The sequence below is a fragment of the Passer montanus genome, unplaced genomic scaffold, assembly GCF_014805655.1.
Source record: "Passer montanus isolate IOZ18808 unplaced genomic scaffold, ASM1480565v1 scaffold13, whole genome shotgun sequence".
NCBI lineage: Eukaryota > Metazoa > Chordata > Aves > Passeriformes > Passeridae > Passer > Passer montanus.
The window spans coordinates 11,653,001-11,797,179 of NW_024359832.1; the positions used below are offsets into that span (position 1 = coordinate 11,653,001).

The window sequence follows — 144,179 nt, forward strand, 5'->3', positions numbered from 1 at the left end:
AAGAAAGTGAGGAGCTATGAGGAGGCAGTGACTTGGGGCTGGTGCTACAAGGCTGCAGAAAAACCACCCTGGCATTTCAAAGAAGTGGGGTTCTGTTCCAATCTTCTGCTGCTGTTTCTCACAGAATTTCTCTTGGGATGGGGGAGCATTTAATCAAATTTATCAGAGGGATCACATAAAACATACTGTAAGTTGGACAGCATCACAAAAAATGGTTAAAATAAAAATACAACACATAAATTAAATGTAAAATATGTATGGGTTCACATTTTTGTACTCCAGTTTTAAATGAGTCAGTGCTCCAAAATGCAACACTTATGCTCTGTCTATAGCCTGTCTGTCTATGTAAATCAGGGGATTAGTCCTTCCCTGCTGCTCATAAAGAATTGGCAGTAAGGTTGGCAGACTCAATTGCAATACTGTTTTAGTCATGGAGGTTGTTCAACTCCCGTTCTCTACACTTACAAGTTCTGGTCTAGTGTGGATTGGAGGACCCTAGTAGGACATTAAGCTTCTGTAGTGGGTTGACCCTGGCTGGATGTCAGGCACCCACCAAAGCCCACCATCACTCTGTGGAGCTGAGCAGGGAGAGAAAGTACAATGAAGGACACATTGGTTGAGATAAGGACAGGAAGAGATCACTCACCAATTAAATTACCTTTATGGGTAAAACAGACTCAAGTTCAGGATATTAATTGAATTTATTACTAACAAAGTCAGAGCAGGATAATGAAAAGTAAAATAAACCTTAAGAACACCTTTCTCTCATCTCTCCCTCCTTCCCAAGCTCTTCTTCCTCCCCACAGAAGGGCATGCACATGGGGACTGGGTAACAGTGAGTTCATTATATCTTGTTCCTGCTGCTGCTGCTCAGAGGAGTCCTCTGTCCAGAGTGGGGTCCATCTCACAGGCTACAGGTCTCACAAACTGCTGCAATGTGGGTCACTCTTCCACGGGGTGCAGTCCTTCAGGCACAGCCTGCTCCAGTGTGGGTCCCCTACAGGATCACAGGTCCTACCAGGAAACCTGCTCCAGCATGGGCTCCTCTCTTCATGGGTCTGCAGGTCCTGGCCAGGAGCCTGCACCAGCACGGGTTTCCCAGGGCCTCACAGCCCTCTCGGGCTTCCACCTGCTCTGGCATGGACCTCCTCCACTCCTCTGCATCCCTGTGGTCCTCCCTGGGCTGCAGGGGCACAGCTGCTTCACCACTGCCTGCACCACGGGCTGCAGAGTCCAAGCTCTGGTGCCTGGAGCATTTTTTCCCCCTCTCTTTCCACTGACCTTGTTGTCCACAGAGTTGTTCCTCTCACATATTCTCAACCCACTCTTCTCTGGCTGCAATTACATCTGCATAGCAACATTTTTCCTTCTTAAATATGTTTCCACAGAGGCATTACTGTCATTCCTGATGGGCTCAGCCTTGCCCAGCAGCAGGTCCATCCTGGAGCTGGCTGGCATTGGCTCTGTGGGAAGCGGGAGAAGCCTCTGGCAACTTAGAAGAGAAGCCACCCCAATGGCCTCCCCACTACAAAAACCTGGCCACGCAAACCCAGCACAGCTTCTCACCTTTTCCTTTAGCTTTATCTGTTAAAAGCAATCTGTGTAGCATCCTTCCACCTCTGTCCTGTAAGCTAATGAGTACAAGACAGTTTCTTTCTCTTCCCAGCTACAATTTTTTCAAGATGTTTGGGAACCTAATTTGGGTGACATCTTAGTGTTGTGAAATTCAAGCTGAGTTAAGCAGATAATTTAGAATTTTTTAAGTGGAACTTTTTACAATTTCCTCTCAACATGAGAAACTTTATTATATCTCTATCTGAAGTGCACTGTGTGTTTGTTAAGGCCACACACCAATTCCCAGTCACATTCTGTAGCACAATAGACAAGACAAGCAACCTGCATGTTTTAGCCCCCACACAAACTCTAATATCAAATTATTTTTAAGTAATATGCATATGCCATGAAACAAATTAGTATAAACACATTATTTTTTGACCTCTCTATGTCACAAATATTGTGGTACAGATTTTAGATACTTAGATAAGTAAGGCAACCATTCAGGTCTTTGTTCTTTCATTAATACCAGACTGTATTGCACTTCCCTGTACCATGTCAGAGACTTGGCCATACCTGAATTTGTCTGTCTACATAAATGTGATGGTGGATGTGAGACAAGAGTAACAAAAATGGTCAAGGAACCATTGCTTGCACAGCTGTTTGAGGATTTTCTTGGAAAAAGTATTAAGAGAAATTGCAAGAAACTTTACAATGCTCATACAACCTGGATAGGATAATCAAAACCAGATAAAAATTAAGAGAAGGGAGACTGAATTTTTTTGAATGGTTTAACTAAGAAGATAAACCAAATCTAAACTGCTTATTTTTTGCATATTCCTAGAAATATTAGCCTGCGTGTCACTTATTATACATATGCTCCATTTTCTTTAAAGAAACGTAAGAGCAAAAACCCATCTCTGAAGAACACAGGAAGTTGCTACCATAAGGCAAAGGGAAAAACAGAAAAAATTGGTCCCTAAAAACACCACTGAGGCTACAGCTGCTACATTTATGTGGATTCAGTAGTGGAAATATGGCTCTGGTTTTCTGACAGAAAAATATTTCCTGGTAAAACCAACAAAATTTCCACTGTAATATGTGAACTGCACATTATGCTTTTATTAGAAAATAAGCCATTGAGGAACCTGCAGTACACTCCTGTCTGTGCTCATAGACTAGACATGGAAAAAAGTGGTCTGTTTGATTTATGGTGTGCCTAAATCTTGAGGGAAAAAACTTCTACATATCAAACCTCTGTTCAAAAGAGTGTTGCATGTAGACATAAGTGAGACTGACAGGAATGTCTGTTGGTCCAAGGAAGTTGGAACAGATGTGATAAGCATTTTTCCTCTCTTGTTTGTACTACTTTTAACTTAAAACTATTAAAAAGGAGGGGCAAAAGCAAATCTAATTCAAAGATGAGACACAAAAATCATATCCACAGTGAACTTTCGATAAACTGTTGCCTCAGCAATAGAATGGTCAGTGAATATCCTGCTGACACTTTGATTAGAAAAACACATTAGGAGTTCATTATTTATACGCAGGATTTTTTAACACTACTGTTACATTCTGCTCTAGCTTTTGTCTGCATTGGCTAGTCAAGTCATCCTGTTTTTTTACTTCTTCAGGAAGTGGACCAACATTAAAAATTTCTGCAAAGAGTATTATTTCAGCTTCAAAGAAAGAATGCTTCCTATCCTGAAGATGTACACAGTACATCACTATAGATAAGCCTTCTCTGCTTTGTCATCCTTGATAAAATTTTGCTTATTTGGGATATGTTTTTATACCAAACACATCTAACCATAACAGGAGAAATATTCCACTATTGGATAGTGACTATCTTCCTTTGACTGGCTGCCATGATATCCAGATACTATGATGGCAAGCACATTATAAATAGGCATAGATCTCCCTGCCTCTACCAGGCCATTTATCACTTTGTTTGGAAGACCTTCTAATTACTCTGCCAATGTAGGTGGTCACAGTAGCTGAAGGAGTTGCTTTAGGTAGACTGCCAAATATCTAATTTGTCTTGTCATCCTTCACATTAAGTGCCTATTTCTTGTAGGGTCATTTCTCTGTGCTCATTCTTCCTTGATAGCTCTGTTACCTTTGACACCATAGGGCACCTACTACTCCATAAGAAACTCCCACCCTTAGGTTTATGTGGCACCAGCTCGCTGTTTCTTCATCTGGCTGACAGCATTAGAGAGTTAGTGCTGATGGATCCTTTATTTCTTCCCTGTCTCTCAAGGCTCTGTCATTATTCCCCTGTCCCCCTTCCCAGTCACTGTCTGGATGTCTTTGCCAGCTGTCCTGGACCCACTTATTCCCCAGTATTAATGACTCTTCAATTTGATCTTCTGCCTGCAGCTTTGCTTCTGTGGTGTCTTGCTGGACTCCTCATGGCTTCCTCAGATGCTGCATGCCTAAGGATGAATATGCACCTTTCTTCATGGCAGCTGTGCGCTTTATCACCAGTTTTTGCACGTGCCTCATGGTTATTCTGATTATTCCTTTGGATCTGTCTTCTAGCAAACATTTCCTTCTAAAATACTGTTGCCTCCATCATTGTTCTTCCATCTCCTCTGCCTAATTTTACCAAAATTCTTTTGCAATGGACTGGACTAAACTTGCTCTGACCTTCATTCTTCTCTGGTATAAGTTCCTGTTGTATTTTTTATAAAACTTGTTCATTAAGGCAATCAAATGGAGGCATTTACAAATCAGTAAATTTAGTATATGTGTATGCTAAAATATTTTGAGACTAAATCTGAAAAATGTAGAAGAGTTTATTTGTTTAAATTAAAGTATACTTTTAAGCTATTATAGTAAAAAATGTTGATACCATGAATATTTGTAACACTATCAAAAATATTTACTTTTACCATGGCGGTAAACTGTGTCTCTGTGGCAGTACTGTTTATATCTTCATGAACATGACATAAGATTTTCTATTGCAATGTATTATACAGTAATTTCTAATTATTTTCATTCAAAAATGTACAGCTGTAGCAAGCTGTAATGTGAGAATGTTGCTTTCCAGACTGAAGCACAGCTGGTATCTCTATCTAGTTCCCCCCAAACTGATGAAAGAACAGAGGTAAATTTTGAATCTGATAAACACATAGAGTAGGGATGTATTCTCAGAGGCTACATCTGACAATTCTTCCAGTTCTGTGATGGTAGATACAGGGAATGTTTTATTTTACAAATTACAACAGTCACTGTATAAGATAGTCAGAAATAATAATTTTAATTCCATTTTATGCAATTATAAAGCTTCATAGGAATGAAAACAGTTGAATAAATTACTTATCTGACAGACAAGCACATCTAGGCAGGTAAGAAGGATTTTTGTAATTGGTGGTACTGAGTAAATATTAGGCCATTTTAAGCACATTGAGTCAGATTTAAATCATCATGTTAGCAGTTTATTCAACAACCAGCTGATCACTCCTTTGTGGCTATGAAATACTGGAAGTTTACTGGCGATTGCTCAGAGATTTCAAACACTGCTACTGCTGAGTATTTTCCACTTTCCTCTATTTTTCCTTTCATATTAAAGTTGCACTGTGAAGTTAAACACTGAAGATCAGTCAAGACATGTAGTGAAAAATAGTGAAAATTTCCCAAGAACATTTTTAAAGAGTTTCTCTGAAAGTGACAGCTTTATAGTACTAAAATCTGCAGAGCAAGAAGATTTGTAAGTATCAAAGCAAACACTATCCACTAACTACTTGGCATATTAATAATGGAAATAATGGAGGGAACCCCTGGATGTAATGTAATAAACCTGTTTATCATAACTCTGCAAGTTTTATCTTCTCCAGTGTCTTAACTGGAAAGTCTCCAGATATGGCCACTGATGGCCAGGATCATGAATATTGAGAACAGGTATGTAGCTGCCCTTTATCCAGCATGGGTAAAGAGATTGACCTCAAGCTCTGACTGTGCAGAAATCAATAGTAGAGCTTACAGCTGGGGAAAAAAACCCAAACCAAAACTCTTGACATGTACATTAATGAGTACCAGCATGGAGGGTTAATTTATGAGAGACAGGGTAGGAATTCTCCCAGCTGAACTGTGTCCCACCATGAAAACCTGATTGTCATTATTCTGTAAAAAACACCTTCTGATCTCCCTGCCTTAGACTGTCTACAGAAATTTTCACAGCTTTTAAGTTGTTACTATTAACAAACATTGGACCGAAACCAACCTGAGCTCAGCTGCATTAGCTCTTTAATCTGAGAGAAGGTTATAATCTCCCTTGCCTAGTGTGACTTTAGTATAATAACCAAAATGCTAGTATATGGTATTTGCTGAGAATACTTGTTTACTGCTGATCTCTTCTTGTCCCTTTGGGGTCCTTTTATACATACAATGTATGAGTATACATTGAATTGTATACTCACAGAAACTGAAATCTCACTGAAATTTGTGAGGACAAGAAACCTATAGAAAGCGTCCCATACTTAAAATGAAAGTCTTGGTTTTGGTATTGATTTTACAGAAGTCATTGCACGTCAACATTTGCACTTACCTAATTTTAGAATGAGGACAATTACTAAGTTGTTGGGGTATCTTTTTCCTACTGGTTTGCCATTCATGCTCTTGCTCACCATCAACCACATTTATTCTTTCTGAATAAAATAAACTTTTATTTCTTTTATGGGCTTGTATATTTGCACTGTGCAATCAATACTTATTCAAAAAATAAGATTCCTCTTAGACCGCAAAATGAGAACTGTGAAATACACTTTTCTGAAAAGTTCTGGAATTGACATATTACAATATACAGAATCTGTCTCACTACCAAAAAACATTCAATCATGCAAATGGCATATACAGGCAAATGATATATAAGGATTTAAATAGATGTTTAATAATCCAGAGAATGAAAAAGAACATTAATTTAATATCACGTGTATGACTGTGACTCATACCTGGACTGAGTTAGCAAATTTTACAGAAACACAAAGGGGAAAAATTGACCTGAACAATGGAATTAGATTAGAATTAGGCTTAGATTTCAACAGCATAAACAAAAAAAGCTCAAGAGAAAGACCAAAGAAAGGTAATCAAAATTCTAGTAATATAAGTGGCAATCTGAGCTGCTAACACAGATGGATTACATAAAGATGCCATACAGAATTACAATTTTTACATTTTATGAAAGTCTAAATACTTGAATTATGTTTCTCTGTATGGAAATATGCAGATAGGATTAGGAAATACTATCAAAGAGCATCTAAAGATGTTTTCTGTACATCCACTGAGATTCCAAACACTAACTTGTTTTTATGAAGGATGATGGGACTCAGAACCTCCTACTCAATGGAATGTATTTTCATATATAATTAGGTTTTGGTCACATTGACATGAAAGTAAATCTTCTACTGCTTTTGGAACATGGAATTTTATCTATGTGGTATGTTCTGTCATCTTCAGACAAAAATTTTTGTGTGCAGTTCTGGTCACTGCAATACAAGACATTAAGCTGTTAGACAGTGTCCAGAAGAGGGCAACAAAGATGGTGAAGGAAAATAGGCGGAACAGCTGAAGTCACTTTGTTTTTTCAACCTGGAAGAGCCTGAGAGGAGACTTCATTGCATTCTACAACTTCCTCACAAGGAGGAGGGACAGACACTGTTCTGTTCTGTTCTTCCTGGTGACCAGTGACAGGACCCAAGGGAATGGCCTGAAGTTATGTCAGGGGATGTTTATGTTGGATGTCAGGAAAATATTCTTCCCCAAAAGGGAGGTTGGGCACTAGAATAGGCTCCCCAGGGAGGTGGTCACAGCACCAATCCTGGCAGAGTTCAAGAAGCCTCTGGATGATGTTCTTGCTGTGACTCCTGGAGATGACACTGTGCACTCAATGGTCTTTGTGGGTCCCTTCCAACTCAGTGTAATCTGTGATTTCTGTCTACCAATACCACTCATCAAAGTGTTAAATACACAATTAAGTAAACTAGAAACATTTGTCCCAGCTATATGAATTCCATCTTAACGGAGACTCCAAGGTTGCACTTGTGTAACAGAAGGGCAGATTTACCACATTACACTTAGAGATCCAACTGGCACTACACAAACCACACTGTAATCAGGTATGTCTGAACTAACAAAAGGGCTCAATTTCAGTTCCAATTTCCAATTTCTCATTGCAAAAGAAACATTTGAATTTGAGTGTAATTTTTCCTCATCATCACTCAAACATATACTTTTTTTTCTTAAAGTAAGCTAGGTACAGGACAAGGAGAAGCACAATTAACAGTCTACCAGTACATGCACTGGCTTCCCCAAAATAGATGGATTAAGACAAGAAGAAAAATTTTTTTGGTATAGAAACAGATTTGTGGTTAAAGCCTCTAAGGAATTATTAAACCCTAATGAATCTTTTTAATTAACACCCACAGTGTCCTTTTAAGTGAAATAATTTCAGAGTTGCAGTGCAAACTGGTTAAACAAATTTCTAGTGGGGAAAAAAATCCAAGCCTTTTGGCAGCTTTTCTGTTTCAGATGCCTACACAGACACAGACAGATTTATATACATATACATACATATATATATGTGTGTGAGAGTGTGTGTGTGTGTGTATGGCAATGGATGGTGGATGATTTAAGCAATATTAGGTTATTTTAAGAAGAAGTGGTGGTTTAAATTTACACCCAGATGGTGAAAACTTCTGGCTGCAGTGCAGATATGCCAGGCTACACTAGCAAATAGGTGTCTCTCTGCACCCCAGACTAGCAGAGAATAGATACTTTAAATAGATCATTTTCTGTAATAGATCAATACTCTGTTGTTTTACAGATTCAGGTACATACAGTGGTTTGGCTGTTAAAAAAATCAATACAAATGTAGTGCCATCTTTGCAGCTGGGACCAGTGCAAGGGAGTAAGATGCTATAGCAAAGTGTCTTCTTCAGCTCATCTCCAGCCACTCTACTGCTTCTCTAACATCTCTCAAATTTCATGAAATTCTGCAGGACAACGAAAGTGTTCATGGCTTCTCAGCCTTGGAAAGTAAAAAAATCAACTCTTCAGCAAGGCTATGGCTATTACTGCTAGGAGGCTAAAACAAGGAGCTGGATTCACAGTGTCCAGCTTGCTTTTTTTAAAATCTGAAATATTTTGCATATCTATAGCAACCATGCAGCATAAGCACATTCCAGCTATCTATGACAAAGAGGGACGTATCTGCTGATACCTGAATTGTTTTTGTTGCACACAGAACTGATGCTATCCCACTGTATGCTTTGTATGTAATTTATAAACATTGCTTATAAATGAATAAAACTAGGGTTCTGTAAAACCTTTTTGTTTAAGTAAAGACATTTTTCATATCATATTGATCTTCTCTATTACAACTCTTATACAGGTGCACACAGTTTACTTATTTAAAAGCATAGATTAGAACTGAGAGAATTAAAATGGACTTTTCATGACTAAAACTGACTATGGAAAGGATGCAGCAGAACACTGCCACCTCCAGTTACAGACCATGCACAGAATATACTGAGTGTATTATTCTGTCATTTATTGAGATTTAATGGTAAACAGGCATGAGCTCTGGCAAAAGGCTCAGGCTGACTGCCAGTGCAGAGGCACATACACATTTGAGTGTTTGATTACAGATGATTTATTTTAAAAAACCACCAAAAAATGGATACCACATAAATAAATAAACCATCACTCCCCACATACTATTATGATCAAGTTGCCACATCAGAAAATTTCTTATTACTAGGGACATTCAATTAAGGACTCTGGTCTCTTACCTCAGGGCTTTCCCTGCTCAGCTTACATTGGATACAAAGAAAGGGAATCTATCTTCATGACTTCCTATGTCCTTGCTTTCTACTTGTCTAGGATGTACTTCTCAAAGAGTCCTAAAACTCTGTGGGATAGCCTCTGACGTGCAAGCAGAAGGGGGGGAACATCCAGGCTGAATCATGAGTGCCCATGACCCTACAGAGGTGGAGATTCAGAGTGAAAGACTGCACTAATGTGAGATGCTTTATTTGGCTAATGTGAAGAGATAAGTGTCATCCAAATACTGTAAAACAAGGAGAGCAGATTTGCAGTAGATTAGGTGGAGAGGATGATGATGGCTGCTGCTTACCACTATAAAGGGGGTGAAAAGACATTAGATAATACCAGGAAAACATATGAAGTGTGAGAATACATCTCCCGAATGACAGGTGAAAAAAAAACAACTTCATAAAGTTTCTGTACCTAATATCTCATGATGTTTAGAGCAGCATTTCTAACTTAGGTTCCAGCTAAGACTTATTGCTGGCACTCTGTCCTCCTTTCCTCTCCTTTCCATCTCATCTACCTTGGCCACACTCTTGAGACCTTCTGTCTTCCTGCTTCAGCCACTAAGCCATGCTACATACAACTCTGCCTTCTACATGGCATTGATATTTTTTCCACTGTCACTTTTCCAGTCTTAGCTCTGAAACTGCTCCTTGCCTTTTCCTTGGCTAACACTGCATCAGAGTTTACTAGAAACACGTATTACCTGTCAGATCAGGCACCAAGCTGTAACACTTGTTATTAGTACAGTCTCACGTTCTGGGTATGATTTGTTTGGAGAGAAAGTGAGAAATTGAATGAAGCTGAAAGAAAAAGGTATCAAGAGATGAAAAAAAAAAAAAAAAAAGAAGAGTTAAGACCAAGAGAAAAGATAAATATGCATGGCCTGACTAAGTGATATCTTGCTAGAGGAGAGGAAACAGATACCCATATGTGTATAAATAAACACAAAAGAAAAAAAAACCTAGCACGACACTTGGAAACAGTAGCGATAGGAGAGAAAAGAAGGAAGAATATTGAGATTAAATGATATATATTAGATAGGGAAATTGCCTTCTAAGTTGGAGTCTTACAATAATATTAACATTCTACTTTTAAAACAATTTGTGGAATATAATTAACCTTTTAAAAAATCTTTATCTTTAAAGATAAAGCCATTACCATTTTGCACCAATATATGATTACATCATTTAAAACCCTATCACTGCCTGCATAAATGAGAATTATTCTCAGAGAGGAGAACAAGTAAGAACAACCAATGACCTAATAGTATGGAATATGTTTCCCTATGTCTCTGGAAGAACCTCAGGTGGTTTTCTCATTGAAAATAAGCATAGTGTAAATGCAATTATGGCAAAAAGAGGGCAGAATTCTCTCAGCCAGAAAGAAAAAAAAACTGAAAGATTTTGGGGAAAATATAAATATTCAAAGTTAAAACCTCCCTAAAGAAACATTTGACTTTTCTTTACAAAATGAGGTATATCTTTTCAAATTGTCCTGACTTCAAAAATTAATTAAATTAAAATTACCTAAATATTGAAATCATATACTCTGGATCATTTCACTCCTTTTTATTTGTTTGTTTGTTTTAGCTTTGTCTTTAGGCTAATAAAACAATTATTTATGCAAATCTACTTCCACAAAACCAGTGCCTAATACTGCCAGAGTACACATCATACCAGATTTCTTTTAATGATTCATGAACAGTTGTTGCAGACAGCATTCCTATATTTATAGAATTAAGAACCAAGAGATCATAAGGTCATCCAGGTTTATACTAAGTGAATCACAGGTTCTTAAATTTCACTAGCTACCCTGGTATATATCCAAAACTCATATTTTACTAAGGTGTATCTTCCAGACTACACCGAGCACTGATGCGAAGGTAAGGGGTGCAGAATCCAGAAATCCTGGTAATCTGTGCCAACATGTAATTGTTTGCACTGCTAAAAAATGTATCTGATTTTTCATTTGAAATTAGCTTTTTATGCTTTTCTTCAATAAATTAAAGAGCTCTTTGGTACCTGGTATATTTTTCCCATGAAGGTACCTGTACACTGTAATCAAGACACCTCTCAATCTTCTTGTTGATAAGGTAGGCAGATGGAGCTCTTTTAGAGTCCCCCAGTAAGACATTTTCTCCAGCCCTCAAATAATTTTTGCAGCTCCTTCCTGAGCTCTCTGCCATTTTTCACTGTCCTTTTAAAGAAAGTGGACACTAGCACTGATGAAATATTCCAGTAGCTGTCTCACCAGTTCCTTATGCTCTTTGCTGTACTTATTCATCCTCTGAAGAAAGGCAGAGCTAGTCAGAAGGCACCATCTGGTGAGGAAGTCTGACTGGTAGGGGGCAGATTTAAATACTTAAAGAGTAGCAGAGGGGAGGGTGGAATGGGCAAAGGACATTTAAAGACTGACTTGCTAGACTATGATCATTTTTAGTTTCCCCAGGAGGTTAGTGAATTCTTCTCCCTTGGACTGCTATTGCCTGTGTTTAAAAAGGTGAACAGCAGACTATAAAATATGGAAAATGAAAATTTCATTGGGATTACACATGGATGAGAAAAATCAGCATCTGCCTGCTGGAAAACACAGTATTAACAGGGATAAGGCAAGCAGGAAAAAGCGGGGGAGCGGGGGGGAAAAGCCATGATAGCTAAACAGGAACAGAAAATCTGCACAAAACAATATAAATGGGAAGGGGATTCCGTGGCCCTAATCAATGTTGTAACCTATATTAAAAAACACTGGATCACTGAAGTCTGAGAAGCTAATGCCCACCCTGCAAAGCCAACACCTGAGAGGGGACACTAAAGATTTTGCCCCACTCAGCTCTGCAAATTGCCTTTCTTAGTGAAAGATCCTTTTTAGAAGCTTATAAAAGTGTTGAGTAAAAAACAGGATGTAGAACCTGGAGACTGTTTACTTATGCACCCAGCTGCTTCTAACTGCTGGGGTAGCTCATAAGAAAGAGACTGCCAGACAAGCATAAAGCTGGTTGGTGAGATCAGAGGCAACAGTCTGAGTTGTAGATATAAAAGGCATGCAAGTGCAGGAGAGAGCTTTTGAATGACTTTCAGAAGCTGCAGAAGCCAAAAGCACTCTCTTCTCCCCTTCTGCGAGCACGTAAGCATTTGTCTCTGGATCTTCATTCAGCCATGCTCATTCATTCCTTTCGGATCTGTAGATTTGGTTTTTACAGTGCATGGTGACTGAAGAATAAAGTTGAAAAGTGCATGACAGCTCCAGTTGTTGCAGCATGATCCTGCATACTACAGGGAAAGCATTAGTCCAGGCAAAAATATATTGCCTGAGCTCTTCACTGACCCTGTGTCTGCAGTAACACAAGCAATGGTTTGTCACTTTTTAAAAAAAAAAATAATCCAAGTAATCAGCAAGAATCCACTATAAAGGATACAGTATTTAAAAACCATGGTATTGAACTCACTTTGTAAAATTATGTTTCATGTAATTTTTTATAATTTCTTTCAAGAAAGAAGAGTGCAAACTACTGTAATACTGTTTTTGGTTTCTGATTATTTATAGAAACATTGAAACACCTAAGGCACATACTGTTGATTCTTCCTGAAAAATCAGAGCTTTCCTTTGTTGCTTAAGCCCTTTGCTAAAGTTACCATAACAGCTGTCCACATAAACTTTATTATTCCATACCAACAAATTAGGCAACACGAAGAACATCAATAAAAAAATTACACTTTAGCTGCAAAGGCAGTGAGTCTTTCTAATAATTCAAAAGTCTTTCTAGGCCTAACCCAGTGGTGTTACGGAGGGAATAAAAAAGGAAGACTAACATAGAAGTGTCTTAAGGGCTTCTTAAATACTGAAACAGAGGAGACATGGTGTGAGATGCAAGAAGAACCTTTGCAGACATTCTTTGCTTGTTTTGCAAACAGCCATTGCAAAGGATTTTTTCCCCTTTGATTGAAAATTAATCCCTGTAGCCTAACACTAGCAAATACTTGCCATACAAGTCCAATTCCCTCCAGATTTTCTCTCTAATTCAACATTGTTAGAAAAGCCCTACATTCTCATGCTTCCATGTCCCTGTAACACCGTATAAATGTTCCAGGATGCACAATTTGAAAATAGAATGACTATAAATATTAGGAAGGTCTTTACTTTCAGGTGTTATTTTTACAAAATAACAGTAAAAACAACAACAGAGGATTCCTTCTTTTAGAGAATAATGAAGAAATACACTTAACTGTTACGTTATTGTAAGAAAACAAAACATAAAAGTAAATTTTTAAGCATTTATCATGAACGTGATAAAATTGATTCTTCTTTCAAGAACTTCATTTTTATTATATTTCCTTTTTACTGAAAATAATTTGTTAGGGAACTCTAGAAAACTTCATGTAGCTGGTCTTCTGTTATTCTAGCATGAAGAATTAAAAGCTGTGGGGTTTTTTCCAATTTATATATTGTTATATATTATTTATATCTTCTAAATTGTTCTATCCAGACAGATGCAGCATTCTTATAGAGGTATAATGCTTTGCACTTCTTTTACTATTTGATAATTTGATTTTTTATTTCCAAGAAATACAATCATCCATATTTTTTTTTTTTCTGGGCAAATTATTTTACCATGTAATAGAATTATTAACTCCTCCAAAAATCTTCTGTTCAAACATCAGACTTGCTTCAGTAGGGATAAGTGTCCTTAATATGTTTGAAATAGTAATATTTTGTATTTAATTTACAGCTACTATACAGGTTCACTAGATGACTTTCTCATTAGAGATTTTGAGAGATGTAAACCGTGCATTCAGGTACATATTCATATCCTCTGATATGAATGTTTATTTCAAAATGTCTGTTAGCAGCAGGAATGTGACATTGCACATGCAGAGTAGGAACAGGAGAGCAGAAAAATCCAGGTACTGTTCCTGTTATTATCCCATCTGCATTTTGACCTTAGCTAAATCACACTGAACTTGTGCTGCCTCAATTTCTCTAGTTTAACATTTATATCAGGATATTTCATTCTCTTTGTAACAAAGATAAGTACTTCTTTATATAAAAATGTGAGAACACTTAGCAAAATTGATTCAATGCAAATAGGCTAATGCAATGCTATGGTTGAGAATCTGAAGAGAGAACTCTCAAAAAATGCAAAGGCAAACTCCCACAGCAATTATAAAGTAGGTCATATTGAACGTATGTGTTAATGCATGAAGGGGCATATACTTACTCAGTAAAAACTGCAGTGGCTTTTAACAACCAGGCACACACGAGCTCAAATCCAATGCACTGCTTTCATAGCCTGAAAGTTGTATTTTCATTTAACAAGACTGTGTAAGAGATAATGCATTGTTTGCATTATATCCAATCACTTCTGATACTATGCTCTATTGATCAATGCTTTCTTTCCTTTTATATTGACATTGTGGGAGCATATACGTAAATCTGCAATGACACTACTTCGTTTGACATTGCAATATTCCCTGTGCAGCTGCATTTATATCATTTGCAGTCCTTTAGAATGACAATAACTCCCATGAAATCAAATGATGAGCTATTATTATCACAGAAACATAATGAAAAATAACTAGCTTGGAAGCTGGATAGTAATATATTAGCTACCAACCCAAGCACTTCAAAACACAGTTGTTGGTTTTTTAATACAGTATATTCTAACTAAGTTTATCTTCTTGTTTTTTCTTCAATTTGCAGTTATAAAAATGTGTCTTGGAAGAGATCCATTTGTTAGTAATTGTCAAATGAACATAAGGATGATAGTATCACAGGTCTATCTACTTAAATGGTCACAGCAGACACAGCCAGATGAGAAGCAGAGCATTAATACATCCCAAGGAAAGCACTCAGGAACATATTAACATTTTGGGATAAAAGTTGTACCATCACTACAACATTTAATAGCTTTCTTTCAGATTTTGTAATAGCCTTTGAACAATTTTTTGTAATTTTTTGGTAATATGCTCTGCCTAAGAAGAAATATGTTTCCTGTTGTATATTAAAAGAAAAATCTCTTTTTCTGGAATATAAATCAGTGACTAAGAAGTGACAGATATCTAAATACAGATGTTTATTCTAATAAACTGAACTTATCTCTCAATTACAGGAAAGATATATGTATATGTGGAAAAGCTTAGTCAAACTCTATTACATATTAACTTAGTTTTTGCTAATAGTGATCCTGTATATAATCCTAAGAAAGCATTTAGAATGTACTTAAGGGGCCTGAGTTTTTTACAGCTGTATTATCTTAAAAAAGGAGAGATATAAATTAAAAGCTGTCTCAAAGACACAACATTACCAAAGCATTTTTTAATGATATGCCTCTGTGGATTCAGTACATTTGCTTCTGAAAGGTAAATCCACATGAAGCATGTGGCTTAGAAGTGATATCAAACTCAATGATGTTATGTGATATCCACATCTGATGAATTTAAACTCACAATTTTCATGAAAGACTGTTTATTCATCATAAAGGCCAAAATCCCTCCTTTTTATTAGTGATTTTTTTTCCATCTGAGTTGTCATTGTCTTTCATCTTGTACAATAAAAAAAACCACCAAAACCAAAACACAAAAAACCCCAAAAAACTACAGTATCTACTTCTGATGTTTGCACATGTAAAAATAATTTCCTGCAGGAACTCTCTAAAGTGCAGGTGAACAATAGTTGCCTCTAACTTTTTGGCCACCTAGGTGTGATTTGGAGATTAGAAACTGGTTAGCTGTTGAGATCCCCAGTTTTTGCTTGCACAACTAAGGCAAACAGCAGCAAAACTGAAAACTCCTGAATTTGACTTCAACAATCCTGTAGTACTGCTAAGCAAAGAAAATAGCATGTCTGTAACAAAGCTGATCCTCTGAAGAGGTTTCTAGCAGGGACTTAATCAAGAGCTATCTAGCAGTAGTACAGCATCCACAGTGCCTAATTACTGAGGTTATCCTCTCGGAGGGAACTAAAGCCTCCTACACTGGATCTCCTCTACAGAGCAGGAGCTATTCTTGCTCTGCAGTTGCTAATGCTTTTGAAAACTAACATTCACTGGGGGCTGGTTACTTCTGAATCAAAGCACATCCCAGGTTCTGTGTGAGGATGTGAAATACTGGCTAGATCCCAGTTCTCCAAAACTTGAACAAGCTGCTGCACCACTCAGTCTAGCTCTCTTTCTAACACTGCACACAAAACCCCTGTGTATTACAGTCCTTTCCCCCGGGGCAAGCTGATCAATCCAGAGACGTTTAGCGGCTAATGCATAAATCTGTCTTTTAGTTGTTTTTTTTGTTTTTTTTTAAATCAAAATCAAGAGAGTGGCAATGAAGAAATTCACTCACATATCTTTGTTTCAGAGATCCTCTTCTGTTGTTGCACTGGCCAGGCTTCTCTTACCCTAGTTCCAGTAGAAACTTTCCCAACACGAACTCACAAGCTCACAACTGTGGGGTATTTTTTCACTGAAGAAAGTTTTGGCAGATTACAGGACATTTTTGAAAAAGAAAATGTTCTTTCATAATTTTGCCCTGCAAAACTGCTGGTTAAGAGTTAAAAAACAAAAGAAAAGCTCATTTTCATGGGTTAAACCACTCAGATTAAAGGATTAATGTGGAAAAAATGATGTATAAACTTTGGCTAACAAGCAAATATTTCTACAAAGTGGTAACTGTAACTTCTATTGTCAAAACTGTCTCAGATACTTTTTCTAAGAAATTATATCTGCTTTTGTCACAATGGGGACTTATGATACTGGCATTTAACTGGAACTGTATGGAATTATACTTGTGTCTTCTGGACTTTTTAAAATTACACTAAAAACTGATACAAATATTGTACTATCCCAGTTATATCTTTGTGATTTTAGGAGTTTCTCTGTTGTTCATTTTGTTTGTGTTGGTTTGTGTTTCTAAAAGCTTTGAATTCCTCATGGTATTCACAACAAATTCAGCTTGATTTTAATGCTTCTGCAGTGACTACTGCAAAGCTTCTTAACTTTTACACTATAATGCAGTCAATGTATTTATAGTTCTTGAAAATGTCACATGGCAATGTTATGCCAGGGACAGCACATCTCAGAGACTCCTTAATATGTCTGCATTGTTGTATTCTATTTGTAGAGGCATTTTTGTCAGCAGCAATGAAGAAACAGAGCTGCTGCTGCAGCTCTTTCAATAACATTCAAGCTTATAGTTGACCCAAGGGGCTCACATTATGACATTCATATTTAATTTAACAATAAATCATATTTTCATGGACTAGAGTATTGCATTATAACCTCAGTGTTTTATGTGCAAGGGAATGCAGCAAAAGCAGGCTTGTACGTATCTACAACACAGACTAAATGGTTAGTTCATGAGAGCAAGGTTGGAGTGTACAGTGACAACAATAAATAAAAGGGTTTATAACAATTCTTAGAAATCTGAGGGGAAAAGGACACAAAAAGCTATCCAGGAGGGACTGCATTTAACTTAAAGTTCAATTTTTAAAATCTTAACTGCATCACCTTGCTTACTGTCAGTTCTAGTTCTGCTCTGCACTTCCCATTGCAGTCAGCATTCTCTGTATCTCATTTTCTCTTCTGCTTCATTCAAGCATATTTAAGGAGAAAATTAACACCATCTAAATCTTAAGCTTTACCCATCTTTTTCTCCTCACAATCATTTCTCCTTTTTGCCCTGCATCTTTTACTGCTGACCTCCTAGCTGAATCCAAATTAAATGTTCATATGTTTCCTATTTACTTTCAAATCTAGTCCTGCTTGTTCACATTTATTCTTGCTCATCTCCCTCTTATTTGCCTCTGCTCATATCACATCACATCATCCTCAATTTCTTTACTTTCTATTTCTACTAACTTCTAGGACCTACTTCTTACAGCACTCTGCAACCTAAAATTAATTTAATTCATATTTTCCTCCCCATCAGCATTATTAGTAATCTTTTACCAGCCAGACTATGGAATACCTTCATTGCCCTTCTCCATCAGCTGGCAATAGTTTACCCATATTTGCACTGCTCTCCTCTACAGACTTTATAAACCTATATTATCTTTCTTAGAAGGCTCCACTTTTCAAAACTAAGTACTTTCAAATACATTTTTTTCTTTTTTGGCAGCCTTGATCTTTGGCCCAGATGTCATCCTTAACATACATTACATAAAATTAAGAAAGAGCAACTGTAGTAAAAAGCATTTGACTACTCTGACCCATGTTCTCTTTTTACCTCTCATCCAGATTTTTGTTCGTCATCTCTTCATGCATTGTATCTAAATTAGATTTTCAGTTCCTTGGGGTAAGAAGACATCACTTTCATTTATCTGTAAAGCACCATGCATGCTTATGGCTCTGTTGAGGTGCTAAATATGTATATCCACATTTCTTAAAATATTGATGTTTTATCTATTCATATATTGCAGAAGCAACATGGCAGCAGCTGTACACATTTATAATAGCAATGATATGATTTATAGCAGCTGCATGCTGCTCTCTATTTCCTACTTCATATTTACATTGCTCATTCTGGTCTTTTTAACAAACTAAAAAATTAAAAAATCTCTATTTTCTCTGACATTATTGATTTACCAATTCAGGACTGCTCCTGCCCTCCCAAATAGTGTAATTTAAATGGTCCTGATGACAGCAAAAATTTTAGGAATTTGGGACATGTAGCTTGAGAGGCACTGAAGTGCTCTGATTTTCAGAGTATTGGAGCATAACTCTTTCCAAAACACAAGATCTTGAAAATGGAAGATCCTTATTATTTTGAAAGTTTTGGATGACAAAACTAAGATAACGAGTGTAAATACATATCTCAAAAGTTAGGAAGGGTTTTAATTAAAAAAAAAATGGTGATACTATCAATCTAATTACAACATACTAAAATATTTCTAATAACAACTGCAGTAACAAACTTTAGGTACACTCTCCTTTGTAGTCAAGCATATTTATTTCTTTGTTAGTCAAAAAGTAAATGTTTAAGTCCCACAGCAGAATCTGCACAGTCTCCTGTCATGACTCAAAGGCCCTTGCATGAATGAGTCTGTACTAATAATTTCAAAATTTAGCTCAAAAGATAAGGAATTATCACAGAGTAGACACTGTATGCAAAGCAATTAAACTGTTATGCTTCATGTAACACTTAATAAATGGTTAAGAATTTAAGCACTGAATAAAGTGAACATCTTTAAGTAATCTGCTTTGCATCAATCTGAGCTGAAAACTTGAAATGGATTGTTCATTCGTGGGTCATTACATGTGGAGTGGCCTTGACAAACTGTTCACTCAGAGTAGTGGGCACAAAGTCACATGGGGATAATGTTACTGACATTTCTTCATAGAGTGCCTGCAGCTGATGGCTTTAAGAGCTATATTATCTTCATACTGAGGGACCCATTTCTGCCAGCATTCCACCATGCTATTTTACTGGATAAAATGATAAACTCAATGTCAACCTGCATATATAACTAAACCTGTGCAAGGTTGCACTGATTAGACTCAGACCACATACACATTTAAAAGTATTTTTGGACTGAAAAAATGGTAAAGGCAAATTTTACTCAACTCTTGATGTCTTCCAATAAGCATCTACCTTCAAGCTAGTCCCATTTATTTGTTACTATGCATAAAGAGAACTGTGTCAAGAAATGCATTACAGTGGGATTCATCAGACCTACACCAAATATTTACTTCAGGAAAAGTCATTGTATATTGTAAAACATTGTCAAAACAACTAGATTTGGTAAATGAATTCCATTTCATTGAACAGTGAGAATTCTGTTTCTTAATTTCTTTGCATCTTCAGAGAAAGTCAAATCCAGATATCTTGTCTACAAACCTAAAAGCAAACAATGCTCATTGATAACACTGTTGTCCAATGCCAACTAGCTTCCAGACATGGCTTGGGGTCAGATATGGAGCAGCCCAGGAGGTGCTCTTCAAAGACAGCTGGTAGATGACCGTCTGCTTCTGATAGAAAGAGAACCTATCAACTGGTTTCAGTGATGGAAAAAGGTCCTGTGCATCTTCTACTTAGTTGTAGAAAAAGAGGTAGTTGGCATGGATTTTTGCATAATTGCAACTCTAAATTAAAAGGAAGAAGACAGAAAGACAGCTTTTAAGTGAAACTGTTTTTGAAAAAAAAGTAAGGATAAAATAAAGAATTCAAACAACAAAAGTAAAAATTAAGCATGACAATGTAAAAGTGGCCACAAAAAATTATTACTGAACTGTGATATGACTTTGAGGACTGTGATCACTTTGGACAAATACAATAAAGATACTAGCTCTTATCTAAATGAACTGACATCTTAAAATGCATTTCCCTTGCTACATAGTGAAATGCAATTTACTTCCAGTAAATTACTATAGAGAATACTACCAAAAGAAAAGAGGTAAGGAAGGAATTTCCAGAAGGTTGGAAATGGGGCCAAAACAAAAACTATAGGTAAAGCATAAAAACAGAGCTTTGCCATTGTTGAACCGTTTTGACCACCTCAACACAGAGGCAGAAGCTGTTATAATGACTTAATGACTGTATAGAGGAATTAGCTGTTACACAGACCTCACTGTGTGTGTGAGGTTGTATTCCGTAAGGATATAATGAGATGCAATGGTCAGATTTTTAGGTGCACTCAACTTTACATCCTGCACAATAAGAAGCATTAATGATAAGCACTTTTTAACATGGTTGCTCTGCTCAACAAAGAACTTTGAACTTACAAAATAAGTTAGGGACAATGTATATATAGAGCACCTTTTCTTTTGTTTTCACACTAAGATTAAATCTATTTTTTTTTCCTTTCAGCTAAACATTTTTTTCAAATCACATCACTTTACTTTGACTATATAGAGCACCTTTTCTTTTGCTTTCACACTAAGATTAAATCAATTTGTTTTCCTTTCAGCTAAACATTTTTTTCAAATCACATCACTTTACTTTGATTTACATAAGTTTTAGCTTCAAGAATCATCGGTCATTGCTGAATACAAATAAGCACAGAATAAAATCATATTAGGTTTGCACAAATGATCTTTCATAATTTTAACTGTTAACTTTTAAAATTTTCTGTAAAATCAGTCTGAAATACTCCCATCATTGACTGGCATCAAATAGAGCAGGGTCACTTTGTAAAAACCCATTCACAGTGATGTAAATTATAGAGTTATTATATGTATCCTAGAACAAGAGAGAGCAAAAGTTTTATTCAGAAAGATGTAAGAAAGCCCATAAAATCAGATGCATTACCCTCTATCTTTTCTAAGCTACAAACTAAAACTAGTTTTCATCAAATTGCACTGACCCTATTAACTTAATTTTCCATGAAGTGACCTTTTATGACTAACAATGGAAAAGCAAAACTGTGCAAATACCCATGAAGACAGTGAAATGACTTATTTTAATGAGAAGACTAAAATATCTTTCCTGCATTAGCATCTGCTTATTGTCACTGCTCCTTAACCCTTGGTACTGGCAGTCACCACACGTCTCCTTGCCAGGAGTAGAGTATGCCAGGAAAGCCTTACTGCTAGCATCACAAAGATAATTTCTGGAGTTCAAAAGATGATAAAACACTGGTGTGTCATTTCAAATAGTAAAACAGATATCAAGTAAAAAGGTAATAGGAAAACACAAGGCTCCTACTCTCTATAGCCAGCATGAAAAAATTAAATTACAAATCCCAGGGTGACTTGTTTATTTATATCTTGTACAATATCTTATGCCATTCAGATGGGCTCCTAAAAAATCTTCTGTAGAATTCATAGAGGTTCTATCAATCTGAGCTCTAGACACAAGTCCACAATGTTTTCTTCAAATGTTACCACAACTGCATCAGGGTTTAGCAGTAGTTTTTACACATTAAAACTGTCTTGTAAGTTCTGGTACCAGTACTGGGGCTACACCTTTTAAACAACCACCTAAAGCAACATAAGGCCCATGTAGTAACGATCACCCAATCTCCAAATGTTCTGAAGTAATAATTTACATGAATATTGGTGGTGTCAATGATACTTTCAGATTTCCAGTCACCTCTGTTTTTTAAGGATTAAGGCAAACCAAACTGATACAGGGAGTAGGATGCCATTTCCCAGGTCCATAATAGTTTTTCAGTAAGAATTGGCTGCTGAAAATATTAAAGGAAAAAAAGGGTTAATAATAATTTTGCTACATTTTAACACTTGAAGCAACCTCACTGCACATTTTTTCTATTATGAGATGCAAATATTTTTTCTCAAGTGCATGCTGAGTACTGTTACAAGACCCCAGAGTTGGCAAAAATGCTCAGTACACAAAATCTTCCAACCAGGCACATAAAATGAAATGAGGATGCAAATTTTCAAAATAGATCAGTGGACAGCAACTCCCCAGGAAAAACATAATTCTGATGGGTGCTGGTCACATGAAAATATAATCCTTTCATTTAAATGCCTGAATGGCAGCCTGACTGCATGTGCAAGATACAAGCGTGTTGGAAAAAGCCTGATGCTTGAGAGCCTTCCAGGTAGACTTTTTCTAATGAAAGCATTTTTCTCCTTGAGAACTGTGTCTTTTAAAAACTTCAGTGCCACACTCAGCAAGGTAACTAAGCTGATCTTTTATGTTTTGAACTTGGTTAGCTGGATTAGCTGTTTCCTCCAAAATGTTCCATTCTCCATCACTGTGCCAGCATCAGGACAAAGACACTGTCAGTGTATTCAACATTTTACAGTGGTGTGAATTCAACATTTCACTCATTAGATCTATATTATATTTAAGGCTTTTCATTGGCTTCTATGAGATTTTAGAAAGAGTTTGAGGCACTGGTCTCTTTAGCCACCAACCTGAATGGCTTGACAATAGGCTATCCGAGAAACCATCTCTTACGCTTTTACACTGCCACTGCTGCAGACTGCTCAGTCCTTCTAACTGCAAGAAGGAATTAGCTGACCTCTCTAAAAGCTCATGACTTCTAACCTTTCTTGTCCCCTCTTGCTAAGACAGAGATCAACTTTAATTTCCTGGATGTGTTGTTAAAGCTGGTCAGTACTGGGGATGTATTTCTAGAGGCTTAAAAGGAATTCACCTTCTGCACAGATTTAGCAGTGGCTGACATGAATATGTTTCCTATAGGACAATTTTTACATTGCTGAGAGGTCACTGTAAGTTTAAATATCAGGGTACTTTAAGCTCTCAAATAGGCATTTTTAATTTTGCTTACATGCAAACACAACAGTATTGCTTTTAAACCTTCTGAAAACACTAGATATTGAAATACACATCATAAGCTCTGGTTCAAAGAGTATCAATTAGCTTGCTCTTTTACTTGAACTATCTGGTTTACTGCAGTAATTGGAAAAGGCCAACAGTGGCCTTGAATTATTATTTGCTAAGCTAAGTGGCTCCAGACAGGAATAGGTCTCTCTCATGCTGGTGGAATGCAGAAATCAGGCAGTCTTTGCTTCAGAGACTTGAACTAAATATACCAAAGTGTTTAATAACCTCAGAAACCTAAATTTCATAAAATTGTTGTGGGTCTTAGACTACCACATATCCTTAATAAGACATAGATGCCTGTGAAATATCTATCCCAATATTGCTGTATTGAAATATAGAACTGGGAAATGTCTACAGAAGTAGAAAACACAACAAAAAGTAGGAGGGTGAAGACTAAATTGCAAAGGTTAATAAAAGGTATGCTTAGGAGGTTATGTATGGCTTAGATCATTATTCTTAACAGTTTCTGAACCAGAAGATTTTGTTTAATCCAAAGCAGGAAATTTGTTCTATACTTCTATTATATATTCCTTGGTATTTTCACGTTCAGCTTACTGTGTATTGATGTTTGAAAATGCCAACACAGAATGCCATACTATCTTCTTCTTAAAAGGACAGTATTAGACTCCAACTTAACCCAACTTCAAATGACTGATCTTAGGGATTCCTGCCAAATAGCTTTTTTAAGACAACATTTACTGCAGCAATCAATTATGAACCCCAGATTTAGACAGTGACTTCTCCTGAACAAACAGGTGCATACACATCCCTTAGCACAGCAAGACTCAATAAGATTGTTTACACAGTAATTCACAATAAATCTCAGATGTAGTTTGCTTTTCCTTCTGAATACAGCACCAGAAAAACTCATTAAATGCAGAGGAGTTACGTGCCTGTGCCTGTGCCTGAGAATGCACCCATGGAAAAGAGAAAGGAATATACTAGAACTTAAATTTTGAAAAGCAAATTCTTGCATTTTGCAATAGCAATTAGCAGCAAATATATCTTTTGGGCTTCTATTTGTCTTCAGAGGGACTGGGTGTGTACTAACTCTTTGATGATGAGACTACAAGGTTTACTACATAAGCTTAAACTGGGAAAAAAGAGCTCCTTTGCTGCTATGGGATCCTGTCCTCTCATATTCAACCCCTATGTAGAAGACACTAGAATTTCTCATCCTAATTTTCAGATTATGAATTATACAGTACAATTTATAACATCTAAGTGCAACCAGCTATCATTTATTCTTTACATCTCAATTAAATATTGGAAAAGATTTATGCTTTTTGTTAGAAAATGAAGAGAAATAGAACTGCGTGCCCGAAAAATGTGAATGTCAAGTCAAATTTCCAGGTTGTCTCATACTTTCCAGAGTAGGCTGACTTAGTTTCTCTGGATGTATCTGTGAGTCAAGTAGAAGCAGAAATACAGAAGAAAACATTCTTCTGAGGAAGTGTGTATATAAGGGTTTTGTGGAGAAACCCCAAAATTTTGAGGTTCCAGATATTAAGGAGCAGATGGGCAGTAGAAAGTGAAGGATTGTCCTTTTCTCCTTTCTATCACCTTCTTTCCCCATTCTGATTCCCTGCCTTCATGCTGAAGTGAGGCACAACATCAAATTCTCACAGACTCAATATCCCCTTGCCTACAACTTCTGTCTTCTTCTGCACTGACACCTAATGTTTAGCAGCTCACTTGTTCTTCTCAGGGCACCTTCTAGGGTAAAAATAATTGTAAGCTTTAAGCTAAAACCTGACACATCTTAGGAACAATACATCTAAAACATCATTGCTTTAAAAGACCCTACCTCCACCAAGTCAGAAACAGAATAATTTTAAAGGTTTTCAAATGTCCTACATCTTAGGTGTGAAATTGGTAGTGAATCTGTTGCTGTGAATGATTTTATTTGAAAGGACATCGCTTTAAGCTTTCTAATTCTTCACATGCTCTTTGCAAAAATGTTTATATAGAAGATGATGGCCTTTCCATGCTATGCAGTTACAATTGCTTCAACAGATCACTGCACAGGAGAAGTGAACTCCTGCCTAATGAAAGTTGGCCTACTTGGAGTTCTGCCAATGCCCTTTCGTTAAATGTAAAGTTCATAATATTAATCAGGCAACTGCTTATACTGGGGATCAAGTGAACATCTTCTGAAATTACACCTGAGTTTTGTCAAAATGTTAGCTTTCCTTACCAAGTGCATTCAGAATGTCTGCTTGCTATCTCCCACTCTGACAACTAAATAACAAAGCCCATTCAGCAGGCAGCTTGCTGAGGTTTTACAGTGCCTGCAGCCCTAGCTAAAGGAATATCAGTACAGGAAAGAAACCACAACTACTCGGCCAAATTTAAATTCAACACACCACAAAAAGCATTCCGAGGGAAACACAAGCTGTGCCAGTGAAAGTGGGCCACGTATTGTAAATTTTGGTAGCAAAGAAAAATCTTCAATTCAAGCCTCTCTGGGATACTGGCATATGTATCTGGCATGCTCTGCAGGGGAAAATGGCTGGTTGGTCTGTTTACAGCAGATTTACCATCCTCTCTTTTCTGAAATCTTGAAACAAAGGCTCCTCCGCTCTCTGGTGAAAACCTTGATCTGCAGGATGCAGAGGATAGGCTGCTATCTACTGAACAGCCAAACTCTACATGACCAAAATTCTGCGGAAAAAGATTGCTTCTGCCGGTACCACCCTAGTACAGATAAGGATAACCTGAAGGGTATTTTCTAAGAAGTCCTGTCCTTTGCAGCCTTCCATCTTTGTAGTCTTCAATTTGCCAAGGCAAATACTGCCCTAGAAGTATAAAGATATATCTTCTTGGTTGAACTGAGATGCAGAAGAGTAGGAAGCAGAATCGAGATTCAGAAGTTCATTCAAATATACTTTTCTTTTTTTCTCCTTGGCACATTATCCTCCCAGCATACAAGAAATCTCAGCCAGCTTCTTTGATTCTCCCATTGTTTCTGGTTCAGCTTCAGTTGCTTTTATTCTTCACAATTCTCTTTATTTCATCTTTCTTCCATTCCCTTTGTTCTGTAATCACAACTGCCCTTTCCTGTCTTCTCCTAGTGAGTGACCTTAAGCTCTCCCCCAGACCACACTGATGGAATTAAAATAATCAGAAGTGAAACAAATTTTATATCTGACTTCTAGCAATCTGACCAGTTTACTTATGTGCTGTATCCCTTTACATATATACACTGCCTGCTGAGACTGTGAAAACTTCCTTAAGAGCTCCTGTTTGCCAGAGAACTAAACATAGTTCCTATCAGTCTGAAGAATCCTCTCTAATATGCTAAAGAAAAATGTCTGGGAAAAGTATGTCCCTTAGTGCAAAATAGTCAATGTGAAGTTCAGCACATTGGAGTATACTGATAAGCTATCTAAATGCACTTGCCAAATGAGATAACTTGTCTATTGTAAGCCATCCAAAAATATTCTCATGGCTAGTATCCCAGTAAGTATAAACATTCTGATGAAGCAAAATGATTTAGAGTTACAATTAAAAAAACTGGAGTAAGCAAAAAGATACATAGGAAACATAATAATAATCCTATCCCAAAAGATTGCGCTATCCAAGGGGATCTAGAATATTAATTAGTAAGTTGTTGCAAACCTATAAAAAATCATCCTATAATTACTCTGAAAAAAAGTTGCAATTTCAAAGCTACACTGCAGAATAGCATACTGGATTAATTATGCCAGACTGCAGCAATAACCTTGAATTAAAGCTGCAACCTTCTATTTTTAAGAAACAATTGCCTTTCTGGTTGATGAAACCTGTCGTCCCATCAGGTAACAGACGTGACCAGGAAAGAGAAAAGCAATAATGAGTCAATCCAAGCTGTTTGATACATTTCAAATCTTCCTCCCACAGAGTGTATCTGCCACAAGCTACATCACCAGTCTGGTTCTTGAAAACTCGATCTCCTCCCTGATGAGTGAATATGTCCCAGACATTAGGGCCCTTTCCATCTGCATTCCAGCCTTCTGCTTGAAAAACAAAACTTGGTCATTACACTTTTGACATCAAAAGACATATGTTGCAAGTAAATAATTTATCACAAAGTAGGTGCAAATCTCATGGGCAAATTGAGAAGTATTCTTTACACATTCCTGATATTATTTAAAGTAACTAGGAACTTTCAAGTATTAATATACATTTTTCATTAGGATTTGCATTTATTCATATTTTTACTTGCTGCTAATTATTTGAAAATTATGTTTTAAAAAAACATTCAGACTTCTAACACTCTTCATACTTCCTTAGCCAAAAATCAGATGTTTGCCACTCTTGAGATATTACAGGTTTTCACAAAGGGCATTTTCTAATGCTACTTCCATCCATAAATGTAAAAGATCAGTCCATATCAAAGAAAGCCTTTAGGGTATGAGAAATACATCCAACAAATAGGCACTTATGGCTTTCAGGATGTCCTTTGAAAATCTTGACAGTTTGTTAAAAAGAAAGGAATGCCATTATGAGCCATGGCCCTAGGCATATACAAGCTGAATTAATAACACAGCTCTAAAAAACTTCAGCTTTTTGTTTAGCCAGACATTCACAGAAATTAATTTTGAATGTTCAAAAGCACTGCACCATTTTCTCCAAACTTTCAGAGTTTTAGGATTTCTTCACAATTCTAAAATTGAGATACACAGATTACCATTAAAATATTCAAAGTTTAGCTGTTGTCTGAGATCTAACAACATATAATATTTAATTTGAATAAATGCACCTCTCTTCATTAGAGGTTTCTTTGTCTTTCCTGAGCCATGCTATAGCTGAGGCAAACATTACTTTTTTTTTTTTTGTGGAGAGATCTGTAAACTTGCTTTCCTCTGTAAACCCTTGTAAAGTGTGATTTAATCATTAAATTGCAATTAACCTCAAAGTGGCCAACCTCATTTACCACCAAGATTTTTCAGAGTCCCAAAGAATGCACTGTTCCAGGGTTATTCTTTAAAAACTAAAATGACATTGTGTGTTAAAATTATGTATAAATTAAATATCAGTTGGGTTATAAGATTAATAACTATATAATAGCTACATATCAATCCTCAATAAAAGTGTTTTAATAATCAATTAGTATCATAGAAATTAGAGATGGAGAAGAACTATTAGGAGGTCATTGAGTCCATCCCCTGCCAATGCAAGATTGCTCCCTTAAGTATATTCAGTACTTAATATACATCTGTCTTATTAAATCTAAGTTTAATGCAAGGTTAAGCATATTGAAGACAATTAATTTAAAGCATTACTAAAATCTGTAATATCACTTCTATAACCTAGCTTTTCAGAGATCATTGTCACATTTCATGGTCTTTACAGAACTTTATTGCAGCACACGAACACCCATACATCTACATTTGGTTGGTCAGTAAATTAAATTTTACATGGGACAACCTTCAAAGTAGGTCAAATTTTAGATCCAGACAGTTTGAGTTGTTCTTAATCTCAGACTTGGAGCTCTGTCTGTATGCTCCTCAGAAAAATACAATACTACAAGTTTTCTATATCCTGCTTCAAATTTCAAACATGACTGCTGAAATAAATAGTCATTTGAGAGAAGTGCAGGAAATAACAAATAACAGTAATTCTTTGATGGTACCTAGAGTTTTGAAGCCTTTAAGAGCAGGCTTCCTGCACCATATCGATTCGATAGCGCTCTTTTTTCAGTGCAGCAGGAGCGCAGGGAATGAAAAGCTGCCATAACAGGCAGTTAATACACCTTTGGTTAAGAATCCTCATCCAGAGCAGAGGCTGAATGAACCCTCTTTTTTGTCTGCCTTCCTCCACCAAAGGTAGTGGGAGGGAGGAGGAGAAGCATTTGATTTTCAGCAGAGTCTAACAGTACTAGTCCAGTGGTCATTAGCCACTGAGGGGCTGTAGCAATCAGACCCACTTTCAAGCATTCCTGACACTGTTTAAAGAGACTTCTCTGTACAACATCATGCGTCTGAGCCACCTGATAGAGCGTAGGAAGGAATCCAGCTGAGGCAACAGAAAGCTCTAGATACACTAACACATCCTGCTGAGCCACAATTAATCTGCAGAGAGCTCTGCTCTGCTTCCATGACCCAAGCTTTCACCTCTAAGCTTGCTCAGAAACTTCCATGCCACACAGCAATCCATAGTGTAGGCATAACTGGAGCTTTAGTGAGCTTTGGGGCCAGGAAAGAACAGTGATGAGGACCTGGTTTTACACTCAGAATACTTAGGTGTGATTTGGACACCAAATCAGCTCATGACATGCCATCAAATGAATAATAGCAATTATTACGATGCATGTTTCTCATACTCTGCAATTATTACAACAGAAATAAATGTAATGCTTTTCCAACTTGTGAAGCTCCTTACGCAGAAATATTACTGATAAGAGTATATAAGTTTTCATGTACTTTTCCAAGTACACTTTTCCTCTAATTCAGTTGTCCTTTAACCTTTGGGAGTGAAAATTTCTTGACCTGATCTCTGACCAAAAAGTGTAATTTTGTTTGAATTAATGCAGTTCCATTATTTGGCATATGAAAGAAGCGAAGAAAACCACTTTTACCATAAGGATTTTTTTGCAACTTTTCCCCAAAAAAATAAAAAAAGAAGGAAAAAAAATCAAGCAGAGAGTTAGAATTTAGCATAGAAATGGCCCTCAGTAAGAAGAAGTGCTTTTGAATGTTCTGGTGCAAATTGATTTTGATTTGACTGAGTCATGAACCTTTGAAATCTGCACTTTGAGCATGCAGAGTACAATTGGTATGATTTTTTAGCGCTTTGAAATATACAGAGTAGAGGAGGTTGTGCTGTGCATAAATACATAGCTGCCAGTAAAAAATAAAGTAGCCTGTCAGCTCGTGCCTCTTCCACTGTGTATCTTGTGATATGCACAGCAACTGAGTTTGGACTCTATAAGAACTATTGCTTCAATCATTCTGCCTCTAAGTCGGAAGCTGCACAGCCTCTGAAGCTTTCAGGAGAAGGAATTCCCTGTTGAGTTTCTTACTTCTGCAGGAAAAGGGTCATTTGAGTAGTGTCTAGACCATATTATAGATTTTTTTTTTATGTTTTCCCCACTCAGAAGCCTTAAGAAAGTTCATTAAAAATACATTAAGAGAACATTAGAGTTGCACATCTAGCCACTCAAAAGGCAGGAAATTATAATGCACACACAATTCACATTCTAAAAATTAGTTAGAAGAGCTGTGTGCATTGCAGGACTGGAGTTAGAATCTGGCCCAGAATATTGATTCCCTGGGAACTGTGAGCTGTTCAGTCTATTAGGTGAAGTGAACTGAGCTCGTTAAAAGGTACTGAGCATGGGCAAGTACTCTCAATTTCAGCAATAACCAAGAACTAAAGGCTACATCCTCAAAGACAATTTAGGATCTACAACTCCCATTTAGGTACTGAAATCAATGGGAGTTAAGTGTCTGTATGCTGCAGGCTATAACATGAGAAAATCAGGTCTATATGTATTTTGAAGGTTTATAAAGACAGATTTATGAAAGGATAAAGTTTGGAGGGGTTATGGCTGTAGATGTCCCTGTGTTTATGTGTTTACATTTCCTAATCTGTGACATATTTTCATATTGTGCTGGGCAAATCCCTTCATCAGTCCCTCTATTCCGGTGGGAACATGACACACGTCCCTGGGGGACAGCCCCCACAAGTCCAACTGTTAACATCTCAGTTCATTGTTTTTCATAATCTTCGGAGATGAGTTGCTAACTGAAGACTTCTTGTGATTACTGGTGTCTGATTAGGTAGTTCTCCCACCTAGTTTCAAAATAGCCAATAGCAACCTCCTTGAATTAGCTCTACAGAAACAATATACACAATAAGTAGATGAAAAAATTACTTATGAGTGCTGCCTCCTCCCTCCACCCCTCTCCCCCCAATAACTAGCTCAATTTCCATTACCTAGCCATATTTCTGAGATTTGAAATATCTTTTACTTTCTTCTTACTCCTCAAATCAGAAGTGATTATACAGAAATGCTACATGGATTTGCATCAGCAGTAGTATCTACATAACAAAGCAAAGATCAAACACTCTCCTTCGAGGGTCCAGACTTTTTGTTCACATAAAACTTCTTTAACACTTTGATAGCTAAAAATTGACACCTTCAATTTGATATGCTGCTGTAGCTGCATCCCAAGCAAATCCAACTGGAAAAGCAATATCTCCAGCACTGGCTGCAGAAGACAGGTGAATACACAGCATTATGTGTGCTGTGGAGATGTTGGTTTCGTTTGCAGACAACACTTCCTGGCTTGATCACTCTTCCGCTTGTTACAAGCAGATTCTATATGGAAGACAAAAATAAACCCTGTGCAGCTTCATACACTGAAGGGTAAGTCATGCACTTTGCATATTTTGGGATTAAAGCAGAGAGGTTCAGTATGCTACTAGTGAAAGTGGAAAAGGCAGCAGTGGAAAAGACTCGGGTGGTCACAGTAAAAGGGCTTCTCCTAATATAAAGAATTAATATGCTAAACAGATCCCTCTTTCCCTTCACTTGCTTCTCATCTCCCATACAGAGAACTTTGTTCTTTCTGGACCCTCTATTCAATATAATTCCTTTAGCCACCAGGCAAAAAATAATTTCCACCAGTAAGCATCAAAAACCAGGAGTCCCTCTTCTTTTCTGGCATCAAATTTGTTTTTCTCTTCCAACACCAAGAAAATGTGCCTGCAGTAGCTGAAAAAAATTATATTTTAGCCATTACATGTTTTGCAGTGGAAACCAATGAGTAGATGAGCAAGATTTGTATAGGAGTACAGACAGAACAGCTATCTTTCTCCTTCTTTAAAACCCCGTGGATGCTCATTTTTTTAGAGCAGCAATGACAACCTTATGGCATGTGTGCCAGAATCAGCATCTGCAAAACAGCCTTCAGGTCTCTTTCTCTACCTTCTGTCAATGCTGTTACTGCTCTCCTGTCAGCAGACTGAAAAGGGAGCAGCAGCAGGAGAGTCAGGTAACAAGTGGGATGGGATGAAAGTAGTTTACTGTCCCTCTCCAGAAAACTGCACCACCTGGCACACTAGATGGCACTACTGCAATTATTTTTTTAACTTACTGGTGCTTCCCCCCCATTTATTCTAACACTACATCCATATTGCTTTTGCTCAGGTCAGTATTGGCACATACTGGACTGCTATAATAAATCACCACTTCTTTACTCCACCTACCTCTCTTGACTGTGAGATCTTTCTGGGTGAGGACCTAGTTCTGCAAATCATTACACAGGTAACTGACATTTTCTTTGGTAATGAAAATAAGAAACCTTACTATACATAGGAAATCAACTAATACAGTCAATGCACATACTTTTGCCAAGAATGCACACAATAAAAGAATCAACTTCTTTGAAAAAAATAAATTCCTTTGTAGAGACACAGGGAAGCTGATTTAATTCCAAAACGAATATTGCAGAACCAGACAGTACAGATGCAATGTAAAATAATTTGGGCTTTCACAGCAGGCGTATATTTCCTCAAGTGTCTTTCACAGGAAAGGTAAAAGCCCCTTGAATACAAAGGAACAAAGGGGGAAATGAGGCACCACATACTAATTTGTTCCCAAAAAGCATGCTGACACATAGTCTAGGCAAACATGCATATCCTTCATGTGTACTATACAGATGATCAAAACCTGATAAAATTAACTAGTCAGTGTTCTGTTGTTGATGCTGCACACTCAGGCTTTCATCTGCAAGATAAGGACAGTTACCAGTAAAACTCACCAGGGCCACCTTAAATCATCATCAACATGTATTAATCGACCAGAGTAATAATGCTTATTTTTCACATCATTAAATGTTACTGGTAGGCACCTTTGAAAATGTAAGTAATATTAATTTTTTCCCTGAGAATAATACAACTCAATTTCACAGGAGATATAATAAAAATGTAAGTCAATAATAGGGGGAGAGGGGCAGATGGGATATAGTAACAATAAAAATCCAATAAAAAGTTTTCTGAAAATGCTTAAGCATTAAAAAAGCTAAAAAGTGTCACTGCTGATTCCCTATCAGGAATCAACAGAGATGGGTTTTGAGAGAGATTGAGTAGGAGGAAAATATTCCATAAGCAGTCTGGGGGAGAGTGAACAAAATTTGCCTCAGAGGTTAAGACAGATTCACAGTAATGAGATACCAGGTTATGTCAGGTAAGTTGGCAGATTCTGATAGATGCAGGGCTTCAAAATTCAGAGAAGCTGCACTGATAGCAACCAAGATGAAACATTTTGGGCAACCCAGATTCTACATTTGTGCTACCACTTCTGGGTGTATTTCTGTATTCATAAGCCACTCCTTACTGCAGTGGTGTGACTTGAAATTAAATGTTCATTAGACCCTCTGCATGGCTTCTAGGATGTACTCACCTTATTACTCTGATAATTTTCCCTACATCTAACAAATAATCTGGCCCCAAGATGAATTTCAGTATTTCACTGTCCCATGCTTTTTTCCAATCCATATAGATATAAAACTTAAAGAGAACTATTAAGCTCTATCTAGAGGCAATATTTTTCTGGACTATATTTAAGGTCTTTGCATTTGCACTGGTGCATATACAACTGAATGAGCTCAAACCAAGTATGCATAAGAAAAAACAAGTAACATCCAAATGTATTTGGACAAAGACTTCTTTGTCAAGTCAATAAAAAGCAGGAGTAAACAGCCCTAATAATACAGGTTAGCAACTAACTTAACAAAATGCAAGATATTTTATTAGGGTGAAAGAAGAATAGATTTTGTTGTTGGACTTCAAGTCATGTGGAGCTTATTATCAGAACAATTGCATCTTGTCAAAAGGAGATTTTCCTGACTGAATTGATATTTCCTATTATAAATATCCTATTCCTATTATTAATAGTATTTACTATGGAGTTTGGAAATTAAATTTGAAGGGGTGGTGAAAATAAAAATCTTGTTCCTGAAATTTTACACTATGCATGGACCAGAAGAAAGATATACCTTCTTTGGAAGCAAGACTCTATGTCTCTGAAACAGACAAAGATAGAAGTTCATATCTTCTGTGTGTTCTCTTTGTAATTGCTACTCATAAATTTAGCTTCTCTCTGGCAACATAATAGGGCAGAGAAACTGCTCTATTGAGAAACAAATTTACTAAAACACTTCAAAGTCTGCCAGACAATCTTGATTTTTTAAATAGTAATACAAAATTAATGAATAGAGAGCAGAAGATATACTGTCACATGTCTGACTTTTAGCCATATACTGTATTCCTTAAGATATTTTCTCACAGGGCTTAAGGTGTTTTCAATTAAGTTATGGAGACACCATACTGTCTTACACTGTGGCTGCAGCAGAGAACTCATAACTTTGATTCTCTAAATTCAGCCTTAATTAGAAGCCTCTCCTGGATTGTTGATTAGCCTTTCTTCTCCCATCACCAATGTGTCAAAATTCTGTTCCCAAACTTAAATCAAATTGGAAATGAACTATCATGTTGACTGAAATGAAGGGTGATGACAAACAATGAAGGGTAATGATAAACAATAACTTTGAAGGGAGGCATTTAGTGCAGTACACAAAGATTAGTATTACTTCTGATCACATTTAATAGCTTCAATAATGAGCTAGAAGAGGGAGTAAATGGTACATTAATGAAATCTGCAGATCTATTAAACTAGGAGGAGCTGAGCACAGTGCTGAAAATAGAGAAATAATTCAAGGCTTCTTGGGAAGATTAGAAACACCAGCAGAATATTGCAATGAGATTCCATTTAGAAAACAGATGAATAATATTTTGGTAAAAAATCAACAGATGGTAACAGGTAAAAATCTGGAGAGCTGTAATGCTGGAAGTGATTTAAAATTAAGAACATCAGGAAAACTAGGCAGGAATCTCTAACTGAGCAGTCGATATAAACTGAAATTTGGGCAAAACTATTAAAGAATAAGTAAACAAGTAATGACTCATCTTAAAGCAACTCTACAACCATCAGTTCTCTTCTGTGTACAGCACGGGCACTGGAAAAACAGACTATCAGTCAGATGGCTAGAGATTTTACAGCTATGGAACTTTTTCCTGGAAGAAAACTTAAAAGTAAGCCATTCATATAACAGTGTTGTCCTTCATAAAGTGAATGACATAACAGTGAGCCACTGGCTAAAAAACATAAAAAAGCCCAAGACTGAAGAAATAAAATATTCCCCCACTGCTTCTGGTAATTGAATCATGCAGCTTGAATTTTTTTATATTCCTGAGGAAACTGCCAATGGATTGCCAGCTGCTATGAGCTTTCCAACAGCAGATATATGGGCACAATATCTTGGAGACCTAAAGCTAGTTGTGAGCAAGTTAGCTGCATTTGGAGAGCTCACACAAATTAATCTTGCTGGGAATAACTCTGCACAAACTATAGTGGAGGTCCAAACTAGTGTTACATCCCTGAACCAGAAATAGTCTCAGCAATTCAGCATGGCAACAGCATTAGGATCTATAGTAAGTTTGTAAAGTGATATTCCATATTGGTCATCAGTCTTCAGAAGTCCTTGATAGTTCTTGGATGTTGAAGGCAATTGTCCTTTATTGCTGAGTGCCTCCATACAGTATTTTAAAGGGGCTTGTCTACTGAGGAGTTTGTCACTGTCACTGCATTGTGACACAACACTGGGTGCGCAGAGCAGGGCGTTGATCCACAGCTTTAAATTTGCACACTTCAGTAGAAAACCTGGCAGAAGCCCTTTCATGTAAAGCGCTGCTCTATTCATTTATATCTTGGCAAGTCCTGCTGTTCCATACTTCCGGATCACTCATCTTTTAGGTGAACAAGCTTAAAAACAATGAGCCATAATGCAAAATTATCAGCATAAAAAAAAAGGGAAGAGATAGATATATGGAAAAAAACCACAAAAAATACCAGAAGTATAGGCAGGCACTCAGGTCCCTTTTTGAATGCACTCTGAGACAGCACCCTTTCACTGGTGTTTCAGGGAGAGCTGTCTAAAACTTCCAGAAACTGAGAGTTTGAAGATGTTTGCAGAGCAACCTACTGGCAAATATGCTTAAAATTATTTTGCCAGGAAAATGTCTGTTGCAACTTATCAGTTTGACTGCAACTGGTTATAAAGAGACATCTGAATGATTTTAGCTAAACTTGTCAACATTTTTAAAATAGAAGGCAAAGTCTTTCACATGTTTAAAAGTGGCACAATTTCCCTGTTTATGCCATGAATATGTAGGCTCTTTTGCTACACAGCTAAATCTTCAAAATCATGTACATAGAATCTTCACTGGAAATACTTAGTTCTGGTTTAAAATCAGTATGCCTCATTTTTTACAGTAGGTACACTTTGAAATCCCAGCAACTTATCCTCTGGAACATAATTTAAGTGACTAAAACAAGAAGTCAAATTTAGCTCATTTGAAAATGTTTTTCTTTTGCTGTTTCTGAAATGTCTCCTTTCTTAACAGGTAAATCATATTTACCCTTAGAAACTTGTTGTATCACTTGCTTTTTATTGCTGAAAGATTACATATATGATGTCTATATTATTCTCCCATTCTAATATTCACAATTGACATATTTCCTAGAACAGGAATGTTTTTAATTTCTTCTGACCCCACGTGCCATCAAGATGTGTGCTGACATCACATGGTTGGGGGTGAAAATATTGCTGAAATGTTTGAATACTTAGAGGCAAAATATCTGTGGAGATCACTAACCAGAGCCAAAAAAATCTGAAAGAAAACTGACACTGATGAGAATACATGGCTGAATAAATATTGGTGCTGCAACATGATGGAAAGCTTGAAAGGCTGGTACAAGTACCAGGAACCAGAGACTATACTTGAAGGAGACATTACACATGGTGGTACTAAGGGAAATGCTTTAAGCAACATCCATGAGACCACAAAAAAGCAAAAATCAACACCATCAGATAAACCTATTTTTAAAACTGAATTATCACAGAAACTTTTTTTTTCATTTATATGCAGGTTTTCTCCCCAAAGCACTAATAACCTAAAATTTCTTAACTTAATTTTTACTGCCTTTTTTTTTTTCCCAAGGTTTGGGTTGTGGCGGGTTTTTTTTTTTTTTTTTTTTTTTTTTTTAATTTGTGTTTGGGGTTTTTTAATAGTTTTTCGTTATTTTAACACAATCATAGAATAAGACAGGAAAGGATTCTGCACAGACCAATTTTATATTGGGGATATATTGACAAAATAAAATTATTTCAACATTTATAATATGTATAAAGTCCTGTATTTGTTTTCAGAATTAGCTTGAAATAGTGCAACTAGTTTATACAGCACTAAAACTGTATCTTTCATTTTCTTTTTCTTCCAGAAATTCTGTTTCTCAAGTTGCTGACTATGACTAATGACATTGACTATGACTTTAGCAAATATGCTTGGAAAGCTTCTTCCACCAGTCAGGATTAAGAAATCCTATTATATTAGTGCATTGATATAAAATTCACTTCCCTGTATCAGCAATATAGAACCATCTACTCTTAAATGGCAGCACACTATGAGAGACAGTAGTTGATATTACTTTTCAAAAGATTTGTGCTACCCCATTATCCTATAAATATTTTTCCTTTTTTCAAGAAATACTGCCCATTGTACTCCTTTTCATCCTGCAAAATAGTAGTGAGAGCACTATTGCTTGCACCTGGAAAAGGAGATCTACAACAACACTTTAATTTGACAAATTAATTCAAATACCTATTTGAAATTCAGTAAACACGGTTTATTTTTCAAACAACTTGAGTTTTATGCATACATGCACACACATATATATAGTCTTCCAAACAGTATTACAGGTGTGCAGTGATATCTCAGAATTATGTTATTCTGGAAACACCAAAAAATATGTACCTGACTCTGAAGCAAATCTAATATGATATAATGAAAAAAAAAATAAATCAACACAACTGTTTAATATAGCTATTTATTGATTCCAACACATAAATTAAAAAAAATATTAAAGAATACAGTAGGCATCAGGAGGCAGCACTGACCTTTTTACCATCACAGAAGTTGTTTCCTTAATAAAGAAGTCACATGGATAAATACAGTGTCTCATTCAATTTAAGCTCTTTTTGTGTTCCCTTATATTTTAGCTTGGCACAGAATCAACTGAACTATGTATGATATTGTGTAGATGAAATCAAACACATTTTTGCCCTTCTGACAAAATACTCCAGAATTTTATAATCAGACAACAAAAAAGTGGAATTTATAGGTAAGCAAGTTTATTTTTATATCAAGCTCCTTTGATTTTCTCTTAATTTCTCTTCTGACTAAACTGGTGAATAGAACTAGTAATGGTTGTTTTATGAAAGTTTTTGTGTGCTGAGTGATGAATATCCCATAGGAGACAACAGTTAGAGAGCTCTGAGAATGTGGACATTTGGCACACATCCATACTGAGCTCTTAGAAATGTTTCTGGTTTCTCACATTCCCATGGAAGCATGTAGAAAAACTTGTGTTTATGTAATTAAAAGACTACATCATGATCTGTGGTATAGATTGGGGCAGGGGAACAAAGGCAACCTTTTATTTTCCAGCTTTGAAAAGCAGATGTTGTGAATAACCACTATTTAGCAGAATACATATAGCAGCTTATTAAATATATGTAAAATCTGTCCAGTGGTGTTGCTACTATCCACATCACTCTCCTCTCAGTCTGAGCCAAGGCAATAAGTTGTAGCAATCGGAAGCTGTTACCTCTGATGTGGACCTTGCCATTGGTTGCAATTATTTGTTTCCTTGCCAAAGAGTGAGTAACTTTATGTTGATTTCCAAGTTCTCCAGCAGACTGTGCTCTACTGATTACCAATTATTTTATACTCTGTTTCTGGCCTGTATGCATGATCTTAGCCTCAGTTTTGTTTTGGTTTGTCTTTTGCATTTTTTAAAAACACAGCCTTTGGCAGTAGCAGGAAAATAACAGGGGAACTTTTGTTGGGCCTCCAAATTCTAGCATGGAGCCTGCTCCAGCTCTATAGGACCAGTCCAATCCAGTTAATGAAAAGATGATCGGGGCTGAAGCACTCTCAAAGCAGACAGATTCTTTGGCAGATCATACAACCAAACATTAACAAGTTCTCCACTGAGCTTATATAATGTGTATTTTTTCTCCAAGGCTTACATTGGGTCCAAATTTATGGAAGCTTAATAGATATGGCAAGAGAGGTAAGCTGACAAGAATGTGTCATTGGTGTCCCAATTTTTATTCACTCCTCAGTCACTGCCTAGAGTGCTCAATCTAGCTTGTTTCCTTTCTGCAGAAATTTCATGCTTTAGACGCCTCTAATCTAAATATCTCTCTGATATAAATTTGAGACTGAAAAGAAAAAGGCAGCCCGACTTGTGACCTGAAACAATGAAGAATAGATGCAATGGTTATTGGACATCTTGAATTAATTTTTTGCAAGGGTCCAGTTCTTGTTTAGCCTGAGACAGGTTAGAATATGCATTTCTCAATAACCATATGAGTGTCTTAAGCAGCACATATTGGTTATCCTGTGCTGAACCCAAAAATTCCTTTTTTTTTTTCCTTCTATTTGGCATCCTGGGTATCTTTTTGATAAAATTGTACTATAATGCTGCATTCTGACAAAATATCTTGGTTCTAAATCTCAATTTTCAACAGTAAGGGAAAAAAAAAAGTCATAGTAATTTATTTTTAGATCTCATCTTTCCATACTCACTGTTTTCCTTCTTTTAAACATCTTAGTCCAGAATTCCCCATGGTACAGTGGAAAAAAATGCAAATTCTATCACATTTCCACATGTAGAATACCCAAAGGTTTCCATTTTGGACTCTATATGGACACAGGCTCTACAAACAAAATCAACAAAAGCCTTCCATTAGTCGTTGACAGTTAGATAAAAATATTTTATTAATTGGAATAAAATAAAAAGAGGAGAAAATAATATATGAATGTTATCAAAAATTTTTGACCATCAAAATATGTTTATTCATATGACTGTAAGTGACATATTTAAAGGTTCTTTTGCAGTCTTCTTTCAAAATGGCTGAACTTCCACTATGTCATGGGATGTTAATAGGTATTGCAAAAGGGATTTGAATTTTTTATTTCACTCTCCTTCTCCTATTCAAGATTAGCCAAGTCCTCATGCTATATATATAAGATTTCTAAGGGTTTTCTGAAGGCTGCAGGTTTGGTATTTTTCCTGCAGTTACAGAATACACCCCTGAATTGATGCTTAGAACAGATCCAAAATATGTATCGTTCATCATGCTTTGTGTCATGTGCTATTGGTTATAGAGCCTGCAATTGTTATCCAGCTGGATTAGTGCCTTAACCATACCTTTGCTATTCAAAGAGAAGATTTAAAATGAACAATATCTTTTTTCTCCTACAATAGTTCAGTGAGAATGTCAGCATAACAGAGCAAGCTGGGAACACTTTCTTAAGGAACTTCCTTAAGAAAAGGAACTATACCTGTTTATTACCCTGGAATACTTTATAGCCTTTAATTTCTCTTGGCACTGGTTTGTTCTCTCTTTAAAAAGGTGATACTAAATTAAAACTTTTTCAGTTTTTTTCCTTTGAATATGCTGAGTTTTCAAATGAAAGGTGTCTGTAGATGAAACAATGGAACAAGAACACAATACATTGGGAATAACACTGCCAAAAGAGAAAGAATTAAAAAAAAATTGAAATTAAAAATAAAAAAGAAAATATAAAATAATTTTTAAAAAGTATGTTCATACCAATTGTTTACTGCCACAATACTGGAAGCATTCAGTGCAAAAATATTATAATGGATTATAGTGCTGTTATGCACAGATCTTTCTCTGTCCCTGGAAAGACACTACACAAGAGAAAAGAGCCCCTAATGAAAAGAGAAATTATTTATCAAAAGCCACACAAAAGATCAATATCGGGATTAGGAAAACATTTAGATCTTTCATCAAGCACACGTCCTTTCCAGAGGACAATACCTATCTGTACTTTCTCACGTCTACTGCAGAACTATCTGGCACCAAGCCCAATTCTGAAAAGCTAAGGAAACATGCAGATAGATGTGTACTTTACAATATATATGAAAATGGAAAGTAGAAATTTTTTGTTAGCTTTAATTGTCTTTCATATTGAGGTATATACTGAAAGCAAATATACAGTTCTGTTTTGTTCTGGCAAGCATGTCTGTTGGAATGCACAACAGAATTTGGAACTTCGTATGTTCCTTTAAAAACTGACATTAAGGGAGCTTTGTAACTGAAATGTTAAAATGTCAGAAACAAGACCTGAAACCCAAACCCATGTATCTCAGCTCTGCCCTTCTCTGCAGTAACCTGCACGTACTGCTCAGTGGATGCTGAAATATGCCTTTTCACCAATAACTTTGCAATAGCAAGTTTCCTCTACTAAACTTATTTTGCATCTTAAAAGTTTAAAAGCTGAATAATTGCCTATTAAAGCCAATACTATAGAATCTCAGCTCCTGTGGAGAAGGAAGTATTAAAGGCATGTGTTCTGTACACAACCAACTAAAATAGGAACTCTGTAATGATGTTAAAGATTACCTTTTCAGCATTCAAATTTCTCCTGTGAATCTGTAAAGGAAAGAGGTGATTTTATAAAAGACATAATTATAGCTGCTTTTGAGGAGAGTTGTGATCATAATCTACTAAGAGGATGGACAAGTATTTGACTATGGGACTAGAATTTTAACAGAAGTGACAATCTCTCTGAAAACAATACTTTTTCCATTGGACAGCATCAAAAAACTGCTATGCTTTTCCATTGTGGCTTATCTCTGTCACTGCCCACTTAAAGCACTTTAAAATTTATCCTCTTAACAATCATTAGAGCTTGAATAATATGTTTGCATAGTTATTCATCACTAAGAAAATTATGGAAATTTTTGTTTAAGGCTGAAAAAGGGAAAAAAATGTTTGGCTGTATGACCATAATTCAGGGAATTCTATGGAGTAATGCCGTTATCCCACTCACAGCATTTGACACTTGTAACCTCCCATGAGTTCATTCATTCTGCTCAGACAGGCACTTCTGCAGGCACTGTGTCTCTGTGATTGCTTGACCATGGTGCAATCCCTCCTGGCTGCTTGTCTCCCATGCAATGTCACTGCATCATTTAGTGAGATAAATGCTTACATGTATTATTCTTGTATTACATGTATTACATGTATTATTCTGAGACAGGAACCACATAAAGAGGGGAGGAAATAATTAAATTTTCCCAACATTGGCAATTTCATAATTTCACTTGTTTCTTAAAGGTCTGTTTCTTCCTAAACTAGGTCCATACCAGTTAAAAAGAAATACTGTTTGGATAATCTGTATAAATCTATCAAATAGGAACAGATTGGTAAAAAAGCACTGAAAAGAACATATCTATACTATGTGTTCTCTAAGATAAATTTCAAAGTCTTCAGGTACGAGTCTTGCTTAATGCTCTATAAGAAAAAGTCCACAACCCTTCATGTAAGGAAAAGCAAACTGTTATATGACTTAAGATCACAAAACTGGATGATATTTTTTTCCCCTCAAACTTAACAAATGAACTAGGAAAAAATTGACCTCTGGTCAATGATCATATCTGAGAAATTTCAGCTGTGAAGGTGAAAAAAGTTTGACAAAGTCATAAAGAGCTGAAAAGGACAGAAAGAAAACATTTAAAAACCCTGTAAATGTCACTGTGCTCTCCATCTGGAGTACTACCGTTGCTAGTACTTTTACAATGCAGTACAGACAGCAGGCTAAGGTGATCAATGGAACAACAAGATGTCTTAAAATCTGTCTTAAAAAAAAGAGGAAAAGTATCATGAAGATTAGAGATGAGATCACAGATCATCCAGAAGACCACCTGCAAAGGAGTAAGACAAAGAACAAAAGAAAGTCTGTTTTAGCCAGCTTCAGTTTCTTGCTGGAATGACCTTTGAACCACTAAGTCATCAGTTTCCAAGCACCCAGCTCTACTGGCAAATTACTCAGCAGAACATGACATGATCAATGATCTGAAAGTTTTCAGCTGGTTGTATTGATCAAATATATAAACAAAACACAACTGTCAGCTGCTTTGAGTTTACTGCTGATGAAGTGATGTTTAAAACAATTAATGAATTAATGCTCAAACAGATGAAAAAAAACCTTAGCTGATATAAAAGAGCAAAAATATTTACTACTCAATTAATTTGCCTTATAATTGATTTTTTAATTGTTTGACTGGCAAAACAGAAGTGTGAGCTATAATTACCAGCTACCTATAATAGCTTTTTTTTTTTAATTTCTGTTAATTATTTCTAAAGTGAAGGAAGCAGGATAGCTGGTGCTGCCAAACTCTTTTCAAATTATTGGTGCTAAAAAAATAAATATCAGAAAATGCAAATCATTACAAAATGTGAAGGTTGATTACTTTTTGTAAAAAAACAGGCAGATGAGCAAATGCTATGAAATGCTGAGGCAGGGCTGGGGCACACAAAGGAGTTATGGTAAACTAATGAGTTTCCAGGTGTCGGCTGAGCTTGGGTATCTAGTGATATTTGCACTCTTAGCCTGGAGCAAATCTGAAACAAAAGGTGTGCGATAAATCTCCAGAGAAAGCACCCTCTGTTAGCAGGACCAGCCCCAAACAAGAGTCAAAGTTTGCAAAGGCACACCACTTTATGAAGAACAACTTACTTTACTCCTCCTTGACCTACTCTGAAAATAGGAACAATTTCAACTTTTAAAGGCAATAATTTAATTTCCCTCTGACAGCAACAGAATGATCCAGGACTCAATACTATCTTACCTGTTCAGAAGTGTCTATAAAACAGGGGTTGTTTTCAAAAAAAGATTTGGAGTAAAATTCATTATTGGTCTTCTAGAAAATGTAATTTATGTCTTGCTTAGCCAGGTAAGATGAGAGGAAATCTAGCTGTTAGAAAATAAGGAGCTGAGTTAAAGAAAATGGAAAGGGAAAGAATTAAGCATGAAAAGAATACTATTTAAGGAAAGGGTGAAAACTGAGAGATTAATTTACTGTTAGGTCCATTTTATCTCTTGTAAGTACATTTTTTAATTCTTTAAATCAAAGTTCTTCTGCTCTATGTGTATTGCCATTATTCCCCTGGAATGGAAAATGTCTGTTTTGTTCAGCAAGTGCATGTTAGAAATCTTGCGCTATTAAAAGATGGTGCCAATGTTAACTGTTATACAAAGGATTAAATCTTAACTAAGTAGTATTAAAAAGTGACTCTATAAACCTTTAGGTTATTGGTACTTAAAAATTTTTCAAAGAAAAGAAGACCAATATAAGGGATTAATAGTTAAGGTTATGCAAAATCCACTTAATCAGCATGGCTAATTTTAGCTTTGACTAAAGCTGCTGGCAACTATGTGTATTTTGCTTTGGGGCTTTACTTTTGAAGAGAGTGATGAATACATTTTTGAGGTAAATTTATCTTTACTGAAAGTCTACCTAATGCTCTTTAATTGCTGAAAAAGTGATTTTAATAGCATTTGCATTTAAGAGAGGAAGAAGATCTTCAGCTGTGCATTTTTAAGGCCCTAAAATAAGCATTTTCTTTTCACATTTATATAATATACTGCTTGACTTTAAACCAGGTGAATTTTATAAAAAAGACAGTCATCAACATGGGCATTGTTTATGAAGAAATAACAGTTCTCCTGATAGTACATACCCTATTCAGAAAAGAGTCTAGGAAAACTAGAACATACTCCAAAGATACAAATACAATGACTTGCCAAATTATCTAGGGCACAAATGTTGAGAATGAGGGTCATTCATTGGCAAATACTACCTAAGCAAGGCAGATGCATAGTGTCAGCTCATGTAGCCCAGGCATTTTAAAGCAAAAATATAAAACTTGCTAATACTTATAGCACTTTTACCTGGCTCCAAAATCACAAAGGTTTAGATCATTCAACATGAAGTGAATTAAATGTGGTTATGCTCTTAGCTCAAATCAAACTACATGAATACAAACTATGCTTCCTGTCCATAGAGAGCCACATAAAATTTGATCGCATCTTAAACTGGTGGGGCAAGGTGTTGAGAAAGCAAGGGCTGGGCATTAGATGAGCTCAACTTCACAAGGCTGTTAAAAATCATATGAGAGGAGTTACCCTTTAAATTACAAAAAATGAAGAGCTATGGTCATAATTCCATAGTGGATGATAAAGGGCTTTATCTAGTGGAAAAAGTGGGTAAACCTAGTGAAATTAGACTATTGATTTACAATTCTGTGAAATTTGGGTAAGTGTACCTATGTTAGCACACTGCAATTATTCACATAAACAAGGTAATGTTATTTTAAAACATATGGCAAGATCCTAGCATACTAATATAGAACAATTTAATTTATTATAAATTGAAGTCTCTTCAGGTACTTTCAATACTACTTTTTTTTTTTCAGTGTCATGAATGAGTTAATTAATTGAAATTCATGCAGATTTGTTTCCCTACATCTGCTGTCATGGCCTGAGAAGGTCATCTCACCTTCCCTTTCTTTTAGCATGTTCATGATACTTTTTCAATGGAACCTGTTTATCAGCTAGGATCATAAGGTATGATATACTGGAATAGATTCAGCACATCCAACTATGTGAGTATTCTGTGTGTGGCCATAATCAGCATTTTCAGAAGAAAGCACACAAATTCCCAGTGAGCAAATGAACTTTCTCTCAGCCTATACCAAGGGCTGGAGAAGGCTTAAGCACTTTGTACAAAAGCTGAAAATTGCATGAAGTTAAGTCAGTTCACTCTATCTAAAATTAGGCAAGGTGAGTAGCTGAACAAAAGGCACTTTGGGGAAACACAGAATCTCACTGTGTCAAAGTGATGCTTTTCCTTCCAGTAGAAAATTTATTCTGTAATGAAGGTTGTGATTAGTTCTGTGTACTTAAAGAGGTTGAGTTTCAGCTAACTGGGTGATGTGTTGATAGTGCTGTTATTTTGATAGTAATTGTGCAATTGACTAAAGACTCACACAACTATTTGGGGGGCAAGCTTGTGCTGATCTTGATGCTGCCATGGTCACATTGTTATACAGACCTGTGTTATAGATTGCCTCTCCTACAAGAAGCATTTGCAAGGGCTAGTGTTACAGGGTCTTTCAGTGTTACAGGGTTTTGGCATATCTTGGACACAGGTCCCACAAGAAGCCATATGTCTCCCTCATGGTCATGTTAGAAAAGCTGTCTTCTAGGTTGCAAATGGCAATTAGACTAGACTCAATGAAACTGAGATAATACATCCTGTTCTGTTTCCCTTGGTTAAATACCATCCAGTGATACAATTCTGCCTTTTAAAAATATTGCTATTTATATTTTATATTTATTTAAAATATTCCTATTTATGAATAAAGTACTATTTCCCCTAGTCATTGTGCTGCTTCAAAATACCAGCGTCTAAAAAAATCTGACAACTACCTGGAATGTAAAAACTGGGACATTAGATAGGGTCTACTATTCCCAGAAACTTTTGAAAGAATTCCTGGCACATTGCTTCCACTGAAAGAAGAGGTAGTGGTGTGTGGGCTTCTTAAAATGCCCTTGCAGCCTGCTGAGAGTAACTTAAAAGATCTAATGTCTTCTGTTTTCACACTGCATCAACTCCAGCCATATAGGCCTCCAACAGCAGCAACTCCACAGTCACTCTTGTTTACTGTGCATTCCGCCCATCATAAGCAACATTTCCCCTCTGTATATTGCATGTATCCTTTATTTTCTTCTCAGCAAGCAGGACTTGCAATCTAATAGGTAATTGTATGCTGTTAAAGGTTGCTGCCATTTTCTATGAAGTGAACGTCTAAGTAGAAATTGAGTTATAAGAGGAAAAAATCCTAAATCCCATTTTAATAATGTATTTCAAACTCTTAAATTTATCCTAAGACAATATTGTGATTGTACTAGTACACACACTTAGGGGTAGCATTCATTATGAGGGAAAACAAAGTTGTCTTCATCTTTGCATCTTCATATGTGATCCCTTCCCTGAAAAAACCCCAGTGAAGTAATTTTTTACTATTTAAAATACAAGCTCATAACTTTTTAACCCCAATCTATCTAATGATATTGTATCCTTGCCCTTTTTAAAATTAACTATTCAAGTCGTGTGGTACTTGACTGAAATGAGAAGGCTCCTTGCTTATGAATGCAAAGCCATTTCCGGGGAAGTCAGAAGAAATTTTGCATTTTTTTCCAACTTTAATGCAATCTGGATTACATTAAGGGTGTAAAAATGACTGTGGCAAAAGTTTTACTGACTAGGATTTTATTTGTGGCATATATATATATATATATATTATACTTTAAATTAATAACAATTTAAACAATTAATAGTATTTGCTTTTTCTTGTATAAAATGCTGTTTATTATATCTGCCTGTTCTCTGTGCTCTGCATTTCAGTCTTTTTTTTTTTTTTACAACTGATGCCTCCTTTCACTACTATATTTTTATTCCAACAGTAAAATACATTTGTTGTGTTTTATTGTCAGACTTGATTAGCTCATCTGCTATTCAGGTGTGTGCTGCCCTCCTTAACTAGGTAAGGTTGTCTCATAAGAATCTGCAAAACTAACTTGCTAATCATCCTTTAGAACTTCTAAAAATGTTCCTTTCCTCTAACTGCAATGAGAAGTGAGAATCTTGAGGATAATGAAAGAGCTGATGGTCCTGCTACAATTGCTGTTTGTAAGTCTTCTAAAGAGCCTCTCATCAATATCTTGGGATCTTATATCTCTATCATCTATTCCCTCTTAGCACATGAGCTTTTGGGACAAGAACATGTTTCTGTATTCTTAAAAACCAAAACATTCTCTTAGTTGTCAAAAAACATAGGTGATTTTTTTCCCCTTCATCAAAAATAATTATTGCAAAACCACCACATGGCCATATCTGCCAACATGCAGCATGACTATTTGCTGTGGAAAAAACAAATAAATCATATGAATCTTTATTAGCTTTTATAAAGAAAACAGAGCAAAATATCCCAAAGACATGTAGTATCAGTAGACATCTTTTTTCACTCAGTCAAAACAAAAAGGCATAAATATTTCATGAATCCTGAGATTTTAGATGAATGGACAGAAATACCAGTCAACAGAAGCAATGTCAATAAATAAATTTGAGATAATCCTACAGCAACCAAAGCTCTATTTAGATATGCTTTGGAATATTTAATGCGTCTAAATAAAGCAGCTCAGCTGTGTAGCAGAAAACTGATGCTGATGTAAGCTATTCTGGTGCTGGCATAGAACCAAAATGGCTGTCATTTTTGCTGGTCTGCTCAGTTTCTTTATTTAGGTGTTTCTTACACGAGATGGTGTTTTATGTAGGTGTTTTTTGGGGTTTCTTTGACTTAAAAAAAAAGTCTAAATTCCTGTCTAAATTGAGCTGTGTAAGATGTTTGATTATACAAAGTGTTTTTGATCTACTCCCAGCTATCAGCTCAACTGGAGAAGTTTTTCAATGTTTGATTTATTTACCTGTGTGTTCATTTTGTGCTGGTTCTATTTAATCCAACTAAACTTTTTTTTGAGAATGCCATGTGCAACCAGAATCAGTGTTTTACTAGAATTAAGAAATTATATCACTTTTGCTTTGTACATTCATTACTTCATCAAACAAACCAATTAGTTTGGTTTCCCTTGATTTATGCTTTTTACAAATGTGTTACCAATTTATCACTGCATTTTCTTCAACCTGTTTACATACTGATTGCTCTTGCTTTACTAATTGTTCTAGTTATTTGTCAGATATTGAAGTTAAAAAGTGGCCTATAATTCTTCTTCATTTTTCCTGAACTCTCACTTATTCTCTTCTTTTAAATTGTAGTACAATTTTAGCCTCCCATTGGTTTCCAGAGGCAAAGAAACATAGATGGATATTAAATTGAGCAGTAAGCAATAGCATGACTAATAAAAGGTAGCTCAATTAACCAATGACTTAATGGGCAAAGGAGAAAATTCTGCTTAAACAGGAGTAGTGAGGTCCCTTCCACCTCAAGAAACCATACCCTTTCTTAATTGCTGTACTTTTTGTTTTCTGTGAGTGTGTATTTCTCCAGGATGTGAGGGACAGTGAAGAAAAAATATTGTCAGTTGTTTGTTTAGTGTCTTCAGGTATGAATCAGCTGAGAATAAAGTTCACTGCTTTAACCAAACTAGAGTTAGGACTACCACATCAGTGCTAAGGCTGTATAGCAAGAAACAGATGGCAAGAGCCAAAAGTTATGTCATCTCTGTCTTTATTTGTGAGTGTCACAGTTTAACCCCGCTCTCCACCTAAGCCCACACAGCTGCTTGCTCACTGCCCTGGTGGAAAATAGGGGACAAAACTGGAAAGGTAAAAGAGAAAACTCATGGGTTGAGATGAAGTCAGTTTAATGGAAAAGCTGCCGACCCAAAAAAAGCAAGGAGTTAATTCACCACTTCCCAAGGTATTAATTAACCACTTCCCATGGGCAGACAGATGTTTAGACATCTCCAGGAGAGCAGGGCACCATCAACACTGGCTATCACTCCAAATGTGCCTCGCTTCCTCCTTCTCCCCCCAACTGTATGTGCTGAGCATGATGCCACAGGACATGGCATATCCCTTGTGTCAGTCGGGGTCAGCTGTGTCATGTGCCCTTTTGCACCCCCAGCCTCCTCACTAATGGGATGGAGTGAGAAGAAAAGGCCTTGATGCTGTGTAAGGGTAGCTCAGCAATGGCTAAAACATCCCTGTGTTTTCAATACAGGTATGTCTGGGCATGGTATCTAGACAAAGGTAGATCTATAAACTAACAGACAGTTCAGTGGGCTCCTGATTCTCAATGTGCAGTGGCAGAAAACCAAAACACAGTAATGGGAAATAATGGTAAACAGGAACAAAGAAGTTATATGGCGTTGATGAGGCTAGTACTGGAATACTGTATTCAGTTTTGGCAACTCTTTTTGGGGGGGATGGATGTTGGGAACTGAAGGGAGTAAAGAAGAGATCCACAGAAGGGAAGACCTTTGTATGACAGAGATGGTTTGCCTTTAAAAAAACTGCGAGGTGCTGTGATTTCAGTGTATTGATACAATTCCTATGAGTTAGATAAAGAGTATTGAATAATGCTTTTATTTATTTATTATTCACTTATTATAGTATAATAAGCAAATAATAAATTATTGTATGAATAGATATAATAATAAATAAATAATAGATATATGATATTATATTATATTCTAAATTTACTAGTTTTTAACAAAAGTACAACTGATTTTTAAAACTGAAGGTGAACAATCACTGGAAATAGATTACTAAAAGAAGCAATAAATTCTCTAGCTCTGGATGTTCTCAGAAATATCTTTATAGAGAGCTTGAATCAGTTACAATCCACTGAGTTCAATATGGACTTGTGATGGCTTCTTATATGTTAGACTATATGACTGAACAGTTTCTTCTGACATTAATTTCAAGGATTCTTGACCCTTTCTCCAATGAAGAAATATCTCAGTTCTCTTACCAAAACGCTCCAATGCCAATTATTGCTTAGAGCAATGCAGTCTTCATCAAGGTCTACAGGCAGTGTTATTGCAGTTTCTTACATTTTTTGCAGAGGAAAACAAAGGACAGAGTCACTTTTAGGTCATCACTGTGGAGATCATTATTCATTTAAACAAGAAAAGTATTTCAAGTTTTTTAATCTGACATTAATTCCTGAGAGTTGGTAATTTTTCAGACTAGAAATACGCAAATCCCACTGACAAATTTTGACTCACTGGTTTTAATGAACTGCTGAATGTCAGCTCCTTCAGCCAATAGGGACTGCTTTTCCTACACAAATATGTGACATTTTATTATCATTATTATCTCCAGATAATGCTAATTACACTGGAAATGGGTGAGAATCTTTATTATTGCTATTAGCAGAGAAGTTTAGCAGAATGTAATTCACAGGTACTCAGAGCACCTAGTAAATAGATTTTAAATGAAACAAACTCAGTCTTTAACACTAATTTTAATGGAAAAATATGAAACAAAGATCAGATCTGCTGGGAAAATAGGCAACCTTTTAAATTAATGTTCCCTGAGCCACAATTAATTTAGATTTAATAGGACAGTTAGTGTATGTTTTATGAATACTGATTATTAAACACTCACTAAGGATTAAAAGTTATGTAATAGATTCATAACAGTGAAATTGATATGGACCTATTGCATTGCCATAACACTCTGCAAATATGTTTTAGTATGTAGCTGCTATTTGTTTAATATATAATAACTGTTTAATGAATTTTAAATTAATACTTGAATCTCAATTGCCTACAAGACACAATTTGAAATATGTTTACTATGCTATGTTATCATGATAAAATCATATTGTTATTAAAAAAAAAAAAAAGGAAAAGGCAAGCAGTCTGAGGGACCTGCTTGAACAAAAAGTTTTCCCTGGATAGTTTCACTGCCAAAACTCCCATGGAATTGCCTACATGTCAGGATGATTAAGTACTCAAAGAGCAGGATCCAGAAATTTTGCTGATGTTGACATCAAAATGCATTGTTTTCTCCATTTCCTCCTGTCTTGGGAAGAAAAACTTTAATGATGTATTAATTGCTATTTATTATTATGCTTCCTATTATTTTACTTTTTATGCCTTGTGATTGTTTATCAGAACTATCAATAATCCTATGGATAAAATGTACTGGGAGAAAAGATCAGTACAAGTCTCATTGCAGATTGTTTAGACTGTAGTTTTATTTAGAAATTGAGGGTGCCACAGAGATCACTTGGATGATACAGCTCTGCAACCAGACAGGCAGCTATAACCTACTGCTGTGGCTCCACCTGCTGAAAGGTATGGCTTTGAGTTCTGATGGAATGGCACAGTGAGGCTTCTCCCATCCACTGACTGCTTCTTTTGCATCCCTGCATGGTAGGGCTGTGCCGTGTGTCTGTGTGCCACACACAGCATATGTGCATCTTGGGTACTCGACAGCAAGGATGCCAACCCCTGTTTCACAGGCAACATCTTATTTATTGTCATCAGTGTGCCTGTCACTCCTGTTCCATCACTGTGGGTACACCTGTGAGTCCAGGGGAGCTTGTTAGCATCCTCCACTTCTGCTTTTCTGACTATTGCCCAGGCCTGGCTCAGTCCTGCAGCATGTTGTCTGAGCTACAGTCCTGTATCAGTGTGGGACTCAGTTGTCACTTGCCTCTGGCCAGTTTAGTCTTCTTTATTTTTGTTACCACAATAGCGTTTTCCCTCTTTTTTTTTTCCGTCTAAGTTTTCTCCCTGAGTTCAAGATATCATGCAGGGAATAAAAAGAGAATCTCTTGCTTCAGGCGACATTATGCAGCCAATAAATTTGTGACTTTTCTATGGCTAATGTTCTGTAAAATCTAAGGTGAAAAGATTTGGAAATGAAGGAAATACTTCAAACTATTCCTCTTAAGGAAGCTTAACTTCTGAACCATTTGAATTGCTTAAGCATCAGACAGCTTTTCTTTCATATGCATTGTTCACACAACAGTGCAAATACCCATCTATCTACCTCGACATAACCACCACCACTACCTTAGAACACCATCACCTTCTTTTAAGCCATAAGCACTGCCATGTCAGTAATGAAGTAGTCCAGGTTTTGTTTTCCTTTACAACTTTTCCTCACAATTCTGAGTGTTTGAAACATACCTACATCACAACCTCTATTGAAGTATATAACAAAGTATGACAAGGAGTAGAAGGAAAACTATTTTATTTCCATTTTTATTAGTACAGATTATTGCTTAGAAACCTGTAAGTACATTAATGCTGAGTAATGTCCCTAACACATGAAAATATTTTCAAAAGGGGCTGGAATGACAGTTACACATTTTAGAAAATTTTTAATGCTCAGTTTTATGAAAACTATATTGATCTCTTCCTCTTCCATGCAAATATATCTTTTTATAGCTTTATTTTTGTAAGAAATTATATAAGATATATAGAAAGTCAAAATATTTCAAAATTATATTAAACAATTATTTGAAGGCTAAATACACAAAAACTGCTCATGGAATTTGTATGTAAAAAAAGAAACCTTGTACAACATATTTGACATATTTTTGAGATGTTCACATTGATTTCTAAAATTTAGGGAGGGAACTGTATTTCAAAGTCAATGCTCCATCTACAATTATAGGCTAAAACAGCAGAAAAGGAGTGAGATCCCTGTATGAGTCTGCTGAATCCAGGCAGAATGGGTTTTTCCTTCAGTCATGGTAAAGAAAATTAAAATCAAGCATGAAAATATTCAAGGACTGACTGTCCTCTCCACAGAAGTGAATCTGGTGGTATTTCAAGTTCTAATACACAAAATTTCAGTGTATAATTCTAACTTAATTTGGGATAATTGACATCCACACCCAGAGATCTCTAAATAAGCAGTTTGGAGAGCATTCTTCTTTTAAGCATTTCAAAAGTTTTCCATAAGAAGTATACAAACTAAGTCAATGAATGTTTGATATTTTGCCAAAGTGTTGGTGAAATATGTCTGCTTAAAGAGCAACCAGGCAAAGGGAAAATAATGTTTCTCCTCAGACTCCCAACAGAGGCTAAAAACTCAATTTTCCCCATTATAGTACTAAAGCTGAAGGTCTCTGACCCTTGACTCCTGCAGTCTGGGGAGAGTGGCTGCAGAGAATATCTCTGTGTCTGAGAACAAATGGATAATGTCCACCACAAAAAACATTAGCCAAGCATCTGGGAATACCTGTGTATTCCACACAGCAGAGCTTGGGGTAACAGTGAACTGGCTGACAGAGGCAGGGGTGCAGTACTACAACCTGCAGCTCTGTAAGAAGTGGTTGTACAAAGGTGACTCTGCCTGCTTAGACTGAGTGATTACCAACAGCAAGTCTGCATGTGTCAGCAGTTATCATCACCTCCCTGTACTTGGAATATCAAATAACCACAGTACTGCAGACATAGCTGAGGGCAACCAAATGCTTCCTCTTTCTTGACAATTGCTGTAGCAAACAAAATGTAAGTGATGATATCCCAATCCATGAAATGTGGTTGGTAAAAAAACTCAGTGGCAGTGAGAAAAAAGCCCCATAAGATATGCAGGTAGAGGTAGCCTGGGAGTCCCTTGAGAGAAGAATTAGAGAGAAGAATTAGAGAGAGGAAGCAAAGGTGAAGGTGATGATAGCCCAGAAAAATGTGCAGGGATGTAAAATAACAGATGATTAAAAAAAGGAAGCAAAGAAAAGAATCAGAATGAACGACATAATGTAAAAGTTCCTATTTATCTCTTTGACCTGAGGACAAATGAAGAACTTGAAATGCTGCCAAGGCTACCTTTGTTTACACATAAACACCAATAAGAATTTAGTCGCCTTGCCCTCTTTCCCGCTTCCTTCTTCCTATATCTACTGGAAAGAAGAAGTTACTAATTAGTAGACTAGAAAGAAGCGAGGAAAATTTGTCCATTTCTGTGGTTTTCCTTGCCTTCATAAAATTTGCCATTAGTACGTTTAATTTTGAAAAGTAATTTAAAGTGAATGTACTAGTGGTAAATTTCATGGAGGGAAGGGAAACCGCAGAACTGGACAAAATGTGCTTCTTGGCAATCCAAAAGCAAAACACATTCAAAAAAGTTCAAATTACATGGCTCACTGCAAAGAAAGCATCACCAGCACCAACATCACCAGCAGTGGTGCAGAATGAGGAGATTGAGGGAAAGAAAGTTTGGAGACTCTTCAGAGGAGAAAAAGAAGCAAGAATTGCAGAAAGAAGTGATATTTTAAAGTAGCTGCAACCCCAGCTATAGACAGTAAGCTTTAGGAACAACTTGCTCTCTTTTTTGTGTCTATGCCAGCTATTATAAGAAAAGGTATTTCATCCCCCTACAAACCTTGTCTTTCTTGAAGTTACATAGGACAGCTTACTTTGCTGCCCAGGTGGGAGGTTTCACTCTCTTTCCACCCCCCTCTTCAGCTCTGACATTCTTTTAACCCTTTCCTGCCTTGACTCAACTCAATAACCTGGCAGAAAACTAAACACAAAAAACCTTTGTTGTTTAAATTGGTTTTTTGAACAATCAGGTAACTACAGCACGTGGAGCAAAAGTGAGGGCATATATCCTAAAGGTAAAGGTAGTTGGAAAGGTAGAAGCAACAGGATTTTCTGGTTTTTGAAGCAGCTATACTATGTAGCTTTGTTTTTATATCCTTAGACCAAAACAACTACAATAAAAGTAGTTCCCTAATAAACTTAACATAGGTATACTGCAGTTCAAAAAACCCTAAACCCTCACATGAAATTTGTTAAGTGACTCCTGTGGGACATATGTTTTGGATTAAGGGCTTTCCTGAGTAAATGTAAGAAAAAACATTTTCAAATATTTGGCACAGAATGGAAGTTGCAGTAATTTGCATGAAAGAGGAAAGATGAAGGGACTAGCATAAGCCTTGAAGAAGAGACTTGTGCTTGAGGCCTTCAAGCTTTTTGAAAACAGGTGAGGAACAGTGCAATTAGATTCAGTATAAGAAGAAGCAATCAAACTAAGAAGAAAAATCAACAGAGAGCAAGACTTGTACGTTTCCATAGTAGCAGTTTAAACAGAGGCATAATTTAAAATCATAGTTTTTCAGCTGGCCTCCATAGCAAAATATCTTGGTAGGGGTGGTTTCAGCAGAGATGAAACAACAGAGCAAATAGTTCAGAAACATCAAGGACAAGTAACACACAAATTCATACATTAGAAAGGAATTGGACATGACAATAAGATGAAAAGCAGTAACGAGAAATTTGTCTCTCCAGGAATTTAGGAGAATGGAAAATTATGATGGGCTGTGATCACAGACACCATAAGCAACAGTTCACCATTTCCATCATCATCATCATCATCATCTTTAGATTAGGTGACCACAAGAATCATCTCACTGATACAACTGATCAAAACATGCATTGCCACAAACACAAGTCAAGGCTGAAAAGCAAGCAGCTTGAGAAAAACACGAGAATGTTTCTTTCAGTAGCACTGAAGCGCAATCTCTTTATTAGCTATGCTGAAAATGTGGTGATGCCAAACCAAAATTCTGGTTGGATTAATAGTCTAAACTGGCATTTACTGCCCCCACTGCCAGAAGAGGTAGTTTTATGCCTTATCTCCATGCTGATCCACCACCCAGCACAAACTTTTCATGTGGTGATGCAGAGAATTGGGTCATGTTACTGATATAGGTAAAAATTCTGGGAAGAAGGTAGTCAAAGGAAATAACTGTTTAACCCAGCACTGCTTTTGAGGGAAAACGTATCTTGGGCCATGGTTTGATTTAGTTAATCCATCTTTACAACTCCTGGTGCCAGATCAAAAATGATAAACTTCTATGATGAAAAGCACTTATCCAATGCAAATTAACAGTACAACTTGAATTTGTTTAAAACAGAGCCCAAAATGAAAAAATTACCTGTACACTGGTGAATTTCATGCTACTTAGACCTCTCTTCTCTTACAGTTAGTATAACTGCAGCATAAAAGCATAAAAGCAAAAAAGCATTGTCAACTTTGCATTTTGTGTCTGACCTAATTTAGTTTGAGTGTAACAGTGGCCTCACATCTCACCCAGATCAGGTTGGTCCTGTTGAGTGACTCAGTGACACACAAACATCATATTAAAGCTCAGGGACCAGTGTCTTCTTTGCTCTTTGGGCAACAATTTCAGTACTTAGAACACGTTTCATCTTCACTTGTAAGAGGACACAGAGTCTAGGAGTAAAGGGTGATTGTGAAGTTTTTATTGTAATCTTGTTTCTTTTGTTCCAATCCACAATTCCAGTGGTTTGCCAGAATCATTTGTTAGGTTACACTTAAAACTGAGTTACAGTCTGAGTGTTCAGCATTATTCAAGGACATCTTAGGTTAGAGATTTCGTAAGACTCATTTTGGCAGCTGTTACTGACAATATCTAAAATGACGTTTCTGTGTAATAGCAGGTAGTTTGCAGGGTGTCCTTTGCCAGTTCTCAAAGGATGGGGCACTGTGAGTTCTTGGTTAGTTATCAAACTTCCTTTGGGTTCTGCAAAACCTGTCTGAAAATTTTTAAAGTATGTCCTGCCAGTTCTTGTAATTTGATTGTTAGATAACAGTTATTTTATTATCCTCACACCTACCAGAGGCAAAGAACATACTGAGAATTTCAGCTGTCATTGGCACAAAAGTGTTTGTGCCTGGCTGTCCTGGCTGCAGAGTAATGTGAGAACATGACCTAATTACACTCCGGAAAGGAGTTTCAAGTGTGCCATGAAAACACACATTGCATGTAGGTGGGATTTTTTGTGTCTGGGGTTTTTTTCATAGTTGAGATAAATTATACTCAGCTTTTGGCTATCAAGTGGTAATAACTGTTTACCTCATCTTACAGGGCCAATTTGAGGAAAAATGTTTTTAAGTACTATTTACTTGGCGTTATGAATTTTGAAGCCATCGGCAGCTAGGCAGGGGATTATCTTTCCTCCATAAAGCAGGAATAGCAACAGCCCTCCTTCTAAGACTAAGGAACTGGAACAGGAGGGCAAGAGCCAAGTCATGGAAGCAGAAGAGAGGGAAACCAAAGCTTTATGGAGGAGGACAGGGCTCACGGAGTGTCACAGGCCCCACAGGGCTGCACAAAGCGAGAGCGCACAGGCTCTGCCCATGAGGGCACGGCCGCCACAAACGCTGCCCTGGCCCGGCGCCCCCGGCCGCGNNNNCGCGGCTGGTGCCCGCGCTGCTGCTGCTGCTGCTGGCGGTGCTGGGCGGCGGCGGAGCCGCGCTGCCTCCGGGCTGCAAGTACGACGGTCGTCCCAAGAGCACCGGCAAAGCGGCGGCCGGCGGCCCGGCGGAGGTGAAGGTAGTTTGTAGCAACCTGGAGCTCGCTCAGGTCCTGCCTGCCGAGGCGCTGCCCAACCGGACGGTCACCCTGTGAGTACCGTCCCCGCGTGGGGGTGGGCGGCCTCGGTGGGGGCGCAGGGGGAGTGGGAGCCCCGGTCTGAGATAAAATGGGGGGAGTGGGAGTGTAGATCCCCCTCTGCTCTGGAGAAAGCCCCGGGAGCGGATGTACTTTCCATGTTTTCCGGTAGTTTCCCGGGGTGGTCATTTTTGAACGGGGCGAAGTGTCCCGTAACTCGCCGATGGGGAGGCACCGTCCCGTCCCGTGGCTCTCGCCCCGCGGAACAGCATCCCCAGCTCTCCCTCCTTCATCCCTCGGCGGGCGGGCTGTTTTTGTGCGGAGGCAATTCCTGCTTATCCATTTGAATAACAAGTTTCAAACAGGATATGCAACTCAATCCAAAGTAAAAAATATGTTGCCACTTACTTTAGACATAAGTGTGCACGTGTAAAGAGAGGCTTTGCAAGTTGTTTTCCTTCCTGGGGCATGTCTCTGGCAAAGAAGGTCATGGAATGGTTTGCGTTGGAAGGGAGATCTCCAAATGAGTTGGTCTAATCCCTCTGGTTTGGGTAAGATCGCTCAACACTGGATCTCATCAGTGGGTGGTCCCAAAAGTGAAACCCTTGCCCTTTCTTTAGAGAGGCTTATTGTGCCTGTGCTGCCATGGGAAGACTCAAGTGCAACCAAGTAGTGTGCAAGAAAGGCTGAAAAGGAACTGCAATATGGGGTCTAGTTTAACATATTTATCTACTTATTTGGAAATCACAGATTTGAAAGATCTACCAATAACCTGACATTTAAAAAGTACAGAGTGTACTGTCATGAGAATAATAATCTGCTGCTTTTGTGAACACTGACAGCACTGAAACACCAAGGAACGGTGTTCTTCCAGAAGTCTCAGTGAGGTGTGAACCCAGCAGATGCATGGACCTGGACCTCTGAGAAAAGGGAAAGCAAAAAAATGGGAGCTAAATAAGGGTCAAGTGGTTGTTCTTACTTGAAAGTCTGCAAATGTTCAGACAATATTTCTAAATTACTTATGAGAAATTATTATAGAGGTTCCTACTTGAAGTTTCTGAAGTAGGAAACAAGGCAAAAAGTAGAAGTGACAATAGTTTGATCAGCAAATCTCTTTTAGTCTTTGTTAGCCTCAAATGCTTTGCAGCTGATTAGATGTTGTAAGTATGGTATTATCCATAACAATTTTGATATAAGTAGATGTTAGTATGGTTGATATGCTGAATTTCACTGTGGGGTTCTTTCAGTTCAAAAAACTTGAATCACAGCTATGATTGCTGTGAAAAACAAGCAGATACCAAATGCAGCAGCCTTGCTGTGAGTGGATCTTTGTTCATCATTGTAGTGACAGAAGAATTTGGAAGAATGGTTTATCTTTCATCTTGATTTTCATACTCCTTCAATATCTAGAGCATATCTTCATACACTAATTAGTAGCTTTCAATTAGCCAGCCTTTGAAGTTCATAACATCTTCTGAAACATGTTTCTGATTTGAACTTTTTAGTAGACATAGTAAGAAACAACGTCATTTTTTCATTGTTGTTTGTAGGAAATATCATAACTGTGTTGATATAATTTAATGAACATACACTACGAAATTTTGCTTAAATATAAAGCAAGTTTTCTAAAACCAATTACCTCCTTTTCCCAAACCTAGTTGTTATGTTCAGGTTCAGAATCTTGCATGTTTGTTGACTCTTGAGGCATGGATTTCCATTCTCTCAGAGGTTTTGTTTTGTCGTGTTTTTGTTTTTTAATTATTGTTACCAAATAATAACCCATGTTAACCTAGATTGAAAGTATTGGTGATGTGTGGGGTTTGTCACCAATGCCACTTCACTAACATGTTGATTAGTAGTGCCTGGATTAATTGTTACCTAATCTTTTGCCAAAAATGATGTTTTTTTCCCCAAGCTGATACTTAAAATCGCAGCACTTGGTGAACAGTTTTCTGATTAGAGTCAAACTGCCCTGAGTTATCTTGATTCTTGTGTGATTCATCTATTAAGATAAGTACTACTTCTATTAGATCTTTTTGGATTATGGGATCACTGCAGAGATATGTAGCTGAAAATAGATCACTTTTGTGTATATCAGCTGCATTTTAATTCAGTTAATTTTCTTTTGTGTATTTTGTACAGACCAGTTTTAAATACAGTGACCTATATAGCTTTATATAACTTCTTTTTTTTGAATGAGTTGGGAATTATGCAAATGAAGTGATTATATGCAGTTTGGAAATACTGATTTCTTCCTTATCACCGGTCAGGTTCTTAGATTTTCAGCAGATGGGGTATTGTGCCTTTAGCATTTACCGTTTCTTTTTTCCCAGTGAAATACTTCTGAGGACGGTAGTCTCTAGAAAGTGAGAAAATAAGTGAGAAATAGTGGAGATTAGGATAAGCAAGTAACATCTGAGGATGCTGGCCAGGTTCCTCCATTCTTGCACACCACTGTCATTAGTGGTTGATGATGATGCAGGTTGGGCAAGGTCAGTTAATTTGTGTTTGCCACAAAACATGCTATTGTCCCAGTAATTTAGGTCAGTATGAGGAGACTCTTCAGTTACAATTCAGAAAAAAAAAATTCTAATTTGATTTCAGCTGTGAGAGATAAAGTAAGTTTGTTTCATGACTGAAAGAAGAAGAAGAAAAGCAGACATGGTTGTTTCATGATTGAGGAAGAAAAGCAGACACGGGAAGAGGACTGTTAAAGAATGGAACTGTGTTTATGGGAGAGTAAATAATGTGTAGGATTTCTGGCAGTACTGTAAATTGGTTTTCCTTTACAATCCAGGTAGAACTAGCTGTTGCTTTATGGGGCACTTAGGTCAGATTTCAAGGTGAATTCAAGTTCATTTATAGCTAAGAGACTTTTTTCTTAGCATTATATAATAACAACTGATTTGGATGCAAATGAAGGGTGTATGTACATGAACACCAATACTAAACACCGTGTAGGTTAAGCAGACAGATGAGATGCTTTTTGGATTGAATATGCCAAAACAGGGTGAATGTAACTGTTTTGTCTGCCATGCTCTTTATTTCAGTAGATATTGAAGCCATTGCCATGTTGCACGTTTAAGTGAGGAATGCACAGTACTCTTGTAATAGAAGCCTGAGATACAATACATTTTGCTGTTGTGTTTCTAGGTGCAAATTCAAATGATGGTGGTGCATACTTGTTTGAACTTAGTGGCTATTAGCCCTTACTTTGTTTTTTGGAAGAGAATGTGTAAGTCCACTGAAGATGAGCCCATGAAATTTGTTATTTGTTGTGAATATTATTTACCTGTTATATATGTTATTAGAACAGGAATCTAAATAAACAAAGGAAAAGAATATATATTCAGTAAAGAGTTGCATTTCTGGATCAGGAGGCTTACTGCTCTGCAAACAACTTTGCTTAAGCACATATCCTCATAGGAGCATCAGTGTTTGCACTTAAAGTGTTCGGATTTACAAGCCAGAGCATTTGCCTGGGTTAATGTTCAGAACTTTTCAAAGACAGGCTTAACTGGATTGATGTTAGGAAATATCTTAAAATGTTACAGTTGTCATCCAGCTCCTGAATAAAATCACATTAAACTACATCCATTAAGAGGCTCATATGCATACTTACTTGGACGTCCAAATATCTGTGCAATTTTTCTATTTATGACACAAATTTAAATTTCAAAAGTTTCAAAGCAAAATGTCACTGCTATTGCAAGAAGCCATTTGTATTGCAATGTGTGATTACATTGTGTCTGAGTCATGTAATGTAAATGTCCTCTGTGGAAGTTTGTCTCTTTGAAGTACATTTCTATTTACTAACTTGATCGTACTCTTGATAGATATTGATTTGAGTTTGAGGTTTTTTTGTTTAGTTGGGGTGTGGGGTTTTTTTGGGATTTTTTTGTTGTTGTTGGAATACTCAATTTTAGACTGCTGAAGTGCTCAGTACTAATAATTTGGGCAGTGATAACATTTTTGAAAGTACAAGGTATTAATAAACCCCATTAAAACTTAAAAATTTTCTTTAACCAGTGGATACACAGGCTGTTCAAAATGCATCTTACTAATGAACACAAAGCAGTATAGAGACAGTACTTGAGAACTGGAGCCACAATGTACTAATTCACAAGTACATGTACATGCCTCTTTATCAGTGACATCTGACTCCTAAAAATCCTTGGAGTGTAATTTACTGATAGGCTCGTGTTCTACACTGCTATCAGGTTTTGTGTGTCTTTTACCTTGTTGAGAAGATGACCAGTTTTGTCCTTTTCTGTATGTACTTTTCCAACATGGACTTGTTGCTGTGAGCTTGTTGTAGGATATTGTGTATGTGTAGTATTCTTTTATTATGTACACTTCTGTATATATTTGAGTATTGCAAGAAAATTCTGATGTCACAATACGAACAGTGGTTTCTTCTAAATTGCAAATTTAGTTCTATCTGAAAAATTATTCAGCTTTGGAAGACATTATGTTGCATGGTTTATATGTGTCCACTGGGATACTCTGTCAAGATTAAATAGTGTTTTCCTATTTCATGAAGTGCTGCAGTAATGACTTTAACACACATGGTTGTTTTATAACTGGCAATAGTCTTCATGCAATCTTGTATTCAATTATTATATTGATTCATGATTCATATTTCTTTTTCATAAAAAATACTCTTCTGTGTAAAAATTAAGTTCTTTTATGTGCCTTTCTCAATGAGATTATTTTACTTTTGATTTAATACATGAGATAATTAGAAATATGGCTTCTGTACCACAGATACAACTGTGACAGTTGTTACAAGCCTGGGTCTCAGGTTTTGCATCAGAGCTATGCATTTGTTCCTGTTGAGTTGAAAATAAGGGAAAAGGACAGAGCTAAGTTCTGCATAACTCTGGAGAGCAAATTGAAGTTTTTTTAGTGGAACTTTATTTTTTAATTCTCAGAGCTACCATATTAATGTAAAATTGCCCAATACCTTTGTTCTTAAGTAGATGCCTGTTTAAGGAATGCTCTTCATGTATTCATTAGCCCTTCAATTAGCCCCAAAGTGACTATTAAATGTTGAATGTGTTATGCTGTTTCTAGCCTCAAGAGGAAAAATTTGAATTTTCACAAATTAATACTGTCTTATTTTGTTGTCTTTTTTTGATAGTAGTATTTCTGGGTTTGCTTCAGAACTGCAAAATACTGAAATTGTTGGTTTTTATTTAATGCCAACAGTAAAAGAATTGAACTAGAATTTGTGCTGCAGTGATGAAGAACGAATAACTTTTTATGCCTCTATGATTGCAGTTTGCTCATGTTTCAGAGGTTATTTTTGTAATTTAAAACAACTATGGAGCTGCAAGTTTAGATTTTTCAGAATTTAATGGTTCCCATATGTACTTTGCATGGGCCAGATATGTTGCAGGTTCATGGATTTGTCATTACTACCTTATATAGTTTATCTTCACCATTACGGTCTATAATTTTTGAATCTGTTAAGTTTAAATGCATTTTTTTGTACTTCTTTAATCCATGAAGATTAAAAACAGTAGAGCATTTCTTTTCATCAGTGATAATAAATGTCTAAGAATGTCAGTCACATAAAGTATGTTTTTGTGAGTTTTGCTTTCTGTAGTTAGATAAATAATGAATTTTAATTTTTTTTAAATTATGTAATCTATTAAATGTCTCTAGTCTTTACCTAGTAAACAGGTGAGAATTTCATTTTCCCCTTGAGAATTTCATTTTCCCCTAAAGATTCACTGTTTGGGTGTTTAGCAGTAAAAACTGCAATGCATTGTTGCTGTAGAGTGCTAGAGATCATATCCCGTACTAATGACTGTTCACTTGGATCGCCGTGTTGTGCCTGATCCCTGTGCACTGCCGCAGGGCACGTCCGGTGGTGGGGACAGCTCTGTCCCACACATCTGCAGGCTGCCCTGGGGCCAGGGCCCTGCAGTGCAGAGCTTTTGGGTCCCCAGGGAGCAGACTGCCTGCTTTGCTTGTGTGTGTGATCCAAGCTGGTCAGCCAGTTTTGGCTGGGATGCAGAGTTTTCACTTCTGGAGTAGGAACTTGACCTTTTTGGTAAGACAGACCAAAAGCTTTTTGGAGGGAGGGAAGACACCTCGACATAATGGGTGAAGACTGATTAAAGACGTTTGAGATAGGCAGCTTAATTGCACAGCTCATTCTGCACTGGACACTGTGTTCTAGGATTCATGCAGACTCCAGGTGGCTGAGGGCTGTGCTGTCTTTAGGTGTTTTGTTTGAAAGTACAGTCTGTGCCCTCTGCTACGTCACTTCAAACTAGGGAAAGAAGGTGCTTTGAGGTGGGGGAGGGAGGTTAGAGTCTAGAGTGAATAAATGCAGAAAGATTGGATTAAGAAGCGGAGGCTCTTGCCGGGAGTTGGGATGGAAGTGTGGGTTTCTCTGAATGGATATGTCAGTTATGGAGGTGGGAAACCAGAAAACTTAAGAACAAATGAAAGCAGAGCAAATAAGGGACTGAAGGCTGAGTAAACTGGCTTGATGTGAGATCAGCAACATTGTTAGAAATTCAGCAGCTACTCCCAAAATCTCTAGACATGTTTGACATCTCTATGCCAGTAAGAAAATATGGGTCATATAAGGAATGGTAGTGGTATAACACAGTCCAGGAAAGTTCTGGGGCTGTCCACATGATGTGCTGTTTCCACCTGAGCTGTTTCTGTCAGATATAAGAGCTGCTTATTAGCTTCTCATGTTGTTACAGAGTATGTTTACCTTGAAACTAAGTATCAAGGTAGAGTTTTTGCAATTTACGCTTCGGTTTCTAAAAGCGTCCTGTCAGACATTCCAGACAACTTACTCCAATACTCGGACTGTTGTTTTGGGGTAGCAGACCCTGGTGTTAACAGGAATTTTAAGCAATTCTCAGATTAATTTGTGTGCTGATTGGCTCATTGATGTTTCTATGGGTTGCAGTAACCTGATTTATGGCTGTGTGCTGCAGATCCCCTTCAACCTTCTCTCCTGCTTCTGACACAGGGATGATGAGATGCAAGGGCTGAGGAGAGAGCAACTCCCCCTCTGAGTGGGGAATGTTGCATCAGCATCCAGCTGTTGGTAAAACTGTAGCCTAAACTGGAGCTGGTGTGTTCATACCTTTGCCTCCCAGTCTGTTGCTATGTGGATGTTTGTGGGTTTTTTCCCTCCCTTCCCTGACTGCATTTGTCTGGCTCCATGCCTAGTCAGTTCAGGGAGCTAAGCTGTCCAAAAACTGTTTACTTCTGTAGGATTAGGATATAAATTTTTGTAAATGTATCTTTGTGTGCCAGTGGCTGACAGGAAGTGCTTGTTAGCATGTCTAGACAAAGCACTTTCATAGAGAGCAGGTACACCTGGTAGGAAATGTGAATACATGTGAGACTGGGTGTGACAGTCTATGATCTAATTAGTACTACTGTGATATGACAGAGAATTTATTAATTTATTGGCCGCTAAAGTTAGAAGTGGCTGGCAAGGCTTGTGGTGTCTTGTGTGAAGCAAGTTACTTTCTTGCATGTAGGTGTGGATTTTTTGGGGGTCAGGTAAACTTGCACGGAACTGTAAATCAGTGGTAATCCTAAAAAGTACACAGCTGGTGGCTAAGTGGGAAAATCAGGAGGGAGCAGAAATTAGTAAACCAAGACAGTTATTACAGAAAAAGTTGATCATGATATCTTAAAATAATGCAGGTGCTGCAGATCTAACCAGTGGGGAGAGAACTTGGAGGAAGCTTCCTAGAAAGAGGTGGTCACAAGGGTTAGAGTTCCAGTGCTTTGTATTTGCTTTAGAAATGGCAACACAGAGTTAGTGTTGGAAGCAATAGGGTGTAGCTGTGTCCTCTGAATTTTCCTCTTGGTAGGCTTTTCAACCTGGCATAAGTACAAGAAAAAAAGCAAAATTGGGTTGGTAATTTTGTAATTTCACAAGAATTCATTTTGAAATTAGTATGATTTTCAGTAATGCTGCTGCTCATTCTTGCATTCTGTTTTGCCCCTCTGTTCTGTCCTTTTCTAAGGTGATTTTTGTTTGGTACTTTTGCATAGAAAACTTGCTGTGTTGCTCAAGTGATTGGCACTGTATTTCACTAGAAATAATTTCTGTCCTTAAGAACAGTTTGTTTTTAATGGAAGACAATAAATAAAGCGTGTTGTTGCATACTGAATATCAAAAAAAATTTCTTTAATGGCACTGCATGGTGAGCATTGCTGCTTGAATGATCCGGGGATTATGTAGGAAAGATAAAGTTTCCTCATTAGATTATATAAATTCAGCACATTACCAGTTAAAAATGGAGCAGTATAAGTAGACACAGTTTTAATTCTGTGATTTCATTACTTGTGAGAGGTTTAGTTTACAATTTTAATATCATTTAATATGCATAATAATGAAATATTGCAGGAAATCTTTTATCTGTTGCAAATTTCCATATTGCAAATGTTTCATTGCTAAGCTTCCTTAATTATAATGTTTTTTGTTGAATTGGAAAATACTGTCTCCTTTTGTTAGAGTTTTGGAGTTATTAATAGATCTTTCTCTGTATAAAGCTTAGGGAGTGCTTTCATTTCAGAGTTACTTTTAAGCAAGTACTGTTTGTGTTCTATTCCGTCCAGATTTCAACGTTTCTTTTGCTTTGACACCAGTAATTCACTAGAAGGCGAAATACTAACTATTGAAAAATACTGGGTTTATACCCTTGTTAAATCACAGTTTGTCCAAGATAAACTCTGAGAAATGTATTTCTTTTTCCATTTCAAGACTTCCAGCAGAAAGCATTTTTCTTGGTTGTTTGCAGATGGTTATTTTAATCTGACTCTTGTTGGTAGCCACTGTCCCAGTTCTTAGAGTATGCAGTCACCATGAATTGATCTGATTTATTGTCTGTTTCCTGGTTCTCCATTTGTGTCTTTTAAAATGTGTTTTGGAAGCTACTTCAGTGTTCAGCTAACAGTTACACTGTCACCCAGGCTTCATACAGGCTTCTTGGTGGTCATTTTGACTATTCAAATAGTGTTAATGGCTGTGTGTGTGTATTAATAATATCCTCTGCATTAGTCTTCATTTGTGATGTTAGGAGATGCATTCTAAATTACTGTCTAGTTGACTGCTGTCTTAGTGATAGTTGTTTTATAGCTGACAAGCCACATGGTTTCACAGAACAAAACTTTTTCTACTTAGTGCATTCTAATGATAAAAATGGATCCACCTGTGATTTTGTTCCCCCTCTTTATGAGAAAGGAAAGTTAGTACATCATCTTTGGTACCTGTTGCTAAAATTCCTCATAGTACGAATAACAGACTTTGGGTTTGACTGCATTTATGTTTTGCATGCTGAGCATCTACTGCTAAAGGTCTCGCCAATAGGTTAATAGTCATAATTGAGTTTCTTTGCAGGTTTGCCAAAGTTGTCTGCCAGTTTATGGAGCAAAATGGAAAATGGGTTTTTGATCCAAGCTATATTCAGCAAAGAAACATTTCAGCAATGTTCTTGGAATAGATGAAAAGCTGGGGAGAGTTGAGGGGGTTTGAGGGGTTTGGTACATTTCTTGAGGTACATTGTTTGAGATTATCTCTTGGATTCTCAGATCTTCAGCTTAGAGGAAGAGGGAAAACTTGTAAGGTGTCCTGAGATGTCCATAATTCTTTCTAGAACCTACTTTTCAGCTCCTTGTTCTTCCAGGGTTTTTTTGTGTTAGTTCCCATGACCTTGTTTTCTTAACACAAGAACTATCATTGCCTCCATTAGTTTCACATTTTATTTCCTGATATGTATAAGTGTTGGACAAGCAGAATGTTTGTTCCAATCAGGTGTTGTTGATTGTTATTTTCCTTTCTTTTAAATAATCTCATATGGAGTTCATAGGAAATATGGAGCAACAGTGACGTTGGGCTGTGGAAACCCCTTTGTGAATCTTCAGTGACATCATTCATGTTTCAAAGTCATTTGTTGAAGAGTTGAATAAGATGGGGATGAGTGCAGCTCTCATCTCAATGGTAGTTCTCTACTGTTTCCTCTTTAGACTTCTTAATGATGGAAAAGTTAGCATATTTCAGAATTACTTGCCTCTTTGGAAAAATTATAGTCTTAAACTAGTAACTTAGAATTATTATTGATCACAAATAATATCCTCTGCCTAAGTGATACATAATAATCCATCCTTTCATTGTACATTAGTGCACAGAAACTGTGAAAGTGACTATAAACCATCTACTTCGAGGTGGATGCTTTGTTACGTTTTGTCTTCTTGTGCCACAACTCTTAATAATTCAAATAATGTATAGACTATATATTAATAGCAAGTTTTAAACTGCATAACTGCATTTTTTTAAGATTACACAACATTTTTGGGTGATGAAGTGTTTTAAGTTATATGGAGTGTTGTAAAATCTATCATTTATTGTACTAAACCTTTATGGTTGAACAACTAACAGCCTCTGCAGAGAAAATACTTAATCAGTCTGACTGTAATTTGTAAATCACACTCAAGAGAGAAATTTACCTTGTACCCAGATATTCAAAAGCATCTACGTTAGGCCTGTTATTTTATAGGCAATGTCAGAAAACTTTTTTTTTCTTACAGAACTGTTATTTTTATTTAGTTTAAATTTAGTTCAGGCAGTTATAGCTACTTTTGAAGTGGTTCCAGTTCCATTGTGAACAACTTATTTTTCTGGAGAAAACAGAGGCATATCAATAAATCTTTAGATGAAGTAAATTGTAACCAAAATACAATTTCTGCTCTAGCAAGGATTGTAATTTTCTTGCTTGTGTTGACTTAGATCAGTGTTTGCTTGTGAACGTCATGGGGTTTTTTTCCCTTAATTTCTCATGCAGTCTGGAATTGGTATGCATTTTTTTCTTGCTGTTGCTGTTATGCCTTATGTTCAGTTTGCATTAACTATTGATGATTTTTTATAAACTCCTTCATTTACTTCTGTATGTGTTATTACTATTTTTCTTCATGCATACAATTCTGAAACTAAGAAGGATGTTGAAGTAGAGTTCTACTTTATTTGGTTTACTGACGAATGTATCCAATACCTACCATTTTTACAAATAATACTTATTATTTTACTTATTATTTATTACTTATAATACTAATTACTTATTTATTGAAACCTTTCCTCTTTGAGTAGAAGGGGAAGTAGTTCAAAGACTTTAGGATGTGTAATTTTAATGCTTCAGGTTAAATTTTACTAGTTTTGTGGGCATTCTGATTTGTAGATGATAATTGTTATTATTACCCCCAAACTTGCACTTTTGCAAATGTATATAGTGGTTTTGTGTTAAATGTTGTGCCATTCTTGATGAAAACAGTTGTTGAAATACACACATATTTTTTAAGAGTACCTGGGCTTCCTTGGTTTTTACATGTGTTTTTAAAAACCAGCACTGTTTCTTTTGTTCATCTAGTTTATCACAGCTGCAGGCAAGGAAAAATTTTCCTTATTTTCTTCTGTGAGGTAGCTCAATGTATTGGACTACAGAACTATGTTTTCACAAGAGTAAATGCTCTTCACTGACACTCTAGTATGTGTTATAGGCATTATAGCAATACATTGATCCCACTTGTGTATTTGACAAATAATTGAATCTCCTGGGAGTTGCCCTGGATAAATGTGTAGTATAACATTTGCAGCTTGTGGAGCAGTGGGCACCAGTAGGTTGACATGAGCTGCAGAAATACATTGTATGATTGGAGGGTGAGAAGAAGGAATGGAATCTCCTCATTTTAGCATCAGAACATGTTACCTTTGTTGAATGATTTAAGGTTAACTTCAAGAATTTTCAAACCTTCTTACCATCAGGCTGGAAATTAAAGGATTTTCAAAACAGTTTGTTCAGCTCTCTTGACTTTGTGTATGTGAGATGAAAGAGATTGAGTTAGGGCCAGAATTCTTGACCAAAAAATGCCTGCTCTGTGTTTGTCTAAACTACAGAGACTTGAGGTAATCTTTGAGAAACCTGGAGAAGAAAATTGCGTGGTGTAATAGAGAGTTGTATGAAAATGATGCTGTTTTCGTAGATTGCTATATCTGTATTTTAGTTTTATCTTATTCATTGTGTGTTTTGGAGTATTAATGCTTGTCATTTCATAATAAGTTTCATGCACTGGAGGAAAGAGGGGGATGTGTGTGTGTTTGGTTTATGGCTGTTTCAGAGGACATCTGAAAGATGTAGTGGACTGGAAAGAAATCTTATAGTGTGGCACGTTTAAGTGCAGAAGTAGTTATCCAGCCTGAAGATAAAGGACATCTGAAAGATGTAGTGGATGAAAGAAATCTCATAGTGTGGCACGTTTAAGTGCAGAAGTAGTTATCCAGCCTGAAGATATAATTGGTGTAAGTGAAGAAATGTGGGGGCATGTTGAATATGAAGGATGCATTTGATAGAGGATCTGTCTGAAATTGAAGTGACTGTAGCAGAAGTTGTGGAACAATCTGACAATAAATTTCCAGGACAAGATGGTATGGCCGAAGAGCTTTTAGAAGAACTTGGGAATGAAATTTCTGAAGTCTTGCTTAGAATGAACATGATTTTTGAGGACTGGAGGATAGCAAATGCTCACTTTTAAAAGCGCATCACCATTTGCATGTTTCCAAGTCTGATGTTTGTGTTGAAAAATCAGTAGAACTTAAAATAAATATATTTGTTACCTGGATAAAGATAAAGGTACCATGGAAAATTTACATCTTCTGTAATGAGAAGCTCTTCCCCACAGTCCTTTGGAGTTCTTCAGTGTCAGCAAAATATTTACAAGGTTGATCCAGCTGTTATAATGAAACATGCTTTCCTAAAAGGTGTGTCTGTCCCTTGCCAAAGGCATTTGATGAAAAAAGTACGTCAGTCTTAAATGGAGGATCATCAGATGAGCAGCTGACTTGCTAAAGGATAAGAAGAGGGTGTGGAAATAAATCCTTCTCAGTGGAGTGGAGTCATAGAGAACTGTAATGCACAACTTATTTCCTAATGACCTGTAAAACAGTGTGAGTAAGGGGTTGACATAGTTGAGTGAGTTGATTGATGTAATAAAGATGAGGATAAAGTGAAGAATTTTGGAAGAAGTTTGTGAAAGTAATTGGGCAATAAAATGGCAGCAGCAGCACAGTGTAAAAAATTGAAATATTTATTGGGGACAAAACCACTGCTGTCTTATATAAGATGATGGACATTGAGCTGATTAGAAGTCTTAGATTCTTAGCACAAGTGATAAAGGCAGATTATATGTTAGGGAAATTGTAGGAAACAGAACATCATTGTTCTAGTATGTAGATTTGTGACTTGTCTGTGTGTTGCATACTATTTCAGGTCTGGTGGTCTTACCTCACAATTTTTTTAGTGTAATAAAGCTGGAAACAACTTAGATATTATTAAGGTGGCGCAAATGGCTTTTGTGTAAAGAATAATTAAGTACAACATGGATTTTACAAATGGAAAAAAGACATCTAGTTTTGTACATAATTGCACATAATAAAAAGAGGGTAAGTGGATTGATTATTTTAGAAGTGAGGAACATTAAATAAAGCTGGTAGGAGGTGTTTGCAAAACAAGTGAAATGAAGCATTTTTTGTGGGTTGCAGAGTTGTACTGTGAACCCTTTTCTAAGGAGTATTGCAGATGCCAAAACTTGACATGATTCAAAAGGAAAATAGGTTATTTTGTTTTAGTTGTTTTTTTTGTCCTACAGAGAGCTATGTGGTTGTATAGAAAGCAGGTCCTTCTAAGTAAGGAAATGTCAGCCATACAAAGAATTTCCTACCTCAAGGATAACTAGCATCTGGTGTGATCTGTGCAGATGGCTGTGGTTGGAGGATAGGGCACTTGGCAAGATAGGCCTGATCCAGTTCTTTCAAAGGAAGAAGGAATTTGTGATTGTGTTGTCCTTTAGGAGAAGAAAGGATAGATGCCTGCTTGCTGAGCTTATTTGCAGATGTTTTAAGAAGATTGCATTGAGGAATAGGATGAATGTGTGAAGGATGGCTGGGAAAGGTAGTACAGTCTGGGAGAAGTGCATGCGTGTGTGTGTGGCTAAAAAGGGGAGCAGAGGAAGTGGGAAGCAGGCAAGCTGCTGCTTGGTTTGGAAAACCAAAATGGGCACAGAAGACAAGAATGTTTAATGCACTGATTTGTTCTTTAATACTTAACTTCTACTACACCACTTCTGAGTCTTATTTGGATAATCCTAGATGGGTGTACTTCCTTTCAGATGTTATATGTGTAAGCTTGCATGGTACTTAAAACAGATGACATACAAAAACTTCTTTTTTGCCTTCATAATATTTTAGCAACGCTGTTGTATACACCTCAAAACAATGAGCTAGGCATTGTACTTTCATATGTGGGCTGTTAAACAAAAGAGTTACAAAAGTGTAAGCTGTAGCAAAAAAAAATTGTTACTAGACTTATAATGCGTTGTTCTCGATTGGTTTTGTTTACAGGATTTTGAGTAACAATAAAATAACAGAGTTGAAGAATGGTTCCTTCTCTGGATTACACCTTCTTGAAAGATTGTAAGTACTTTTTAGAAAGCTATTTTCACTTTAAAAATCAAGTGATATACTGTTTGTTTCATTAATAATTTTTAGAACGGAATGTCTTAAATAAGGGATCTGTTCTTTATTTTGATGTATTTTTTTGTGATTGAAGAGTTAACATAGCTAAGTGTTCTCTTAATATGATTTCTTTTTTTTGTGATTGAAGAGTTAACATAGCTAAGTGTCCTCTTAATGAGTGAATTAATTATACAATAGTATGAATGGCACATAACAGCAAAAAAGGGAGAATCTCACCTGCAGGTGAAAGGGCAGTTTCAGTGGCAATTTTACTAGAATGCTATGATAACTGGATTTGCTTTGTTGATTGTTTCATTATTTGTAAGTACTTTTTAGAAAGCTATTTTCACTTTAAAAATCAAGTGATATACTGTTTGTTTCATTAATAATTTTTAGAACGGAATGTCTTAAATAAGGGATCTGTTCTTTATTTTGATGTATTTTTTTGTGATTGAAGAGTTAACATAGCTAAGTGTTCTCTTAATATGAGTGAATTAATTATACAATAATATGAATGGCACATAACAGCAAAAAAGGGAGAATCTCACCTGCAGGTGAAAGGGCAGTTTCAGTGGCAATTTTACTAGAATGCTATGATAACTGGATTTGCTTTGTTGATTGTTTCATTATGCAAACACTATGTTGTGTAGAAAATTACTTCTTTAATTTCTTAAGTGTCAAACCATTTATTGAACAGTTGCAAACTATATTTGCAGGAGAAGCATATGTATTAGAGCCCCTAAGAGAGACTGGATTTATTAAAGATTTGTTGTTGACAGTTATTTTGAGAGTTTTACTGCTTACTTCACAGCTTTGGTATATGCCAGAGGTACAGGGGGATGGGAGTGAGTCTGATGGGAGTAACTTCTTGGATATCTTTTGCTTCCTGTTTTCACTTTCCATACAAATGATACATTGCCTACGAGATAAGAAGCAGCATTGTAGCTTCTCTTACAGTCAGCCTTTTTCCAGCTGGTAGAAGGTCTGGATTGGCAGGTTGATCTACCTGGGAGCAAGCATAAACTTTAGAGATAAGGATTTTTCTAGGCCATTTGACTGGGAAAGTAGCCAGTTTCATAATTATCTCTCAGCATCTAAGAGGAGTTCCAAATGACTTTTGGCTTCAGGGAATTAAAAGTATTTCATTCTTCCTCCAAAACTCGAAGGCTCCAATCCCAGTCACCTGACCTAAATCAATTCAAACACTTCTACCATTCCCTCTCCCATGTACCAGAAGAAAGCATCTTTTCACTGGCAGATGAGCTTTATTGTAGAAGTAAGTTGCTGTGCCAAAGAAGCAAGGTTATCAGCAGTGATGGCATTTGATTAGGTAATAAAGGCATCTGCTGATGGTTATTTGTTGAAACTCATTACAATGTTCAGACAGGAAATACTTGAAACTCTAGTTAGTTTGAGATAATGATTTAAGTTTTCTTCATGAATCCAAATCCTAATTTTCTTTAAAATCGTAAGAATGCAGCTTTCTTCCATTTACCTCCTGTCATGTGTAAGGGTTTTTTAGGTTGTTTTAATGTCTTCTTTCATGAGAAGGAAAAGAAAGCAGCAAGGCTGGCATCAAGTTTTGAGCATTTAAAGTGAGCTGGGATAGCAGTGCTTTAGAGGGTGTGATAGTCTCATCAGAATGAGAATATTCTTTATTGTGCACTATTGTAGAAGTTAATGCATCAACAAAAGATTAATAATGGCCTGGTGTCTTCATTATAAATTGAGGGATAACAAGTGTGCTGCACTAAATATTAATGATGATATTTTCTTTCTTTTTTCCATTTGTATATGCAAGACTTGTTTAAAAGCCATGGTTATTTAACAACAGTAAATTTTTCCTCTTTAAATGTTTTATGACCTTGGACAGAAACTACTGTTATAATGAAAATAGTTTTTCAGACTTGAGTAGATTATCAATTGTAAAAGGAAAAACAGTTAAAAGTCACAGTAACTATTTTAAACATTGACATTATGTTAAGTAGTTTAAAATTATTTTCCTGATGTTCATTGTGAAAACTTTCATGCCTTGAAAATTGCATTTTTTGACATTTTTTGCTTATTTTTATTTTGTCTTGCTACTCATACTTCCCCTTGTTTCCTTATGAGTGTTTAGTGCTTTGTAGATAATTTCATCTCTTAAATGAAATGTGGTGAAAGGAAATTAAGATAGCAGAAATAAGTTCTCAGTATTTAAATAGTTAATTTAGACAGCATGATTGTCACTTTCTTGCTTACAAGGGAGGAGATTCTGTATGCATTTCATGTTTATTCATTCCTTGTGATGTTACACTTGATAGGAAAAACATTTGCAATTTTACTGTAGTGGTTTTCAGGTAGAGATTATATATGTGTTGATAAGAGCCAGCAGTGTGCCCTGGTGGCCAAGAAGGCCACGGGCATCCTGGCCTGTATCAGGAACAGTGTGACCACCAGAATCAGGGATATAATTTTTCTCCTGTACTGGGCACTGGTGAGGCCACACCGTGAGAGCTGTGTCCAGTCCTGGCCCCCCAGTTTGGAAGGACGTTGAGACGCTGGAGCGCGTCCAGAGGAGGCAACGAGGCTGGAGAGGGGCTGGGAACACAAACCCTGTGAGGAACGACTGAGGGAGCTGGGAGTGTTTAGCCTGGACAAAAGGAGACTCAGGGTGACCTTATCACTCTCTCCAACTCCCTGAAAGGTGGCTCTGCTCAGGTGGGGGTTGGTCTCTTTCTCCAAGCAGGAACTGACAGAACAAGAGAACACAGGTTTAAACTGCACCAAGGGAAGTATAGGTTGGATATTGGGAAAAAGTTTTTTATGGAAAGAGTGATAAAGTACTGGAATGGTGTGCCCAGGGAGGTGGTGGAGTCACCATCCCAGGATGTGGTTAAAAAACTGGATGTGGCACTTGGTGTCATGGTTTAGTTGAAGTGTTAGGGCTGGGCTGGACTTGGTGATCTTGAAGGTCTCTTCCAACCCTGTGATTCTGTGATATATTTAAATAAAGCCTTTAGAACAATAAATCAGAGGAATATGTCAGGAACATGTATCTGCATAATAATTGATTTAATTTTAATCAATACTGACAACTTTATAATTCATCTGTTAACATACTAACATTTTTTCTCCTGTTCAGTTCTTTAACATTTTAATGAAAATGTAGATATTTTTAAATTGTTTCTGTCATTGTATTAATTTTTCTGGTAAATTTGGGGGACATGGTATTTGTAGCTGGCAACTTATTGCACTTTAGGTTATCATTTTACTCAAACTTGTTGTCACTTGACCTCATCTGCATCAGATAATTCTTTTGTGTTACTATTGAAAGGGATATAGTTTTGGGGCGTACAAGCAACAAATAAAACAATGAGGAAGTGCATTAAAAATGGTGGCCCCAGGTAGACATAATAAGTCATAGTTTTAATAAATAATATTTACAGATGTGTTAATTTATGATAATATGAATTTGCTAGTGCATTATTTTGTAAAGAGGGTGATAAATTTACCAAAATAGAAGTTTAATTTTACTGGAAAGTGAAATGTATGTTAATTAGAGTAGAAAATGACTATGCTATGTCTACATCTATTCGTACAGGAAAAAAATATGCAAATCAGAGTAATCAGGTCAAAAGTTTTAACAAATGTGTTAGGTGGTAATAAAAGTGTCTGTAGAAAAAGATGCTAAATATTTTAATCTCCATTATGTTTTCATATTAATTTGAAATTCAACCAAGGCAAGTGCAAAGGATCCTGCACCACGGGAAGAGTAGCCCCAAGCACCAGCACAGGCTGGCACTGACCTGCTGCAAAGGAGCTCTGCAGACAAAGCAGCTTTCCCAGGAGTCTCTCATGCTGCAGATGCCCAAGAACTATCTGGATGCAATCCTGTTCTGTGTGCTCTGGGATGATTGTATGTGGAAAGGAGGCTGGATCAAATGACCCACTGTAGTCCCTTTCAACCTGACCCATTGAGTGGTACTGGGAAATGTAAAAACTCAGTCATAAGCATTTGTTTGGTTTGCCCACAAAAAATGTACACCACAGAGAGCCAAAGAAAGGATAGGCTCTCTTTGTAATGTGTGTAATGTATAACTATTACTATTACAGAAATTACTATTTCTGTAATTTCTTACCTTGTGCTCTTCCTTCATTTCCTTCTTGAAAAAGCATTTCAACTAGGAAGAGTTTATGGTAGCTAGTATGTTTCCTGTCTAACATTTACTTTCAAGTAGTGTTAAGGAAGAACAGATAATTTATCCAGTGGTAGGTAAGAACTTAATAATGTACACACATCAATATGTTTGTATAGGCATAGTTTGTGACTGCAGGATGCTTTATTAATAATTAAGACAGTCTTCATTGTGCTGAGACAGAAAGCAGTAAATTTTTAAGTATGTATACATGCACTTTTAAATCATAGATAACTGGCTACTGAAATGTTTCATTACAAACTGTAATAAAATTAAAGGGTTTTTTGCATAGCAAACCATATTTAAATAGAAGTAATCTTTCATTAAGATACTTTTTACATCTCAACAAGAACATAAGGCATAAAAAAAATTTTCGTTGGTGAGTTGCTATTTGTTGTTGCTTTTTGCTTGATAAAGGGCTGTTCCAATTTGACACAACATTATCTTCTGTCATGAGAGTGATTAAACAGAGAGTTGTGTGATTGTGAAATCTGCATCTTGTGAGGTTTTCAGGCCTTTATTGGATGTAACAGTGGGGCAGTTGATCTGATTTAGTTGTAATTTGAGCCAGAATTTGGAGTACATGACTGACCTCAATACGTCTCTTGAAATCTATGGTTTTTCTACTATCCTGACATCTGTCAGTGGCATTGACTGATGATTATGGGGCACCCTTATTTACAGTGTTATTTAGATTTAGGAGAAAATTAAGAATGTTATAAGAGATTGTCAGTGTAAGATTGCTCTCCTGGCTAGTGATTTGAGTTGTTGTGGGGGTAGGGTTTTTTGTTCAGTTTTTTGGGGACTTTTTTTGGTTGGTTGGGTTTTGGGGGATCAGGGGCTTTTTTTTTTTTTTTTTTCCTGGGGTTTTTTAATTTGTTTTCCTTGTTTGCTTTTTTTTGGTTGGTTGGGTTTTGGGGGATATGGGGCTTTTTTTTTTTTTCCTGGGGTTTTTTAATTTGTTTTCCTTGTTTTGTTTTTTAGAAGGATTCTTGATGGTTAAGATAAAGTTAGTATAATATAAAAGATGTTACCCTAACTCAAATGCCTTTTTGCATTTGTTTTGGACAGATTTTCTTCCATTTGGACAAATATGTATCTATAGATGTATCTTGGTTGAGCTCTGCCAAAGAAAAATCAACATCTGAAATTATTAGTTTCTTCCTGCTAAAGCTAAAATATAGTTTATATAAATGTCTTCATTGGTGCTAAAACCAGTAAAAACATTAAAGCCAAACACAACTTTCTTGTAAGGTTGTCTCCCCCACATCCCTTTTATGTGAGAAATACAAGTTTGTTGGTTTAACCACCACGGTGATTTCTTTATTTAAAGACTGTCCTGCATGCTGCAGTCCTTGTAGTTGTACCAGCCTATGTTGCATTAACATCTTTCACTGTTTCTGAAGAGCTGCTAGACATGTCAGCACTGTTAATTTTGAGATCTTTTGGTATCCCTTTTGTTTAATAGATTTCCTCTGCAAATACTTGGTAGATTTACATACAGCTAGTGCCTACCCAAGGACTGCCACTGTGAAGGGTAAAAAACCCCAACCAGAGGCTTCCCATCTGTTGTAGCTGCAGGTTGAGAACAGTCTTAACACGTTGGACATTCATTGATATGAATCCACTGCAGTGGATTTATGGAAGAGGTGTATCAAGGTGTATCAGGGAGTACTCTTTGAATTTATGGAGTGAAATCAAAGATCCCTGATAGTCTAAACTAGTGGATTTCCAAGGCATGTTCTGAAGGTTTTTCTCCCTCAGTGGTTTCAACAGTAAGATTTTAAGTGGTAGTTACATGATGTTAAATAAAAATTGGAAATTGAACAATAAGTGTAATTTTTCTTCCCTGCTTCAAAGACTGATGAATGAATAATGAATACCTTTTATTATTCTCAGATTTGCCATGGTCTGGTATAGCAGGATGTTTATATGCCTGAAAGAGCCAGTTCTTCAGGCTCCTGGTACTACTGAAGTACTTGGCAGTTCCTGCTGCCATGACAAGGGAAGAAAATAAAGTTAAGAGAAGTGTGTATATAAAAACTAATTTACTGCAAGATTAATCTAATGTATTTCAAGTATTTCAAATGTTTAGGTAGAGCGTTCAAGCGTGATCCGTGTGCCATGACACTGTCTGTTGTACCATGATTTGTTAATCTGTCTGCAGGAAATGCTGTTGTGAAATCTTGGGATGAATTCTATTTTTACTCATGTGTATGTGTGTGATGGTAGATGTAATCCTCTTGTACTGTTCCCTTTCAAGCAGAATTATTAATGTTGTGGTAGATGTAGATCTTTTTTCAACTCTTGCGAATTTAATCACTGCTTTTGAATGAAAGTACTACTTTTCTTTACAAATTCAAAATGTTTGGATATGACCAAGGAGAGAGAAACTTTACGTATAGTAATAAGTGCCTGTGAAGTTTCAGATAGTAAAAATCTAGTGTGACTAGGGAGGTGAAAGTAATTTTGGCATTCATGCAGTGATAAAGTTTGTTCAAAACTGTATAGGTGCTATCAGCTGCTTTCTGTGACCTTTGAAATTAAGCTGTATCTGCAGAATATCTCAAGTTAGGAATTAAAACTCCTATATCACTTGTACAATTAATAAAGCAGTTTAATTGAGTCATTACTTTGTTTCTCATTACAGTCTCTGGAAACTTAAGATTTAGAAGTTTGCTCTGAAATTTTTTCAGCAGCTGTATTTGGGATTTTCAATGAGGGCTTTGCTATTGTGCCAGCAACACAAATGGAAAATTTCAGTGTTGGGTCTTCAGTGTATTTTTAAGATCATGTTTTGCTTTTTTTGGTAGATGTTGGGCACTACTGAAGTATTGAAAATTAGCTGCAGAAGACAACATGTGCTAGACAGTATCATACTGTGTAATAAACAGGTGTCTCACCCTGCATAGCTGTAAACTGTTCACGCTGTGGCAAAGTATCTTTGAAGCTATATCATTTCACCTGATATGAACTGATAGAATGTTTAATGGAATACACGTGCTGTTTTTGTTCCTCCTTGTAGCTAAAATATAGCTTTTTTCCAATTTTGAAAGGTGCTATGTTTGAGAAAGTAAAAATGTGGTGTTGGGTTTTTTGTTTGGTGTTTTGTTCTGAGTTTTTTGGTGGGGTGGTTTGATTGGTTTTGGGTTCTTTGTGGGGAGGAGGGGGCGGTTTGGTTTGGGTGGGGGTTTTTTTGAGATTCCTAAGCAAATTGAGACAAGTTACATCTATCTTTACAAATATCTCTGTTTTAAAGTGTAATTTATGGTAAATGCTGTGTCTTAATTTTTCTCCACAGGGATCTTAAGAACAATCTTATTAGTACCATAGATCCAGGAGCTTTTCTGGGACTTTCATCTTTGAAAAGACTGTAAGTAGTATATCTAGCTAGTCTGTTTAAACAAAACAAATAAAAAAACTTCTCAGAGGAAGTCTTAGCTTCTGGAACTTTAGATAGCAAAGTTTTTATATATTAAAAGTTGAAAAAAAATATATATGCTGTCTAATATATACATGTGTTGCGGCATAAGGACTTTGCAATTAAAATTGTAAAGCAGGTATGTTTTATTTCTAGCTGGGATGCGTGGGGGGTATTTCTACCATACATGTGTACCTGGTGAGACAAGTTCCAGGTTTAACTGCACATTAATCCCACAAGCTCATATCTCCCTGCCTGCTCATTCCCTGCCCATTCTCCACCTCTCTGCACTTCATACTATAATTAGTCTTCTGTGGTGCCTTCTGGTGTCTGTGGGCAGTGGCCTTCTTGGTGAAGTAAGAGGCCTTCCTCAGGTGCTGCTTTTTGACCTCTGGGCAGGCACAGTGGAGGTTTGGCTAACTCTCCAGTCAGTTTGTCCTGGCCAAAACCAGGAGCCTGGTTTTTGCTGGCTCCTTAAGTGAAAGGTTCTGCTTTATCAGTTTTCTGCAATAATACAGTCTTGCTTTGCTGAGTTTTCACAATATATACCTTACCTTTATGGCCTTCACCTAGCAACTATGTTCTTATGTGTTCTGGTACGAGTTGTTTCTACCTAACAAGTTACATTCCTATGTGTTCTGTTACAAATTGTTATTTCTACTTTTACAAACTTGATAAATAAGCTATAGATATTTCTTTTTCCCTCCCCCCTAAGTAGATTATAAGCTTCTAAAATTCTGAATTTTTGTAAACATACATGTTTCTTATATTACATGCATGTATAAAACAAAGTCTGCTTTCAGCCTTGTGACTGAAGAACATCCGCTGCTTGTGGCTTGGCAGCCTCTCTTGTTCTGACAGTTGCTTGTATTATTCCTTTTTTTTTATACTTGAGTGGCTTGAAACCTCACTGGGTGGATGTTTGTTCAGAGCTTTGATTCCATCAAGTCTTGTTTTGTTGAATGTTAAACTTGTGATTTTTATTTTTCAAAGTCACAGTGGAACATAGAGTCCCATGCTATTAATACTACACTGAGGTTACAGCACTATTAATGCTGCTTTATTTAAGGTTTTGCCAACATTCCCATTAACATATTCTTGGGAGATTTATGCTTTGGCTGTAAAAGTTCTGAACCAGATCAAACTTGAAAAACAAAAACTCAGTATTGTTGCTTTTTTTTTTTTCTTTTTTCTTTTTTTTAAAACAATTCAGATTTTTGTGATATTGTTACAGCTTTTTAGTCTTAGTGATTTGTGGTACTACCTCTCCCGTCCTATTTATTACTTAAGTTTTTAGAGTATATATGTTAATTTGTAACTGATCAGATGATCTGCCTCACTTAAAAGGAAAGTATATTGGTAATTGCACTTCTGAAAATCTTAAAAGTAAAACTGAAGGACCAATGCTGGATCATTATTATTTGCAAGCTTAATTTTTATTACTTTAAGAATTTTTGGTAATTTGTGTATATGAATATACTGAAAAATACGTAACTTTTCAGTATTTATTGAAGTATATTTATAGAAATTATCTTACTTTTATATAATAAATGTACTGGTATAGGTCTCTGACATGTTAAAAATTAAGTGATGTACTCTCTGTGTATGTGTATATATATATTTATACAGACACATATAGAAATACTGCACAAATATGAAAATTTGCTAGGTAGGGATGTAAGCCAAGCCTTTTTAAGGGGACTCAGTGGTAAGTCTAGACTTGTTGAATTGTATAGGGACAAATTATAAATAGTTAAGAGATGGATTAAGGCGTCTGTGTGCATGTGTAGACACCCATATAGCAGTACCTTGTGGGTTTTCCTGAGAAAGACCAAATATGCATGTGGTGCAATCTGTTACTCATGAATTTTTGTTCAAATGCTTCTGTTAGCAGACTGTATGTTGTTTGGAAATAAACCAGCTTGTTCCAATTTTTCCTTTTTTCTATTTATAGAGACTTAACTAATAACCGAATAGGCTGCCTGAATGCTGATATATTTAGAGGACTTGTAAACCTTATTAGATTGTAAGTATAATTTGTCTTGTATAAATACACTTAAGTTTAGCCTTGTGTAAATTAACCTTCTTTGTTTCAAGGGGATTAGTTTATTTAAGTGTGCTCTTGAAAGACAGCCAGTGCCTATGGCTGTGGTTTGTGACTCAGTAGCAAGCTTAAAAACAAGTGCTGGGGCCAACCCAAACCATGCTATTCAGAGATCTGTTGGCCTTGCAACTGTTTTCCAGTTTCTTGAAATGTGTAGCTGGGATGGAGACAAAGAGACTGTGCAAAATATTTTCTTTAAAAAAATTTCAGCCTTGTAGACTCTTTCAGTATCCATGCCTTATACAGTGGCATTGCTGTCAGTCTGTTTTGCTGGCGGTCTTGCATGTTTTGTAGTCCTTCATTTACTTTAAGAGGATAACATGCAAGATTATGAAATACTTCTTTTCCCTGGTTGTTAGTTTCTTACACACAGTGCTTTCACTGATATATAGAAAGTGGTATGGTTAATATTTTTAAAAGCATGCTGATAGATTGAACATGCTTCTTAGAGCATGCTAATAGGAAGACATCAGTTCACTGTGAACAACAAAATTAATTTTACACTTCTTGAAATCTGTGCTCAACATCTGCCAGTTGTTGCTTTAAATAAAAGTAAAGTCTCTGCATTTACTTTTTTTTTTCTCCAGTCTTAAAATTCTTCACCTAAACCAGGAGTATTAAAGAACAGTTTATTTGGAGATTTTTGCTAGGCTATAAGAGACCTGATTGTTATGGTCTATTACAGTGTCATAATGGTACCTTGTAACTTTTAAACATGTTGAAGAGAAGTTTGTTTTTTTTTTTATTTCACATGTCACTTGTCTGAGGATGAGTTCAAGTCATGATACTTTTATTTCTCAGGAATCTTTCTGGAAATCTGTTTTCTACACTTACACAGGGAACGTTTGATCATCTTGGTTCACTAAAGTCTCTGTAAGTACTTGCTGCATCTCATCATACATTATTCTGAAAAAACAAAGCCATTTTCTCATCTGGGCTTCCAAAAGTTTTATTCTATGTGTATCATTTATTAATTTATAATAAATAAATAGCATTTTACACCTTTATTGCAAATACCTTGATTAGCAGTATAGTTTTGTTACGTATAACAGTGGGTAAATCCCAGCTTCATGTTCCTTTGCTCTCTCTTGGTTCATGAGTTGTAATCTTCTGTGAGGAAAAAAAGTAAATGAAAAAAAAAGTGCTGATGATTTGCTTATACTTTTCCCTGATAGTCATGACAGTTAGCTCACTCCACTGGGACTTAATCAAAAGCTTTGGTTTTTAATTTGACACTGAGTTAATTTCTTGTTTGTATTTATAAAGGAGAATGTGTCTTTCTCTCCTCCATCCCTTTAATTGCTCATAAGGTGTTATTCCTGATATTTTACTTGTCTGCATAAAGGTTGCTGTCCAACAACACCACAGATGTGACCAGAGAACCTGAATATAATGGTTGTTATTAAAATAGTGGCTATCAGGAGGAATTGATATGAACAAATGCCAAATGGGGCTTCATATCAATGTTGATTTAGTGTTTGTAGTGTTATGCATGTGATATTCTGTTATCCTCTAGACATATGCAAAAAGAAAGTGTTTTCACTAGAGGTAAAAACCACTGTAGACATAGCCATAGGTTTTGCTACATTTTTACTTGTTTCTAAACAGATAAAATGTTAATTTCTGAAAAGATAAAATTAATTAATCCCTCAATTTATCTGACTTCAGAAAACATCTATGATGGATTTAGTATGCCTTTTTACTAGAAAGTACTGAATTATATAGAGAAGGGTGAGTCAATTAAAAGCCTTATGATTTTCATGTAAAGCAGAATAAAATTGTGTGAGTAGCTCTTCTGAAAAGAGAAATAGTTGAGGAGGTATTTTTATTTCTGTTGATTTTACTGCTAAAGCATTTGATAGCTACAGTGAAGCAATGAAGTGTTTTCTTAGGTTATGATGGTGCACATTCAAGCAACTTTTTCTTATTGCTCACTTGAAGTAGAATGTACACTTTCCATGAAAGAAATTACTAGAATTATTTTCAGGTACTGGTATTAGATATTCCTCATGTTTATGGAAAGGATTCCTTTTCTGAGGCAGTATGTCCTTTTGTTTTCAGAGTGCAGTTTGCAGAGGATTAACTTCTAGTAGGTAGAGGTAGGCAACTCCACTGTAGTCTAGACTTTGCTTGTTGCCTTTGTGTCTGTGACAATGAGAGGCATGCCACAACTATTAAAGGCAAGCTTTCAGACCTTGGAATCCTGCAGCTTGTCACTGTAAATGCCTGTGTTTTTTTGCAGAGAATTTCAGACTGATTATCTTCTTTGTGATTGCAACATACTGTGGATGCATCAGTGGTTAAAGGAAAGAAACATAACTGTACGTGAGACTAAATGTGCCTATCCCAAGTCACTTCAGTCACAGACAGTGACTGGTGTTAAACAGGAGCTTCTCACCTGTGGTAAGCACTCCAGACAACTGATACTCATTTTCTAATGCATTCCATGTTCTGTTAATATTAGTGAGCAGACGTTTTTGCTTTATTTCATTTCCCTAAAATTCAACAGTTAAATGACAGTGGTAATAGTGAAGCCTTTTGAAAGGTTGGTCTTGAGTTGTGGTTCATTATTGCTTGCTTTTGGCAATAAATAATAAGTAAGTTGATGATGCTGGATGTTAGTTTGTGGAAACAAAGGATAAGTAACTCTCTTGATAAACTCCTTTTTCCTGCTGATCTGTGTTTTTCAGAGATCTTTACCTAACTGTCACAAGAGGAATCACAAACTGATAATTTCTTTCATAGGTCTAGCTATGTGATTTCAGATATGTCAATTATTCTAACCCCAAATTTCTCAAGTTAAAAAAAAAATCTTAATTTTATGGGTTGCTTTCCTGCATGGTGATTCTAATCTTGATTAGCATTCTTTTTGTGACAAAACCATGACCAACTTGCATAACTTCTTTTTTTATACTGGAATTATTCCAACTGTAAAAATAAAAACTCATATGTTACTGTGACTTTGAAGTTCAAGTGAAAAACTGGAAGAACTAAAATGTATAATTATATTTTTCCTTAAAATTTGTACTTTCTACTCTTTTAGATATGGGCTAGCAAAAGGGTTTTGAAATATATTACATTAAAGGAATACACATTTTGAAAAAGAATATGATAATTTGTATTTTTCAATATTCGATGCAATAAATGTAGTTTTTATATGCCTCTTTCCAGATGCAACTTTATACTGATACACTAAATGAGCATCAATTATTTATATATCTTTCTCCTCTTTTGGTGCAACTTTATACTGATATATAAATAATTGATGCTCATTTAGTGTATCTTTCTCCTCTTTTGAAAATTAGGTCTATAATAGATTCTTGCTGTTAATTGTGGTTTTATGTCTTGAATTCTAGAACCGCCGCTTGAATTACCATCTTTCTATATGACTCCATCTCATCGTCAGGTGGTCTTTGAAGGAGACAGTCTACCCTTCCAATGTATGGCTTCATATATTGATCAAGACATGCAAGTCTTGTGGTATCAGGATGGGAAGATAGTGGAAACTGATGAGTCCCAGGGTATTTTTGTTGAAAAAAACATGATTCATAACTGCTCATTGATTGCAAGGTGAATCCATAGTGACAAAATGTATTTCCTGCTTCTTACTTTCTGCTCTGATTTAGTGACTATTACCATAACCAGTAAGGCCCTCTCATATCCTCACTGAGTGAACATGTACACAGAAACATCCCTAGTAGGGAAGTAATCTTCACACACCTATTAACAATAAAGTTGGAGGAAGGAAGTCTAGAGATTTGGTAGGTCAAACCTACACACTTAAAATAGGATTAACTAAAGGAAGTTGCAATTGGATTTTAATTTTCTGCAGTGGGTTAATTTAAAATATGTTTGTGGTAGGATACATTTGTTTTCACGGAATTGTAAAATTACAAAAATGTTGGACAAACGGCATTTAACTGAATTGCTCATGGATTCTTTACTCTTCCTTCTGAGCACACCACAGTTGTTAATATTGTTCTCCAGCAGAGATCTATAAGTATAATTTATTCTGCTTGCAGCAGATTGTTGACTTATTCAGCATCTGCCGAGTGGTTATATATCCTGTAATTGTATTAGTAAATTAGAGCATCAATGTTTATAACAAATTATGCATTTGGGAATTTATTTTAGTTCGGCCTTTCTAAACAACTAAAAATTTTGTCTTGAATAGCAATGATAATACTTGAGGAATTTGGACTTCTCTCTTCTTTCTGAAGTCTGGGGACTTTTTCCTATGGCTATTCTTTTTGTTTCCTACCTTGGCAAAATTAAAAGCCCGAAGAATAGTAAATACTTCTCTGTTAATTACAGTACTTTGAGATGTAAATAGCTCTGGTTTTATAAAGTCACTCATGGCTGTATGTAATTTGATTTTTCTTCCATTGTCTTTCTGTACTTAATTCATTTTTTGGTAAAAGCTTATATAAATGTTATTCCAGGACTGTTTTAATTTATTCTTTTATTTTATCTTTCCAGTGCATTGACAATCTCAAACATTCAAGCTGGCTCCACGGGAAACTGGGGTTGTCATGTGCAAACAAGACGTGGTAATAACACAAGGACAGTAGACATTGTGGTGTTAGAAAGTTCTGCACAGTACTGCCCTCCAGAGAGGGTTGTGAACAATAAAGGGGATTTCAGGTTAGTAACCTCAGGTTTTTTTTCAGAGTAAAAAAATGTCCCCTTAATTTTACTTCTAACTAAGACTTTGCACTAGAGGCACCTATGTGGATGTTTGCTTGTAAATTATGTGTAATAGATTTTTCCCTCTTCAGAATTACTGTGTGTTGACAGAAGTGCAAGAAATTATACTATGAAATGTTAAACTCTGAGCCTGGTAACATGTCCTTGAAAGATATTGAAACTAACTTTTATAATACTTGAAATATATAAATGAAATTATTTAAATAGTCAAAGTTCTGTAGATTACGTCTAAGATAAAGTTAGACCACATACTGATAGGGAGATTTCTGCCAGGTTGTCATTCTCTTTTTAAAAGCCTTCTGCTCCTATATGACAAAATATGCAATTATTTAAGAAATATGCAACATATTTTGGATCTTTTTCCCCCCTGTGAGTATTAGAGTAAACAATAAGAATAGTGCTGCTTTCTTTTACTGATTGTTGGGACTATAGTGCTAGCTGTGATATTCCATTGTGTTGAGTGTTGCAGAGTATTTTATCTTTTGTTCTTACCTCTTCACCTGTTTTCCCTTTTCTGATCTTTCTGCTGCTGGTCACTCTAACAACCCGTTACTCCTGGAGGTGCCAGCTGTAACAGATAGCTTCTGTATAGATTCTCTATGTGTAAGGTAATTCCCTTTATGACTACTCTGTGTTTTACCTCCTTGCCAGTAGTCCCTACTGAGAATTAGTGTCTGCAATAGCATTGTGTTCACTATGGTGCATAGGGTTTCTTAATGTTGTATAAACTGCTTTTATTCACTCATTTCACTTTTCTTATGCTGCTTGGCTGTGTTAATCTTCTGCTTGGTCTTTTGTTTACAGTTAGAAACTTTTCCTTTCCCTGTGTGCATTAGAGTTTTTAAAGTCTTGCTCTTTGTATATAGCTGATCTAAGACTGTATGTTTTATATTAAGAAATGGAAAGTAAGTTCAACTATGTTGCAGGGACATAGTTTTTGGGGAGAGGGAAAAACAAGCTTTCAACTGCAGAAGACTTCCAGTTGTAGCAAAAATTCACTTAAAGTCCTGGCTGAGGGCATTATTTTCCTTTATGTTCATCACTTGGACAATTTGAGAAGGGTTGAGTATGAGGAACTTTTAGTAAGGGAATTAGTGTTAAGATCACTTGCTGCACAGAGGCAGTTTAGAATTACTGAAGAACTTCACTTCCACGTTGTAAGGAATTATTTATATAAGTAACTTTGTGCATGTTCTCTTTTTACAATGTGGTGGTTTCAACTGCAGGGATAAGCATTACATTAGAAAAGGAGAACTTCCTGATTTAGATAAAAGGTGAAGAAAGTCAGATGCAGGTTGTATTCATCAAAGAACACATCTATTTGAATCACTTATGCATTTTTTTATGATACTAGTGTGAATTGTTCTTCTTTGATTTGCCATTAGAGGTGAAAACAGATGGTAAAGGCTTATTTCAAAGTGTTTTCCATTAAATTAACCTGTGCTGTTCAGTGACTGTTCAGTGTAATAGGATTTACCCCCTCTGGAATTCAGTAGAAAGAAATAAGATTTCAGGAAATGTTCAGCTTATCAAAAAGTTCACTGTGTCTGGGTTTAATATAACTGACTTCCTTTTGTAGCTAGGGTAGAGTAATAATAAAGAGTAATTTTTCACCTTTGAGAGCATATGGAAATAAGGCTTTGACTAGTGAGAAAATGGTTCTGAGCAGATGGCTGTAAATGATCCTAGGTGTATTTGATTTTATAGGTTTTTTTTAGTTGGAACTAGTTAGTCATTTTAGCTTGGATGGCGTTTCAAAACTGGCATCTAGATTTTTTTATCCCTGCAGAGATGGGATAGCAAAGAGTAACAAAGGAGGGTGTTTGCCTTCAGTGTCTGTGGCTTAGTGTTAATTCAGCATAGTTTGTAAAGGTTAGGCAAAAACTTAATCCTGGAATCTCTTTTCTTAATCTAAATATTCTTAGTCTTACTGACTAAGACTATTATCTCCCTGAGTATTTTATAATCAATGATTAAATTGAAAATACAGTTTGCATGTTAAAATACTTCCACTTCAGTAAATTCTTTAACTGTTGTACCTAGCATAATTTTTTGCTGGTAGTTGATAGAATTCTTTCTTAAATATAAGAATGATGTTTTTGAAAAGTGTCACTCATTGGGTGTATTATAGTTTACAACTGTAAATATCATGCTGAACTTAGAGATTTACTGAGATGTCATAAAAAGAGACTGGACTATCTGTAAGCTAATGAAATTATGATATAAAAATTCATATATATATATACAAACAGGAATTGAAAGTTGCTGTTCATTTAAAGAAATGAGTGCTTTCAAAGTAGAATTAATATGTATGAAAGAAAGGATTCTTTTATAACTCATGGTCTGCCTTTTTCTTTCCCCCTGAAATGAAATTAAAGTGCTTGAACGTAAATGAACCATCTTCCCCCCACAGCTGTCTGCACTTGTGTATATGTGATAAATTTTGAGTACCTAATTATACAGAGTAATGAAATAAGAGTGTTAATACAACCCAAATTTGCACTTTCTGCTAGCAGTTGAGTAAACTGTGAAAGATATTCAAGCTTAGACTCACAAGAAATTAAGAATATAAACTTACATAGGCTTTGTTCACATGGTAAGAATTTCATGCCATTAATCACCTTTTGAGCTGTGCTGGAAGTTTGTCCTCTCTAGCTTCATGGAAACTGGAGAATGCCTCTTTAGCTCATGTCATACAGGTATTGGGAAGAAATAGTTCATGACTGAGGATGGTACAGCTTAACATTCATTTAGTAAAACTATGGAAGAAGGGAAATGTTAAAATCAGTTCCTCTCTCTCATTCACCACTGGGCTGCAAAGAAACTTGTACCTATGCAAGGGGTTTTGTGTGTGGGAGAGGAAAGAGGCTAAGGGACGCTGTTGCTTGAAAGTGTTTCTCTCCGTGGCACTGTGCATTTGTATTGTTTTTGTGATGTGAGATTATGGCACAGAGCTGTTGAGTTTTAAATTGCCCCTTTCATGTCTGGTTTAGTAGAAAGCTTTCTAAATCACTATACAAATAATATATTAGTCTTAACAGTAAAATGTTTTGGTACATATCTAAATTTCTTCTAAAGGTAGCATAGACTATAAGGCTACCCGGCATTGCTTGTATTCTTTTGAGAAGATCATGGCAAAAGATGATAAAATGCTGTGTAGGGACATGAATGCAAAGTGAGCTAAGGGAGAATGAAAGAACAATAATGAAAGAGAGGGGTAATAAAAATAGGGAAAGTGGAGATAAGAAGCGGGAAAAAAGTCAAATAAACTTGTGATAATCTAGTAACCTTTGAAGTAGTGTTCTCACTTTTTTTCTGTTTGATGGATATGGAAGATACATATATAGCTTAGAAATAATACTTGTTTAAAAGCATAGTAATTAAAGTTCTCCTGAAAAACCTGTTTTAGATTTGAGTCCTAGTCTGAGAAACCAGAGAGAAACTGTTTTGTCTTTTTCTACTTCTTTAGCGCTAGATGTGAATAGTGAGAAAAGGAACGGTATGTGCCATATTTCAGTTAAAATATTTGTGTTGGAGGTTGTGTCATAAAACCTCTGTCAGGACCACAGAATTTAAATTATTCCAAGGCCATGTGACACTCAGTCTGTAACATGATACATTCAGTGAAAACTGAGCTGACCACACTTCTACTGAAAATGCTTTGGAAATATACAACTTCTAGAAAACTGTAAAGACAGAGACAAATACCCCTTTCAAAGTGGCATCTTTGATGTCAAAACTTAATATAAAAATTTCAGCATTGATAAATGGTTTTGGAAATTATGTTTTGATACTCCAGTGGCAGTGTTTCTGGAAGCCTGACTTTGCATTCTAGAAGTGGAGGTTTGAGTGTATTATGTAAAGTATTTGTGGGCCTGCATGTCTCATAACAGCTGTGCTGGCTGATTTATTAGTTGTCCTCATCTGCCTATTTTCTTTTTGGTTTGATTCTCTGAAGGCTTATTATAAATACATAAAAATTGGAATCACAGAAGTATTTCATCTTTGTACTTATTTTTCCAGTCTGTGTTGAATCAGAGTTTATTTCAATTTGTCGCTACTGACATTTCAGAGACTCGGATAAGTGTACATATATTGTATCCATCCCTCCCTCCCTCCTTTCCCAGCAGATGCATGACTTGCTCTCTCCATGATCAGAGTTGGCCAGACATGATCCAGTCTGGTATTTTGCTAGCTTGCTGAGGTGCATGTAACATTGCACTAAGGTTACTACTGGAATTGTGGCAATTCACAACAATGCTGTTGTAATTTTTTTCTGAGAGATTTTTGTCCTTCCTTTTGTCTTCTTCTTTACAGTTAAAAAGATGTTCAAATCCTTATGTTACCATTGCAGAATCTACATCTGTTCTTTTAATTAATTTACGTTCTCTGGAATACCTCAATATGATTCCAGGCATTTAAAATCCGTGCTAATTATTTTTAATTTTTTTTTCTTCTTTCTTTTAATTACATTGTCACCAAATCTGGTGTAAGTTTTCCTTTCTGGTATTGGTTGATGGTGACACTTCTCTTAATTACTTGAAGTGGCTGCCGAGGCTCTGAGTATGTGTGAATGAATATTTGCTGGGCTGGATGAAGCTCTGCTGGATACCCAAATAATCTTCTGTCTCTTCTGTTATTCAAATACTCTAGTAATGGCCATACTAACAATCTCCATTTCTTAATGAAATTATGTGACTACAATATGGAGAGCTGATCTGTAATGTCAAAGCTGTTACAAAAGGTAGTTAAATTTAAGTCCTTGTTTCTTAGTTTAGTTTGTTGTATTTATCATCTAGTCTTTTCCATTAGTCCTCTTACCAACTTAGAATTCTTCTATAGTTGTTGCAGTGACCTGTGTAATACTGGGATACCACCAGCAACTATATATTTGCTACTTCCTGTCCAAACTTCAGTAATAGTCAAAATGGCCTGAACTAAGCATCTCTCTTCCATTACTGAGCATGTTACAGTTGTTCTGTTGGAATTAATGAAGAATAAATGGGAATTTAAGATAGAGAAGGCTCCTAGTACACCCTAAAAGGTTAATATCTGCTATCACTTAATATAATTAAGAAGTGTAGCTTTTTGCCTTAGTCCATCCCTGGAGCTAATTATCTTCTCTCAGAAAGAAGAATTGTGATAAATTCTAGTATCTTCAGTAAGAGGAGTTACTTAACTAATGAATAAGGAGGGAAAATGGTGCTGACTTCTTCAGTTTCTTTGTGTTGGAAATATCACTTAAATTTTTAGTTTCCTGGAAATGGAACATCCTTCAAGGTGTTTACTTCATCCTCCTGCAAACAGGGATTTTTTTTTTTCCACATATCAGTATGTTCTTAACATTTCTTAATTTAGATGATAGTAGTGAATAAATGGACTGCCATTTACTATAATGCAGTCCAGATATAAAAGCAAATTTTAAAATCACAGTGTAGTCCACCAAAATTTTTTGTTTGACCAGTTCCAATTTTTGGACTCGACTGCTTTGTACAAGGCCCTTTGAAATACTTAAAATTTAGAAAAACTATGTTAGCTCTAAAGACTCTTAAAGGAGCTTGACATAATGAGACTACACAAAGCCTGGGATAAATCAGTGAAGCTCACTTGCTCTCAGTTTTAGTTAAACCTTACATGTTGGATTGTTAAATTTGAGATACTAAGCATTCTGCAGTTTAGTTATGTATTCTTTTTTACTTCTAAAATTTAAGAATTAGTGCTTTGAATGATAAAATAGCTCTTATGCATATAGCAGGGCAGAGAGCCACAAGCACGGGCAGGCAGACTGGCTGCCGTTCCTTGTCCCTTCTGTCTGCTCAGCATTGCACCTTAATTCAGGCATGGTTTTCTTCTACCTTATTTTTGTCCTTGGATCAGTACTCCTCTAATGAATGATCAGTGTATTACATACGTATTTCAATTTGTTTTCTGGGGTTTTTGTTATCTTTGTTTGTTTGTACAGATAAAATATGCAGTAAAATTAGAGGAGAAAGTGGAGAGAATGTTAGGAGTTCTCTTAAGAAGGGCATAGTTTCATGTATCTTGAGTGAAAGAAATTCTTTTCTCCTTTCTTGACATTAAGAACAAATTTTTCCCATGAAATTCCATTTGGTATTTTGTTTGCAAAACTGGTGAGAGTGGTTGTACTACTGCTACTAGTTTTCTTGAATACTGCAAATGTAATCTTCTGTTCATATCTGCAGTTTGGTACGAATATGAATGCAATTCTTTGAAAGTTGTATTGATGCATGTGTAGAGGACAAGTAGAAAGCAAGTATCAACTTGTTTTTATAGTGTTAACAGGGAATTTTTCACAAAGTAGGCAAGGTTTTTGATCAAAAAGTTATAAACTATTTTTAGCTGTTTTATAAGCACCTTCTTCTCTCCACCTGAAACCTCATGAAAGAATTCAAAAAAGCATGCTAGCATTAGAACTCATTTGGTTAATAGACAGAAATATGAACAGCTTGAAAATGCTGAAGATGAGCCAAGGTGGCCCTTTAAATAGTTTAGAGATGCTTAGTTTTGAGTGTCTCTTTATTTCATGTTGTAGTGCTTAATCCTTTTATTTACTTGTCATGTAAATTTGTCTAAATGTGAGGGTTTTTTTCCCTTTTGACTCCCCAGGTGGCCCAGAACATTGGCAGGCATCACAGCATACCTGCTGTGTACACGTTATTCTGCTGGCAGTGGGATATATCCTGGCAACTCACAAGATGAGAGAAGAGCCTGGCGCAGATGCGACAGGGGAGGGTACTGGGCAGACGAGGACTACTCCAGGTGCCAGTATGCAAATGATGTGACTCGAGTTCTTTATATGTTCAATCAGGTAATCTGTGCATTTCTGTAAAGCCAAATTATGAAAATCTAATTAATGAAAATAAAAACTCAGGAGATACTTTATCTTCTCTAAGCTGGAAATACTGGTAGTTTGGATAGGTTATGATAGACACATGCCTCTGAGTACAATACTGAGACTTGTAGGTTTAGGTTAAAAGCTTGGTTTAGTATCTGTTTTGAGTGCCTCTAGATTGAAAGTGCAAGGAAGGTTTTATTCTTTGTACTTATCTAAAGCATGAGAGAATGGCTTGCCATGATTATTTTTGTCAACTGGATGCCTTGTTCTGCCCACATGCTATAAAGAAACAAGCCAGGCTTAATCTGTAATGAGAACAGCTCTTTTCATTATAGTAGTAATGCACACAGTGAGATACTGATGTCCAGTTGATTGGGCTAACCCCAGTTTTAGGCAAAAGATTTGTACTGCATGTTGTATAAGATGGGCTGACGTGCTCCCTCTATGTTCAGGTACTTAATAATGCTGACACAGCTTTTTGTTCTCCTCTGCTTTCCTGAGGACCCCTGAGTGTTAGCCAACAAAGATGGCAGGGGCAAGAAGGAAAAAAAAGGAATGCCTGTTCTGGCCCAAGAAAAACTTAGAGGTTGATATAACTATTCTGCTTTCCTCCTTTATATTCCTAAGAGTAGAGGTGCATGCCATGGCTTGGTCATATGAAACATGTTCGAGGGCTCAAATATTCTTTCTTATTGACTGGTTAACAGAAGAGAGATGATGCTGGGGATCACTTTGTCCTTTTCTGGGACACAGAAAGTTGTGTGTTAGTTTAAATAGAGCTTCAGTGCTGCTGGTTTGCTTTTTCATCACCTGGGAATTCACATTTTTCTGCAAGGTCTGTGACAACTCAATGCCATTCCTGCCTATTGACCATAACCCAGATGCTCAAGATAACTTAAGGTTGTTATAACCGCTTTCGGTTAGGCAACCTTTTTCAGGTTGTGGAAAAATGTTGCCAGCTTTGTGTTAGGAAGTTTAAAGTGTAACGATAAGATTGGAATCTTCAGAAAAGCAGAAGAATAATTTTCATATGTGAAGCAGATAACCTCCTATTATCCACTCGAAAATAAATGTACACAGGTAGTCTATGCTGAATTTTTTTTAAAGGGAGAGGGGGAATGTTTTGGGTTTGGGAGTTGTTTTTACTTAGAAAAGTTGCCTTCTTTTTATGTGTAGTAGGCCTGGAATTTTTAGCAATATTCTGCGCAGAAGTTTCTTGTCTCTGAGAGTAATGTTAAATGTAATCATATTACAAGTATGCTTATAGCCTTTGAATAAAGGTAGTTGAACATCAGAACTTCGCCAAACATTTTAAATCAAGTAAAGGTTCATATGTAAAATAAAATGAAACCATTATAAGATTCTACAAGAGCATTCATTTTCTGCTGTTCTTGTTTCTGTATTGAACAAGTACAGTTTTAGGTGACAAGGAATTCATGATTAAAGAAAAAGTTCAAAGAAATCATAGAGTGTCTGAATTTAAAGTTGACTTTGTTCAGTATGTGTTATGACTTTGAACTTTATTTGCACTTTAAATGCATAACTTTTAGCATATTGATAAAAACTTAACTTCCATTACTCACATTGAAATTTATGTACAAGTGCTAAGACTGGCAAGGACAAATATGTATTTGTGCTTAGGTGGCACTTCTCAAATTCAGTAGGGCAGACTAGATATCTCCACAACCAAAAACCAGAGACAGAACCTCTGTAGTTTGGATTATCATGGATAAACAGCATCTGAACATGAGCTGATAACATTAGCACAGCTTTCCTGTGTACTATGTAAAATTTCCCATTTTTGGTTCCTGCTGGCTCAGGCATGTGGATGTTGTGTATTATTTAGTGAAGAATTTTCCAGCATGGCGTTTGTTTCAGGAGTGAAATCATGACCTATGTCATAGTGAGATCTGTCTTGTTTTTTTGTGTGTGTATGCCGTTCCAAATGATTCCTGTAATTACAGAATTGAGAGTGAATGATGTGGCAGTGGTGTGTTTGAATTGGTTTTGGCTTCTCTTGCTATAAAATGCTATATTTAAAGAGCATTGTGTTGTCGTGCCTTGGCTTTGGTGAAAATAAAAATAAGCAGTTGACAATACTGTTTTGGAGGATTTTTCTCCTATTTTTTTTGGTGTAATACCTTTCTCCCTTCTAGGACAACATCACAAAACCCAGTTGCTGGCTGCCAGTACAAACAGTCGTTCTCTGGCTTGTAGGAAATGTTTTTGCTTACAGATAAGGTGGTGGTCCTCAGCTACTCAAAACGCTGTGATACCTCTGGGAATTGCTCTTCTCTTTGGATCAGTGCTTATTTATTAATGGTGAAGTGTTGTCTCTATCTTGTCCTTTTTCAAATGCTCATGTTTGTTCTCTATTTAGATGCCGCTCAACCTCACTAATGCAGTGGCAACAGCAAGACAGCTCTTGGCTTACACAGTTGAAGCAGCAAATTTTTCTGATAAAATGGATGTTATTTTTGTGGCTGAAATGATAGAGAAATTTGGAAGATTTGCTGAAAAATATAAAGAGGTAACTGGATAATTTGCCATCACTTTTAAGTTAAGCAAAATGTTTGTCCTTAAGTATTCTGAGCAGTGAAATCTTCCCAACACTAGATGCAGACACTGAGTTAGTGGATTGTCAGATTCTATCCCATGTTTTTGTTTGTTTAGTAGGTCCCTGAAGTTGCTGACCCATGGTCACAGACTTTGCATTCGCGCTGAGATGATCCAGCATTCACTGGACCTGTAATGTGAGTAACACCTCTGGTCAGCACTGGAGCAGGGAGATAGGTACAGTAAGTCTGTTTTTATTTAATATGGAGTGGGTCACACAGGTTTTCATTGGTATGTTCTTACCTGAAAACACAAATAATGAAAGCCTCAGAGATCCTCTCAATAATGAATAAAACAAGACTTACCTTCTCCCCTTCCACCGTGACAGACTGTCTTTATTCAATATTGAGCCATATCTCTAAGGTTTTCAGTACTCCTCTGTCTTGCAGGATATAACATAAGACATTAAAACAAAATCTTAGAGAACGCTCGTTGTTGGGGAGAAAAATGCAAGTAGTTGAATAGTCCCACCAGTGGGTAGAAACTCTCTGTTTCACTGCTGAACAGAGGTTATATTGATCTCACTGTACAGTGCATGTTGGGAAGTTGGAGACCACAATTCTTTGAGTTTAAACTCATTCATGAAAAAAAAAGCCAAATTTTCCCTGTCTACCCTGCAGCAAACTATAAATGCTGGTTCTACATCCGTTGCAGAACTCCTTAAGGGATTTTCATGTTAGACAATGTTTTTTTTTTCTCAGTGGATTTTTTTTAAGCCAGCCTGTGATTTGCTGGTATATTTAAAGAACATCAGTACAATTTCATGTAAAAATTTTAGTAGCTATTAATAAAGCTTGATTTCTTCTCAGGTTCTTACTCTATGAACTTGTTCTTGACTCTGTTATTCATATTAGTTTCACTTACACCATCTTCTTATTCGTTCCCTAGTTTGTGCTAAAGGGGCTGTTCTGAAAGATTAGTACAATAAATAACAATTTATTAGCTCTTTCATATCAGAAGCAACAAGACAATTGTTCAGAAAGTTCTTAATTTAGAATACAGCTGGAAAAAATTGTTCTTACCTCGACAAGTAGGAGAAATAATAATGTATAATGTATTTTAAAAGCATGAAGCAACTTTAGTTCTGCAAATTCTGCTGGTTTATTCTAAAATGACTGTTTGTTGATGTGTAAAACTGGTTACTGTTTCTCAAGTAGTAATAAGTCATGTTAAACATTTTCAATTAATTTAAGTTTGTTGTTGAAGATTTAATGAAAGGACTACGGCCTGCAAATGCTACTTAAGGCTCTGTGTTACACAAGAATTTTTACTGATTGCAAATTCTGTTCCTCAGAGAGCCAGTTCTCAAAATAAATACTTTTTCATTCCAATTCTTGCCTTTATATTTAAAGATTTCAAAAAAGAAGAGCAAGTGACTGTGTTCTCTCCTTATTAGTAATATTCTGAAAAAAAAAAAAAGGGAAGCCTGCATAGTAAAGGAAATACCTTCCTCACCCTACCCAGTGTCTCTTCAAGCTGAAAATTCCAGTCCCTAAATTTAGGCACTGTCAATTGCATTTCAGTCAATTTAACTAAAAATAATACTCATCTTTGCTTTTGGTCCAGTATTTGTCACTGCTCCTTAAATGTGAAAATCTGCCATAGGTCAATGTTGTCAATGTTGCTCATTATTTTTGGTAGAGTGGCCTAAATAAGTAAGTTCCCTTTATAGTTTGTATTTATTTTTCATACAGAAGGCAGGGTGAGGACTGTGAACTTAAAACAATGTAATTGATGGTTTGAAAGCAGCACTTGTACCTATGGATATTTGCTGTCCCTCTCATGTAAACGTGTGACCTAAAACAGGTCATGCAAATTTGAAAGCAAACAAGAAAGCAGTAAAAAAAAAGTTTGACTTGCTAAAAGGAAGCAAAAAGGAAGAGTTGTATGCTAATTTTTGCCTGTTTTACTCTTTTCCTATTATCTTCTATCATACATGCAAACTGTATTATAGTCAATTTATATAGTTTTGGTTTCAAGTTGACTAAATGGTCCTCTAAAGCAATTAGTACAGTAGAAGGTGGAGTATTGCACCCCTTCTTTTTAATAACATATTTATAATGGGTACTGCATAAACAGACACATTCTATTAGCACTACATTTTTCTTCAGTGGAAGTAAGTGTCTGAGTCAGTGTTTCAGTATCTCAACGTGCTGAGGTGATTGAAATAGGAGCAACGATTTTCTTTGTGCTTTTTGTGCTGCCAACTCACTTTGTATTATCTGATAATGACCCTCTGCTGAATGCTTCCATACCTATAAAAGAGTCTTGCTTCTCTTCCATGTTAGCTTGGTGACGTCATGGTGGACATAGCAAGTAATATTATGTTGGCTGATGAACGTGTTCTGTGGATGGCACAAAGGGAAGCCAAGGCTTGCACCAGAATTGTACAGTGTCTACAGAAAATTGCCATGTATCGCCTTGCAAATGGAGCTCAAGTTTATTCTACTGTAAGCATCAATTTATTTATTTGTTTATTTAAAAGAGGTTTTGCTTGCTCTTCAATTTGAATAGCTTTTTATTTTTCTAAATAAATGCTGGCATCATCTGAAATGCCTGCTATTTCTGAAGGGAGTAGAAAAATACTCTGGAAAGACTTATACCTGCCAGATAAAGCAAGATGGTTTTCTGGATGTGTTTTTCTGTGCAGACAGAGAATCCCTTTCAGATTATTTATTATCCTGTCTGTGGTGTGTAAAATCATTTCATGTTTGATTTTTGTTGTCACAGTATTCTCCAAATATTGCTCTTGAGGCCTATGTAATAAAGGCTGCTGGTTTCACTGGGATGACTTGCACCGTATTTCAGAAAGTGGCTACATCAGACCGTACAGGACTCAGTGATTTTGGGAGAAGAGACCCAGATGGAAACCTAGATAAACAATTAAGCTTTAAGTGCAATGTTTCAAATACACTGTCAAGCCTGGCTTTAAAGGTGAGATGCTCTTTGTTTCCCTACTGACTTTGTAATAATATATATGAATAATTTGGCAAGCAAGTTTATTGTTACTAATTTCTAAGGTTAAATTAGCATTTTTGTGTGATCCAAAATGACTGAGAAGAATTAAAGGGAAAAAGGATAATAAAGCTTGATTATAAAATAGTTGTTTTAATGGACACAGATTTTAATAAGTAGGTGTGGTTTTTTTTATTATAGCTTTGTAAATTTAAAGATCCTTTCAGACTTTTTCATAAGTATGGAAATTGAGACACTTCCTAGTTTCTAATAATACATCTTTATTTTTCTGTATTTTCACCTTAATTACGTAATAAATCAGACATTAGCAGTCTCCTTAAAAATGTGAAATATTCTGCTCAGAGTAATACTGTAATTAAGCATGAAATAGAAGATGGATCTGAGAGGTTAGTTTTGTGTGGGCATGTGCATACACACACACACCTACCTATATGTTTACATCTATATATGGGTGTGTATAAAATGGAAACACTTCCTCATATTCCATAAAAGTGGTTTTTTCAGTTATATTTCCCAACTTACCAGTTTTTTAGCACTTAATTTTTGTTTGAATGTCACTGTAGGATGTATATTACAATTTATGCTTGTGTAATTCTATGAAATTATATGCATGCTTCTCACTCAAGTATCATTTATATACAAGTAAAACCACCCTGTTTGTACACAGCATTTTGTTTTGAATGGTACTAATGCACAGTTGCAGCATTTCTCTCTACTTGTGTTGGTTGCTGCCTCTAGTTGCTAATAGCCTAGTCTGGAAAAACTGTCGTAATACTTTACTGATACCAACTTTAACTTTACTCTCTGTAACAAGTAAGGTAACTGCAGAATCTTAACTTTTTTTTTTTCCTTTAATAAAATGTTTTAAGACTTTAATAACTTGATTAAAATATTTTATCCTGGATTACTTGAAAACACTGTCAAACAGGTTGGTCACAATACATAGTCTGCTAAATGCATTCATTTCTGACTCTGTACATATAGAGGAGTTGCTAATTTAATCTCTGTAAAGAACATAATTTTCTCTTTTGAACTTTAAAAATCTGTTTGTTTCTAGAACACAATTGTAGAGGCCTCTATCCAGTTGCCAGCTTCCCTTTTCAGCCAAAAACAAAAAAGAGAAATCAGACCAGCAGATGAATCTGTCTACAAGCTTCAGCTTATTGCATTTCGCAATGGAAAGCTTTTCCCAGCAACAGGAAATTCAACAAATCTGGCTGACGATGGGAAACGTCGTACAGTTGTAACTCCAGTTATTCTTACCAAGATAGGTTTGTTTTTATTATTATTTTTTTATGATCTTTAGTAAACAGTTTTGACTCCCTTATTTTGATTAGTATGTATCCAGCAGAAAGTTTTAGCATCTAATGTGTTAGTTACATGCTGAGAAATTTATGTGCAAATGCATTTTCCTTGTAACAGATGGATTAGCTGTGGCCAGTCACCACGTTCCTATCAACGTGACGCTGCGGCGCATTGCGCATGGAGCAGATGCTGTGGCAGCTCAGTGGGACTTCGATCTCCTGAACGGACAAGGGGGATGGAAATCTGATGGCTGTCGCATCCTTCTGTCTGATGAAAATATTACAACCATTCAGTGCTACTCCCTCAGCAACTATGCTGTTTTAATGGTATGACACTTAGGGGTTTAGTATTTTTCTGGAACTTAAAAATGTTTCAAGATACAATTCTGTTTGGTTTTTGCCTTGTGTTAAGGGAAACGAGCATTCCCATTTCACATAAAACTAGACAAAATAAATGCATTTTTAGTTTTTGCTTTTGTTGATGTAAATGTTGAGGTTAGATGAGGTTTAAGTGGAAATCTATCCAAGTGTAATTAATTGGGTAATAAATAATTAATGAACAACTGGATATACTAGGAAAAAAAGAATTTTCATATGCAAAGTCCTATATTATAGGAAGACTTTTAATGAGTTACTTAATCAAATTCATGAACTTTTATGAACTTTAGTCTATGAATGTCAGGTTATCTTCAACTGTTACTGCTCTTTATTTTAAACTATCTTCCCTGTGTTAGATTAGGTTTGTTGACTTTGTCAGTTGACCAGAAGTGTTTCCCAGGTATTTTTTCCGTGATCCATAACCAAAGACAGTAATTTCACTCCAGATTAACTGTTAATTCACTAGTACATAAGCATGTTACCAGAAGACATCAGTGGAAATGGAAAAAAGATCAAAACACTTAGTAACTATGACAAATATTTTTGAAATACTGATGAAAAACAGTATCCAAAATCTAGTCTAAGCATATTGGTATCAATAAAATGGTTAACCAGTTCTGAAGCATGGTGATAGAATAGACACTTCCTTTTAGTTCTCCTCATTTGGGAAGCTGAATTTCTTCTTTGTCTATTCTCAGAATTCTTAATTTTAGAGTCTCGCCTGAAACTTTCCTTTTAATAGATAGTGACTGCTACCCTGCTCATCAGTAATTTCTACAGATGCTCAGTTATAAAATGTGATACATATGTAAAATGGACTGGTAGTAAGCTGAGCAAAATATTGCAAATAATAAATTTGGTATGGGGTTTGTGGCAGTTAATATGTTCCATGTGGAATTAAGTATATATTTTTATGTAATCATACATGGAAGAAAGAGCACTCTTTTATGGTGATTAGTGGATTAGAATTTGATATTTTTCTTTAGCAACTCAGATTTTTAAAAAATCTTTCTCTGAAGAGAATTAAATGGAAATTACCAGGCTAAACTTATATAAAATTGATTTACATGCCAAGCTTTTTAAAAGAGCTCAAAGAAAGCAACTTTTCAATTTACCTTTGAAGGTACTGTTTTAAATTACTTTAAACTTCTGCAATCAAGTAAACTTCTACAAGTAATATTCCTTTCTTTGATATTTTAAAAATATATAATCCTTTCCTAAAATTTAGCAGTATTTGTTAAAACAGAAATAAAATTCATTTGTATGTATAATATGCATATAAAGAGAGATTATGCTTTAAATTGGTCACATTTCTGTCACCTGGAGGAAGAAAAATGAAAAGCATGCTCAATCTGCTTCTATAAAGACTAGTTCTGAATTAACACGTGATAAGATTGTATTAATATTGTCTTGTAAATTATAGAGGGAACTGTTGACAATCAGAAATCAAGTTACAGAAAGGGCCGCTTTCTTCCTTTTCTGTCAGTAGCTAGCTCTTGTTGTATACTCACTCAAAACTGGTGTTCTTTAAATATTAAGCCACTTACCAAAATTTTAGGCTGTAGAGACTGGAGGGGGGGAGTAGGTGGAGGAGCCCAGAATAACACTCATCTGACAGATTTGCACACGGATAATACACTGCAGAAACTGGTGTCTACGTGCTGTTAAAAAAGCTTTTCATAATGCCTTTCCTATATTAATGAAAAAAGCCATAATAGCCTATGTAATTTCTAGACTCCCATCATGTTGTGCAAGTCTGGGTTCTGGTCTCAGGCTCAGAGGAAGTTCTTTTGGGTTCAGTTTTAGAAGTTTCCTCTTTAATCCTGCAGTTGTCATTAACATCAAATAAGTAAAACAGCAGAGGCAGGAGGGACCAGAACGTGGTGGTTCATCATCCTGGCTGGGTGGGGAATGACTTAACCAGAGCTATTTCACTCTCTTTTAATCTACTTTACTTTAGTACATATATGTGTAGAAGAAAGGAATTTATAGTGTACTGACTTTCTTCATACATTTCAGAACATAACATGAAGTCTCTGATAAGGAAACACATCACTGATTGCCTGGTTTTCTGATCTAGTGATTTAGGAAGATGTAGTTGTAAAATTTTGTATTTATTTGGGGATTACCTTCACCCCTGTTTAATAATAGAAGAGATAAGCAGAAGGCTCAGCTGAAAACTCTTCATTACAGACTGACCAGAGGAGAAAAACCCTTCTATAGTGGCTGAGAAGAAACAAGAGTTCTGCTAATTAACTATAAACTCCCCAGTATTCTTATTTCCATCTCTGCTGTTACTGTGCTGTCATTCTTTTTTACTTAATAATAATTTAGGATCATTTTAGCTCAGAAATAACATTATTAGCTTCCCTTACTCTTTTTACTAAGTGTGATGAAAAATGTCAGTGCAATGGATAGAGAATTCCATTGATTTATTCCATTGGTCATTGGGTCAAGGCCTCGGCTATCTAGGAAAGGCATATACTGAGTTTCCTCACATGTTTTAGGAGATTATTGTAAATCTTGTGATTTTATAGCTCTCATTCTTGAAATTCACACCAATACACACATGAGATCTTGTTACCTGACACCAGTCTGGAAGCAGCAAGCAGAATTGTCCCATAGTTTCTGTTGCCTGGTACTCATGGGCCAGGTGTGACTAAACATTTGCTCATGCTTGTAACAGCAGGGACTTCTCAGGGATCCCCAGCTGCATAACAACTAGGCCATGGGTAGTGTTGAAATTGGATGACACTGGCTGCCTGAGGCGTATATTCTTATGATCCTTTACCAGGTGCCAAAGAAAACCAAATAGATAAGAATCAAACTGACAGTCTGATTAAATTAGTGTGAAATGAGGTTGTTGAGTTAGTTAGGAATAACAAATTTATATTCTGATGAAAGAACAATTGAAGGTATGGCGAAGAGACTGTTGACTCTAATTTAATTGTAAGCCTCAATTCAAAAATTTTTTTTTCTGTCCATGAAATCAGATTACTGATCTTAAGCTTAAAAATATCACTGCTTTTTGTCAAAACAGACTGAAATTTCTTCCTAATCTTTTACCGTTCTTTCTCCTTTTCCTCAGGACACTTTTGAACTTTGCAAACTCCAGAAGTTTAAGAGTAACTCACTCAGAATTATAAGGGAGAGATTTTTCTGTATCCTGTCCTTTCCAAAAAATTACTTTTAATAGATATTTTTCACTAATCATAGTTAAGTAAATTTACTGTATTTTGTGCTGGGGACTACAGTTCCTTCTGAGTTGTCATGTCATGTCTGTGTCCTCTCCCCACACCTGGAAGTCTAGTAAATATTAACTGCTTCCAAACAGAATTATTTCTTCTTCTGAGTAAATGAAAATCTGGGTGGATTCAGAAAATTTAGTTGATGCTATAGAGCTGTTGAATTCTCTTAGAGTTATCAACTATCTGTTCTGGTCAAACATTAATCATAGAATAACAGTCTGGTAGGAACATCTGGTGCCATTTGGTCCAGTTAACCTGCTCAAAGTTTGACTTCCTTTAAAGTCAAATCTTACTGCTCCAGATCATATTCAGTCAAGCTTTGAGTATCTCCAGGGACACAGTTTCTTTGGGCAGTATGTGACCACTTCAGAATTTTTCTCCTGTATCCAATCAGAATTTTTGGTGTTTTGGATACTGTCAGTTTCCTTTCATTAGTGGATGGTTCAGCTCCAGGAAGAATTTGAGAGAGTTTGACTTAGTCTTCTTTATACCATCCCAGTAGGTAGTTTAATATAATAATAAGATTTCTCCCCTCTTCGTTTTCTTCTTAAAGATAAAAGACATTTTCTTCAGCCTCAGACACTATGCTTCAGCCTGCTAATCATCCTGGTGATCTGTTAGACTTGCTCCATCCTGTATGTCAGTATGTGCTGGGGAGCCTCAAACTGCAAGTTCTGCAGGGTGGTCTCTCAGTGCTAGAGAAGGGAAGGATCAGCTCACCCACTTGCTGTGTCAGCTGTGTCACTAACTCAGGTTGTTTTCTAATCAGTCCAGTGCCCAGCCTCTGTTTTTATGTGCATGGGATTTTTCTATTCCAGATGCAGATCCTTTAATATTTTCCTGTCTTTGATGTTCTTTGGGCTCTTAAAGATAATCACAACTGAAACACCCAGTTACTCCACATCTGTACATAGAAATATTTTGAGATGAAGAAAATGGTGTGTTTCTATAAGCTGCTGACCTCTCTGTATCTTCAAGAATATATGAAACTGAACTGTTCTGTAAGAATTGTGACTGCATTTGTAAAGGTCAGCTAGAATAGCAGATAATTGCAGAAGAAACCCAGAAATAAGAAATAAGTAATTGGAGAGTTGTTTTGGGACCAGTGGGAAAGGAAGGAAGACATTTCATCTAGAAGGTGTCTATTACTTGTTGTGTTCCCTTTGTCATTGTCTCACCCTCAAAAAATAGATACAGTGGACTAATGTTACTTTTGTTTTTGTTGTCAGGACTTGACTGGAGCTGAATTATATACGCAGCCAGCTGACCTTCTCCATCCAGTAATTTATGCCACTGCCATGGTTTTGCTCATGTGCCTGTTGATTATCATGGTCAGTTACATATACCATCACAGGTAGGAATCAAAATTACCAGACTCAGAAAATTAGTTTAATCATGCTTAGGACTAAGAGCATGATATAGGAAAGTGTTTTGTGCCTATAAAATTTGTTGATGCAAGCAAACAGTTATGCAAGTAGCTATTTCATCTTTCTTGAGCATGATCATTTAGCTGTCATAACCATGTCAATCCTTTAATTCTTCATTTTGCTTCATGATGGAAGAAGAGGCCATTCAATAGTAATGATAGAATTTTACAAACGGTTCAGCCTTTTGCATTTCTGTTGATGTGAAAGCTTGAATCCTAAAATTTTTAACTCAGGCCCCAAATAGATGTGTAAAGCTGGTAATAGGTGGGTGTTTTAATTTAAGATCATATTTGATTATAAAGTATGTGGTAGTCAAACAATCATTAACAGAAATTATATGTTCTTTAGCACAAGAATATCTTGCTAGTTACTGAAAACTGTAATGTAGCTGTGTTTTATATTATCTAATTTGTTTCTTTTAACAGTGTGATCAGGATCAGTGTTAAAAGCTGGCATATGTTAGTTAACTTGAGCTTTCATATTTTCCTGACATGTGTGGTGTTTATTGGAGGCATAACTCAGACCAGGAATGCCAGCATTTGCCAAGCGGTAAGTAAAACTTGATTACTGGTTTTGTGCTCCTGTATATGAATACGCTCCCCTTGCCACTTACAGAGCTCTAATGCTGTATAGGCATTCATCAAAATATAAAATCTAGACAAAAAATTGGTGTTTTGCTTTTAAATCATCTAGTCCAACATCCCTGCAGTAAAGACAGACATCTTCAACTAGAAGATTGCTCAGAGCCCCAGCCAACCTGACCTGCAATATTTCCAGAGATGGGGCATCTAATACCTCTCTGGGCAACCTGTGCCTGTGTTTTGCTAGTCTCATTGTAAAAAACTAACTTTCTTACATCTGATATAAATCAACAGTCTTTCATTTTAAAGTCATTCCTCCTATCACTACGTGCCCTTGTAAATTGTGCAACAGTAATTTTTTTTCCCAAAATGCTACCACAGAAACTAAGTTTTATTGATTATTTCTGGTTTTGAGACTGACTTACTATGAAATTATTTTATCATTTCATGATGAAGGGGAGGGGACAAAAGTGTTTCAAGCGTCCATGCTTTATTGAGACTCCTTTTTTATGATTTGCCCTTCTAAAATTTGGCCATTTCAATTCAGTTGCACTGTTTCAGTATAACAACAGTTGCTGCTTTCAAAAAATGTTTATGATATTGGTGAAATTTTAAGTTTTTTTTAATCTGGTGATTACAAAACTGTTCACGCCCCCTCATTATAATATTCCATAATGCTTTTTGTTTGGATTTATTGGAGTTATTAGATTGATGGTTCAAAGTGTTGCAGTAAAATATATCCCTGATCTTTCTCCTATGTGTGTGCACGCATACACACACCTTTTTTCTTATCTTCCTTGAGACAGAAATCCTGGAGAAGAAACATTGTGATACAGATAGGCTGTTTGAGAGTTGTGTACTTTTACTGGTGACTGAAAAAGGCAAAAAACCCACTTGTAGTCAGTTTAATTGGATCTAAAGTGTTGCCTCTTCTTTGTGCATGTGCTGCCAGGGCAGTGTTGGCTTGTAAATAAGGCAGTAGAGGATAAGGAGACTCCATTGTGAAGCAGACTGCATAAATGTTTGGGCAGGTTAAACATCTAATGCACTTTCTTTGTCTTCGCATTATGTTAAAATTGCTGATGAGTGTTGGCTGTCTGTATTTTGCCATCTGCTCCATACTTATCACAGTAGCACAGTTTGCTGTTCCCTTACTTGTTTCAATTAGAATATCTGTAACACAGGACATTTTAAATTGTTTTGTAAAGTAGTTTCCTAAAGTGTATGATTGATATGTACACTTCTGGAATTGTTTTTCCCCTGTTGTTATGGTTTCCATGCATGGGTTTGCATTACATTTTTTTTTTTGTTTTAAACTATAATGAATTGACGCTTAGAGTGGTCATATAAAATAAGAACGTTTTTTCTCTTGAATTGACCTTTTGAAAATTTCAGTTTTATGGTGAGTTGCAAGTTTAATGATTACTGTATAAACTTAGTAGAAAGGAAATATTTGGGAGTAATTCTTTTTTCTGTTGTCTATTTTTGTTTTAAGGTTGGGATAATTCTCCATTATTCCACTCTTGCAACAGTGCTGTGGCTGGGAGTGACATCTCGTAATATTTACAAGCAGGTAACCAAAAAAGCAAAAAGGTGTCAAGATCCTGATGAGCCGCCTCCTCCACCCAGGCCAATGCTGAGGTGAGTTGTTTGTTTCTGTGGCTCATATTTCCCGTTGTAGACACTTATATTCTGACCAGAAAATGTAAAAAGTTATTCCCCTTGTGTTCTCTCCAGGTCTGTAAAGTTCCTTTAGATTTTGTTGTTCCTCAGTGTTATGTTAAGAAGGATGAGCTGGAAGACTGTTGGTCTTAGTGGATTACAGATGCAGTCCTGGTTTGCTGATTGGTGAATTTAAAATCAGTAGTGTTTCAGCATCACCACTGAAGGTTTGGTTAGGACTTTAGATAGCAACACAACCCATTAAATTGTCAGAAGAAAGAATGTGTAGAACTGTTAACAGAATTTAACATTGCAATTCAAGTAAATAAAATTAAATATATTTCTCCAAGAATTTTTTTCCAAATTATTTGAAAAATAGGAGTATCACTTATTATCAAATGAAAATAGTGTTCTATGTGTGATGTTCCTCCTAGAATTTTCATTTCTGAAATCCCAGAAATGAGACAGACTAATTCTCTCTTAAATTCACATATATGCAATATTGTTACTAGAAAATACTGATGCACCTTGTTCATGTTGTCTCCTCAGCTTCTGGATATTAATTAAAAACTGCTACTGTGAAATTCTCCACAAGGTGGCAGAAGTTGATTAACTTTGATTAGTTACAGGCAGATATTTAAAGAACTTGATTTTGAAAGTGCAGACACTGCAGAAAAACAGAAGTGCTTTTCTGATTATTTTCAAGTAACATTTTCAGTACTACATACAAGTATTTTTAATCCCTTATTATTTATTACAAAGTTCCTTCTTTGGAATTGCAGTAAAATTAGCAGCCTCACAGGCTCAGCTCTGCACAGACATGAACATGCCAGTTCAGATCTGAGCACCTGGTCTCTGACAGTGGTAGTAGCTCTGGAGCAAGTATCCAAGAGAAGAATGGAGCAAACAGGTTTTATATTTTTCAGACTTTCTCTGTGTCCAACTTCCTGCAGATCAGGAATTTCCTCAGTCAGATAGATGTGTGATTTTTTTTTATGGAAAGGCCACAGAAGGATTATTTTTTTTCAGTTGTCTTTTAAACTTGGGTTCAAAATAAAACTACCCATAATGTAGTACTTGTACAGAGATTTTTTTTGTCTGGTCAGCTCCTGATTGCTGCATCAAGATACAGAAAAAACCAGTGTCAGAATCTGATCTTGTAGGATTCATCAAGTAAATAATAAATTCAGTGTATCTTGATTTCCAAGAAAGTCATAATTTGTTTTGACTGTTGTTTTGTGTCTCAAGCGAGAAAAGAGTAATTTCTGGTGAATTACCAGAAATGCAGTGGAAAAGTCCAGGACCACCATAATAGGTGTCTCTTGTTGATTAAAAAAAAAAACAAAAACAAAAAAAACAAACAAACAAAAAAAACAGACCTGCTCACCTGCATGTCACAATAATAGTTTTTACTTTTGAGTTCTGATCTGAATTTGGACTGGATTAATATAAGCTGAGTGCTGTTAATTTGACTGTTGATCAGTAATTATTATCTGCCACTAATGAATGCAATGTGAATTCATAGAAATCAGAATGAAAAGTGAGATATTCCAACAACATAGGCCCCTTTTCTTCTTGAAAGTGTACAGTTTTCATGAATACCACCACAGGGAAGCAGGAAGTATATACTATAAAATTAGAGAATCCATTAAAAATATTAAAAAAACCAAAACCAACCTGCCATCTACTGAACTGCTGCCCCCAAACAAATTTCAACTAGCAGTGTATATAATATTAGGCAAGTCCATCTCTGGAACACAGGACATACCACTTAATATTTTCATTCCAAGTTTCCTTATTCTTTTCCAGCAGTTTACAACTTCTGACTGAGTGCTTTTGCTGCTTCCTTCTAACACTGTGTACTTTTGTTCAGTGTAAGTTTCCTTATTCTTTTCCAGCAATTTACAACTTCTGAGTGCTTTTGCTGCTTCCTTCTAACACTGTGTACTTTTGTTCAGTGTCTGCGAGTGGGAGGTGGGAGTGAGCAGCTTTGAGAGAAAGGCAGCTTACAACCAGAGGAGGGAAACTGTAGTGAGGAAGACTTAGCAAACAATTGATACTGCCAAAGCCCAAGCCTGATTCACCCTATTTAGTTTCATAAAGAGCTTGTATGCTTCCAAATCCTGGAAAGGTCTAATTTCCCTCATGGTTACTTAAAAAAATCCATTGCACTTAAGCAGCTGCTAATAAATTGGTTTTACTTTTTAGGTTCTACCTTATTGGTGGAGGGATCCCTATCATAGTTTGTGGAATAACAGCTGCAGCAAACATCCGAAATTATGGCAGCAGACCTAATGCACCTTAGTAAGTACCCTATAAGTGAGAGCTTTGTCCTAAGACTTCTTAGGCTTGCTTTTCTCTGAGTACTTGTTGCAATTAATTCTGATTCTTCCTGAAAACATAGCACAGACAAGATCATGTCAATGAACTGAAAAAGCATAATTGACTTGAGCGAGATGTTAATTTATTCTTTGGTTTGTTTCTTTTGCAGTTGCTGGATGGCTTGGGAACCTAGCTTAGGAGCATTTTATGGACCTGCTAGTTTTATAATTTTCATAAACTGTATGTATTTCCTCAGCATATTCATACAACTAAAGCGTCACCCTGAACGCAAATACGAGCTGAAGGAACCCGTTGAGGAGCAGCAGCGTCTGGCCACCAACGAGCACGGGGAACTGGCCCATCAGGATTCATTGTCAGTGTCCCTGGTGTCCACATCTGCTTTGGAGAATGAGCACAGTTTTCCAGCACAGCTTCTGGGAGTGGGCCTTACGTTGGTTTTGTATGTTACGCTGTGGATCTTTGGAGCTCTGTCCACCTCCCTGTATTATCCTATGGACCTGATCTTCAGCTGTTTTTTTGGGGCAACATGTTTATGTCTCAGTGCCTTTCTTATGGTGCACCATTGCATTAACAGGGATGATGTCAGGCGTGCTTGGATAACAACTTGCTGCCCTGGAAGGAGTACCTATTCAGTGCAAGTTAATGTGCCTCCCTCCAGTTCCAGTGGAACCAACGGAGAGGCCCCAAAATGCACTAACAGTAGCGCAGAATCCTCATGCACAAATAAAAGTGCCTCAAGCCTAAAAAATTCGTCTCAAGGTTGTAAACTAACTAACTTACAAGCTGCAGCAGCTCAGTGCCACCCTACTTCTCTGCCATTGAACACAGGTCCTCAACTTGATAACAGTCTGACTGAACATTCAGTAGATAATGACATCAAAATGCACGTAGCTCCATTAGAGGTACAGTTTCGGACAAACGGACACCCAAGCCGGCACCATAAGAACAGGAGCAAGGGCCATCGTGCCAGCAGGCTTGCAGTGCTGAGGGAATATGCCTACGACGTTCCCACGAGTGTGGAAGGAAGTGTGCAAAATGGCTTACCCAAAACTCGCCAGAGCAACAGCGAAGGGCACTCCAGGAGCCGAAGGGCCTATCTGGCATACAGGGAACGTCAGTATAACCAGTCCCAGCAAGAGAGCAGTGATGCTTGCAGTACACTTCCAAAAAGTAGCAGAAATACAGAGAAAACAATAGCTACCAACAACAAAAAAGATATTCTAAGGAAACCAATAGCAGCCGAACTTGAAAACCAGCAAAAATCTTACGGCTTAAATTTAGCCATCCAGAATGGGCCACTTAAAAGCAGTGGACAGGATGGACCTTTGCTCACTGCAGACAGTACTGGTAATATTAGAACTGGGTTATGGAAACACGAAACTACTGTGTAGCATTATAATTCTTTGTGGGATGAATCCATATAAACTGTGATTACACATTCCTTAAAGCTATTAACACTTTTAAAGACTGTTTACAAACTGTAGGTACTTAATGCAGGGAGGGAACAAAGATAACATGCCAAGCAAAAAAATTGTATGCATTATTACCTTTGTTGTTGTTACAAAGATGAACTCTTGCTTGGTATTTTGTGAAATTTTTTTGAAGTGTCAGTCTTGAGAGATGCAGAACACAACTTTGTACATTTTTCTTTTTACCTGTAACCCTGCAGATGTGTCCACAACACATTTCAAATTTGTATTTAAATGTATAATAAATAGTATTTTCCCCAGCAGCCCAGAGTTGCACTTTTTTGTTGAGTTTTTAAAATACTACTGCACTGAATGTCATATTGATTTTGCTGTTTCATTATCTGAAACTTATGAGCTTCCATTACCAAGAAAATACTGAAGTTACAGTTTTCTACACTTAGATTGTTGACACCTCAGTGTAAAAAAGATAATATTTTGTATCATTCTGCTGCTGTGACCAATTTGAAGTTGTAGTTGCAGAGTGGTGCTTGTGGTTGTACCTGTTTCCAGCACCTATACCCATTTAGCTAAAGCTATGTGTATTAAATAGCAAAAAATGCTTCTGTATTACTGAGTACTGATACAACAACTCAACCTTTAAGCAGAAAATGGAATTGTATATGCTTGGTTAATTGGTTACCTTCTTCAGACTTGCCATTCCTGGGTGTTTTAGTTAAGTGTATCTGAGTTATGATACAGATTTAACATTGTCCCTACTCAAATACCGTGTTATAAACTCATTCAGATATGTTTAATTACTGCTTGCCAGCCTCTAGTAGTCTGACAGTTTGAAATAATCTTCGATTAGTTTGTATGAACCTCTTGTACAAACCTCTGCAGTAGGACAGTGTTGTTAGAGTTTGGGTTCTATTTTCACTTCTTGTGGGTAGTTACCATTTAAGAATTCTTTCAGGAACATTTTGACAGGTGTATGACTCAGTTTTCATTGCTATTCGATTTTCTTGGTTTCAGGAGAGGTGGCTTTTAGCTTGTATCCAACTTTACAGCTACCATAAGGATAGACTCTCAGAAAAAACTGAGTTTATTACCAAAGAAAAGAATTTTAACTAAATATAAAAGTATATAATACCTCTTTTAATTCTATTTGGTAAGGTTTCTACACATCTTAGACAACTGACTGCTTTGTAATTCGTATTTATGTGTTATTTAGTACAGGAGGGTTCCTTTTGGTAGAAGAAATGCAGTTTGGGACCTAGAAGTCAAAACCAGCAACTTGATCCTTTTCCATTCCAAATGCTGGAATGGAATTACCCACAAGAAGTAAAAATAGAACCCAAGTTCTAACAGCACTGTCCTGCTGCAGAGGTTTGTACAAGAAAAGAAGTCCAGAATACTGAACTGCAGACAGTAAGGGCATGTCCTAGGAGCTATTCACAGTCTGTGGCTCAAACTGAGATACTTTTGCACGACACTTAATCAGGTGTCGATACTGTATTTTTTCATAGTAACAAATGTATGTACTCATGCAAATTATTTAAGCCAACTTTTTATCTTTAAAATTATAGTGCTGGGAAAATGTAATTCCTGTATTATTATACACGAAAGATACTGAAACAGTCCATAGATTATTTATTATCTGAACAAGGTATGATAGGGACTGAGGGTAGGATCAGTTATCCCTTAGAATCTGCTTTCCCATTGCTTTTAGCCCTTGCCCCCTTTTCACAGGTTTGCTTGGATCCAAAGATCAGTTTAGTATTTCTTGAAACCCTCCTTTAAAATTCATTCTATGTGTAATACTTCTGCATAGCTTGATAGTTTGCCCTGTTTTGATGAGAGAAGAAAGCTTTTCTCGTAGTAGCTAATAAACTGACTAGCCTCGGTACAGACAGGGTCATTAATGTAAAATATTTCTTAAATCATCACTCTGATAAACTAACAAACATGCTTAGTTCACTCACTGCTATATACATAGCTACATTTGCTTTTTGTCTAGCAAGTGCTTTGGCTCAGATGATAAATTAAGACATTGTTCTCTGATACAGTCTTGACAAACATAATGATACTGTCATCTGCTGCATTTTTCATGAAGAATCTTAAATTGAAAGAATTTTTGTAAATGAAATGTGGAAAGCAGGTTATTAGACTCTGTAGAAGGGAGAATATTCAATATAGTATCTTAATAGGAAAATTAGAAACAGAAAATCATCAGGCTTTTTCATACTTTCCTAATAATGTAAAGCAAGCTTATTTTCAGAATTGTAATTAATCTTCACATGAAAAACCACCTAAATCTCTCCAATGAAAAAGAAAAAACCCAAAACAAAACCACAAAAAGCTTATTTTGGCTTTCTCAATGGGAACTAGATCAATGAGAGAATAGCTACAATCATTAATCAGATATATAAAGGAAAGTGTATAATACAAAGTGGAGACAGTTTGTGTTATCTACCAAAAAATGGAGAGACTAGGAATGGTAGTTAGGACTGGTTGCCTCCATGATAAAAGTGAATGTATTTGTGCAGTCATACTACTGGCAGAAGCAGACTTTGAAGAGCATCATGGGTATAGTGGAAAAGACTATAAGCACACCCTATTTACGGCTAAAAAAGTTTTGGTGGTTTTATCATAGAATGTTGAGGGTTGGAAGGGACCTTAAAGGTAATTAGTTTCAACTGCCCCTGCCATGGGCGAGGACACCTCCCACTAGACCAGGTTACTCTAGGCCATGTCCAACATGGCCTTGAACACTGCCAGGGATGGAGCATCCACAACTTCCTGGGCATCCTGTTTCAGTATGTCACCACCCTTAAACAATTTCTTCCTAATATGTAACCTGAATTTCCCCTCTTCCAATTTGTGCCCCTTACTGTTTGTCTTGTCTCCACAATTCCTGATAAAGAGCTCCTCTCTGACTTCCCTGTAAGCCCCTTCAGATCTGGAAGGTGCTATGAAGTCTACATAGAATCTTCCATCTTGCTGCCTCATGTTGATTGTTAACTGCATTTTTGACTTTGGCATACAGTCTCATTTGCACCTTAATTTGGGAAGAGGCATCTCTTGTTAATTGAATCTCCCCCATTTTCAGAACACCTGCAATGCTAATAATTTAAGCTTTGTGTAGGTTAAGAAATATTTCAGATGTTGGAAGAAACAATGACTTTTTATTAAGTTCGTTCATTTTTACTTAGTTATGTTTTGACCACTTCTGTTAACACTATGCTGCTTGCTGAAGCTGTTGATGTCTTGTATTGCTGCCTTTTCACATCCCTGAGCAAAGTGAAGGATCAGTTTGCATTGGTTTTATTGGGTCGTAGTATCTAGGTCTTAGAATAATAGCATAGACATCTGTGAGAAGTACTACTCTCCTTGGAGTTCAAGATTAACATAAAACATGAAAAAAGTATCTAATTTAAATCAACACACTGAATTTTTAATCCCTACTTTCAAAAAAGGGGAACCTGTTGTGTTATAGGAGTTTGGTTTTAGTTTAAGTGAGGCTTATATACCTTTTCTTACCAGATTGGTTGAATATGGATATATGGGGAGATGGAGGAGGAAATTACTTGCTGAATGAATGCAGATGTACAATTTATTTTATAGAGAAGAGTCAAGTTTTGAAAACTGTTAATAAGATTGTAAGTATGACAAGCCCATTAACATCACAGCTGAAATTTGCCTCATTGTAAGCAGGCAGAAAATGCCAGTCCTTGGCTACAAGTGAGGAAAGCAGCTGTCTGCCTGCTCCACTCACCTGGCCACTTCTGAAGAGCCCTCACAGAGCTTACAGCAGCTTCTCTTCTGGCTGAGATTGTGGCTCCCCCATGCATTGCAGACAAAATACAGAATTGTGGAGGATGCCTCTAGAGAGCTGAAAAACAGAAACTAAAAGGTCAGTGCAGAAATGAGCTTGCTGACATTCTTAAAGCTTGTAATCAGCTGGCTGTGAGTCGTGTCTGATGTGACTTTATCATGAAAAAGCCAAACAACCTTTAAACACCTGTAATCCCAAAGTACACAATTTGAATATACAAATTAAGTGCTTAGCTGAATGTGGCATTTTCTCTGAAGTCAGCATTTACTCAGTAGAATAGTATGTATAATTCTTATATTCTTTAAGCATTGTAATGAGGAAAGACTAAATATTAGTGAGATAAAACCAAGGGGAAATTTTTAGTTTCTATTAGATGAAGATTCTTGAAATCTTGTAATTTTTTGCATTTGATACTTAATTGTTGCTTATAGTAAGAGTTTGGTATACCTCTTCAAGTGGGCCATCAGCCTCAAATCCAGTAATTGTGTAAATTACTGGAATGCTAAATGTTAGTATAGATTAATTTTTAGATTTTAGAGATTGTTTCAGAGACATACTGTTCATAAAGTGACTAAAGAAAATATTTTTTTTACCTTTCATATAAATGTTTTATCTTCTAAGTGTAAATTTCAGCTTTCACCTAGAGGAGGAGGGCTGCAGCTCACTTGGAAAGCCTAAAGGGCCTAAAGTATGAATCACTATGTAATTCTTGATAGGATAACCCTTTCTTACAATACACACCTGACATTTTCACTTCATCTGCTTACAAGTTCTATTTGCTGTCTATGATCATTCTGTTTCAGCATCGAATATTCCTCCAGCAGCCTTTTTCCCAATCTGTTGCCAGCTACAAATTAACACAGATTGTCTTCTGCCCTCCCAAACAGCCTTCTACATTGTGACATTGTGGAGCAGCTTTCTGAATTTTTTGCAGCAGTTTCCCTTTAGTTCACAAATGAGTACATTGTTCCTATAAGGCAGAATCCAAATCTGAACAGCAAAAATCTGCAGTATGCAGGGACTCTGTTTCATTTTCACCTATTAGCTGATGGTGTTTGTATTGGATTCAACTGATGAAACAGGAACATACAGAAATGACAGTTTGCTTCCTAGGGAAGGAGGCATCCTTGCTAACATTTGGAGCTGCTAAGCAAGACATTTGAAATAAATACTTGGATGTAGTTTGCATCTAATGATTAAGAGGCTCACTTCTAAAGGTGCCAGACACACAACTTTGACAGGCTCTTAGAGGAGCTGTGATACATGAACTTGTCAATTCTCTTGACACATAGCACTTAGCTGGATCATGCTACAGTTTAATTTTCAGCTCTTATGGGCTGGAGCTGTACTACTATTACAAATTTCAAGTAAAACTATACTTGAGTTTAGTTATGCCTTGGTAACTACAAGGCACGTAGTGTTCGCAGGGAAGATATTGATATGAAGTAGAAGAGGATATTATTAAATATTAAAGGCAGTTGCAGATGTAAAAATATCTTCTCAGACAGTCTCAAAACTGTCTCAAGATTTGATAAACAAACAATCACCAGTACTTTGCTCCTTCCACATATGGGTAATGAACAATCCAAAAGATTGCCCTAAAATGCTGCCATTTTGAAGTGCCATACACAGTTGGCCAGTACCTCTCAGCTGAAAGATGACCTGGATGTGGGAACTGTCATCAGTCAATGGACGCATCCCTGATGATGACTTACATTGTCTTATCCTCTAAAAAAATGTAATCTGGTTATCCCATAGCTGCAGTTTTATCTGAACCTTGTGGACATCACAAGCTTTGGAAAAAAGCCTCATTCCGAGTTAGAACAGTTGTATGTTACAAACCTACAAACTGTAGGTTTCCAAGAAATGCATCTTTCCATGTAAAATGCAGACAATGATAACAGAATGTACAGTAGCGTCAGCTGCTCCCTCCAGTTCGTGGCTCAGCTTTCCTGTCACCTTCAACAGCCACCGTTTTGATAAAACTGATCTATACTTAGAGATTTTTTATCTTTTTTTTTTTCCCCGCATTATTAAGTAAGTTAGCTGCTTGGCAAGTTTAATTCATTAAAGATACCAGCTCAACTGGCGTGGTTCCTCTTGCCTGTTACATTTTACCCCCTTATTGTCAGTGTTCCTGGATTCAAGAACAGGAACAAAAGCCAGTTTAAGTCTTCTTCATTAGTCTTGTAAAGAAGTCCTAAGTATCCTCATGTACAAAGGAAAGCTTGGGTAACCAGATCAAAATCTTAATACTGCTTAATAGGTAAAAATATCTTCAGTGTGGAAAAGATAAAGAGATGAAGCTGCTCTGAGGAGTGCCCTAGGAGTCCCTAGTGTCTAGACATGGTGATAATGCTGGAGTTTAATTGCTGACATCTGACTGTTCTAATTCAGACCCTACCAACCTCTTTTTGAAGCTTTTCTCTGCAAACATGCAGGCAGACCCAGGAGTGTCATGAAAAAATTACTCCGAATAAGGTTACATGCCAGAAATACCACAGCACTAAATGGCCAAAGCCATCCAAGGGATGATCTGTGTTCCCAAAACACTGTTTTAGAACAGTGTAATTACCACCATCCTAGGACCAGGGTAAAATTACTTCTTCCCTGCTGCTGAACAGCTTATGCTCATCTTAAATTTGCCCATTTGGAGGTCTTCTTCCCTTCCCGACCCCATGAAGTTAACAGGTAACAGCTGTTAACTCAGCAAGTTAACTCAGCTTGTCAAACACATATGTCATGTATCTTTCCTAATGGGAAATTTCCTGAGTTCCCAATATACATATTTTTTTTCCTAAAGATGTGTATTCTAATGAGCAAAACCTAAGAAGCCTACACCAAGTCTCTTGCACACCATTGCCCTTCCCCCTGAAAAACTGGCTTCTGCTGCAAGATGGCTTTATGCACCTGGGAAGCATTTTATAAAGCTTTATTCAATACTATTTCAATTGAAGCATAGATGATAAATTTCTGCAAGGCCACAGTATTTCTTCTGTGAGACAACTGTTCACCTGTGTAAGGATGATGGGCTCTATGGTAGCATGGCATCATTGTGAGTCTGGTCTAGAAATGTTAGAGGTTGTCTGAAAGTGTTTCTAAGACCTGCTATATTATTCCTGTTACTTTTCTTAAGCTCTTGAACAAGTATCATCTTAGCCTTGTCTTCTTGAGCAAATAGTATATCATCATTCTTAATGCACAGAAGAACACTTAGAGAAAATAAAAAGCTCAACCCTTTTATTTCTGAAAGCACATGACAGAAATTCTAAACGTGCCTACTTGCCAACATAATTCATAATAGGCTGTTTATATAGCTCTAGTAAAAAAAAAAAAAAAAAGACACAATCATCCATAAGGAAATTGGTTCTTTTCAAACTGTGCCTGCTGAAAAGATTCAAGTTACTGTTACAGTGCATTTTTTCATAAGGGCAAGTTTTTCAATTTATTACAGAACAGATGTCCAGAGCTACAAAGAATGCTTTTTAATGCTCACATCTTGCCTCCTGTGCTCTACCATTTCCATTGCATGTTCTGTACAGATGAAGTTGAAGTCAGGGTGCTGTCAGGCAGGCATTTTGAAGGGGAGCTGCTGGTACCACGTGCCTTGTGATAATGAGGCCCTAACTTGTTTCACAGATGTAGAATCTCAGTGATCCAATGTCTCACTAGCCATGATCAAATCCAGCCTTGGCAGTCAGAGTTGCCTGCTAACTGTAAGGTATTGCTCATCCAGAACAGCATCTAAAAATTCAGCAGGAAGAAAATTCATCTCCTTTCCATACAATGAGCAAGGGGTGCAGAGTGCAGTATTCCATCTGTCTCAGCTCTCCTATGTTCCTCCAAGTATAAGCTCCAGTGGCTTCATACTTTCAAAGAGTAAAGAACTGAAGCAAGAGTACTGGGAAATGTTTAGTTCTCTATGTACAGCCTTTGTTTTAAAGAAAGTTTCTATTAAAAAAAGAAAACCCAGTCTTTAATAATGCAAAGATTCCCTTCTTCATTTCAAGGACAAAATTAAAGTTGATAGGCTTCAAGTTACAAGTTGTGTGACATTTCCTTTCTTCAGGTTTAAATAATGCTTGTGCCTTTCAGCAGCATTACAACCAAATCTATTTGATGGGGGGAGAGAAAAATTTCCTAGAACTGTGTTCCACTTATTAATGCAAAAAAAGAGCAGGAAGCAAAGAAACATAAAAGGATAGATGAAGTGGGAATGGAAGAAGAACATGAGAAAGAAATGTGGTTTATAGAAAGATTTTACATTTATGACAAGGCTCTGCAGTTAATAAGACTTCACTGCCCACTGTTCTCCCAGTCCTCCCACACCTCCTAAGGGCCATGGCTGCAGAAATAACTTCAAGGGCCTGAAAGATCCCAGGAAGATTTGAGAAGAAAGAATAGAGGAGAAAATGTATTTAGAAAAAGTTCTAAATATATTGTTATGTTACTAGTGACGTGCCATTTGTATCAGTCATGGGCAAAATAAATTACTGGAAACTCATCATAAACATATGGAAGGACATAATAACAATAATAAATAAATTATATGAAGTAACAATGTGAGTAATAGCAGAATGGTAAGGAGGCAATGCAAGTTTCAGTCATAGAGAGAGCATTGCCAGAGATTTCAACAGGGAGCAGTCCTTCAAAGTTGCCTGCAGTCACATTAAAATGGAAAAAGGTCCCAAATGTGAACACACTCAATATCATCTTCAGAAATGAAAGCCTACTTCAATAATAGAGGTGGCAGAGAAAAAGAGTGAGTGGAGTGCAGCTGTGATTAGAAAGCGAAAACAGAGAAAAATGGCAAGTAATACTGCATTCATAAATCCTATTATTTCTTTTACTTTGCATAGTGTGATTTTGAAATAATTGTTTTCAAGTATATCATTACTAGCTCTGGAAAATCCTGCACTACCAACCCATGAAAACCTATTCTGAACCTGATGCAAGAGAAGAAAAAGAAAAAACCTCAGTGACCTCCACCCAAACTCCCAGTCTTAGCTTTTGGGTTCTTACAGAAATCCTCTTAGAACAACAACATACACATATTCCCAAATCAATAATTGTATTATGTTTTACGTAATGTATTCAATTACTTTGATGCTTTCACTGATCTCCTATGAAGCAAGTGAACAATAAACCCCAAATACTTAAAAGGTCTAGTTATGAATCCCAGACACAGAAAACAGCCTTGCTTGCCCAGCCCTGCCCAAGATAGCAATTGCATTAAGGAACTTGATTTATGGTAATTGAGATCTGTATCTTGCATGTGCATCTTCTCTTAAGAATTGAGCCAGAGAATTAAATAAATTAAAGCAATCCATAATCAATAAAAATCAGCATTCCCTAAAATGTATGAGAAAAACACTGTATTTAAAGCTGTAAGGAAAAAGATAACAGCTGGCCTTGGTATTAAAGCTTAACTTTGGTTCCAATGTTAATACCAGCAAAAAGCAAAATAACCCCTCATATGCTATTCTTGTATTATCAGATTAACAAAAATCAAATCTTTCCCTCAAAATTACAGTGTGCATAACCTGTATTTTTGGTATGCTGCACCTGTATTAAGGATCTGTTCTAACATTCACTCTGTGATGTGATAAGTTTAATCAAAGAACCACAGGTTCTAATGTCTGCGCAGAAAAGCATTTTGACTCATGATTAAAAAGATTTCTGAGGTGCGGCAGAAGTTAATGCCCAAAGTGATCTTTCTGAAGAGTTTTATGTGCCAGTTTATTGTAAGCTGTAAATTGCTTCTGGAGATGAAAGACATTCTTTTATGTTATTAACTGTAACATAATGACACTGATTCTGAAATAGTTTCACAGCTAGGGACAGGAATGTCCATCTCGGTAAAACCCAGCACCTCTGAAGGAGTACAGTACTGAAATATTCACCTTTCAATCTCAAAAGAGATGCAACCATAACAAAGCCCTTGTCATAAAATCCAGGCCATAACATTCTTCTGGGCTTTTTCCGGTCATTTTTATACAAGTATAGCATTGTTTAAAACTCTGTCTAAAATGATGACATGGTCATGAAGGTATCAAGAAACACCAGGAAATCAAAACTTCTCTTAGACAATCACAGGAAACAATGGATTTTAACCCATATACACACATTTTGTATTACAGCACATGCCACAGTCAAGAAGGCCACAATGCAGAGTGTCACCATACAATATCAGAAGGCTCCACTTCAGAAGGCTCCAGGGGTTTGCCCATACAGACTAACAACAGGTCACTTCAGAAGGCTGCAGGTGTCTGCCCTTCTTGTTCTTTAGCCCAACCTTTTATCCCCCTCATGTTCATGCATTGCACCCGTGTGCCCTCTGTTTCCTTTGGAGGTTGGTCAGTGCCCCTGGGCACTCCATGGCTCATTGCTGTCAGTGCTGCTCACCTGCTGCTCACAGCTGTGCCCATTGGGGATGAGGCTGGGCCACAGCTCCACTCCCAATTCCCACCAACTGTGTGCCCACAATCTTGCAGGAGCTAGAAGAGTAAATTCTAAGTTCTGTTTAGCTGCGTCCTACATCTTGAGTTGTCCTGCCACTTTCATGAGATTATTTGCTAGTGAAGGCACCAGCTGAGCCAAGTAATGCATTGAATTGCATTCAGTCTTGAAGCCTATGCAGTCAGAAAATTACTGCAAATTTTACCACATAAACTTCTTTCAAGATACAAGAAACATACTGTCAACTGATGTTAAGTCACCTAAAGCATGAAACCAGACATTTCAAGTATTTTTTGCATGAATAATATCTAACAACACTTTCGCAGCAGTTTCTCATTAATGCCAAAACTGCATACATGTTTGCCATACCCTTCTCAGGTAAGTCATGACAAAGTTGTACATGTGATAGACTCCAGTGGTTTTCCAGGTGTGGCAGTAGTGGTGAAAACATATTCAGGTGTCCTTAAAAACCACTGAAACTTAAGATGAAAAATAAGCAGTGAAGCACAGAGATAAGAACAAAAAATAAACCAGTCCCCTACATCAAGGAAATGTTGCTGGTTTTGTTGTTAGCCAAACAGGAGCTTTATTTGGGCTAAGAATAAAAACCAGAAATTTGGGTCTGGACTAACAAAAGCCTGTGTTTGTTGATTTCAGAACTGAACGCAAATTCTCTGGATAATTCTACTCATTCTATAGTTTTTGCTAATTTTTAGGATTTGTTGCAAGTTAAAAGAGGGGTTGTGTGCATGCAAGTATGTGTGTGGGTGTGTGTACAAAATGTATCAGCTTCACCCTCATTCAAATATCCCCTGGTAGTTAATTAAAGAATGTAAAATTTCCTATGGATATTTTCAGAAGATCCCAGTTGATTTACGAGCTAATAAATTATTTCCACAATGATCAGGGAGATCTTTGCTTCTGAATCAAAATTCACACTGTAATATCCCATCTTGCATTCTTGTTTTGTTTGTTTTTTTTTTTTTTTAAGAATTCATCAAAGTTTTATTTGCTGCTACTACTGCTTTTTTTGTTTATAAAATGGTATTTAATACATTGGCAGATGTTCATTTTTCTCGCAGGAGATGGCTCTGAAGGCTATATTGCAGGGTGTACTTTTTCTATACTGCAGCATGAAATCCTTTCACGTGTGATATATTGCAGAGAGCTGAGCTAGAGGAATATGCAGCCAATATGCAAATATTTCCTAGATCACAGTTCTTTATTTTGTCCCACTAGCCTTAGTGCAAACACCACAGTCAGTGAATCTGTGCACAGTGTGTGGGTAACCTGTGGCAAGGGCAGCTCTGCTCCCCCCAGAATCACTGCCTGAGCTTGTCTTCCTCTCTCTGTAACCTGGCATGAAGAGGTGCTCTCTCTCCCAAGTCAGCACCAATCATTGAAAACACTGTAAAGTCTCATATTAACCTTGTTGAGAGAAAGGCTGCCATCCAAAATTTGATTCATTGTTTAATTAAAATATTTTTATACCTCTCACCCATGAGCAATTACCAAAATGTAAATCCTATAACTTGGCTAAGAAAAAGCAGCAATGAAGAGAGGAACAATGTATTTTGGCAAAACTTCATTTTCTCTACCACCGGCCCATGCCCAGGAAGACAAAAATATGATCATGCTCTATTGTCTCAAATTGAATTGCCCCAAGAAAAGAGCTGGCACTAAGCTAGCTGGACCAAAAAATAGGTCAGAGAATACATAAATTAAAGTAAAACAACAACAGTTAAAACTTTCCCTTAAATTTGCTGGTTTCTTAATGGGTCAGGTTCTCATATTAATTTTCCTAAGAACAACAATGTCTATTCTAGGATTTATTATCATTACAAAAATTGCTTTGAAAGAAACTGTGTGGTGAATTCATTCAGTATAACTGCTACGGGTTTATTTTGTATTGCAGAAGTCAGGGTAGATATGGTTTGCGTTACAGATGCATATATGAATTTGTACCTCACATGTAATGATGATGATGATGATGATGATAATAATAGTAATAGTAGTAATTTTGCATCTAGGTGAATGATGAGGCCATTCTCCAAAAAAATTAATACAATTTTCATTTTGTTTGAAAAAGTTGTTCTTAGAACTCGCCACAGACAAGCTGACTGACAAGTTACAACTCAAACCCTTTCTGTTATCTGTTGGTCACATGGCAATGGATTATTGGCTGCCTGAGGAGGCTCAACCGACTGACACAGAACCAAACACGCCTTCAGATATTTCCCCTCTTGTCACTGCAATGGGCACATTACAGGGCTGCCTCTTCCTGGGCAGTTCACATCTGACTCAGGGTAACTCAAGATCTTCTTCCTGATGGCTTCTGTAGCACAGCACTTGGTACTCTGTACTAGCTATAATGACCCTATAGCACCCTGGAGGCAGCACCAGAGCAGAGAATTTAATATTTGCTTCACTGATCCTTAAAAACCTTCTGTCCCTTTGCTTTACTTTGCAACCTGGGTTATTAATATTTCTGTTTCTGAGGGCTATTTAAGAAAATAGTTGCATCACAGGCAATTTCATTTTTTTCTTGTTTCAAAACTCATAAAAGTCAGATTAATTTCCAATCCGGTCTCTGGAATGTTAGCCAAAAGTTTTCTTAGAAAGAATGTGAATTGCATATTAATTAAAATATGAAGATAGAGTTTGGTATGTGGTTTGTATTGCTGAAAGTCTTCTTCATGACCCTTTCAAAACACTGTAAGGGTAATGATGAATCATGTGACTAAATGCACAGAATGAACATTTACTAATACTTAAAACAGAATATTTTTGAGTCTATCTCATACTTACGCATGATTTTAACAACTTTGCTATTAAAAAAAAAATTGGGTTTGCTTTATAAAGCCAGGTGGATATATAATCTTTTAATTAACTGAACATGAAGAAGTCTGGAAAATAAATGGAAACACATGAAATAGGACTGTTCTTATAAAATTGGACAGGATAATAAAAATGGCACTACCAAATTGTTTTATAGACTTTTTTTCAAAGTCAAAAAATTGAAAGATACTTTTATGAAAGGGGCAAACTGTAAATAATAACCTATGAAGAAGAAAAGTAGATCAAATGAGTTCTGTCCACTAGAACTTGACTCAGAAGACACCTGCTTTAAGGATAGGATTTTGAAGAGTGGCACGGGGAGTTTCTCTTATGGGGCACATCCACATCACAAAATGGGGTGTATGGGACATAGTCGTCAGACTTCTGAGAGAGTTTTAGCTACAATGGTATACACACACAATCTGTTCTGGGCAGTACTGTTCAGAGATGCTATCTGGGACAACAACACAGCAGGACTACATCAGCATGATGCTGGGCTTGAGTTGGCAAAGCCTGACTCTCAGCAAGCCCAAGCAGTGCCAGCTCAGTGCTGTTTTACCAGGATTGCCAGTGCTCTACCCTGCACCAATGCCCCATTCAATGCCACACCCTTCCACTTTGGCAGGCACTTTTCAAGGCTGACTCTTACTAAAGAGTGAGTTAATAAGTTTTGAAACTAACTTAAAGATTTCTAGGTGATTTACTGAGCTATCCCAAATTAATGCAGGCATTTCAAAATGGGTGACAAAGGATCAGCAGTAGTAGATTCAGAGAGGTTGCCATGTCCCAGCAGGCACAAAAAGTGTTTGCAACAGTGGAACCACAGAATTTCAGTTGTGGATATGGTATAATGTCTCTGTCTTTGTACCTTTCCTGCTAAAGGTGCCTGACAAGCCTGGAGAAGGGCCATAATGCCTCTAATTAAGCTGCTTGCAATTATCAGGCAGCATCAGGGAAAGCACTCTCCCTTTCTGGAGGTGTGGAAGGTATTTGAAGGAGATGACCTGTGGATAATCTGTAAGCTTTCATATCAGGGAAATTGCATGCTAGCATCCAAAGCAATTTTTCACTTGAGAAAGATAAAGAAATTCAGTCTTCATACTCTCTGCCTTGCAATCTTCTATATCATAAACATCCCTTCTTTTTTAGAAAAGTAGAAGGTAAAAAGATCCATTTGGGACACATTACTTACACATAAGGTAAGAATCTACCTTAACTTGTATCATATGGAACATTCTGACCTACTCTACTTAAAAAGGGATGAATATCTCAGGAGATTTTTGCATTGTGTGAGAACAGATGAAATCAAACAACTTAATGCAGATACTGAGAATGGACTATCCTTCTAGATAAAACTAGAAATACCCCAACAGCCTGAAAAACATGTTCAGACCCTCCTTATTCTTACTGGACCAATACTTTGAGACACAAAGACTCTGAAGCATGTTTAAGCTTTGCTGTTGAGAGAACCATTTGTTTTTCAAGATTATAGCACAACCACTGTAGTATTGTACAATTGTTTTTTATGAACTGGCAAACATCCTTTGAGCCTCCAAGATTGATTGGAAGGCTGTAGTGTTGAAGACATTGCAGACACATCAAGTCACATCACCTGAGAGAAAAGAAATCTGTTTCACGCAAAGTTAAACAAAACCTGCAAACATTGCCTCCCACACATACCTTTAAAAATTCCCAGTTTACCAACTGTGCCAGAAAATGTTTCTGCATGGTCCAGGGGGATTTGAACTACACACCTTTGTCTAATTGAAATGAAGATGAGATCACAAGGAAGAAAAGATGATCACAGCTAAGGTATTGGCAAGACATGGAGAGAGGGAAAGGAGTCACAAATTGTCACTTCAGTTAAAGCAGCTGGGCTGAGGCCCTCTGAAGCAGATGTGCCACTGGGCTGTCAGACGTGAAGCTGCAGAGCTGCAGAAAGCAGTCACAGCACCAAGTGACTGCTCTAGTTCTTCCACTGAGCCTCTCAACCAGGTCACAAGCATTTTCCTGGTTTGTCTCAGAGGTCGTTGGCATCAAGTTATTCTCTGCAATGCCTTAACTTCATTCTCACAGATACAGTAAAGTAAAATATTCTGTTCTCATATTTAGTGCATTTTTCCTCTGTCTTTTCAGTGTGCAGTTCTCCAAGTTTGAACTTTCACTATACACTTGCAGACACAAAAGATTTTTCAGTACTGAAATATCTTTCTCACAATTTAAGCATTAGACAGTCACGGTTCTAAGCCAAATTCGGTCATGCAATTCGCTTCAATGCTTCTCCTTAAGTCAATTTTGTTTAATTCAGACACTTGTCATAATGATGAAACACTGAGCAACAGTTAAATCTGCAGTCTCCAGATGTTATTTTCAGAAAAAAAAAATAAGTAGAAACTATAATGTCAAAAATACAGAAAAGGAGCTGGAATGAGTGCTTGTTCTGTTCATTACTTTCACAAGACTCCTACACATAAATTCTTGGTATATGTGAAGAAATCTTCTTTAGCATATGTCATTCAGTAGCCTTTAAGAATTGCTTCATAACCAGGAAATGTAGAAATTGAAATCTTATGCCATCTATTTTATTACAGCAAACTAAGAGCCTGACTTACAGTGGGATTAACAGAACCTGCTGTGTCCAGAGGAATCAGAGAGCACCAGACCAGCCTCAGTAGCCACAATTAATTGCTGAGGAACTTTAACAGAGCAGTAACAGAGCACTACTGATCTCACCCCACGTGAACCCTGCAGGAAGTGTGAAGATATCCTTCCACTGCCAATGCCTGCAGTGCAGTCAGTACAGAGAATGGAAATCAGTTCAAAAAATGCAAACAAACCAGAAGCTGATGCCAAAGGGAGAAGCAGCAGCAGGCACTTTCAGTCTGCATTGTGGGGAAGTTGGTGACAGTCGCCAGCACCTGAGGCAACACTTGGGGCACTTGACCTTTAAGCATTTGAAATTTTGATATTAACCTGCTTCTAATATTTTCAACAAGGACAATTTAGTGTTTGGGAAACTTGTACATTATTGATAAGAAACTAGTGACTATTTAAATTAAGTAATTGAGTAGGTTTGTGGAACAGAGAGGAATGAGAGGAAAGGGGAATGCTGTGACCCATGCTGATTTACTTTGGTAAATGTGAATGATTATAATACTAAATTTCCCTTTATAAAAAACCATAACATTTGTTTTCATATTTGCAGACATTTAGAAACACAGGCTGAATAAAACCAGCCTAAGTGCTGTGGAGCACAAAAAGAAAATCACTAATGCATTAGCTAGACAGGACTATTTTTCTGCTCAGATAAAAGATCTCCTTTTTTTCCAGCTGGCCATCTGACCTTTGAAAATTCCTCTTGATGAATTGCATAAAAGTATTTTAACTTAATCTCTGAAAAACAAGCTAGAGTCTCAATGCACTTTTTGCTAAGTAACTGTTTGAAATGAAGTGACAAAGGCTGTGTCCTGATCCCTGCTCTTATAAACCCTTATGCTGATCAATTTCATTTTCCTTGTGACTATGAGATACTATGAGTCACTATTAATAATTCCTGAAGTTAATTCTGTTCAGAACATCTTTGTTCCTGCAAAGAATAAACTTGGTATTCATATACAAGGGGATGTGTCCGAAAGGCCTCTGGTACTAAAAAGAAAATTCAAGTTAAAATATAATATTTTTCAAATCAAATAGCCTGGAGTTATGCATAATAAAAGGGGATTTAATTCATTGATAAGACTTGTGAAAAAGCAAGTCCTCAAGTTATTAGGGAGTCAGGAGGTTGTCATGTGGCTGATCTGTTCTCTTAAATTCAGTCCATGGTCTACCCTTGTAAATATCTGAGGGGTTAGGTACATATGTGGTCTCACTCATTTTTCTGCTCTTCTGATCCTCTTCTTTCCAGCTACTGCTTCAATAACAATATTTCAGTATTTAAAAGTTTCTGGAATTCCTTGCTGTTGTACAGTCTATACTCATATAAATTAGTGAGTGTTTTTTGTGCTGGGATGTCAAATAGTGTGTCCTCACAGCATGCACAACGTTTACAGGGAAGACATATTACACACAGAAATACAACAGTTCTGGCTGTTGTATTTTGGACAGAAGCAGCAATGTCCTCCGTAAGAGCAGAGGGGAAGGAAGCAGGAATGCTGTATTCAGTCCCTACCCTCAGGCTGAGGAGTTCAAATCCACACCACTTGGCAGGAGAGAGCTTCTGTGCTCAGAGAGGGAGCCATTCATCTCCGTGGCCTGAGAAAAAGGAGCCCAAGATCAACCAAGCACAAGAAAGCAGAGAAGCAGGTACAAAAGGGAGCACAATACAATTAAAAGCATTTGTAAGTGCAGTTCTGGGCAGAGGAGGAGACCCCCAGGGCTCTGCTGTGAGCTCTGCTTCTGGAATCTCTGTACAGCTCAGGTGGAACGTGGTCCTTGCTGGTGCTCACCCCTGCTCCATGTGCATGCTCTGGGCAGCAAGAGCAGCTTCTCCATGCTTCCCCTTGCCCATTCTGACACACACTGCCAGGGTGGGAACCCACAGGCACATAGCAGAGGCAGATAATGGCTCACACACAAAGCCTGGCATTTCCAGCGCTGCTCAAGGAAAACGACAAGAGTCTAGTTCCATGCAGCCCTGGAAAATTAAACTGTGTCTCCCTGCCAGGCAAAGCACTGGAGAAACTTCATTAAGAAATAATAAAAGAGGACTCTCTTTTGCTGTCCTTTCGTTGCCTCCATGACCCAGAAAGGTTTTGAGATAAGCAAGTATCCACTTATTTCTAGAAACAATTATTTCTAAGGACAGAGATCTCTCACAGGACAGCTGTATCAAGCACCTCTATTCTGAGAAAGGAAGGGATTTCACACATTGCTCTATTCATGTTTCCTTTCTTGAAAGCTCTAGAGGCTGTTTTGGCTGTTACTTTAAGGTGCTTTTCACTTCTCCTGGGCATTCACAAAGGTCAGAGCTGGGGTTCAAGCAGTGCAGTGGGTGTGACCATCACCAGCCCTGCCTCAGGAAGCCTTGCTGTGCAGAGGAGCTGCAGGGCCAGGCTGTGCCTGTGTCCCTGCCACGGCAGGCACCAGACTCCACCAGGAACGGGAGGGAAGGACAGGGCTGAGCATTTTTTTTCTTTTATTTTTTACAAAGAAGAGGTGGAGGGGGGGGAGGGAGGGAATGTGTGCATGGGCAGGGAGTGTGAAGAGGGAATAGTTTAAGGAATATGATTGAGCTGGGGAGACACCAAGACCACATATGGGAACAAGATAAGCAGAGATACTAGCAAGAACAGTCTAATTACTGCTTTTTCACAGAGCAGAAAAAACCAGTTTCAGGAGATCCAGTCAAGACGGGATTTGGTGTTAAAAAAGCAAAATACAAATCCTCAATTTATAATGAGAAGATAAAAAATAAGGGTAGATTTTATCTAAATATCTAAATAATAAAGAAATAATATATCTAAATAATATAGATCTCTTTACCAGTTAATAGAGGAATAGATTTAATTGAAGAAGAGTTGTTGAAGCAGCATGAACCTGTTGCATAGTTCTTTCTTACAATATTGTTAATGTTGTATTTTTGTTAGATGAACGCATTCACTCCCAGATAAATGAAGTATTTATGGACTGGGTTATGTCTCTGATATTTTAAAAAAAGAAAAACCTGTCAGAGCTTTGTTTTTCTCTGATTTTTCCCTTGCCAAGAATCTACAACCAGAGTGCTAAGAGGCAAGCAATATCCTACCTTGTAAGTTGGATGTAAACAAAAAGTAATCAGATTTATCTGTCTTTCAAAGTATGTGCTGTATAATGAACATATTTGAAATGAAACCTATTATTGCTTCAGAAACAGAAATGTTTACATCCTCTTATTGTTCCAAGCATTACAGAGTACACAAGGCAATCACATGTAATTGGTATAAATCAAACATCCTGAACTGCCTGGAGCCTAAACTGAGAAAATGGAAAACAAGACCAAAGACCTATAAAATGTTAATGTTTTCTTGAGCAGAATGCTGAATTTATATTGTATTCTTCAGTTTTAATTCTAAAACTTATTAAATCTTTCTTTCCTGCTGGCTGACTATTATTATCCCTGATCCAAATACATACAAAATGAATTAAGATTTGCTTCTGAAATTTGATAGTGCATTCCTATGGGCTGAAATATATCAAATATTTATGGGTGTGGTGTTTATAGCTAGGTGCTAATACCAATGTGGTAGGGGTGGAGCATAGATATAATTCATAAAATTCAAGTCATCTCTGCTGAAGAGAAGCATATCTTTTTTTGCTGTCAGGCAGAACTTCATGATTATTTCAAAGAAGCAATTTCCTGCTGTTGTATTTTTCTACAAAAAGAACAAGCCATTGTTATTAATAATCTGATCTAATAAGAGGAATATTAGAAAACCTTTATTCTGTAATTGTTTCTTCTGTTGCAGCTTGAATTCTATTGGTTGTTTCATTTAAAGATTTAAATCAACATTTTCCCAGTTATTCTTGAATACCATTTTTCCAGCTGAATATACAACACAATTAGCACACAAAACTGACAGGATGGTGGCCAGACGTAGGATTTTGAGGAATGGGTAAAAGGAAATAGCATATAAGCAGGCACATCCTACAGATGTTTCATCTGGTGTATTTAAACAATGACAGCTTTAGGGATTGTGACATTCTCAGTCAGCCCTAACCTGGCCAAGAAACATGTCTTTCCTGTTTAATACATTTTGTGGAATATCACAAGGAAAACTGAACACTCTGTTGTGTCTAGATTGGGAAACTCTTTCAAACTCTTGCTTCCAAGGGATATTGGATGTCACTCACTGTTACTGTACTTCAAGACATGTTCTAAATTTTGTGTAATGAGTGGGGTATGAAATGGTTTCACCATGGCTGGGATCTTGTAGAGCTTTGAAATCTGTTGATTTCATTTGCAGATCTAGTTACATCTCTTGCACAGGACTCAATAACACAGTTAATTTCTTTTGGAAAGTTTGAGTTTTAGAAAGTAAAAGCATTAAGTCACATGCACTCTACCAATATAGCAAGATTAATGTACATTGTAATTTCCTGCGTTATATGGGCACAGAAACCTGTTCCTGAGAGGACAGTGACTCCAGTTCTCAGCAACAAGGAACTTGATTAACAGAGCATATGTTGTAATTTAAAAAAATCTCAAAAGGACAGTCAATAGATTTTTATACTGTAATCTGATTAAACATTATATCATTTCTATGGATTCCAGATACTATTAGAGAGCATGGATAGGAAAATCAGTTTCATTTGGAAAGTGATAAGATTGTTTTATGACATTATCTTTTGTTAACCATTACACTTTATTAAAGATACCATAAAGATACCACTGTTCCTCTGCTATTTGCAGTTTATGGTGGCTGTGCCTGCAGAACACACTAGAGCAGGAAATATTGTTTGAAGTAAGGTGTGGATTAAGCCCATGCATAAATGAGTACTAATCCTGCTTGCTGCTTAGTGTGTCTCTCTTAACACTCCTATAGAGGAAGTATTTGATAATATAGTTCCAAAAATTAACTTGGTTCCTTGGAGATAACTTGAGAATCTTTTATTAATTTACTATTTAGTCTGTGAGCAATGTAATCTCAGTTTTGCAACTATGGCAGCACAGCATGTGGTACAAAACCAGAGATCCCAAATCTTTTTCAATAGCAGTAGACCTACACCTTGTTGTGATCACTCAGCCAAGACATGTCTCCTTTATTCTTAGCTAATTCATCCTGCAGGAAACTCCCAAAGTGAATCTACCATACTGGTCCAAATCCCACAAGATTCTGTTTCTCCTTTCAAAAACTAATCTCGGTCACAAAGGAGTCCTTCTGTTCAGTGAATGACCATAAAGCACAGATGTGGCAGAACTCTTTCATTCCCTCATGTTTGTAGCAAGGCAAAACACACACTCCTGTGTTCCTGCTACACTCATGAAGACGTGCTCAACTCCCCTCTGCTGAAAGTATTGAACTTTGAAAAGTAAAATTAAATTTAAAAACAAACCAAACTAAAACAACCCCCCCAAAACCAAAGTAAAACAAAACAAAGAGAAAAACCCCCCAGACCCTCAAAACAAACAAAGAAATAAACAAAAAAACAACACCAAAAAAAGAACATTGTTTCAGAGCAGTATGGCTTTCTCATGGTTAAGGTTTCTTTCTTGTGGAAAGGTACCCCAGCTTTCAGTTTCTGATTTAGCAAACACAGTAAAAGCAGTGGCTACTGTTTTTATTAATAATAGTTCTGCTTTTCTTTTCTTTGCATACTGATTGTTGCAAATCTTGTCTTGAAATAATTTTTTCACAAGTGAGAGCTATATGCTGTGAGATATAAAATAATATATAATAATGATGCCAGTCTTGATTACAGTAAATTCTTTTTAATTTATGGAGGTGTGTGTATGTTTGGATTGGAGAATACAGATCCCAAGCTTAAATATCCAAATACCCAAAATGAATGTTTGAAATCACATCTGTTAACTCCATGTAAGTAATTTATGCCTTACAATATAGTTTTGCTCTCTATTGATGAGCCTTTTGCTTTTGCCATCCAAATGGATACAGACCATGTTCCTTTTGATTCCTGAGACTTAACAGAGGTGGGCCTTCACCAGGTCATTACCATCAACTAGATGAGTCTGAAGGGAACTGGTATTTCTTTGGTTAATTTGATTTCCTTACAAAGAATACACATTACATCTTCATTCCCAAAACAATTCTGCTTTCTCCCTATGGAGCTTTCTGAAAAATAGAAATCTCAGCCTTTCCCTGGTCTCTGTGCAAAACCTCATGAGGAATACTTAATTTTTCACACAGATATGGCAATGAGGGCTTTACCCAGCCCTGCTTTTACGATTGCCTCCTGCACTATCTGTCACTGTCACACAGCTCTATACAGGAAGACCACTTCAAGAGTATCCCTTTTTCTCTCCTCAGTTTAATTCTCATTAAGTTCTTTCTACATGGCTTAGGCTGGGATCACTATTGCTTATTCTACCTATCATGAAATAGGGAAGTGTTTTCCTCTCTTTAGAGGGAAATTAGCTCAGCATATATATTGCACATGAGGAAAAACCTCATTAATAGAGACCATCATCTGGGAAAAGTAATTGAGTTGAGCAAGTAAGGGTAGAATCACAAAGTTCAGGGGCCAGAGACAAAGCTTAAGCTGGTTTTGACACTAGTTGTTTCCTATGAATTTCCCAGCTTACTACTTTCAGAATTGAACAGGGTAGATAAGAGGATATATGATATTTAAAATTATTTAAGTGAGTTTGGCAGTAGGATTTGTCAGTCTTATAAAGTCAGTGATTCTCTCTTGTATTAAGTAGCAGAAACCAAAGGAGAAAAAAAAAAGCCAGTCAATTACACTGGCTGAAATACTGACATTTGTTTTAATTTAATCCTATAGTTTTCTCTTATGAAGGTCAGAATATGTCGTTATAAACTGACACAAAAGTACTGTTTTTTCCAAAATTTGTGGATTGCTGGACAAAAGAAGATTTACAGTGCTGGCATGTTGGAGATATACTGAATTATTTATAGCAATGATTGCAAATCCTTATACAAGGGTTCACAAGACAGAAGTAAATGAATGGTATTTGACTGCAACACTGCCCAAAGTTATGCATTAATGCATAATAGTGGACATTTGTTAAACTGTTTGCAGTATCAGTATCCGTGTTTGAGGAATTTACAGGAGATAGTGGCTTCCTGTGGTGAAGGCAGGAGCAAAGCACTGGAGGAACCACAGCTCCAAGGCTCCAGCTCAGGAGCATGTGACCTCTGAAAATAAGTGACATTGCATCAAGGTGTCCTATTCTGAGCTTGAAAGCCTAAACTTTAAAAGGTGGAAGAAAGGGAAAGAGGCAAACACATTCTGGCTTAAGCTGATTCTTGCTGATGTACCTGGCTCCAGCCCTGTAATACACAAGTGGCAAAGCTGTGGACCATGCAAACACACCCTAGAACCTTGCAGGCAAGTTTCTATCAAAACCACCGATGAGACAAACCACAGACATGCTTACATTTCAGGTTCCATGCCCCAAAAGTTGCCATAAATGTTTTGAATTTCTTCTTGAAGCGTAGAGGGGCTGATCTTTTCTGGCCATCTTCTGTCCGCCTGTACCTCAATTATCTGTTTTGTCCTCATTGCCAGCTCCTTGCATTTTGAGAAGAATTTTCTGTGCAGAGAAATCTTCTGTTGCTGTAGTGACCAAAACAAGTCCTCATCAGTGGGCCTTTCTGCCTTTCTCAAAGCTGTAGTTTGTTTTTTTTAGTTATCAAACTTTTTTTTGTTGTTGTTTTTGGGGGGTGGGGGGGGGCGCAGAAGAGCAGTTTTTTTAGTTATCAAAATCATTTTTTTTTTTGGGGGGGGGGCGCAGAAGAGCAGTACTAGAGTCCAAAAAATACCAAGGAAACTAAGAAATTTTGTTTTGTTTATAATTCTTTTCTGTTCACTTAAGCTATCTCCCTCTCTTCCCCATTTTCTCCAAAATCTCTTCCTTTTTTTCTCCTCCACACCCAGAAAATGATGCAAGTGATTTATGAGCAGGTGAAGAGGGTTAGCAATCTACAAACAAGCAAACACTGGATAAGGGATCAGGATGGAATGTAAGATATACACCAGGCAATAGGTGAGTGGTCTTGGCTGTGCATTTATTTTACTCATTTTTTAAGGAAATGTCCATGAGCCTAGCCACAAAGTTCCATTACTCTGTTCAATGTTGGGAAGGTCAGGAGTGATGCTCAAGAGAAGAGCCTGTTATTACAACTATGACACAGCTGATAGGGGTTTTGCATTTCAGTAGTTTACTCTCATGGTGAAACCATGTAGCAGTTTCACTACCTCAGAAATCATCCCTACTGCACCATTAAGTTTTTCTGGAAAACACTGTAAATCCACAACACAATGGCTCAACTTGGGTGCCTTTACCCAGGGTTTTTTCTGGTGTTAATTTAGGATTTGGATGGTCGGCAAAAATTGAGTATTTGTGATAACATATAGGAAGAATACTGTAAAGCCAATCAAACTTTTGTAACAAGTCACCACAGAATGGTTCAGAAAATTGCAGTAATCAAGGAGCAAGAAGCTCAGAATTTCCTAAATTAGTGCAAGTGTCCCCAGCCCTAAGGAATGTTTTCAGATCGAGATAATAGATCATGTATCAATTTTCTGTATGTTCATATCTATCACTCTGCTGAAAAAGGATTACATCAAGAGCAAGAAGCAGCACTGCATTCTCCAGTTTACGTACTAAAGCTGAGAAATGAGTGTTAAACCCACAAAATTTTCTGGGTAAATCTATAACTAAGGCACATAACCAGTCAAACAAATGAGGCAAGGTTGACAGAAATTCTGGATGGCACCATGTCCTTCTCATAAAATGTTTCAACACATTTCAAAACAAAAAATATGGGCCAAAAAAGTAAGTCCCCATCTGGTATTTATCCGCACTTCAGCAGAAGAACTGCTTGGCAAAGGAGCAAGTTCTGTTCTGCTTGATCTAAGGCACATAACACCCCAGCAAACCTTTACAACCTCCCTGTCCTTCCTCTTGCTCAATTATGATGTCTATGGTAAAACAGTACAAAAAGACTGTCAAAGATGCAAAAACAGTGTTAGTAAACACAACCCAGAGCACACAGATCTCACAAAGAGAATTAAAGATTTCTCATTAAGCAAACAGATCTGCCAAAGCAGCTTCCCATTCATGCCTGCAAAAAAATCACATCTCCAAGCACATAAATAATTTGATTATATCAAATCAGCTATTCCACTGTGCTTTGAAATCCGGAGTTCCATTAACAAAAGAGCACTTGCTTGCTTGCCTGGTTTCTCCCAGTTCATTCTCACACCTCTTGTGCTGCTTTTCCCTCCAGAATTCTATCTGCCCCTTCACACAGGTCTTTGATTTGCCATCTGTTAGGTTATTACCTGAAAGGATGCTGTACCTGCTGCTCTTCATTGAAAAGACTCTTAGCAGAGACACTGCAGCTATCACTGGACACATTTCCAAGGCATGCTGATGCCTCTTGTACCTGTGCTTTCTTACCCAAATTCCACTTTGCAGCTCCAGTACCCAGAGTAGCCCTGACTCGAGTTATCCAGCGTTTCCCACCCTACTGGTAAATGTCTGCTCTCTTGGGATCACTCTGGAGTGACCTCTGTGTCTCATTCCTTGGTGAATCAACTGAAAACGGGCGTGTAGCTTTCCCCTCCTCTTGGGAACACACACTGCTGCAAATAACACATCTGTGAGTACATGAAAGGAAATCTGCAGCAGTCAGCAGAACCAGAGTGGGATGGGGAAACATTTTTTTGTGTTCCCAAAACTAATCAAGTTTTTCTGAAACTCTGGGATATCCACCAGCTTGCTCTGTGATGTGAGTCTCTCAAAACTCAGAGAGAAGGGAAACATCTCCCACTGAACTGAGGTAGCCAAACCCCCAACCCAACCATGGAAGTACACAGCCAAGTGGTATGGGTCTTCATCATTCCTAATATGTCTAGAGCCTGTGCTTTAACATGCAAACCACTGATTTTCTGTCCTTCAAGCTCACTTAAAATTTTTCATCACTATATGAAAGTTTGTACTGTGATTTTCTGGCTTAAAAAATAAACACATTGAGGCACAAAACAATGGAAAATAACATATCAGGTATGTGATCTATTACATACCATGTTCAGCATATTTTACAAAAGGCAGGTTACCTTCTTGATTTCAAATAACAAAGCTACATAAGATGGATAAAAAGATAATTTTTTTTGTTTATTTCCAATCCTAAATATGCAAGAAAAAGGAGTTGAAACAGAGTAAGAAGCAAAGACAGATATTGATGAATTGGGTCACTGCAATTCGAGATTTATAAATTAGAGTGATGTTTCAAATGTAGCCACCTTGAAACAGAGACTGTAATTTAGACTTCTGTCAACATATTCAGGCATCACAAGGAAGGGAGAGTAAGGCTTCATGTCTAATTTGAAATATTTTTCAGCCTTGGCTGATGCTGTCTAAAAACAGATGTACAGTACATCCTGTAATTACATGAAAAAGTTTAAATAATGGAGTTAGAGTATATTTTCAGCATTTGTTTTTCTTCCCTTTCTCTCTGTCTGGCTAATTTGTCTTTAATAGCTTTTTTGTCCAGGTCTGCCCTGTACGCCTCCTATATCAGATCTCAGATTTGTTGTTTTATTCAGAAATACACAAAGAATTGTCAGATATAATTTATGGTGTACATCTCATTTTGTAAGAGACATATATTCAGTAATAAATTCTGTTAGAGAGTAAAATAATGATAAAAAGCATATGAAAGGCTTTTGACCTTTATGATTAAAAAACTCCAATGACAAATTGGTTTTGATTAAGTGAAAACCATCATAAAACCATCAGTTATATATTCAAGTGCAGAAAATTCCCCCTATCAACAGAAAAATTCTTGCAGTTAAGACTCAGACTCAGGAGACCTTTGCTCCATTTGCAGTATTAGCACAGTATTCCTGTTTGATTACTGTACAAGGCACTTGGGATAACTGTCAGAAGTAATTAGCTTTTTGTAGTGTCTAGGGTCATGCATCAGTATCAAGTTTAGAACTAAGATTTCTTGCTTAATCCACAATCTGAATAAGATGTCTAAGGAAAGGCTATCCATTATCAGGGAGAAATAAAGCACAGAAAGCACTTGAAAACTTCCTGAGCATGCCAATTTAGACACAGGGTATCTTCTCTGTCACCTACAAAAGGTAGCTGAGCTGCCAGAAAAGCAGAAGATGATCATCAAAGCTGAGCGTTTAGTTATGTGATGCTGCAGGCATTTCCTTCAGACACTCATGATATGTTGGTACCTGTAGTTCAAATGCCTTGTTTGACTCCTGGTTTGAGAAATCAAATATGCAAAAGAAAAGGTTCAGGGCTGGTTCAAAACATCATAAAATTAATGCAATCTTTTCACAGTTCACTTCAGTGAACATTTGATTGGTAACATAACTGTCAAGGTCATTAAGGCCTTTCCAATACTTCTTATTGAAGTAATACTTCCCAAAGAAAATACTTTCCAAATACTTCCCAAAGGCTGTCAAGAAAAGTGGAAGTTTCCACGTCTGGATACACTCAGTAACTATAAAAACACCACACAGGTCATATTAGTTTATTTACAATAGGTGAGTGACAAGCAACCTTGTCTTGTACTTAGGTAAACAACTAGTGTAGTTGCACTAGTATATAATATTTGCATTACTGTTTGTTCTGATGGTCAGCACCATCTTATCCTTAGCATTTGTTTATTGAATCCAACAGTTAAATTTATATATAAAGATTTGAGTGACCTGACCTCAAAGCCTTTTTGAGACACTGTAGTGAGCTTCACTCAACTGGCAGGACCAGAAGCAGGAACACCACACCCAAACTGTTTAGCCCACATGATAGAACTTTTCCTAACATTAAGGAACAGCAAAACAGCTTTTCTGGAAAACAAGACATGATGTCTCCGTTCACTATTGAGTATTTGGGGAATTTCCTGAGGTTTATGACCCTTTAGGTATACTCATTCACACATTACACAAGAAACCATTACCCAGCATCTGTAAGTTGAGATAAGAATGTTACCAATTCCCATACCAGCTGTTATCTCTCTCACAGCTATTTGTTTTCAGGTAGAAATACTCTATTATCTAGAAGAAAATATTTTAATATGCTCCTCATTAATATGCAAACATTAATTTTCTATTTTTAAAGAGCCTGTCAAGATGATTTATTTTAGAAGTTGTCTAGTGAGTACTCAATTAAAGTGTCAAATCCTTCTGTTCGATATAATCTTTCTTGAGTCCCTTAGTATTCAAATTCATCTTGAACTGAAATAGCACTTTTGTACCCAAAACAACCCTTTACTTTTTGTGCAGTGAATTTTTTAATTTCAAATTTTAAACAAACATTTTTTGAAGCCATTATAGTGCAAAAAAGCATAAGTTGAGGGCAAGTTCTCTCACAACAAGAAATTTCTTGAAACACATTTCAGAGATATTTTTCCAGTTATCCACAAGCATGGATCATAAGATCAGCTTGTCTTGCAGACTCTGTGCCAGGTGATAAAGAAGGAAGGAAGGGAAAGAAGATCACGGCATAATTGCCATATCCCAGGCTGAGTCTGCACATTGGTAGTTACAGAAGAGCTTACCTTTACATGTAGTCTGTGATTCAGAGCTACAATAACAATGGAGCTCACAAAACTAGTTTGCTCAGAATAAATAACTGACCTTACTCCAAATTGCAGGTATTTATTCACTCACAGCATTGATAACACCACAGTACAGTACTACAAATTAAATATTAGATATAGTGAGGTACTACAGGGAAGGGGCAGACTTCTAAACAAGGTATAAAATTAGATAAAAGAATAGTCAGGTAAAATGCGTAACTTCAGCTCATTAGAAGAGGTTTGTTCCACGGCAATTTTATCCATCAGAACTCAGGATAATTACCACTCCTGAAATGCCAATGGCCATCCTCTACACTCAAGGGAAATGCCAGCTCTTTCCTTTAATGTCTGTTTGCGTAACTACCACTAGATCTGTCCTAAAGATTTGGCTCTGAAAAGCCATTCGTTTTAGATAAAAGATATTAAAATCTTTTTTCTTTAAAAGAGAACCTTAGTAACTTCCAACATGCTTCCAAACCTTTATATTTCCTCTCTCCTTCTCAATATGAAGCATATTATTAATAAACTCTCACAAACAACTCAGTTCACCTATTGCTGTCTCTTAAGTTCTTCACAAACACACTTCTAGAAATACATTGCTAAACGAATTTGATTGTTGTCTTTCTTTGCATAACTCTCCAAAAATGTTATGATTTTCCTTTAAGGAAACAAACATCTGAGTGTCCTGAAAAGAACTGTTTCCTTCCTCCCATGTACAGTCATAACATTGTAGTTTGCTATTCTGAAAGTGTGTTCCTTCCCTATTTGTGATTAAAAAGCTTAATCACTGAGCTTGTAATTACTCCTGATCTCATCCTTCTGGTTTCTACCCACCCATCCTTTTGCAGTTAGCTACTCTCATCTGTGGTTTTCACTTCCCTTCATTATCTATGTATGTGACAGTGATACACAGATTTTTTTCTCCCTTTCTTAGCTTTATCAAATTTCAGACAAGCACTGTTGAAATAAAAGCTTTCTTATTCAGTGCCCCAGTAAATATTTCTCTCTTCCTAACATTGTGATATTTAGAGACAAAAAAAGACATTAGTGAAATTATTTAATATTTGCATAATACTAGTTCACTGAGATGAATACATCCATGATATTCTTTACAGAGACATCTCAATAACTAACTAAGCTCAGATATCTGTAAACATAGCAAATCACACCTCTCTACCTACATCATGTCCTGGAGTATTGCCATGGTAATCTCAGTGTTAAGATCAATACAAAAACAAGCTGTGCCCTGCTTGTTCCCTAGGCAAAAGTTTGTGTTCAATACATCTCCAAAGGAAAGGATCAACCATGGTATTTTGCATCTGCATCACAAGGATTCTTTCAAATGCTGGGGTCATTGCAGGTGGTTAAGTCAGAAGTCAAGAGATATCTGCCATGGATTATTTAATCTATTACAGCTTCAGTGCTTTTTAGAAAAAGTTAAATTACCATTACAATCAGAAAAACTAAGCAATTATGAAACATATTTGGCCGTTAATGTCATTGCTTTCAGTCATATTTCCTGGACATTTTATACTTGACTAAAAGAAGAATCATGTCAATTTCTTTATGTACATGGTGGATTTGATGAACACAGCAAATTACATGATAGCCTTGATCTAATTGTACAAGAGGAGAAGTGAATCACAAGCTTTTATCTGGAATGAAAAAACTTAAAACATTGACAGTAAAATCATTATCATCATGGTAAATAGTGTGGCCATTGCTTATTGCTGTTAGATTATGCTGTAGTTACAGAGATGCATGCAGGGACATTGTTGACTGCAAACAACATCAAATGGGGACATTTTTCAACTGTTTCATTGTGTATGGCAGCCGCATCTTTCAGAACACCATATGGCAGTAGTATACCTCAGAACAGCATGGCATGTGATGAGCTCCAGACAGATTGTATGCAAAATGTCTAGAGATCTTCATCATCCTCCAACTACCCACAAGCCATTTACTGCCTGGGTTCACCTCTCAGGACAAAGCAGTGAAGTAGCACAAATAGGTTGCTCGAGAACTCATAACCCACAGTAAATCTAGCTGGCTATTGTACACATATCTCTTAAAGTCTTTTTAAAAACCAGGCCAACTCCTGCAATACAACACCTTTCTTCCTTCATTCCTTGCCAGATGGTTTCCAGCCCCTCAGCTGCCCCTTCATTTGGCCCCTGTCTCCCAGAGTTCATCTCACACATGACCTAACCAGGGACAGAGTTCAATAACAGCCATCTACCAATGCACCCACCGGGCACAGTGAAACTGATTCCAGGTAGCACCTTACTTTAAGGTCTCCCATCAGTTTTCATTTACAGCAGCCAATTCTACATCATGCCTTTAATTACAAAACACATCTCCCAGGTTCTTTTTGTAGTTAAATACCTGGCACACATTGAAGGTGTCTCTAGAAATTCAGGTGTCCATTTTTCTTGCCAATTCCTGACTTAAAATTTTCTATACCTCTTCCTTTGCTGTTAAGTATTTTCTGTTACCCTGCACAACAGTCTGCTTTCAAAATTAACTTGAATGAAGGGAAAATTTCTTACCTTTCTCTTCCATGCTTGCTTCATTTTCACCTGCTGATTCAGAATGATTCAGACACCTTCCCAATTTTGCTTCCCAATCTACTCCAAGTGCTAGAAAATGCATGTTTCTCCTGCCTTTTGCCCTTCTGCCAGCAGCTTTCAGCACTTTTCTAACATGGAACAAACTGGTCTTACAACTGGCTTTATGTCTTCTGCATTCAGCACAGTTCTTGCCTGGACATTTTCCTTATCAAATTGCCACATTTTCTTCCATGGTATATTGGTGACCACATTCCTTTTAACAGCCCTTTCCTGCTTCCAGATTTTGAACAGCATTTCTCTTTCTGCTTCTTCTCTTCACAAAGATTCTATTCATAACTGCCTTTTCACGACCTCTCAGCATATCAGGAAAGCCAAGGCCTTTGGAAAAAGTCAAGACCAAAACCATCTTCAGCAACTTACTGTTCATTTGATCATTGCATTGGACACCAACTGGCTCAGCTCCATCTTAGATCACAGTCTGGCAGCCCTGATTTCACCCAGGCTCTTACAGAACCTGCCTTCTTCCTCTTACAGCATGCTTTGGTTAGATGGGGCAGCTGAACAGGACTGATGGAGCTTTTGCATCTTATGAGGCAGACAACCCTGTTACAGACAGGTAGACGGTACTTTGGTTAGGATGAGAATTATCAGAAAATATGCACATTCTAGTTTGTATATGAAATACAATGAAATTTGTATAAAGAAATGAAATGAAATGAAATTTGTATAAAGTCCCTCAATATTCTGTCATTATTTTTTCCTAAAACTTACTCATCTTTGAGTACAATGAAGCCTTCTGTCGGGGTATGTAAAAAAAATGTCTTGGTTTTGGCTCCTGATCAGAAGCAGAACTTGAGATAACATTTTTTCCCCCAAGCTTTAAATGCTCTACAGCACATTTTTTACTTTCTGTTAGCCTGTTGGTGCTCTTGCAATAAAAATCCAGGTTTATTCA

The 144,179-nt window shown here is 36.7% G+C and overlaps 2 protein-coding genes and 1 long non-coding RNA gene across 3 annotated transcripts; 1 reads left to right on the plus strand and 2 right to left on the minus strand.

Moving 5' to 3' along the window:
* Positions 1 to 21,337: 21,337 nt before the first annotated feature.
* LOC120497379 (cytosolic beta-glucosidase-like) lies at positions 21,338 to 31,856 on the minus strand. The gene is made up of 3 exons (XM_039698772.1): positions 31,757 to 31,856; positions 27,398 to 27,625; positions 21,338 to 21,357 (listed from the first exon to the last, which is right to left on the minus strand). Exons 1-3 carry the CDS (start codon positions 31,854 to 31,856, stop codon positions 21,338 to 21,340), a joined length of 348 nt encoding a protein of 115 aa, XP_039554706.1.
* Positions 31,857 to 40,443: 8,587 nt separating this feature from the next.
* LOC120497461 lies at positions 40,444 to 42,727 on the minus strand. The gene is made up of 3 exons (XR_005626510.1): positions 42,612 to 42,727; positions 42,182 to 42,211; positions 40,444 to 40,465 (listed from the first exon to the last, which is right to left on the minus strand). It is a non-coding gene; the product is annotated as an uncharacterized LOC120497461 (long non-coding RNA).
* Positions 42,728 to 58,343: 15,616 nt separating this feature from the next.
* ADGRA3 (adhesion G protein-coupled receptor A3) lies at positions 58,344 to 112,280 on the plus strand. The gene is made up of 19 exons (XM_039699002.1): positions 58,344 to 58,548; positions 72,975 to 73,046; positions 80,568 to 80,639; positions 82,642 to 82,713; positions 83,593 to 83,664; positions 85,034 to 85,194; positions 86,148 to 86,361; positions 87,271 to 87,435; positions 94,126 to 94,327; positions 96,735 to 96,884; positions 99,259 to 99,420; positions 99,701 to 99,904; positions 101,004 to 101,217; positions 101,369 to 101,577; positions 106,106 to 106,230; positions 106,729 to 106,852; positions 108,380 to 108,525; positions 110,755 to 110,850; positions 111,038 to 112,280. The coding sequence occupies exons 6-19, from the start codon at positions 85,080 to 85,082 to the stop codon at positions 112,278 to 112,280; spliced, it is 3,369 nt and encodes a 1,122-aa protein (XP_039554936.1). The 5' UTR covers positions 58,344 to 58,548; positions 72,975 to 73,046; positions 80,568 to 80,639; positions 82,642 to 82,713; positions 83,593 to 83,664; positions 85,034 to 85,079.
* The last annotated feature ends 31,899 nt before the right edge of the window (positions 112,281 to 144,179 follow it).

Coding starts and splice junctions, on each gene's coding strand:
- ADGRA3 (XM_039699002.1), top strand. CDS start 85,080: ATGCATCAGTGGTTAAAGGAAAGAAACATAACTGTACGTGAGACTAAA. Junction 99,905..101,003: donor TGTCAAGCCTGGCTTTAAAG/GTGAGATGCTCT, acceptor GTTTGTTTCTAG/AACACAATTGTAGAGGCCTC. Junction 106,231..106,728: donor AGTTACATATACCATCACAG/GTAGGAATCAAA, acceptor TTCTTTTAACAG/TGTGATCAGGATCAGTGTTA.
- LOC120497379 (XM_039698772.1), bottom strand. CDS start 31,856: ATGCTGTGTATTCACCTGTCTTCTGCAGCCAGTGCTGGAGATATTGCT. Junction 27,626..31,756: donor AGCAGCATATCAAATTGAAG/GTGTCAATTTTT, acceptor TTTTTCAAGCAG/AAGGCTGGAATGCAGATGGA. Junction 21,358..27,397: donor AGGTTTCATCAACCAGAAAG/GCAATTGTTTCT, acceptor ATTTGTATTCAG/CAATGACCGATGATTCTTGA.